The sequence below is a fragment of the Hemicordylus capensis genome, chromosome 5 (genome assembly GCF_027244095.1).
Source record: "Hemicordylus capensis ecotype Gifberg chromosome 5, rHemCap1.1.pri, whole genome shotgun sequence".
NCBI lineage: Eukaryota > Metazoa > Chordata > Lepidosauria > Squamata > Cordylidae > Hemicordylus > Hemicordylus capensis.
This window is the reverse complement of record NC_069661.1, coordinates 174,540,227-174,684,405: the sequence shown is the minus strand read 5'-3', so window position 1 is coordinate 174,684,405 and position 144,179 is coordinate 174,540,227. Positions and strand designations below refer to the sequence as shown.

At 43.3% G+C, this 144,179-nt stretch overlaps 1 protein-coding gene and 3 long non-coding RNA genes across 7 annotated transcripts; 3 read left to right on the top strand and 1 right to left on the bottom strand.

The window, feature by feature from the left end:
* The first annotated feature begins 17,339 nt into the window (after window positions 1–17,339).
* Window positions 17,340–33,401, top strand: LOC128326795 (uncharacterized). Of its 3 annotated transcripts, XR_008308279.1 has the most exons (4): window positions 17,340–18,154; window positions 20,985–21,155; window positions 24,426–30,556; window positions 30,695–33,401. It is a non-coding gene; the product is annotated as an uncharacterized LOC128326795 (long non-coding RNA). The 3 variants fall into 3 exon arrangements; XR_008308277.1 differs by having other exon boundaries at window positions 20,985–30,511; XR_008308278.1 differs by having other exon boundaries at window positions 20,985–30,556.
* A 1,711-nt stretch (window positions 33,402–35,112) lies between these two features.
* LOC128326794 (uncharacterized) lies at window positions 35,113–69,576 on the top strand. Of its 2 annotated transcripts, XR_008308275.1 has the most exons (4): window positions 35,113–35,311; window positions 36,271–36,808; window positions 40,923–40,976; window positions 56,040–56,167. It is a non-coding gene; the product is annotated as an uncharacterized LOC128326794 (long non-coding RNA). The 2 variants fall into 2 exon arrangements; XR_008308276.1 differs by lacking the exons at window positions 40,923–40,976; window positions 56,040–56,167 and adding an exon at window positions 68,790–69,576.
* A 1,271-nt stretch (window positions 69,577–70,847) lies between these two features.
* PPP1R3A (protein phosphatase 1 regulatory subunit 3A) lies at window positions 70,848–120,057 on the bottom strand. The gene is made up of 4 exons (XM_053254345.1): window positions 119,221–120,057; window positions 77,567–77,625; window positions 77,320–77,456; window positions 70,848–74,908 (listed from the first exon to the last, which is right to left on the bottom strand). The coding sequence occupies exons 1-4, from the start codon at window positions 120,015–120,017 to the stop codon at window positions 72,080–72,082; spliced, it is 3,822 nt and encodes a 1,273-aa protein (XP_053110320.1). The 5' UTR covers window positions 120,018–120,057; the 3' UTR covers window positions 70,848–72,079.
* Window positions 120,058–127,372: 7,315 nt separating this feature from the next.
* LOC128326796 (uncharacterized) lies at window positions 127,373–128,898 on the top strand. Its single transcript, XR_008308280.1, has 2 exons — window positions 127,373–127,615; window positions 127,741–128,898. It is a non-coding gene; the product is annotated as an uncharacterized LOC128326796 (long non-coding RNA).
* The last annotated feature ends 15,281 nt before the right edge of the window (window positions 128,899–144,179 follow it).

Sequence of the window (144,179 nt, the reverse complement as noted above, 5' to 3'; positions counted from 1 at the left end):
CCAGGGCGGCTTGGGAGTTCATAGTGGCCATGACAACTATGGGCCTATCCCAAGTGGTTTGGGGCCCGATGCATATTGCTGGTCACATGCTTGATCTGGTCTTTCACTCTTAACAGGGTGGTGTTCCGTGGGTGGAGACTCCTGTGATTTCCCCACTATCATGGACGGACTACCATTTGGTTAAGGTAGGACTCACAACCATGTCCAACTTCTGTAGGGGCAGAGGGCCCATTAGGATGGTCCACCCGAGAAGGTTACTGGCTCCTATAGGATTCTAGGAAGCCTTGGGGGATTTAATGTTGGCTCTTCTGGTGACCCTGTCGACACTCTGCTGGAGAATTGGAATAATCCACTCACCAGGGCAGTGAATACAATCGCTCCTAAGCATCCTCTCCAACCTGCTTCAAAATTGGCCCCTTGGTATACAGAAGAACTACAGGGGCTGAAACGGCAAGGTAGACGACTAGAGTGCAAGTGGAGGAAGACTCGACTCAAATCCGACAGATTATTACATAGAGAGCATTTGAAGATATATGCTCAGGAGATACGTGCAGCAAAGAAGCGATTCTTTTCCTCCCATATCACATCCACAAGTTCATGTCTGGCGGAGTTGTTCAGAGTTGTGAAGGGGCTAATGTGTGCCCCTTCCCCCTTGAATCAGTGATTGGAACCAACAATTATTCACTGTGACCTTTTAAATGAGTTCTTTGTGGACAAAATCTCTCGTATTCAGGCCGACTTAGATTCCGTCTCCACAATTATTACAGAGTCTGATGCCAAGCTGTCCAGCAGCTCCTCTTATGTGATGACCCTGGATCACTTTCAGTTCTTGACGCCTGAGGATGTGGACAAGTTGCTTGGAATGGTGCAGTCTACCACCTGCCCTCTTGATCCTTGCTCGACATGGCTTATAAAATCTGGCAAGAAAGCTGTTGTAGAGAGCCTGGTAGAGATCATAAATGCTTCTCTGAGGGAGAGCAGGATGCCTCCTTGTCTTAAGGAGGCAATCATTAGATCACTTCTGAAGAAGCCTGCCTTGGATCCCCCAGAGTTGAGCAACTACAGGCCTGTCTCCAATCTTCCATGGCTGGGCAAGGTGATTGAGAAGGTGGTGGCCTCCCAGCTCCAGGAGGTCTTGGAGGAAACTTATCATCTACATCCATTTCAAACTGGCTTATGGACAGGCTATGGGGTGGAGACTGTTTTGGCTGGCCTGATGGATGATCTCCAATTGGGAATTGACAGAGGGAGTTTTACTCTGTTGGTCCTTTTAGATCTCCCGGCGGCTTTCGATACTATTGACCATAGTATCCTTCTGGAACGTCTGAAGGGATTGCGGGTGGGAGGCACTGCTTTTCAGTGGTTCAGCTACTACCTCACGAGCAGATTCCAGTTGGTGTCTCTTGGAGACTAATGTTCATCAAAATCTGAACTTTTGTATGGTTTCCCTAAGGGCTCCATATTGCCTCCGATGTTGTTTAACACCTACATGAAACCGCTGGGAGAGATCATCAGGAGATTTGGTGCAGGGTGTTAACTGTATGCTGATGACACCCAAATCTATTTCTCCATGTCAACATCATCAGGAGAAGGCATAACCTCCCTAAATGCATGCCTAGAGGCAATAATGGGCTGGATGAGGGATAACAAATTGAGGCTGACTCCAGATAAGACGGAGGTACTTATTGTGCGGGATCAGAACTTGGGAGATGATTTTGATCTGCCTGTTCTGGATGGGGTCACGCTCTGCCAGAAGGAACAGGTACACAGTCTGGGGGTGCTTCTGGATCCGAACCTCTCCCTGGTATCCCAGGTTGAAGTGTTGGCCAGAGGTGTTTTTATTGGCTGATACGCCAGCTGCGTCCATTTCTTGAGATGAACAGCCTTAAAATGGTAGTACATATGCTGGTAACCTCTAGGCTGGAGTACTGTAATGCGCTCTGTGTGGGGCTGTCTTTGTATATAATCCGGAAAATGCAGTTGGTTCAGAATGCAGCAGCCAGGTTGGTCTCTGGGTCATCTAGGAGAGACCATATTACTCCTGTGTTGAAAGAACGACACTGGCTGCTGATACATTTATGGGCAAAATACAAGGTGTTGGTTATTACCTATAAAGCCCTAAACAGCTTAGGCCCTGGGTGTTTAAGACAATGAGGCTATTCACACTATGGTAGAAAATCAGGCTAGCCTCCACTAGCCCGATATTCTACCATTGTGAGAACCACCTGGCTTGGCTGTGAGCCCGGTGGTTCTTGAGTGAGTCACCCGCTTAAGTAGCCCTCCCCTAAGCCCAGGTTAGTGGAGTGAGCGTGCCGTGGCACACCAACTCACGAGTAGACCCCCGACCGGGAGGCTAAAAAGCAGCCTCCCGGCTCGGGGGTCTCTCCAGCATGCCCTGCGCACTTGCACAGGGCATGCTGGAGCTTCCGGGGGCCATGCAGCCCCCAAACTCCCAAGCCTCCTCCAGCTCTGTGACGGAACCGGCTGTCGTGTGGGCGGTCGCAGCGGTCACCCAGGCAGGGCTTGCTGCTCATCTGTGGAGAAAGCAGGCTTAGCCTGCTCCCCCCGCAAACCCTCTGGAGGCGGGTCTCGATTGTGAGACTCGCCTGAAGGTCTTATTCGCCATGAGCCCCACCGCCTGTTAAGATCATCTGGAGAGGTTCGTCTGTGGGTGCCGCCAACATGCCTGGCCACTACTCAGGAACAGGCCTTCTCCATTGCAACCCCTGGACTTTGGAATGCACTCCCTTTTGAGATAAAAGTCTTACTAACTCAAACAGGACAAGGCATTGGGATAAAGAAGCTAAGAAAGCTATGTTTGCATTCATAATGGTAAGTGATTCTAAGTGGATTTTGTTGCAGGAGGAACTACATCTGTAAGTTGTGGATGTTGATATGATATGAATTATTATTCCTCCATCCAGGTTGAAATCTGATGAAATAACAGTGTTTGTTATGAAACAGAATCCTTGTATAAAATTGGCAGCAAAAGGAAATTTCCAGAAAATCTGTCATTTTTAGAGATACATGTTTGGATGCAAAATACCTTTGAGTCTTGAGAATACTGGGGTTGTCTTTTTAACCGCCAAACCGCCTTGGGGTTGTCTTTTTAACGAAAGGCGGTATATAAATGCAAAAATAAAAATAAAAAATAAAAAAAAATAAAAATATTGAATACAAAAGAGTAATGAAGTTTGGAAGATCTATAAAATATCGGCTTTCACTTACTTAGCAATGGAAGTTGGATTTTGGATTGCAAATATCACTTTCATCCTATTGGAACTGTGAATTGGAATGCGTTGCTGCACAACCATGAGAAGAGTTCTTTTCACCTTACCCAATTGGTGTTGAACCTTGTTTGTGGTGTATCTGGATTATAAGGATAAGAACTGTTTTGATTACACTGAAGGGTTATAGAGGACTATATATGTTGTGCAAGATCCCTTGCAACATTTGTATGTATTTTGTCTCATGAAGCTGGTGTGTTATTTCTGTCCAGATACCTGTACCTTATAAAATTGGGGGTGACATTTTGAGCATTTCGATTCTAGTTCATTTAGTCACGTTGTGCTATTTATCTATTAGGAGATATAAGCCTTCCCATCTCTGGCAACCTTTAAAAAGGCACTGAAGATGCCTTTATTCACCCTGGCTTTTAATTAGCTCTATGGTTCTAAAAAGACAAAAAAATCTTTTTAAAAAATAATACTGGGTTTTAAATGTTTTTTAAAATTGAATGTTTTAAATTATTTTAATTGTTAAGTGATTTGATGTTTTAAATTATTTTAATTGTAAACCACCCAGAGATGCAAGTTTTGGGCAGTATAGAAATGTAAATAATAATAATAATAATAATAATAATAATTATTATTATTATTATTATTATTATTATTATTATTAAAGCTGTGATTCGCTGAAGTAGCCCCTGACATGAAATCCATGTTGCCTACTCTTGGATTAGATGTTGTTATAACTGTTCTGACTTGTCTTAACAACACCAGTGGCTTGCCATGATGACTTCTGACCTCAACTGGTATGCCATGATGACTGGTATGCCATGATGACTCCTGACCTCATACATCCTTGAGTGTTGCTGGGACTTGGACCACATTGCTAGGTTAAGGAAGGGGAGAGTCAGCAGTGCACACACAGCAGACCTCTTTTGTGGAGCATGTCATAAAGAAACAATCATGTGGCCATACTCTTATGACCACATTTTCTCCACTCCTTTAGTTTCATACTATTCACTTGGAATACTTCCCCTGAGGATATTTATCACATTCAGTAAAACTAATCACAAGAAGGTTGTATCAGTGTTTCTACTTTATAATTTCTATATTGTTTTTAGAGTGAAATAAACTGTACTGTACTATTTAGTCCTAGATTTTATATTGACAATGACAATTTTGATGGGTTTTGCACCAGTATTATGGCTTCTGGTCTTTATGTAGTCCAAAATTCACAATATAGTGTCTTTGGTCTAGGGTGGAGGTGGGGTTCCTTTTTTTTAATTTTAGTTCTCATTTAGGCTTAATGGGTAGTATCCAATGATACCCTTCCTCCTGATAAAGAAAGCCTTTGAAGGATTTCATTCACCTAATGAGGAGATTCTCACGAGCATCAGAAACCGGGCTAAGGGAGCCCAGCCTGTTTTCTTGTGCTCATGTGCTGTGTCGGGAGCCACACGGCTCCCGGCAGCCAGCCCTCTTAAATGCCCCCCCATTAAACGAGGTTAGTGGATCACATGCCCCGCTAACCCAGTGTGGCTCCGTGAAGCAGCAACTCATGAGTAGACCCCTGGCAGGGAGACTACAACATGCTCTCCGGTGTCAGGGGGGCCCCCAGAATGTCCTGCATCCCAGAACCCAGAACCCCTGATCCCCGCCGCCCCAACCGGCTCCGTGACAGAGCCAGTAATTGTGTGGGCAGCTTATGCAGCCACCCAGGGCAAGCTGCCTGCTCGTGTGTGGGGAGATCCGGTCAAGTCCATTCTCCCCACAAACCCCCTTATGGCGCTTCACACTGGTTGTGTGAAGCACCTCAGTGGGTTATTGAAGGCAGAGCCGGACCGGTGGCCCTGAGAGGGTGGTGGAATGTATGTGGGGAGGGTGCCAGGTTTTGAGCAGAATGGGTACTTAAGCGTGGGAGTACTCACTGACAAATGTGGCAGGGTGCCCCACTGGTGGGGCACACCAGGAATATACCCTGTTGCCCTGTGGGCCAGTCTGAGCCTGCTCGAAGGATTTCATTCAGTCTTGAAGGATTTCATTCAGGTCAATATGTGGAGGATGGATTTCAATGGTCAGCAAGTACACAAATCTTCCTTACAAAAGCTATCAGCCACTCCTTTCAGCTTCTGATCCACGTCTCCCTGCCTAAGGCCTGTACCCTTAGGAACATAGAAAGCTGCCTTATACCAAGTCAGACCATTAGTCCATCTAACTCAGTATTCTGCACACCGACTGACAAGATTTCAGGTAGGAGTCTCTCCCAGCCCTACCTGGAGATACCAGGGATTTAACTTAGGACCTTCTGCATACAAATCAGATGCTCTACACTGAGCTACAACCCCATCCTTCTTCAGCAAAACTCCCTCACATAATTCCAAATTTTCTACACCCCAATTCTTAGTCTGCCAAATTTAGCAATTTGATGCTCAGCCTGCCAAAGGAAGCACTTTCCATCCTGATATGTAGAATTTGGATTTCATGGTCACAGCATTCATATTTGTACCTGTAGAATTTTAAGATTCTTCACACACAATGCATAGCCCCTATCTGTAGTGTTGTTATTTTTAAGCTGCTTGTTTGTGGTAGAACCAGGAGAACTTTCTCTTCATAGTATAAAATATATTCTTGATTGCCAAACCACAGAAATGAGCAGAAATCTCCAGTTGGCTCAGGACTATCTAAATGAGCAGATACATCAAAGTTTCCATTGTAACTCCAAGGAGGAACCGGTACAGTCATCAACAGTCTAAACTGTCAGCTCCATCTTCCTCCTGCATAAAAACAAACATTTTCCCCACAATAAAGTATTTTAATAAAAGCAATAAAACAACTCAAGGGAGCATTGTTATCATGAGCTAATCAGCCCCTTAGGGAATTAGAGGCACTTAGCTGCATCTAGTGCTTCAACACCTGAGGGGCTGTGATAATTTCATGATAACCAACAAGGCATGACAGACTGGGAAGTTAATTAGATAATATTCAAACTTGGTAATGTTGAGTTTGAAGATTTCTTTTGAAGTTGTGTAGGCAAAGCTCAGCTTATAAAAAAGCTGCAGATATCACCACACAATGGATAATTAACATTGCCTACAAGCAATTCAGGGTTCAGAATAAACTAAAGGGGGAAAATAGTAAAGTTAAAGTAACAAACCCTGAGGTGCTTCTTTAACAATGCATAATTTTGATGAGTTCGCTCCATGAAATCCTTGGGGAGAATTGGCTTAGATAATATCATTTCATTTAGTAACAAACCTATAACTGACCAAAGCCCTTGAATCACACATGTTATGCTACATGTTTTTTAAACACACCTGTTAATTAGGCAAAGAGGCAGCTTTTAAAATGGTGGCTTTCTTAGCAAGGGAATAGCAACAATCCCCATTCATCCCACCATAGAATCATTTCCGTCACTTGTGTTTCTTTTAAGATTGTGAGCCCCTTTGGCACAGAGAGCCATCTTTTCATTCCTTTTGCAATGATACCTCTTTTAGAACTTCCTTATTGCTGAAAAGTGTTATATACGTATCCTTAATAATAATGACCACAATAAGCATCAATAATCTCTCAATGTCATTGCAGCCATTAACGTAGGAAGCAGTGCAACAATATTGATCAACGGCTATGGTGATTTCAAGTATTTTAAAATATCCTATAACAGGGTAATTGTAACATTCAATCCAATTGTGGCTGATTAGTAGCTTAACAGTAATTTAAGTGTAATATATTTTGCTAACCACACTGATACTTGAAAATAATCTATCTTCAATTAGCAGAGTGACTGTTACTGTGTCTTCCATACTATAAGTTGTATCATTTCTTTTTTCAATGAGTGTTTGCTTATTGCTTTATTAGCAAGTGATGAAGGATCAGGAGTTGTTTTTTAAGGCACTGTTAAGTAAACACTTATTCACAACAGACACTGGCTGATACGATATGAGACGTAAGGCTCTCTTGTATGGCTGCAATGGACCTGGAAGATAGTCCCAGCGCTTCTAAAAAAAAAAGGAGCTGCACAAGCCTCATTACTGTATATATTCCCTGTATACATGTGTGACAATGAGGATAGTGTAGTAATGCTGCTTTATCAACTGCCAGTTTTTTAAAACGTCAAGCCTATCTTCTGGCATTGCTGCAGCCCCGAAGTAGAGCCCTATGATTCTGTCTGTGTGCGCAAAGGAACATAGGAAGCTGCCATATACTGAGTCAGACCATTGATCTGTCTCGCTCAGTATTGTCTTCACGGACTGGCAGTGGCTTCTCCAAGGTTGCAGGCAGGAATCTCTCTCAGCTCTATCTTGGAGGAGTCAGGGAGCTTCAGCTCTTCCCAGAGTGGCTCTGACTGAACAGAAGCCACTGACTGCAGTGGCAGCCAAGAAATTCTAAGCATTACATTTGTCTCATCAGTGTGTTAAAGCAAATGAAACACTGGTCCCCTTTGGGTATCATGCCAAACCAGATGTGGACTCAACTCAGGTTCGCCCCCCACCCTTGATGTCTGAAATGATTGGAATCACAGTTCCTGGACCCATTCCCAGTTCTGATTTTGCCCCCAAACCTAGGAATGAACTCTCAGTCTGCAGAGAGTTCCACCCAACCAACCAAGGGTCCGTTCCCTCCACCATGATGTCTGGATTAAGATTTCACCCCAAAATGGAGTTAAGGGAGGAAGCTTCTCAGCCAGTCCCGCCCCCTTTGCCAACTCCCAGATTTGAGATGTGATCGTCTGGGAGTATGCAGGCGAGATGGAGGCAAACTGCATGTCTGTTGTGCCTCTATGTCTGAATCTGTTTCTGAATATTCAGAGATATCTGAGTATCAATTGTGCACAGTGATGGCTATTATGCTAACTGAATCCCAAATCCAATCTAACAGCAAACTATGTTCAGTGTTGGATGAATCATTTTGAGGGGGCCATATTTTCTTTACAGAAAACCATTGCTCACCTCCTTCTCATGCTGTTGCTTTGGTCTATTAACCTGATACCATACAGAGAATCTAAGTAGGACCAACTGAGAAAACATGAGACCTCTGCAATATCATTTCAGAAGAAAACATGTGGTACATTCTCTTGGCTTGAAAGAACAAGTGCTGAAGTCAATGAGAAGGCTTTAGAATTCCATAAATTCCTAATCAATTGCAGAAAAAGAATGACGTTTGGCACAAAATACAGCATAATGAGATTCCTAGCTTTCATTAAATAAATTAAAAACAAACAAACACCAGAAGGCAGATGTTTGGTTTCCATGGCTGCAAATATACAACTAGAAGGGTCTGGGCAACGTCTAATGAAAGCTCTAATGCCAGAAAGGGGCTGATCCCTCTCTGATCCCAGTGGATGGGGTGGGGACTTCAGTAGTCTGCCTAGCTCCTTGCCCCTAACAGAAGCCGAATAAATTCTGCAAAAAAAACCCAAATATATGCACACGCTTAATTAGCATAATCTATACATGCCATGGAATTAACTTCTCTTAGCACAGAATGTGGATAACTCCAGGGTTATATGATATCTTCCTCTGGAGCATCGGAGGCAGCCGCAACATGAATCAGGATGGTCCTGCCTAGTACCCTGATTACATTTCAAGAGCTACTTCACTAATTTATGTGGAGTGGGGAAGAGATTTTTTGCAGGGTCGCTACTTAAATAATCTGCAGTTCTACACTCAGCAGACAACTCAGTGTAGGCACCTCTTGTCTGATTCTGGGACTGGGTGGCATGAACTATGGGCGGCTCTATCATGAGGCAAGAGCTGCAGGTGATTAGTGCACGATGGGGTGGCAAGAGCAGGCACCCTGCTCTGGACACCACCCATCTGCCTGCTGCTTCCACCTCTGCCTCATCGGCACTGCCCCCACCAGACCTTTGCCTTTTTTCCTCCTCGCCAACCCCAGGTCCCTCGCTGGTCCCACCACCTTCCCGGCTCATCAGCTCACATGCCTCTTCTCCCTCCACCTTCCATGTCAGGCCACCACTGCTTACTGCATACCTGGCAACATGTCCTTATTTTCCCATTCAGGTAAATGGAAAAACAGGGACATGTTGGCAGGTATGTTACTGTTTGCATGCTGCACGAGACAGTATGGGATGTGCATGCAACTGTGGTAGCTTCACAAGCACCTCCGCTTTGCTGCTGTGGTCTTAAATCAGCCCTCTCTCCCTCTCTCCTTCCTGTCTCAATAATTTGGTGTTGGGAGGTGAGAGAGAGAGAGAGAGAGAGCTGACTTTGGTTTCTCCTCTTTGCTGCTACTCTGTGAAGCCAGTGCCAACATGTTCTTTCTTTCTTTCTTTCTTTCTTTCTTTCTTTCTTTCTTTCTTTCTTTCTTTCTTTCTTTCTTTCTCTCTCTCTTCCAAGCACGAATTTATCCAGAGACAAGTTTAGTGTTTGGAGGGGAGAAACTGCTGAGGAGAGAGACAATGTGTGGACCATGTTTATGTTGGAAGGGAGATAATGTGGAAGGGAAGGAGGGAGAGAGAATGTGGATAGGTCTGCTGCTTGGAGGGAAAAGACAGTGGGAGACAGACAGAGAGGACTAGTACCAGCTTAGCAACTCAGCAGTGGAGGGGAGAAGCCAGCACGTTAAACTGCTGCTGCTCAGGGGCAGAACAAGGCTGGAGTGGGCCCAGAGACAAAATTTTAAAATGGCCCCTCACTGATACACACACACACACACTTCACAATATATAGTCATGTGACTTTCCTCTGGGGGGGCCCTTGAGGTGTGGGGGCCCCCAGGCAGCCGCCTCCCCTTGCCTAATGGTAGTTACGGCCCTGCTGCTGCTAGATGCAGCCGCGGTGCTGCCTCACACAGAGTGCAAACAGCAAGCAGTGGTGGTGTGTCTCAGAAGCTGAGGCCAGGAGGGAGAAGAGGAGGAGCATCTGGGCAGCTGAGGCAGGGGCGGGGCCAGCGAGTGGGGTGGGGGTGGGACCAGCAATGAGGCTGGGCCATGTCAGCTCCTACTCTGGCCCAGGGGGTGGGGCAGGTGCCGGGAACAGAGCAGCTTGTGGCCATTTGCCTCAAGTGGCGAAAGGCAACAAGCTGGCACTGGCACAAACTGATCTATAGAAGTACCTTTGGATCCTTTTGAACTCTATGAGTGTACAATTGTACAACACAGACAGAAAGAATAAGTTTGATCCACATCTTCTTTCTTCCTCCAGGATCCACTGACAGCACACGTGCAGCAGAGGTGTCATTTCAGAATGTGGGATGGGGAGAGAATTCAAAGGGAATTGGGATGGATGGGGAATTCAGAGCAAAAAATTGAAAAACCTACTTTGGGATATGTTCAAGATCAAATTGCCAAAAGCAATGTGTTTTAAGGAGACTTGTTGTCTTTACTTTTCTATACGTCATAATAAGTTGTGGGAGAGTTACTACTTTGTTTCCTAATCAGAAACAAAGAGGGGATGATTGTCCCAGCCTCCCTAAATTTCCCTCCTGGACTGCAGGCTCAAGAGTCCAATCAGATTCTTCATTCTTCTATACATTATTGCCCAGGGACCTTTGTTGCTAGTTTTCATTTATGATCAATATGACATACCAAGTTGTGAAGGGATGAGGCCTGAACCTCCTCTTTTGTATATAAGATTTCTGTATTGGAACTGTTTTGCTTGCCATTGCTCCTACACAGTTGCCAAAAAAACCCTAAATTTCCCTTCCCTTCTCACACTCTGCTCTGAGCACCTGGGGATCCATGGGCCCACACTCATCCAGACTGAGAAAAAGTAAAAACCCCACGCACGATCCACCCTCTGCACAGTTTGTGCTATACAGGGCAACTCTTGCTATTGTTTGGTGGATCCAAACTGCTTCCCAACCCCATCCAACCCCCATAAACCACCCATCCCCCCCACAAACAGCAAGGAGGATTCCATTTCATTCCCTGCCCCATCCAGCCCTCAAACCACTCATCACCCTCCCCGACATCACCTCCTGCAGGTTGCCAACCCGGAACACATAGTCCATGAACATTCTAACCAGAAGGTTCACCACTTCATTGACTATCTCACAGACAATGGATGAGCCAACTGCAAGCAGGTTGTTCAGGGACAGGTAGTTCATTTTTGAGGCCAGCTTGTAAACTAGTATGGTTCTGCCCTGAGATTGCGTAGCACATCACAGTGTCCTGACGGCAGAGTACAGGCTCCTATCACTTGTCAGGGAGTCAAAGGTGGCCCGGGACATCATGAAGCTGCCTGGAGACAACTCACCATCCCACTCATCTGCATCGTCCATTGACCTCCAGGTGCTGTCGTACCTTGGAAGCACCCACATCCTTTCCTCTGACCACTTCTCTACTAGGGCCTCAGCAGAAGAGCAGAAGAACACCTAATGTCTTTGGGCTGCTTTGACGGCTGTCCTTGAGTATGCCATCAGCCCATTGAATCTCCAGTAGACTGCCAAGAACCTTCAAGTCTCCAAACAGGCAGCTGCTGCACCCTGGGGCCCCAAATCCCCCAGAACCCACAGAAAGTGAGCCCTCTGCTGGGTTCTCTTTATTGCTTCCTCATCCATGGTGCTGAGGACCATCTGCATGGTGGGAAGGACCACAGTGCTGGGTGCTGTGCCCACCATGGCAAACCTTTTCCTCTCTTGCTATGAGAGAGGTTGTGTGGTAGCTCAAACCCTCATGGGAGTTTCAATTGTGCATGTTGCTCACCCAGGGCATCTGTGTGGAAGGCTGGATGGAGAGCTGCCCACCTAACTCGCACAGCTGCAGGAACAAAGGGGGGTAGTGTCCAAGGGAGAGAGAGAAGGAGGGACATCCATTCTTTGATACCTTCCTGGGACATTGTACCAGAAAGCAGGTTCTAGGCCCTGCACACACACACCTCCAGCTTTCTACCCAGAAGGCACATGTGCATGGCCCATTTCTTGCCCCCTAGCAGAATGTCCTCCTTGGTTTTTTTTAGTACTCCAACCTTCTTGTTCCTGGCTTTGTGTGGGCCCCCTCTCCCCCCCCCCCCCACAAAGCAAGCCTTCCTACCTTTTCTGTTTTCCCATTCAAACACTTCAGGAAATTGCATGATGACAGGAGCATGCAGCCCCCCCTGCCACACCAATCATGCACAACACCGCTTCCCTGAGTCAGGTGGGAATGGCTTGGAGGGGTTATTTGAATGCTGCCACCCACAGCATGGACAACACCACCCCTTCCCCTGGTCAGGTGGGAATGGCTTGGAGGGGCTGAATGAAAAGAATTAACACCAGTCTTAAGAACAAAGGAACAAGATTTATTCAAAGAAGCAGAAAAATAACATCCTCTTTGCAATCTTTTTAGAGCAGGACTGAAAAATTGGGGGGTTTCAAACTTGTGGGTGTGGGCATCACTATGTGCGTGCAGTGCCAGCTTGTGAGCTTGTCGTTTTGTGGTTTGCAAACTTGTGTGTGTTTGGCGGGGTCTATAACTACAGCTCTACAAACAAGGCAATGACATGCAGGGTTCCGCCATGTCCGCTGCATGGCAACCTTTGATTCATGGGCATGTTCGTTGAGAAGCATTGGCAAGCCTATTTAGTGGGGGGAGATTAGGTGGGGGTTTGCTCTGAATCCTTCCCCACCCCATTCTTAGTAACAGTGGCCTGTGCATGCCCCCCCCCGGTCTCCTCTGTATTCCCATTCTCCCCTGGGCAGCCCAGGCATGATTGTGGCTGTGCTGCCCCCCCCTCTTGCCCTGCAGGCTTCTTCTTGCAAGGGGAGGAGTGGGTGTGGCCTATGCTCTCACATTTCTGGACGTGTCCCTGGAGAGCTTTGGTTGCAAGGCTCCTGGCTTGGGGTGGTGTGTTGTGCTTGAACCTTGTCTTGGTCATGGCCTTACATAGTGATGGCTATGGGGCTGCACCAGAGGGCCCTTCTCCCACTTGCCCAGCACCCTGGGTGTCATCTGCAGAGGGGCTTGTGGTGGAGCCATGACCTCGGCATGTACAGGGTTGCTAGTCTGCAGCCCTGGCATGACCACTGGGCTGGCAGACAAACCTGCATGTGGACCCACGGGGTGTGTGTGTGTGTGTGTGTGTGTGTGTGTAGGACATTTCAGGCATGCACCCTGCCTGTGGAACCCTGAAGGTCCCTTGCGGTGGGCCAGGGGGCATCTGGACCTCTGCATGCTCCTACAGGGGAGCAAAGAACCACCCCTGCCCTACTTGGGAGGCTGGAGTGGTTTGGGAGTGGCCCACTGGTGCGGGCAGGTGGAGCCCTAGCATCAGCACCTGGGGCTGTTAGAGCAGCTGCAGGGGGGCAAAGGGGGTGGCTGGTTGGTGAGCCATTCCATGGAGCTGGCCATCCATTCACCATAGCCAGTGTAGCACTTGAACTTCCTCTCCACAGCCTCATCAGACTGCTCCAGGGCACTCACCACCACTTGTAGGCACACACCATTCAGGCTTTGGCCCTATATGTGGCTTCCACACACCTCTCCCCCTCATGTCTATCTCATGCAGCACATCACAGGTGTCCTGGAAGCTCTCTGCGTGCTGCATAACCAGGTCCTCGACAAACTGCAGGCACCACACCACACTGCACTGCTTACCCCAGAATACCTAGCAACACTTTCAACCCACCAATACCCATGGGCCAAGCACTGTGGCACTCCCCTTCCCCTCCCACTTCCACCCCGCTACCATCCACAGCCATCATACAACCCCACCCACCACCCCCAAGCACAGCGTGACCCATTGCAGGACACCTTTTCACTCACCTGGCCGATTTGCCACTGCGGTGACCCGCACATTCAATTACCACCCTATGCTCCTGCAGTGTCCAAGTTGTTGTGGCGACCCCTGTGCCGGTCATGACATCAGATGGAATGATGGAACAGCTCCTCTGAGATGTCTTCTCATAGGCCTTGATCCCATGGGCTTCCAAACCCAGTCCTGACCCCTCAAGTATCCCACACTTGAGCAAGGAAGCCTGGCTGTCCTCTTCAAACAGGTTGGTCAGTGTCTGTGGTTACAGGTCCGCTATCTGGTTCTTGTCATCCTCTCCCAACTCAATGGCATAGATGCCAGTTTGGAGGTGATATTAAGCGGGGTCCACAAACTTGACCATCACATGTTCTATGTGCCCCTGGCACCCCTGGAGGTTTCTCCTGCCCACTGCACTCCTGCCAGCTGTTGGGCAGCTGCAGGTGCATGTGAGGGGCCAGGGAAGGTGGAGCTTGTGGACTCCTCCATGGCCCTGGAGAATGTGGCAGACACGTGGGGCAGGCAGGTCACTGTGGTTGTTGCCACTGGACGATCAAGCCAGGCAGTAGATAATGCAAACCCTACAGAAAGCGTGGCGTGCTTTTGCCCCATTGCCCAGGTGCAGCTAGGGACTTCCCTCACTAGAGCTGGAAAAGTGGGGATGTCTGGGCAACAGGGATGTCCCCTCTATTAGTGCAGGGGAGGTGGAGGCAGCAGCCAGTGGTGCTGAGGCACTGGCTGTGGTGGCAGATTGTGGAGCGGGCCTGCTTACCCCACTGTGCGGCTGTCAGGGCAGACATCTAGCTTGCCCTCAGCCTCCTGTCTGGCTTAGGGTGCCCAGTTCCCACTGTGGGCATAGGGTGTCCAGTCCCCGCCATGAGGTTACTCCCCCCCACTTTCCAGCAGCACAGAGGCTAGCATCTTGTAGTGGGGTCATTGTCCTGGGCTACATTCCAGACATCTTATTGTGCATTGTGACCTCTTTGAATTTTTTTCTTGAGGGGCTGCAGCCTTGCTTTGCACTGGTTTCAAGTGCGCAAAGACTTATCTGGTTGGAGATCCAACTATAGGCAGCCTCATTTCAGAAGCTGCTCTGCAGCTGGGCCTGCACCCCTTTACTGGGCCAGAGTTCCACAAAGACCCCAGTCTCTGTGGTGGTCATGTTTTGCTCGGACCTTTCTTGAGGTGTCCCCAGCTTGTCTGCTCCCTGTGGGAGCAATGAAACTGGCAATGCCAATTGTAGCTGTTTTGGGAAGAGAAGACTTTAGAGACTCCATGCCTGTTTAGAACAGCTGGGCGTCCATACTAAACTGATGGTCATTGGCCACCAAATGCCAGTGGTCATACAACAGGCAATCAGTGTGGGTGTATGCAATGGGACACCTGCCACATGCATGCTCATGCAGGACTGGACGTGTGTGGGTGTGGCATGGCAAACAATCCCCCCATTGCAGCTTGTGGCCAGGTGCAGGGACATTTCCCTCATGCTCTTAAGGCCCCATCAAGAGTACCTAATACAAAAATTTATTGATAGCACAGTGGAGTGCTAAGGCAGCTGCAGGGCAGTGGATACCACCAAGGACAAATAGGTTGGATGTCGATGACAGATTCATCAAATGCTTATAGGGAGGAAGCAGGTGGGGACATGAGAATGGCCAAGGGAGGCCTAGGAGGGCCCCTGACTCAACATCTGTGAGCCCAGTTAGCCCCTGCTAACTGGGCAAAGAGGCACCTTTTACCGTGATGATTCTCTTTAGTTAGCAGGGGGAGAGTAACTGGCCCTCTCCACCCCCAGCACAGTATCTCCAGTGACTGTTGCTGGTGTCTATCTTATGTTCTGTTTTAGAATGCGAGCCCTTTGTGGACAGAGAGCCATCTTATTTATTTGTTATTTCTCTGTGTAAACTGCCCTGAGCCATTTTTGGAAGGGCGGTATAGAAATCAAAATCATCATCATCATCATCAACAACAACAACAACAACAACAACAACAGTGCCCTATTCTTGGAGACAAGGTTCTTCTCACCTAAAAAGCATCCTCACTGGTTCAGAAGTTAATGATCAACCTTCTTGACAATTGCCAGACTCATATATGGGGAGGACAATGGATCCTCCCCATCCCCATCATGGTACTTACACCAACACCGAGATACCCTCCATTGTAGAGTTACCCCATGAGAGGAGGGGCAGGTGCGTTGAAATTAAACCGTGCACCCTCACGGTGGCAGCCTGCTGGCATTTGCCCACCTCACTTTGGCCAGGTAGCACTTTTACAGCAGAGAACTAGTTTGGAGATGCTGCGGGGGGGGGGGTCACAGCAAGGACAACCTGTGCCCCAGGCTTTTCACAGCAGCACAGACTTTTACTCTGCTTCTGGAGAAGAGAGCCCTTGCTGTGGGTGCATTGGCACCCCCTGCCCACCACCTTCCATCTGCCTGGGACTCCAGCAACAGTGGCGGCTGTTTGTGCATACCTTTGCAGCAGGTAACACCTTTCCTTTGCCAGGCTGCCTTTTTTGGTTTTTGGCAGGACAACAGCAGGGGTTGTTCTGTGGGGCACATTGCTGTGTTGGGTACAAAATCACCAGGCAATTTTTGTGGAGCACTGCTATCCATTTGAGGCGGCCCTGCTGTGGTGCGGTGCTACAGTGCCATGCAGTGCAGTGTGGTGCACACCCATGTTTCTGCACAGACAGCTGCCATCTTGGCCAGAGCGGTGGGACCTGCACTTCAGTGCGTGGGAATATCTCCTCACTCTACACAATCCTTTCTCCCTCCCCTCCATTATGGGGTGGGCACCCTGTGCTCCTTGACAGTGGCAGAAAGCCAGGAATGGCCAAAAGAGTTGTATCTCTTTAAAATATCCAAAAGGGTCACTGTTGCCAGGCAAAATGGAGGAAAGAGAGGAGGGTGGCAAGGGCATGGCAGTGTGGCCAAGAGGTGGCCAGCAAGAGCCGCGATGTTCATAGAGCAACTATTTCCCCAGGCAGGTCTGCGCTGCCACCTCTATGGTTGCGGTTTCAATAACTGCACAAAAATGTGCTTATAGCAGTGTCTGGGTTCAGACAAACCCTTCAACGGCCAAATCGGAGGACTTGGAGGCAAACCTTACTGCAAAATAAAGGATCAAATTGTGCTTTGGCAGGGCAAACCACCACAGTTTTTGGCTCAAAACTGCAGTTGCACAAATTTGGAAGTAATGGAGTTCCAACCTCTGCCCTGTTTGACTGGTTTCATGCTACATTTGAATTTGACCTATGTTAAAATGTTGTGCAGGGATTGAAGGTCCACAGCAGTTTGGTTTTGGAGGGAGAAGAATTGTACTGGTTTAATTTTGGAGGGGAAAGAGGGTTTGATTTGATTGAGTATGTTTTTAAAATGGAGAGAACTTGAGTTGTTTTGATTGGTTTGGAAAAAATTGGAGGGAAAAAGCAGAATATAATACAGCTACCTTCAGCAGAGTGTTAGTGTGCATGTTGGAGAGTTGGAGAGTCTTCAAGTGAAGGAGTTCAAGGAGTTAATTCTCTCACAGTCAGAGAGAATCAGAGCTGGTGCTGGAAAGAGCACTGAGAAATCACTGGGAGAATTTTGACTCCTAAAGCAGCTGAAGAAACAGTCTGGGATTGAACCCCCAGAACTGGGAAGGAAGAGCAGGTCCTGAGGCTGAGCATGGGAGAAGCCAGGCTTGCTGCAGAAGCTAAAAGGAAGCCATTCTCACAACATGCAGAAACATGTTGAGGGAGCCCAGACTAAGGGACTCCCAAACTAAGGGAGCCCAGCCCGGTTTCTGCAGGTCATGTGCTGCAATGGGAGCTGCACGGTTTCCAGCAGCAAGCCCGCGTAATTCCCCCCCCCCCCGCCAAATTAGGTTAGCAGAGCGCACGCTCCACTAACCCCATTTACCTGATCGTGTGTTGCCGTGGCGCAGCTCTGCACCATGGTGGCACATGAGGAGACCCCCCGACAGGAAGGCAACAACAAGCCTCCCGGCATGGGGGAGGCTCCCTAGTCGCGTGGGGCATTCTGGGATTTACGGAAGCTGGGAGGCCTCTGATCCCTGCCGCCCCTACCGGCTCTGTGACTGAGCCAGTAATCATGTGGGCAGCCAATCCGGCCACCTAGGGCTAGCCGCCTGATCGTCTGTGGGGAGAGTGGGTCAGGCCCGCTCACCTGCAAAACCCCTTACAGCTCTCCATAGAGGCTCATGTGGAAAGCCTCTATGGGTAATTGCAGGAGGACTCTTGGTAAGGACTCTGAGTTAGGGCCTAGTATTAGTGCAGGATAGATTGGATGTGTTTTGCTCATATTTTATTTCTTCCTTGTGCTCATATGGTTGCTGTTTTGTACTAAATTTTCCAATTTTGTACTAAATTTAATATTTCCAAAAGAAGTATTATTTTGAATTGAACTACTTTCAAGTAAAATTTTATTGTTTTGAAGTTAAACATTTGTAGCTTCTGTCTGTTTCCCCAACCCATGCTTAGAAGCCTTTCCACCCTATCTAACCTTGAATGAAACAGAGGTTTGGAAGGCTGTTTTAGTAGACACAGCCAGAAAAAAAATACAAAAGTCTACTTGGTGGCAGAGTGAAGCCTAAGATCACAGGGCTGGCTGAGATCGGGCTGTGACACGTGGTGGCAGCACAGTGGATCCATGATACCAGTTATGTAACAGCTGGGGCTTTTTGCTGCTTTTAATATGACTAGAGAACCATAATTCCCCAAAACCTTGCTTTACATCTACAGGTGAAACTTGGAAAATTAGAATATCGTGCAAAAGTCCATTAATTTCAGTAATGCAAATTAAAAGGTGAAACTGATATATGAGACAGACGCATTACATGCAAAGCGAGATAAGTCAAGCCTTAATTTGTTATAATTGTGATGATCATGGCGTACAGCTCATGAAAACCCCAAATCCACAATCCCAGAAAATTAGAATATTACATGGAACCAAGAAGACAAGGATTGTAGAATAGAACAATATCGGACCTCTGAAAAGTATAAGCATGCATATGTATTCAGTACTTGGTTTGGGCCCCTTTTGCAGCAATTACTGCCTCAATGCGGCGTGGCATGGATGCTATCAGCCTGTGGCACTGTTGAGGTGTTATGGAAGACCAGGATGCTTCATTAGCGGCCTTCAGCTCTTCTGCATTGTTTGGTCTCATATTTCTCATCCTTCTCTTGGCAATGCCCCATAGATTCTCTATGGGGTCAGGTCAGGCGAGTTTGCTGGCCAATCAAGCACAGTACACTGTATACTTTTCAGAGGTCCGATATTGTTCTATTCTACAATCCTTGTCTTCTTGGTTCCATGTAATATTCTAATTTTCTGGGATTGTGGATTTGGGGTTTTCATGAGCTGTACACCATGATCATCACAATTATAACAAATTAAGGCTTGACTTATCTCGCTTTGCATGTAATGCGTCTGTCTCATATATCAGTTTCACCTTTTAATTTGCATTACTGAAATTAATGGACTTTTGCACGATATTCTAATTTTCCAAGTTTCACCTGTATAAAGGATTACTTTTTCAGACCAAAGATTCAGAGTGAATTTCTTAATCCTTCCTGAGAAATATTTTAAATTAGCCTAAGATAAGAACAGCCCTACTAGATCAGGCCTAAGGACTATCTAGTCCAGCATCCTGTTTCACATAGTGGCCCACCAGATGCCTCTGGAAAGTCCACAGGCAAGAGCTGAGGGCATCCCCTCTCTCCTGCTGTTGTTCTCTTCCAACTGGTATTAAGAGGCATCTTGCCTCTGAGGCTGGAGGTGGCCTATAGTCCTCAGACTAGTAGCCACTGATAGACTTGTCTTCCATGAATTTATCTAAGGCTTTCTTAAAGCCAACCAGGCTGATGGCTGTCACCACATCTTGTGGAAGAAAATTCCACAAGTTAATTATGTATTGCGTGAAAAAAGGATTTCCTTCTGAGAGGAGAGGGCTGAGAGGAGAGCTGGTCTTGTGGTAGCAAGCATGATTTGTCCCCATAGCTAAGCAGGGTCTGCCCTGGTTGCATATGACTGGGAGACTTGATGTGTGAGCACTGCAAGATATTCCCCTCAGGGGATGAAGCCGCTCTGGGAAGAGCAGAAGGTTTCAAGTTCCCTCCCTGGCTTCACCAAGATAGGGTTGAGAGAGATTTCTGACTGCAGCCTTGGAGAAGCCGCTGCCAGTCTGTGAAGACAATACTGAGCTAGATAGACCAATGGTCTGACTCAGTATATGGCAGTTTCCTATGTTCCTATGTTCTGTTGGTCCTAAATTTCTTAGCAATCCATTTCATGGGATGACCCCTGGTTCTAGTGTTATGTGAGCTGGGGGGAATTTTCTCTCTCTCCACTCTCTCTCCACATCATGCTGAACTTTATAGACCTCTATAATGTTACCTCATAGCCATCTTTTTTTCTAAACTGAAAAGCTAATGTAGCTTTAGCTCATAAGGAAGGTGCTTTAGGCCTCTGATCATCTTGGTTACCTTCTTTTGCTGCACCTTCTCCAGTTCTATAATGTCCTTTTTGAGGTATGGTGACCAGAACTGTACATAATATTCCAAATGTGGCTGCACCATAGATTTGTATAAGGGCATTATGATATTAGCAGATTTATTTTTAGTCCCCTTCCTAATCATTCCAAGCATGGAATTGACCTTTTTCACAGCTGCCGCACATTGTTTCGACATTTTCAATGAGCTGTCCCCCACAACTGCAAGATCTCTCTCCTGGTGAGTCACTAACAGCTCAGACCGCATCAGTTGGGGTTTCTTGCCCCAATATGCATCACTAGACTAGCTAAGATTAAACTGCAGCTGCCATTTTGTTGCCCACTCCCCCTGTTGGGAGAGTTCCTTTGGAGCTCCTCACAATCTGTTTTGGATTTCACTACCCTAAATAGTTTGTCATCTGCAAATCTGGTCACCTGACTGCTTACCCCAACTTTGAGATCAGTTATGAATAAATTGAAAGCACTGGTCCCTGTAGAGATCTCTGGGGAGCCCCACTTCTTACTTGTCTCCATTTAGAGAACTGTTCATATATACCTACCCTCTGTTTCCTGTCTTTCAGCCAGTTAGCAATCCACACATGTATCTTTCCCCTTATCCCACGACTGCTACGTTTTTTCAAGAGTCTTTGTTGAGAAACTTTGTCGAAAGCTTTTTGGAAGACCTAGTATATTATGTCAACTGGATCACCTTTATCCCCACATCTACTGACACTCTCAAAGAACTCCAAAAGGTGAGGCAGATTTACCTTTGCAGAAGCCATGCTGCAAAGATGGCAATTTTTTTTAAAAGGTGCAGAAGAAGATTTGAGTGATTTAAAAAAAAAAAAAAATAGTGGGGGGGGGGGGTTTGCTGTGCTTGACTGCCAGCTAAAGCCAGCTTATCAGTTTTCTGTTTCATAATAGTAAATTCATACATATTTTTAATTTTTAAAATACCTCAAACTGTAGGGCCATCTAAGCTCTCAGTGCAACTTGGAAAATGTTCGTGTATATGACGTGCAGTTGATATACTGCACGTCAATCAACACAATCTACATGAAATGCTAAACAAAAACGTGTGTCATTTAATTTTGCTGGGAAGGAAACCAAGCTGTTTAATACTGTTACTGCCCTTACTGGATGGATAATCCTGTTTATGCTAAAAACACTCCATCCTAAATACCTGCCACACACACAGCTGACATAAAACTGATAAGACCTTTCAAGATGTCACTACAAAGAGCAGCTGGAATTTCTGGGAAAAAATAAAAGGGCTCCAGATACTTCTAAGTGAACTACTGAATAAATAATAAAGCACACTTTATAAGAAGTTTGTGAGGATGGATTTAAGGATCCGCCTCAATCAGGTCTTAATCTTACAATGTGCCACTAGATGGCACCTTATATTTGGCAACTGTATTCCTTTGGAGGGTTGTAATGTGTTCTCGAGCTTATTATAGCAGCTAGTTACCTCTGACTGATTAAAATTGATGTAGCTTCATACTTTCTTCCGTCATGTATTTCTGCTTTCCATTACAGTACTTAATTGTATTTATAGGCCATTATCATTATGTTCTATTGTCTTGGATCGTTGGGGTGTATGGGGTGTGTGTGTGTGTGTGTGTGTGTGTTTTCACTCCCATAAATAGCAGAAAACACAAGAGTCTGGCCTTTTCTGTTTCTTAGGTCCCTCTCTTTTCTTCTTTCCAAGCATAACTTGTTTGTAAGTGCTAGTAGCTACCAACACATCTTAACGTTCTGAATCATGTCCACTGGTTGCGACTCCAAGAATCACACAACTTACTCTAAACACCCAATGAGGCTTTCAACATCTTTAGAGAGAAAAAACAGCAGCAGCATGAACAATATGGCAACGCACCTTTAAGACATGCTGTGCAAGTTTACTTACTTGGAAGTTAGTCCTGTGAGTTCAACAGGACTTTCTCTGCAACATATGTGTTTAGGATTAGGCCCAAGGGCCCAAATGATATGTTACAGGCAAATGTGTGTAACAAAGTCCCAACAATTTAAAAAAATGAAAAGCTGTTTTTGGAGTGGCTATTTTGTGCAGAGATGTGTTAAAGGGAATTTGTCTCAGCTCTTTCCCTGACACCCATTTGTGTGCTCAGGATCACCTATTTCAGCTACTTTTTCATCTCACAAGTCTCCAGACAAATGTTTATCCTCACCAACCATATCTAGAACCTTGCAGGGTAAAAAGGAATTTTAAGATTATTTGAAGTGGGAAAATGGCTAATGAAGAAAGGGTTAATCACCCTCTTTCCCCCTACACCACTTCTCTGTTCACAACAGCCCCTCTTCTCCCAAAGCTGCTCTTCTTTATACATTTCTACTTGAAAATGTAGAAATTCATAAATGGCATCTCTAGCAACTGCAACATAGCCATGCAAACCTGCAGACGAATATGCCCCATTGAACTCAATGAAACGTACTTCCAAATAAACATGTATGGGATCGGACTTTAGAAATGTTTTCAGAGCTGTTTGTGGTGTGTTTAGGAAGGCAAAGGTAAAGTGTGCCATCAAGTTGGTGTCAACTCCTGGTGATCACAAAGCCCTATGGTTGTCTCTGGTAGAATACAGGAGGGGTTTAGCACTGCCATCTCCTGCGCAGTACGAGGTAATGTCTTTCAGCATCTTCCTATATCGCTGCTGCCTGATATAGGTGTTTCCCATAGTCTGAGAAACGTGCCAGTGGGGATTGGAACCAGCAACCTCTGGCTTGCTCATCAAGTCATTTCCCCGCTGCACCATTATGTGGCTGTGCTTAGGAAGGCCCTACTAAAAAGAAAGAAATGGAAACTTAGCTCCTGCATAATGTCTAAAGATACTCAATGGAATTTGGCAATGTAATGTAAAAGAGGATGACTGACCAGCAGCAAGGTGGACCAGCACCACTAAGAGACCTTAAAGACTAAGTTGAAGACAGATTATCCTGTTGAAAATCTATCTATGTGGTCGCTAAGAGTCGACACCGACTTGACAGCACTTAATCAATCAGACTATCTATCTATCTATCTATCTATCAAATGTAAACATCTTAAAAACAGTGGCTCACACACTGCATAGTGAGCTGCAGATCTATGCAACAGGTGCACTCACTGGTTCTAAGCCCAATTAAATTCCACCAGTGTTACTTGCAGAGATAGGGAGGCTCCATGGCTACTAAGCAGTGTGTGAACTTGCTACTACTCCCATAATTTCCAATAGGAGTAGTAGTACAATCAATACCCAAGGGGACTCCGCATCTTCACAAGCAGCATAAGTGGGGCTCAAAGGGGCACAGAAGAAGTGAGTGCACCTATTACTTAGATCGGTGGCTCATTGCACAGTATGTGAGCCCTCCAGTTTAAGATGAGAGTAGGGGCTCGCTCAATATTTCTCCTACTCAAACTGTACACAAATTGAAAGTTTAAGTTGTATCCAGGAACAAATTCAACCAGTGAAGCTTCCCTAATCAATTGCTAGAGATGCCACTTATGAATTTCTACCAGGAAACATATCTAGTGGAAATGCATAAAGGTGTTCTCTAACACTTGCCAGTTTGGCTTCTTTTGTGTTTTGGCTTTTGGCAAGCAACAAGCAAGTCAAGTTTCCTGTCTCAGACTTTGTAGTTTTGCACTTTAGGTAGATAGACAACTTCTGCACTGGGCTCTCAACCCACCCATAACTGCTAACTTTGTTCCCTGGGCTATTTCCCTTATGCACAGCACTTCTCCCCCAAGCCTAAATGTCTTCTTTCAAGAGTTAGCAATGCTAAACGTGACCCTGACTATACATACCTGGGGCAAGCTGACTGCTGCCACCTCCATAGCTGCTCCTTCATTGTTCTCAGCAGCATATCTAAATTTCTGCCAAGTAGTTGGACTTCTGTGCATATTTGCAAGTCATGCAAACAGCAGGCAAGGGAAGGTGATCGAAAATGCTTTTTATGCTGCTGCTTTCATTGTATTTTTACAGTTGTTGCCTGATTATTTTAATTGGTTGTTTTTCCATCTGCAGGAAAGGCAGCATATACCTCGCTAATAAATACAGAAATAACAATTTCTCCAAATCAGTGAAGTCCTTTCAGCTATTCATTTATTTTAAAACACTTGGGTTGTTTGGTTTTCATGGCGTCACTAAGTGACAACAAGCAAAGGGCAGAGAGTGCAGACAACCTCACAGTGAAGTCAACAGTATCACAGCTGCAGCCACTGATTTTTAATGAAGTTGGATGGCATCCAGAATATACTGATGACTTTGGCTGGTGGGGAGGGGCAGTAAACAATCAACAAGCGACATGGGCATTTAATCAGGCCCAGCCACACATGGCTGATGACACTGATAATAAATATATAATATAATTTGTGTATTGTTTCATCTGGTTATCTTTTAGCTACTTTCAGGCATCTGTGTTTAGGGAAATCACTGATCATGAAAGAAATGACTGATTGCATGCAGTCAACAGCAGAGGATGAAGTCATTACATTTTATTTTTTATTTTTTATTTAACACACGTCTATACCACCCAAAAGGTTTATAACAAGAAAACAAAAAATTAAAACATTAGTTAAAATAAATGACCAAAAAAAGCCCTTAAAACAGTAGTTAAAACCAAATAAATGACACAGTAAAAGTTAAAACATTACAACAATTTAAAATTTTAGAACAACATTTTAAAATGACAATAAAACTGTTAAAACAATATTTAATTAAAAGCCTGGGTGAATAGGTGCATCTTTAAAGACTTTTTTAAAGTTTTCCGAGATGGGGAGGCTCCTATTTCAGCAAGAAGTGTGTTCCAAGCTCTGGGGCAGCAGCAGAGAAGGCCTGTCCCCGAGTAGCCACCAAACGAGCCGGTGGCAACTGCAGACGGACCTCTCCTGATGATCTCCGTGGGCAGTGGGGTTCATAACAAAGAAGACATTCTCTTAAATACTCAGTCATTTAAGGCTTTATAGATTATAAACAGCACCTCGAATTTGTCCGGAAACTTATTGGCAGCCAGTGTAGATCTTTCAATACAGGAGTAATATGGTCTCTCTGAGATGACCCAGAGACCAACCTGGTTGCCACATTCTAAACCAGCTGTAGTTTCCAGACTACACACAAGGGCAACCCCACATAGAGTATGTTACAGTAATCCAGTCTGGAGATTGCCAGCATTGATACCACTGTTCTGAAGTCTTTTATCTCAAGAAACAGACACAGCTGGCATATCAGCCAAAGCTAATAGAAGGCACTTCTGGCCACTGCCTCAACCTGGGAGACCAGGGAGAGGTTCAGATCCAGAAGCACCCCCAGACTGCATGCCTGTTCCTTCCGGGAAAGTGTGACCACATCCAGAACAGGCAGATCAAACTCATCTCCTGAGTTTCAACTCCGCACAATGAGTACCTCCATCTTATCTGGATTCAGTCTCAGTTTGTTATTTCTCATCCATTCCATTGCATCCTCCAGACAGGCATTTAGGGAGGTTATGCCCTGTCCCGATGATTTTGACATGGAGAAGTAGATTTGGGTGTCATCAGCATACTAATAACACCCTGCACCAAAACTCCTGATGATCTTTCCTAGCGCTTTCATGTAGATGTTTTGATTTTATGGTTGATTTTAAACTGTTAATTTGTTTTAACTTTTATATGTGTTTTAGAGTCAAAAGTTTGAGCAGTATATAAGTTTGATAAATAAACAAACAAACAAACATCAGAGACAATACAGAGCCCTGAGGGACACCATACAAAAGTTCAGATTTTGAAGAACAACAGTCTCCAAGGGACACCATCTGGAACCTACCCGAGAGGTAGGCGCAGAACCACAGCAAAGCAGTGCCTCCCACTCCCACCCACCTCAGACACTCCAGAAGGATACCATGGTCGATAGTATCGAAAGCTGCTGAGGGGTCTAAAAGAACCAACAGAGTCACACTTCCTCTGTCCATTCCCAATTGGAGATCATCCATCAGGCCGACCAAAGCAGTCTCCACCCCATGGCCCACCTGAAAGCCAGTTTGAAACGGGTCTAGATAATCAGTTATAGGTACTGCAGGGCTGCTTTCACAACAGACACCCAGGGCACTGGGTGTTTTTTGTTTGTTTGTTTTTTGCCAGCACTTTTTATTAAACTTGTGAATAAGATTATGTGAGAAAGAACTCTTAACTGAAATGGTAATTCTTAGAAAAGGGTTTTGGTGAATAAATTTCATCCCATTTCTGTGAACAAATGTAATCTTAAAGATGCCCTTGATCAAGTTGCCAAGTGCTATATTGACTGTGGGAAAAACTTAGCATATAAGGCATACTTTCCTCCAAGTGGTATGGCCTGCAAGAAGACGTGGTTGTTGCATGCAGGACATACCACTTGGTTGCTATTATTAAGACTGGGAGAACATTTATATTTGAAGCAGATTAATGAAGATTGGTTTGTTGTCAACATGCAAATATGGGAAATCAGAAAAGCTATTTAAGCATCTTTTTTTAATGCCCTATGTATAGCTAGAAGAAGCTGACTATATTATCTTATATGCCTTAAATTAAACACTGTTTTGTTAATTATCAAATCATTCTTTCACACATGTACATGTGTCAGCAAATTTTGTGATTCCACCTCTGAGATTATTAAGAGAGAAAGCAATGTTTCAAGAAAACCATTTTATTAGGCTTAATTAAGCCTCTTATTTCAAATAAGTAAACAACACTGAATTCCTATGGAGATGCTGTTAGCAAGTGAATGAGAAATCTAGTTATAGGATAATTAGCTCAGCTACAGTGGCAATGAATAAAAACATTGCTTGTGGCGATGGCACTGCAATGTTACAATCAAATAAATGGGAAAAATGTAATCTTCATTGGAATGCTTTTGATGCTTAAAATAGAAAAAAAGAGATTGCTTATTTTAAGTAAAGATCAAAGACAGACCTCTAGAATACCTCTTGATATCAGTTGACATTCACAGAGATGGGCAAAATTTTATGAATCTTTTCTAACTTGAAATCTGATTTACACTTAATGTCTCCTCAGATATAGAGTCATGTTCCACAGAACAGAATCCACACAGCCATCACTCCCTCCCCAAACAGCACCCTTTGCTTCCTGAGAAGGGGCCCTTGGCAATGCAGTGGGCTATGGCAGTGGGAAAGAATGGAAACACCTGCTCTACTAGTGGTGCTCCACACAGTTTCTGAGCTCTCTTCCCTCCTCCTGCAGCTGGATACAGCCTGCATCCCAGGGCATAATATTGCCAGAGGTCCCTTAACCCTTTGGCAAGGGCTATTTTGGATGGCTGCAAATGTTTTGCATTCCACTGGCATTGTTCTGAATGTGAGCCAATATATTTAACATAAAATTATGTGATTATCCATTGAAGATAATCAGTGGAGATTCTCACCATTATGGAATCCTTGCTGGTACTAGTCAAGTACTAGTCCCACTAGCAAGTGTATGTGTGGGAACTGAGAATTCTAACTCATTGCTCTAGCACTGCAGTAACCTCTTCAGCCCATTAGAGGCATGAGGGGTTATGTTAATAGGTCTCTTTTGGTCAGTTAGGAGTCAGTTAGAATTCAGTTGTTGAAGGCTAGTGTCTGTTTAAGTATGTCATTTAATAGCTCTCTCGCAGTATGTGATGTTTTAGTTTCTTAATACATCTTTCTTTATTTTTTTAACTCAACCTATTGTCTCCAGATTATCTCTTGGGCTAAACTTCTTTCCCACCAGAGCATACTCTGCTGTGTGAGGACTAAATGTTTCTCTTCACACCGCTCAACAGGGTTATGGGCCCAGATCTCTGAGACAAGTAAAAAAGTAATTAGCCTGAATAAGAAAATAAGTTTTTCTCAAAAAGGGAGACAAGGGCTGAATTCAGATGTAGCCCAAAACAGGGCAGAGGTTGGAACACCATTACATCTGAATTCATGAAACCACAGTTTCAAGCCGGAAGTAACCTGCCATTTGCCTCATCAAATTCCAATTGGAACCTCCCGTTTAAACAAAGGTTCACTGCTGAGACTTCTGGTTTGGCCACCAAAGCATTATGTCTGATCCTGGATTCTGCCATAACCGTGATTTTGTGTCGATTTTCAAACTTCAATCATAGAGATGGTGGCACAGACCTGCCCAGGAACACAGCTGTTCCATGGCTGCAGCGCTGCTCACTGGCCACCTCTCTGAGCAGCAGCCCCGCCCCTCCTGTCACCTATCCAGCTGTGGAATTGTCTGGCAACAGGGATGCTGCCATGTCCCATCCCAAGTGGCACAGTCAAGTGGCACAGTCACACAGGGGCATGCCCTCTTTCCACTCTGTCTCTTGCTCTGTACCCACCTGGAAAGCAGGAAGGAAAGGGGACAGGATGGGCAGTAAATGTGTTGCTCCCCAAGAATGAAGCAGCAATTATGTATGTTCACAAACAAAAACACTCCAAATGGCAACGTAAACAGGGCACCCCATCCAACATAAGAAGGGGGGGTAGTACCCAGTGTCGGGTTTAAAAGGCAGCCCCAACCAGGGACTTGAGCAGCCAAGTTCTATTTTTTTTCCCACAGAAAGGTTGGGAAAGGCTGACTCTTTGCCCCCAGTCTGGCCATGGAGTTTGCTGGGATTGGCCTTGGGAGCTGAGTTGCAGGGTGGGGCTCCCCCCCCCTCGGAACTGGAAGTTGGAGGACCATGCTTGGAAGAACATCTGTGGTGCGATTTAAAGTTTCAAATTGAAACCATGGGTTCGCCAACCTTCAGTTTCGTGTTACATCTGAATTTGGCCAAGGCAAGTGCTACAGAAGATTGAAAAGTTACAAGGTCCAGATTTTGTACTGTGGTATTTCAAAATGGAGATGCTCCTAAAAAGCCACAGGGTCTTACACAGCACCAAATCAAAAAGCCAAATCAGCAGGGTCCTATACACAGAGCACCCTGTTACAGATGGAGAAGAAATACAGGCCTGGGACAGTGCAGATGATAAAGACACCAGAATAATTTGTTTATCTGTGAGTAATTCTATATTGGTGCATTTAAGAAACAAACAGCGTGCAAAGGACATGTGAGAGACTCTGAAGAAATTGTATGAAAGAACAATAGGTGGATAGATAGATAGATAGATAGATAGATAGATAGATAGATAGATGATTTGATTTGTTGTTGAAATGGAGAATATAGTGATGAAATTGTAAAGCGTTCGAACGAAGAAATAGAAGTAAAGCAACTGGGGAACATTTTCTATTATCTAGGAATACAAATAGAAAGAGAATAAGAGGGAGGTTATCTTTTTAATCAGAAACAAAAGATAAAAGATATTTTAGAATGTCTAGGTCTTGTAGATGCCAAGGAAGTGAGCAGTTCAATGGAAGTTAACATCTTGAAGCAAGATACAAACAGCCAGCTTTTTTCAGACAATGAGCAATATAGGAAAGCAATTGGGAAACTTCTATATATTGCTACAGTAACAAGACCAGAGCTGTGCAAGCAGCTGCAGCTAGCAGACTCGGGGAGGGGAGGGGGGATCCCCATAATGCACTGCACATTCATGCAGCGCATTATTGGAGCTCCAGGGGCAGGACAACACGGGGCTACACATCCCTGAAGCCCAACCTTCCGAGCTGCCAACAGCCACCGGTGCTCGTCCGGGTGGGCAGTCCGCCCACCCACCCAGGGACAGAGCAATGATCATCTGCAAGGTAAGTTCTTTAGGGTTTCCTCCTCACAAATCCTGTAGCTGCCTTTGATGGGCACTTTCACCGTCATGGGCACTTCTGCTATCAGGAGTTTTTGACAGTGAATGCATTAGTGTGATGAAACTCCACCTGACCCCAATTATATTGGACAGATCCATACATCACCAGCCTGGCATGGAGTCCAACCTAATCATGCTGATCTAAGAAATAGGAAGTATCAAGAAATCAGCAATTACACAGTTCAAGGTAATGTGTAAACTGGGTCTATAATCATCAGGGACCATCTTGCTCGGAGAGGAAAGGAGACGAGAGGAGACGAGATGAGACAATCTGGGGAGATGCCATCATCCAGTTCTGATGTTCCAGCTGAGGTGACCTCTCCCTCCCCACCAACACAGAGCAACCTGGTACAATCTTGCTCTGAGGAGAGGAAAGGAGAAAGAAGTGAGTCTAAACAGTTCACCATGTAAAGATTCATGTAAAGACCAGGTAAACATCAAACAGGTTGCTTAATATATTGTTCTTTATTTAAGCTTTTATAAGCCTCCACTTTGGGAGGTTCATCTGAAAAGTGGTATATAAATGCCATAAATAAAAAATAACCTTGATTTATTTTTCTTCTCACAGAACCATCCTCACAAAAAGAAGGGGGGAAATATGTGTTTTATAAAGCCTTTCTGCAGACCCATGCCTTGTAGGAAGAAAAACTTCAGGAGACTCGAGGAGATTTCAGGGAATATTATTTTATATCTGTGTGCACATGTGAATTATGCTATTTAAAAAAGGGAACACATTTCAATTTTCTTTAATTATTTGTTTTCCTAAAAGTTCTTTCTTTTTGCTTGCTTGCTTGCTTACTTACTTGCTCACTTGCTTTCCTTCCTTCCATCCTTCCCTCTCTCTCTCTCTCTCTCTCTCTCTCTCTTTCTTTCTTACATTTATACCTGCTTTTCCATAAATTAATGATCAAAGTGATGAACAAAAACATAAATATACTGTATTTACCTGAATCCAAGACTAGATTTCCCCTCAGGTTTTTTAATATTAGAAATCAGATGGTTATCTTAAATTTCAGAGTCCTGTTCCTTGGTATAACCTGTATTTAACTTCTACTTGTTAAGGGGGTCATCTTAAATTCAGAGCTGTCTTCAATTTGGATAAAGATGGTATACAAAATTTTAAAACAATTTAAATAACCATTTTTTAAAATATATATAAACACAACCAGCATTAAACCCTGTAGTGGGACCCAGTTCAAGCACCAAAATCTTGCCTGAACAGAACTTCTATTTCCCCAGGCAATTTCTAGATGTTCAGTAACTGTCCACCTCCCACCTGATCCCCTGACCATGATTAATAGTGTGCACAGATGCTTTGATAATCAAATCATACTTTATTCTTGAAAAATACTCTCATGCTCCATATGCCTTGCCTTTGGGTTTTGTTTCTGGCCAACACCTATCCCAGGATTCTTATTCTGTGCTGCCCATTCATGGGAGGAGATATCATCCACCCCCAGTGGGTTTTCCCCCTCCTGTTTACAACTTTTGCTTTTGGAACTGCTCTGAATGTTTGCAAGTTTATTTTTTGTTAGGTTGCCATTTTCTCATTTCCCCCCATACTTGTTTACAGCCATCATTTCTCATTTGCTGCTGATTCAGCACTACTTCTTTCTTTCTTTCTTTCATTTAAGGCCTTCTTCTTACTGTGTGATCCCAGCCAATGAGGGAAATTACATGATGAGCAAATAAAATGATATTGCACCACCCTATAGCCAATCGGATTTGGCTATGTGAAGACATTAATAAAGACATTCCATTACTTTCTTTCTGAAAGGTGGTGGGAGAGAGAGCACATTCTGTGGCCCATGCACCTGGGCAGATATTCCTTCTCTTGACATGTTGTGCCTTTGTAGAGACCCATGAATAGTTAGGGCAGAATGGGGCAGAATGCCTATTGGGAAAGTATGAGCGTGTGGATTGATGGTATCTGTGTTCATATATAGATGTGATCCATCTGTGTTACCTTAGATTCAGTAGGATGTCCATTTGGATTTGCACCTGAATTCACATCCCCATCCTTATTCTGCCCCCAAATGATTCAAATAAGCACAACTGGATTGGGATGAGGGGGATGGTTGGCCTGGCTGGTGATGGGGACATATTCCCTCTTTCCCTGATATCCACCTTCTTGTGGAAAGGAAGCTGTGCACTCTTTTTCAAAGGGTGATTTGGGGAAAAATGAGGGAGTATCTTTTGTGGAGTGTGCAAAAATATTAGGAACATAGGAACATAGGAAGCTGCTGTATAATGAGTCAGACCATTGGTCTATCTAGCTCAGTATTGTCTACACAAACTGGCAGCAGCTTCTCCAAGGTTGCAGGCAAGAATCTCTCTCAGCCCTATCTTGGAGATGCCAGGGCGGGAACTTGGAACATTCTGATGCTCTTCCCAGAGCAGCTCCATCCCTTGAGGGGAATATCTTGCAGTGCTCACACTTCTAGTCTCCCATTCATATGCAACCAGGGTGGAGCCTGCTTAGCTAAGGGGACAAGTCATGCTTGCTACCACAACACCAGCTCTCCTCTCATAAATGCCCCTTCATTTTGAGTTAGCACTTTCTTATGAATGGTGCTTTGTCCATTGGCTCCTTCAAGTCTTCCCCATGCCTTCCAAACAGACTGACAGTGCTAACCAGCTGTTGAGCAACTATGTACATACAGCTGCACACAGAGAGCCTACAGCCATACACATTGATACACTACAGCCATACACATTGATCTCGTGCTTGAAACCTTGTCTTGAGTCCATATATGTAACAGTTGTCATCTTGTGTATAGTGTATCAGCTATTTTGTTTGTTTATGCAGGTTAAATGTGGAAGAAGTAAATAGTAGCTCAAGGACGAAAAGAAGGCTGACTTCTTTCTACCCTGTCTCATTATACATGAAAACGTCTGATGAAATTAAGGCATTTGGAGTTGCAATAATAAAGCAATTAATTTCTGCAACTCTTTGAGGTTGGGTATTACTGAAGCAAATGGTTCTTGGCATGATTCAGACCAGGAGTGCTGACTTAAGGAATAATGGAGGGTTAGGGAGGATACCAATTATGAGAACTATCAATATTCATGCTTGAGGGTGAAAGCAAGTAATGGGTAAAGGGCAGGAAAAAAGGGCTTTCCATGGGTCTAATATTACACAACTGTCTAGCCATTGAGTGGAACTGCTACTTCTTCTGAAGCATTTAATTTAGCCTATTGTCAGAATACCCAACTAGCTAGATAATTGGCTGTTTTCAGTGTGACAGTAACTATATTCCTGTAGCAAAACTTCATTATAAAGAGAGACCTGAAATTGAGATATGATTAGCTTGTTTGTAAAGATTTTTGGAAATCCGTTTTTGTGGGTGATTTAGTTCACTACCTGCTTTCTAAACTTGTCTCACACTGAACAATATTAAGGATGGATTTAACCCCCCTCCCCCTCCCACTTGTAGAAACAACACACGTTCCTGATGTTTGTCTTGGTTTCTGCACCTGAATTTCTCCTAATGGATACACATTTTATGTTTCTGAATCTGCAGTTGTAAACACGCTGCTAGGGAGAAATTACTATAGAAGTCAACAGGATTTCCTTCTGAGTAAACATACTTAGGATTGCATTGCACATCTTTGAATATATTCAAAGATGTGCAATGCAATCCTAAGCATGTTAAATAAATAAACTGTCTGCAGACTCAGAAACATTTTAGATAGATAGATAGATAGATAGATAGACACACACAATATATATATATACACACAAATATATACACACTATATATACACACACAAATATATACACTATATATATATACACACAAAAAATCAATTTAATAATTTTGAATTTTCATTTATTAATTTATTAATTTCATTTATGAATTTTCATTTATTAATGAAGTCTGGTCATTTAAATTTTGCCATATTGAAACTCATGTAAAGAATGATACTCTACATTTTAAGCAAAAGAGCCACAGTCCAGCCAAATATAAGCTTTTGTGAGACCAGTTTCAATGCCCAGGATTGGGAGGGGCAGGCGCGTAACAACGATCGGGCAAGGGGAGACAGTTGTCTGGGGGCCCCACTGCCTGGAGGGGCACCCCAGGGACACCTCATGTGACTCCCCATTGCCCCCTGCCCAGCCCCAAGGCCCCTCAGCCACTTGCCCTCTTCGCCGTCTCTCCTGCTTGTTCTGCTGTAGGGGTGTGCACCGGACTGCGGACCTGCGGCTCGGCACTGGGGTGGGGGGTTCCATTAAGGGCGGGGGGGGGCTTTACTCACCCCTCCCGCGCTTTGCTGCTCTGGCGCCATAATTATTTTTAAAAATGCGCCGCAGAATTGCTCGCCGCTCCGGGGCTCCTTCTTGACTTCAAAATCGGGCGGCAGGATACTTCCCTGCCGCCCCCGAAGCCCCCTCAAGCCATTTGAGCTCTTGAAATCTCGCCCGGACCGAGTGCTAAAGCGCTCGGGCGGGCGGCGGGGAGATGTCCGTCCGCCCGCCCGCCCCCTTCCCTGCCTTCTGCGAAGTGCAGGGAGCCTTCTGCACGCGCGTGCGCAGAAGCAGGGAGCCTTCTGCGCACGCGCGCGCAGAAGGCTCCCTGCACTTCGCAGAAGGCAGGGAAGGGGGCGGGCGGACGGACGGACATCTCCCCGCCGCCCGCCCGAGCGCTTAGCACTCGGTCCGGGCGAGATTTCAAGAGCTCAAATGGCTTGAGGGGGCTTCGGGGGCGGCAGGGAAGTATCCTGCCGCCCGATTTTGAAGTCAAGAAGGAGCCCCGGAGCGGCGAGCAATTCTGCGGCGCATTTTTAAAAATAATTATGGCGCCAGAGCAGCAAAGCGCGGGAGGGGTGAGTAAAGCCCCCCCCCGCCCTTAATGGAACCCCCCCCCAACCCTCCCGAACCAAAACCACCCCTTGTCCGGATCGGTTCGGAGGCCAGTGGAATGGCCTCCGAACCGATCCGTGCACACTACTATTCTGCTGGCCCGCAATGGAAGCAGCAGGCAAGCGGCAAAGAGCTCCTTTTCTCCCGCCTCTCAGCTGATCGGCGGGTGGGCGGGGCTTCCACGGAGGCCTCCGTGTAGGCCGCAGTGAAGCCTGAGCTCGAGTAGGGCCCAAGCAAGCCAGGAAGGAGGAGGCAGCCAGAGTGTTCTCTGCAGCAGAAGATCCCTTGCTGCACTGCTTAACCCAGACCAGCATTTGCCAGGTAGAGTGTGAACTCCTTTTTGTGGTTACCTTTCCCGCCCCCCCCCCATATATAGGGATCTGCTTGCCATAGGGCTTGGATATGGGGGGGGGGGAGGGACTGAGAAGTCTCTGAATATTTATTTTGAAACAGCTTGGAAAATTTGCTGACTTAAAAAAAACTATCTAAAAAGTCCTATAAGTGGCTTGTTTCATGGCAGAAAATTGCAAAAACTTCTGGAACAGTATTTTATTAATTTTATTTATTCATTCATTCATTTATAAATGCACTTATGTTCAAGTTGTTTTGCAACCCAGAAGGTCTGAGTGAGAACTGTGAAGCATGTCTTGTGCTTTTATTTTATTTTATTTTTCTTGTGTGTGAACTGCTCCCCAATAACTTGCAGGGACTTCAGGGTCAATCTGGCCAACATGTGAATGCAGCACCTCCATTCCAGAGGAGATGTGTCTTAAAGGGCTTTAAAAGCCTCCTGTGAAAAACCTCCTGCAATCAAACTTGACTGAATTTGTTCAGAATTCTGGGAAAACAAACATAGGTTCACCCTGCATGGTTGAAAGTCTCCTTTGCTAATCTGCAGCGAGGGGCCCATTTTAATAATTCATCTTTCTAGTGTGTTCTAGGCATTAAAAGTAATACAAATGTATAGTACTCAATGTATATCACTATATATTGTGATGTGTGTGTGTGTGTATTCAGTGAAATGTATTTGCAGGCAGCATACTTATTTTGGAATATCAGACTTAAATCCTTGGGGGCCTGGGGTGTGCGGAGGCCCTGGACTTTGGGGGGGGGCCCATTTTAAAATCTTGTATCTGGGCCCACTCCAACCTTGCTACGCCCCTGGGGAGGGGGCTTGTTTAGACAACACAAATTGGATTAAAACACACACTTTGTTTAATTTCACAGCTCTTCTCCTATTCTTCTTTTGTTTCCTGTTTCTCCTTCTTTCCCATAATCAGGAGAAGAGTCAAACTTGGAAAATTAATTTCAAGGTACAAACTTTCAAACAGGAAGGCAAGAAGAAAGAGTAACTATTACAATAGAACTAAATTCTTAACAGGGGTATAGCTATAATTGAACGAAAGGGTTCAAAGAACATGAGACCCCAGCTCATGAGGGCCCTCCAGATCCATCCCTCCCTATTTTCTTCATTGTCTCCCTCACTCTGGGGGGCCACCCAAAAGAGGGATGAACACGGGCCCCCTCTCCCCTAGCTACGCCCCTGATTCTTAATTAAGGGTTCTTTCAGTACAACATTTTACCTTTGGCATGACCCTATTTTGCTCAGAAGCATAAATATGGAGAACTTTATATCAGCTAGTCATTCACAGGGATATTTGAGAAAACAAACATGGACAGCAGCCAACAGCAATCTAGTGTCCTGTTAATGGATCTTCCCTGAAAAATCTACGCGGATGGCTGATTTGACAAGTTCAAGAAGCATTACTTTGGATGAAAGTGTTACAGCAGAACTGGCCTCCCTGTGAACTTTAGCAGGTGACTTGCATATACAAAAGCTAGTTGGCCACATTGTACCCCCTGTTTTACAATCTGCCCCCTCCCAGAATCAATGTACCAGACACAGGATGGCCCTGCAAGAAATTTGGAGACATAACACTCTGAACCTTGAGGGTCCCCAATATTTCTTGGCAGTGCTGCTCTGGGACCTTTTGTGACAGAGGTGTTGCTACTAGGTACTCAAAAGATCTGGGGACAAGGCCCATAACCACCTCCCTTGATAATTAAACTCCAATCATGCCCCCCAAGAATAATTATGTCCGACTCCTCCCCAAAAGCAAAACAGAGGAGAAAATCACTGTATTGGGGCTAAAGCATCTGTTTTGTCCTCAGCAAAGTGCCTTGTAGGGAGGAGATGGAGGCAGGCCTGTAACCAGCCTCAAAATTTGAGGTGGGGGTGGATTACAGAAGTCGGGAGAGGCAGGTTATAAAATGTTCAGTGAAAATAGTCAGTGAGCCTGGGGAGGAAAGATAATTTTTTGGTGTGGCAGGTACACACCATGCCACCAACTGGCTACGGGCCTGGATGGAGGTGAGAAGCAACTGCTGCGGCTGGATCAGCAGCAGAGGCGACCACCCACCTCCAATTTGAGAAGCATATGGCTGATGAGATTCAGAGCTCTGAGCCATTCACTGGGAGCCCAAACTCCAAGGGCTCCCAGTGAAGCTCCTGCATCTTGATAAGTGGAAATGGAGAAACTCTTCTCAGTGTACAGAGGCAGTGAAAGGAAGCTTGTGCATCCCTGCTTCTTGACAAGAGCCCCATCCCAGATCTGCAACCAGTCACTCCCATACTTTATTCCTTTGATACATCAGGTGTGGCAATAACTTCTTCTCCGCCCGCCCTGCCCCCCCCCCCGAATATCATGGTGGCCCAAGCTAGCAATGAGGAATAGAATAAACCAACCACATGGCTCTGTGGTCGCCCGGAGTTGACACCGACCCGATGGCACAACATTACTTTATAGACTGAGACTGGGGAGTCTTTCCCATCTCTCAGGCCCTCTCTCTGGAAATGTCATCAATACACAGCTGATTAATGAGAAACAGGCACTGAGGAAGCAGAGCTAGGTTCACTCTGCATTTAGCAAGGCTATAGTTTGGATTATCGTGGCTTTCATTCAGAAGAGCAGATGAAGAGGGTTTGTTCACTAGTCGGTGCCCTTGCTTCAGAGTTTACCTAACATTGTTGACAGATTGACACATTCTTATTTATGTCTTCACCGCCCTTACCCACCCCCGCCCCACTCCATTCTGGGGATAATTGGTTCTTCATTGATACTGCCTTTATTTTTATTTATTTTTTATTTTAAAAAAAAAACCCTTTATGACAGCTAAGACATTGCTAAATAGGAGGATCATTAGTATGGGTATATGTTGTGGAGCTCCTTCAGGGACAGGGCTGGAAATAAGCAAAGTCATTAGTAGTTTATTTGCAACTGTGTATTTATGAAAAGCTCTGTGGAGAATGTGTCAACAGTCAGTGTGTAGCGGAGCAATTAACACAGTACTTTTGTAGGTTTGATTGTTAGCATGGGAGTAAACAGAAGCAGATGTGAAGTGCTTGAGCTGTTAGTATTCACAGGCTGTTCTGACATATGCAAATACAACTAATGCTTACAGAGCTTGCAACCCCTATTGTACCGTGACCTTACTTACCAAGCCCAGGGACAGAAGTGTTACATTTGCACCAGTTGCTTTTTAATTATTAACTACCAGATACAACCCTGGTGTTTTTAAACAATTACAGAGGGCAGGGTGGAAAGATCCCAAAGAGGAGTGGGCTGATTGTGGCATGCTTAGCACAGCTTGTTTTAGAAGCTGTCTTTTCACGGACATCACCTCCAAAGCAAAAACCAGACAACAGATGGGACAAAACAGGGATCCAAAGAGAAACTTAGGGGTACTGAAGGGCTTGCGCATGCCCAGCACAACTTCTGTGAGTTTCCAAAGCAGTTTAATGCTCAGGAGTTGCTCTTTGAGAAGCATAAATCTACAGTTATATTGTGTACACAGAAGCGGCTGCTACACTATTTTTTTGATCTGGCTCCATTGAATTCTGGCCAGTATTTTTAGTATAAGCTAGATCATAAACATAACATTGCCATTATGTTGTATCCACAACTGTTATAACTGTCTTCAGAGTCTTCAGAGATTCGCAACTGTCTTCAAAGTATGTCTCAGTGATGAATGCAGTTAAAAAGAAGCCCAATTCAGACTATAAGGTTTTTCACACAACTATTTTCAGCGGGGCTGTCGAGGGCTGGAGGGGAAGGCAGGACACAACTACCTTCCCCCACATGATCCTTGCCGCTATATAGGGAAACCTATATCAGATTGGAATTATCCAATCAGATACTGGGGAAAATATTGGGGCCACTATTAGAGTATTGAAGCACAAAATGGAAGCAGTTGGCAGAAATACAAAATGGAGTCCTCATTTGAAGCCCCGTGGCTAGAAAAAAAATTGCCATCTTCTGCCTTCTATTTGCCTGATAGACTCACTGTGCATTTATTTATTTAGCCCATTATTTGCTTGCAAATGTAAAAATCAAGTGGTAGATTTTTGGATGTTACATCATTTCTTCTGCGAATTTCTGAAGTGACATCACTTTTATTCCGTAATTCTCAGATGTGCATACAATTTTTAGATTACTTTAAAAAATGAATTAAAAATCACAGGATAGCCAGATTCACTTGAAATTAAATACACAGAGTCCTGCCATCCTCCATTCAAGTCTGCCAGATTTTATAGCTCTCTGCCTGGCCATGTTTTCTCACCGATCTTTTAAAATTTTCCCATAGACTTTTATGGGGATTTTAACTGATATTTTAATCAGATTTTCTATCAGAAATCCAATAATGATACCAACAATGAGACTTATAAGGGCCAAAAGACCTGATATTGATAACTCTCTGATCAAATCCAATACGATACAATACTTTCAGTCATGCAGAGGCCTGGTATTCATGAAGAAATAGAGCAGTAATATTATGAGTTTGGGGCTCTAATTAATATCATATGTTTTGCTAATTAAGCAACATAATAGAAAGGGATGTTATTCTAACCACTTTTTCTCGGTGTCAGATATTGTTCTCCTAATTGACACAAGTTTTGGGTGGTATAGAATTTTTTTTTTAAAATTGCTTTTCAACATGATGAGTCAGACCACACATGATAGTAGAAGCATCATTATAGCTTCCATCTTCTTTGGTTTAAACACTAGCAGACATTGGGAGTGGGGTATCAGAGTCCTGGTGTATGGAGAGCAGGTATTTAAGCCTTCCATCTTGGAACTAATAGCAGTTCTGGTGAGGGAAATTTTAACTAAGACTGTGGTGTGATGAGAACATCCCTGCTTTCAATACCTGCTCTGTGTGCCAGGTACCTGATCCTGATTAGACATCGCTCCCACATGACTCCTATTTCAGTGTAAACAAATAGGTTGGAATCTGAAATGATGCTTATAGCACTGTGCCTGGCTTGACCTGACATTTACAAACACAAAACAAAACCCCTAGCAACAGCCTCTCCTTCTGCACATGAATAGGCCTAAGAGCCATTGCTTAAACCCAGAATAGACATATGACATGTCCCATCTTTTCTTCTTTTAAGAAATATTTCTTGAACCAATAATTACAATGTCAATATGTTCCTGCCCACTACACAACAGTCATTCTGCAGACCTTTATAACTGATCCCCCAAGTGTAGACCACTTGCAATGCATTGTCTTATGGCTTGTGAGGTGCTTGACATCCCCCCCAAGCTTCTGTATTCCCAGAGAGGCAGTAAAAAGGGGTGATTGATCAACACCACCCTCCCCCAGTGAAGTACCCTTCTCCAGTGAGTTGTGTGGGCCTGTGTTTTGGTTTGGTTTGGTTTGGTTTGGTTTGACAAATAGGCGTATTGAAAAGAACATGTGATAGAACATGTCAATGCTCGCACTTCATGGGATTTACAAATAACTTTTCAGGACAATGTGAAAATACTTAAGGCATCACCAGTCTTTCACCTCAAACATTTTAGAGTGAAAGCAACAATTTGCAGGATGAAAAGTTTTACAAACCTGCCCCATTCTGCCCCTTTTGCAGAAATTTACCTCCAGTTGACAGCTCCTTCTTTCCCCAATCTGCATTCAGTACCAGGTTTGTTTATTTTATTTTTTGTTTGTTTTTTAAAGATCAGATAATCCCAAACAATCATTGTTCACATAGGCAGTATGATGACACCTCATTGTCACAAAACCAATCAGATTTGGCTCTATAAAAATGTCATGATCCAAATCATCGTGGGCACAGGAAGTTTTGCCCTCACTCTCAATAGGTTTCTTGATAATGCCTTATGACCAATCAGATTTGGCTATGTGATGGCACCATGATAAAAATAAGAATGCTCCCAGCCCTCATTCTGAGTAGGTATACAGTCCCCCCGGAATTTTGCAATTGAAAGGGGTATGTGTTTTATACAGGTGTGGAAAGTTTCTGGTAACACACATCATTTAAGGACTCAGGCCTACAATACTTCAATTTATCTAAAGGGAATAAGGCACAACTCTTATACCATTATAATTACCTTAGAACGTGGGTGGGGTGTTTGCTTTTCGATGGGGAGAGATGGTACTAGTGTCTTATTTCATTGCCCCTGCAGATCACACTATCTACCATCATAATAACCAAAACTGAAAGAAAGCCAGTTTGGATGGACATCCAGCAACTCATGTGTTGAAGGCAGGGACACAGTGAGAATGCTCCTGCCCTGACATCATGAAAGGACATCCTGCTGTGCTGTCAGGATGACTTCTAATCACATGAGAGAGGTGTTCATTCAAATCACACCACTACATGTCCTCCCATACCCGGTTTAAATGTTCTCTATGGAGGAAGTCTTCCGCACATTCAGTGCTGCCCCTTTTCAGAGAAATCCTGAATGCATAGCTGCTGGGGGTGGCCAGTTGGTACATAAGTGTTTGCAGCTTGGCTAGCTGGCATACTCCTGCTTCACATATTTGCTAAACATGGGAAGGGTGCATTTTGTCTGTACAGGGCTTAGGTCAATGGGATTTCACTCTGGGACTCAACTTCAGTAGGTGCTACATCTTACACTTTTTCATCAAAGTTGACAGGAGTTCCTGGATGTTCATACCTATAGGTGGTTTTCTGCCACCATCTGCTAGATTATTGCATAGCATTAAGATAAAGCTTTCTGGGTGGCAAATGCTTTGAACAACCCGGTGGAAAACAAAGAACTGTCAAACAGAAGGAACATTCATCTAGGAAATGCATTAGGAAAAGCATAATGTAATTTCAGCTATATCCAAAAACATATAAAATAGCATTCTAACTACTATGCTAAATGCCTCAATTTAACTAGAAAGCGGAGTACTAATTTTAAAACAATAGGGAATCCCAGTGACCTCTTTTATAGAATATTCTATTTTATATTATATAGAGAAAAAGCAGCCTATATGCCAGTCTGACATAAATTGACAGTCTGACATACAAGCAGGATGTGTCCAGTGGAGCTGGTCAGTAAATAACTTGACCTCTAATCAGATAAAATTGCTCCTTTATCAAGGGAAGAAATCCTTCAGAGGGTTGAATACATCTCAACCCCTCATGGGGCAAAATTATTTCCAGACTCTTTTGAAGTCCCCTCTAACAATGAACATTTACATACAGTTTAAAAACTAATGTTGTCCCAGGAAAGGGAAATTGCATTTTAAGAATCTTTCCATCATAATTATTGACTGAGATATTTTTGACAAGCAAGCAGAGATGGAGTTCAAAGGGGAGGCAGAAAATAGGTGGGAATCATTTCAATATGCATTCAGAAACAAAGGATACATAGTTTGGAAGACTCCCACTTCGACTCTAGATAAGTTTTACTAGCAAGATAGTTGCAAAGTTTAACACATAGTATGTGCATCTTTGCCATTAGATATGAAATAAGGTTGTTTGGTTTTTGTTTTTCGTTTATGACTGCATTCTCCATGGATATAGTCAAGCTCTGTGTAGGTTTCTAGGATGATAGATATGTAAAACAGATGAATTTACAATATTAAGTGTAATCTTAAAATGCTCCATTAATGAAATCATACCATAGAGAAATCTGGTCTCCAGACTCCTTTTCCTCTGCAACAATAATTTTAATGAAGGGAATAACATGAAAGTATATGTGCAACCCTACACGGAAATTAATTTGGTGTAAAAAGGCATTCTGAGTATCCTGGTGAAAAAGTCTCATCATAAACATTCGGTTCAGAGATTCCAGGAAAAACAAATATTCAATAACAAATTGAGCCTGTGAGCTCGATAATCTCCCAGAAGTAAAGGCAAACACCTGCTCAGAAAGATAAAACAGAATGTCAACTAACAACTGAGGAGATATCAAATCGGCTCCAAATGCAGCTATCAAGAGTTTTTTTTCCTAGAGCTGACAGTGTGGTGATTTGGTACCCCAGTGAGATCTCTCCCCCATATTGCTTAAGATAATTAATTATAATTATAAATACTTTATTGATATGGCTGCCCCATAACAAATTGTTCTCTGGGCAGCTCACAAACGAGTAAAACAAAATATACAATTAAAAACATTAAAAGAAGCAAAATTAAAAAGTACCAACAAATATGACTAAAAAGACAAAAGCATTTAAAATGTTTTAAGAGCATTTAAAAAGTCCAAAGGAGCATAATAATTATGCCAGGCAAGCCTCACCAGAGAAGCTATTCCATAAACTAGGTGACACCACTGAAAAGGTCCTCTCCCAAGTTGCCACCTGCCTCACCTCATCTACAGAGTCCTTGGAACAGGGCCTCTATAGATTATCTTAAGGTCCAGGTAGTGTTGAGAAAAAGAAAACCACACATAGTTGATAAGAAGTCTTCTTTCTTCTCTTTGTGTCTGGAATAAGTTGTCCTCAGATTGGCTGGACTGACAGCCTACTAGGGTGGGGGGTGACCAAGAGTCACTCACCCTCCACGTCCAACTTGGGGTAGCCCAGCAGGGGGAAGCTAGCCTTGAGGAAGACCAGCTGTTCCACCAAGCCAGTATCCAAACATTAGTGATGGGGTGTCACCACATCTCTCGCTCTGGAAGCTGGTGTTCATGGGAGGAGCTGTCCAACAACCATCACCAAGTCTGGCCAGACTTGGTGATGTCTTGCCCAAAACTAGCACAGCTCCATCTCAAGGTCTGCCACTGGCTCCTGAAGGTACTGCAGAACACACTGCCCAGCACTGTTGTAGGGTACGGTGGGCTATTCCCATACCCATGGCAAGGTGCCATTTTAATCACATGGTGGAACATGTGGAAAAGCACCCCCATTTGAACCACATGGTAGAACATAGGAATATAGGAAGCTGCCATACACTGAGTCAGACCATAGATCCATCTAGCTCAGTATTCTCTACACAGACTGGCAGTGGCTTCTCCAAGGTTGCAGGCAGGAATGTCTCTCAACCCTATCTTGGAGATGCCAGGGAGAGAACTTTGTCTCTTCTGCTCTTCCCAGAGTGGCTCCATCCCCTAAGGGGAATATCTTATAGTGCTCACACAGTGCTCCCATTCATATGCAACCAGGGCAGACCCTGCTTAGCTAAGGGGTGAAGTCATGCCTGCTACCACAAAACCAGGTCTCCTCCCCTATGCAACACATGGGTGAAAGTGCCAGCTGCGTTGGCGCTGCCAGGGACATCACACTGCTGGACTGTGAAGTGGTGGTGAGGCAGATTCTGGATGTTGACTGTGCACTCGAAGTTGGTGCTCCAGACCCTCCTCCTAGTTCAGAGCCATGCTCCTCTGCTCTGCCTGCCTAACCTCTTGAACCATGAGGGCCCTCCACCTGAGCAGCTCTCAAGGGGTGATGACATTGCCCTTCATATTTGGGTCACATAGGCATGCCAAAACATGTTCTGATGATTTACACAACTTGCTGCTGAGCCAATCCACCACTCCAGACCTCAACTGACCTGCCAGGACATGTGCTTTCCCAGCAGTCAGGGAGGTCTGTAGCTCACCCATCATCTTCTCCAGGAGAAGACCGGTGGGCAAAGTCTGGCTCAATGTTGCTGCCTTGGCACACAAGCTGTTCATGGCAAGAAGGAACAACTGGAGTGTAGAGACAAGCTCAGAAATGAGCTTCCAGTCCATGTTGGACAGGTCACACACTCCCAAGCTACACGTCCTCACCAGGGCATGGACTGCCAGGGCTGTCTCTTGCTCCTGCAGGTGCTGCAGCAAGAGAAAGGTGGAGTTCCACCGTGTCTCAACATCCCTAGGGATTATGTGTCCAGGTAGGCCAAGGTCACACTGCCTCTCCCAGAGCATCCACCTTCCCTTCTTGCTCTGGTGGACATAGGCTGCTATCTTCTGGCACTTCTCCACCAGACCAGCCCTGGTGGCAGCAGGGCCTCCATTGGGGAGGCCTCAGTGTTCCCTGGCCCTAGTCCCCTTGAGGCCAAGTGCATCAGTCATGACGACCTGGCGAGCTTCTCACAATGTTGGCCCCGTTGTTAGTGACCAGGAAGCCTCAGCAGAAGTTAAGCTGCCTAGACAGCCATTCCTCCACCTCGTGTCTCAACAGCTCATCCGCCGTGTGGTCTGTGTCATGCAGCTCCACATGCAACACAGCCCACCTGGGCTGAGCTGCATAGGAGGGACTGGCCATTGCACCAGCAGCAGATGATGTCTCCTCTCTCTCCTGGATCTACCAGTAAACCCTGAGGGACAGGAAAGCAGCCTGCATCCCACTACAACTCTGTAGTGAAGTGCAGGATGGTGTCAGGCCTTGCTGACTCCAGTAGCCCTGACAAAACCTCATTACACATCTGGTACAGAGAGGGTACCACCTGCCTACTGAAGGTGGTACATGAGGTGATCTGGTAATAAGAGGCAAGTAGCTGGAGGAGCCAGTATTCTCCACCATCTGGAATGGCTTGTTATCCAGAGCCATCATTTCTATAATTGCCCAGTTAACAAGATATGATTCTTTGTGACCAGACTGCTTGCCCAACAACTGTACCCACTGTGAAACTGGCAACATTGCCTGCTTGAGAGCAGAAGCAGGAGCCTTGCTACTACTAGTTGAGGGTATACCAGGTGGCCTAGCACTGCCAAAAGGAGCAAGGACCCCAGCTGATGCTGTTAGAGATGCCTCCACACTGACGACTTCCCAAGTTGCTTGGCATCCTTGCCCCCACAGGCAGCATGTGTAGGGTCACCTTGGCACTCCCTAAAGTGCTCCCACACCCTGCTGCTGCCAGTCCTGGACCATTTTGAGGGCGGTGGTGCTACCGGGACTGTTGGTTCCAGCTGGGGGCCACCACCACCAATCATCCAGGACTGAGAAAGTCAAGGAACAACAGAAATGACTTCCTCCTTCTCCCCCTCAGTCTCAGACTGGGCAGGGGTCACACTGAGAAGGAGGATTAGTGGGGAGGAGGATAAAGCAATTTGGTTGCTGGGCTAGCCAACTCCTCTGCTCCCACCAAGGGAAGAACTTCTTCCCTAACAGGGGAGGAGAAGCAGGTGGCACTGGATAGATGAGCCTGTACTCAACAACCTCCAGGGGGACAGTGGCAAGTAGTAGGCCCTCTTGTCACCCTCACCCCCAACCAGCATCACCTCTGCCTCTGCCTGCAACCCTGTTCCTAGCAATGTGCTGCATCCTCCTGGAGAACATCCTCCCCCCCCCCCCAGACTAGAGTCAGATCTGACATCTTCTTCTTTTTGCGTCTTTAGCTGGTGTCTGACCAGCAGGGAGCTCGGCCAATCAGGTATGCACTGGCATTCAATAGCCAGGGGTCCAACAAGAAGGCCCACCAGCAAGGGAGTCCAGTCATCCAGCACAAGAGAATCCATCAGCAAGGGGGTGCAGCAGAGAGGGATGTGCATGGAACCAGTTCATTGCTCCCTTTCTAGAGCACCAAACTGGTTCAGTCTGCCAGCATTTTAGCTGGTTCAGGAACAGGGAAGGCACTGTCTACCTGTCAGCCCCCACCCCTCCACTTTTACCAAACTCTCCAAAAAAGTGGGCATACTGGGCTGCAGCATTTCTGCTTGCAGCCCTGATCAGCATTGTCACACTCATGGCGAGGCGTGTGCTCATGTGTGACATGTGCGTTGCCCTTGAGCATGGTGATGCCGATCAATACTGCAAGCAGCAATGCTGCAGCCCAGTGCACCCAGCCAATGGGAGATTGTTGCCCTGACAACACTCAGATTTCAATGATAATAAACCTATCTATCTATCTATCTATCTATCTATCTATCTATCTAAACCACTTTGGGAACTTTTGTCAAAAAGCAGTATATAAATAGCCGTCATTCATTCATTCATTCATTCATTCAACTGGGAAAAAGGATATTGCTAGCCAATCTGAAAGCAGTGGCAGAAAACAAATCATCAAGGGATAACACTTGTAATCACCCAGAGAAAATGGTGGCTGCCATGTTGCTCGAACCTTCGAACCAGTTCAAACCAGTTCAGTTTGAACGGGGCTTGGTTCAGCTCGAACATGATCCAGCCACCTCTTTTTGAGGCTGTTCAGGTTCATGTTTGAACCAGTAAAAACCGGCCCAGTTCAAATTGCACCCGGTTTGAATTGAGCCAGCTCCACACACACCTATTGCAGTAATCTAAACGTGAGGTTAACAGAACATGAGTAACTGTGTATCTGTATCTCCACCCAGATACGGTTTCAGCTGGCATATCTGCCAAAGCTGATAAAACAATCCTGCTGTTCGGGTAACTTAATAGGTTATGGCAGTTATCAATTACTTTTCTCTTCCAGCATGGTTCTAGTCTCAGTAGTAAGACTAGGGTTCCTAGATGCCCATTTTATTCAATTTATTTAGTGATCTTTGGGGAGCAGGGTAAGGAGAGGCATAAGGACTATCTAAAGGGCCCCAGGAATATAACAGATGTCAATGGCTTTTTAACAAGTGCACACATGGAGGAGATTGAGTGAACAGGACTACAGTTTCCCTGTCTTCCAGAAACAGGGGCAAACATCATGAGGTACTAAGGTTCCAATGTAAGCTGGGCCATACCCATTTTTCCATTCCAACTGACAGTTTTGCTGGTGACCCAGTACCAGGAAAATGACCAAGTCAATCCAGCATGATCATGAGCCCCTTCTCAGTACAACCTGTCACTCTTCCTCCACATCCTTGGTTCTGACCACTGCAGCAGCATTGCACTGATGAAGGGGGATTGGGAATCAATTCACATCTTATGAAGTACACTCCTTTCCCAGTCATGAAATAACATATGACTGTGATCTTCTTTGCTTCCTTGCTTTAACTCACTAGCTTAGTCCAAATCCCTCTGGTTTGGACATTTCAAAGAATGAGCTGAATAGCGGTGTTCCCTCTAAGGCAGGCATCCCCAAACTGCGGCCCTCCAGATGTTGATGAACTACAATTCCCATCATCCCAGCCACAATACATTGTAGCTGGGGGTGATGGGAATTGTAGTTCAGCAACATCTGGAGGGCCGCAGTTTGAGAATGCCTGCTCTAAGGTGTGCACATGTGTGCACCCTCACATGTTTTTGATGTCCACTGAGTTAATTTTAGATCCCACTCAGGTTGAATAAGTAAGGCCACACTCTGAATGTATGTGACACACACTGCCTTGATACGGCTGCCCAGAATAAAATTCATTCTATGTACAGATGCAAAAATAATTAGAGGGAACACAGCTGAGTCAACAACCCCGGTCATTTCTCTCAACATCCACCACTCTATAAAATGATGGGAGGGAACTCTACTTACCATGCCCATCTTCTATGCCTCTCTCTAGGATTCTTCTCTGCATTTCCTAGGGGGTGCTTTAACTCTGGATTTCCTGCAACAAGCAGGGAATTGGTCTAGGTGGCCTACATGTTCTTCCCAAAATATTTTCCTTTTTTGATCCTCCCCACCAATCTTCTTGCCATGGACCCACTTCCCTGCTTCGGGCTCCATAGTGGTATTTGCCTATTTGGGAATTTTTTCTGCTGTGTGTCCCTGTCATCAGACTTCTGTTCAGCTAGTCTGTCCAACTTGTTCCTTGCCAGCTTGATTTCCTCAGTACAACCTGGGTTCCCAGATAGTCTTCCCTTCTCATGCCATGGCACATAACATATGAAACTGCCTTTAGGTGCTCCTCTTCTGCTGGTCTTAATTTCACATCTTTGCTTCAGATTTCAGGCTGTATCTAACTGACACATATCAATCCTAGTTTATAAGAGATAATTAGCTCTCTCAATTTTTTGCTGCACTCTTTCCTATTTTTGAAAAGTTCATTTTTAACAAGTCTAATGTGGGCTGCCGAATGCCCTAGCTACACACACTTCATCTGTGCGCTTGTCCCTTTAGATATCTAAAGGGTATCTTTAGATATCAGCTGAAAATATAAATAAAAAGGTCACAGCTAGTCAAAAGTAGTATGTCAAGGGCATTTGCTATAGATTGCCTGCTTCAAACGCAAAGTTCCCAAAGCAATCTGACACTAAGCATAAATAGCAACAACAGGGAGTCTCAGATTTCAAACTCATGATAGGGTTTACAGCAAAGAGTGGTTGGGATGCGACTACACTAGGCCAGCTGCATGGTGGCAATATAGAGAGCAATTGCCCTAGCTTCAGCTGGAACTTGAGGAGGGAGGACAAACCCATCATGGTAGAGTTATGATAGTATAAAATGCTCCAGCCATTCATACAACACTGAGTGTTGTCACTCTTTAGGCCAAACTAGACTTGATGCAGGAACCCTTTTTCTTTTTTCAAAAAAGTGTCAATAGAAAGGCACAATTTGGATCAGGGCCATGGTTCCATGGAAGGAGATTGGACCCTTTGTTGGGGTGCTTTGGGATTGTGCCATGGCACTAATTCCAAACTAACCCACCCCACTGCAAATGCAGCTGTTGGAAGCCGCAGGGGAAACTTATAGGCATATTTTGTTTCTGTATGTTTTCCACTACATGGTTACTAGAGCTTGAAGGGAGTGCAATTTAAGTTGGATAGTCAGTGCAAGGATATAGGGTGAAGCCCCCGCTCTCCCCATACCATGCCTCCAATCCAAATCAGGATTGCTTGCAGCTGCTCTTTGAAAAATGAAAATATGTGGGGAGTTCCAGTCACCGAACAAGCACATCACATCTAGTTTGGCATTTACAGCTAATGCAGATGTTACACTTAGGGCAGATATATGAGCAGATGTGATAACTGAGATAGATTGTTGTCACATATGTTCGTTATTCATGATACATCTTTGTTATGTGATGTTTGGTTGAGGAAGAACTTGTGGAAGACATCCTAAGGCCCACCCCCCTTTCTATGGCAGATACCGTATGGTGTATTGCATGTTGTATAGGAGGAAGTACTCTATCCTCTTCCAAAATAGTGCTGTTAAAAAATGCTCAGGATGACTCCTGTTCCAGAAGGACTTGCTGGCCAAGCCAGCATTAAAGCTGGCATCCATGCAGGGAATCTGGAGCTTGGGCAGCTCAGATGGGAGGCTGGAGTCCAGGCAGGAGCTGGAGTTCAAGCAGGGGATCAGAACATTGGACAGCTCCAAAGTGAGGCAGGAGAGAGATCTGGCTGGATGTTAGCACCAGAGCAGGCTCAGATGTTTGCTCCAGCAGATCAGGCGTTTACTGAGGGTTGATATAAGCTTATTGATATAGCCTATAGACCATATCAACCCTCTATCAACCCTATTACTGAGGGTTGATATAGGCTGATATTTGCCCAGGTGGGTGGCTTAGCCCTTTCATCAGTGCAATTGTCAAGGTCTTTAAGAAGAATGTTCCGCTTTTGCAAGCATTAGTGCTGGCAGCACCAAGGGTACTGTGACTCTTTGTAGAGTCCTCATGAGAGTGAGCTGGATGAGGGGGTTAGAGTGGCATCCTCTTAGTCATGGAGAGGGTTTTAGATCTGGCTGCTGAGGTTCCCCTTGTGGAATTGTCCAGTGTTTATGCTGAGAGAAATCTGCTACTTTACTTTGTCTCCTCCTCCAATTACAGCCAAATATAAATCAAATGAATGAATGAATGAATGAATGAATAAAATGCAACTACTGAGCCCCAAGCATACAATCTTATGCATTTAGAAAGCTGTAGTTATTGATGCAACCTACCTCCCACTAAAGTCTGAGGCAAAACTATTGTTGACTAACTCTTGGGCAACATTTCTCAGGATAAAGCGCTTCTTTTATCATGCCCTTTAAAAGCACTGAAGCTTTAAGTCAATTTTCTTCATAGTGCGTCTTTTCTGCCCTAATACAATGACTGACACCCTGACCATATTACTTGATAGAAGTCCAGTTGAAATTAACTAGTCTTTTCATGCATGTGGAACAAAACTAGGGGTACTATTATCAAAAATCCATGGATACTTTTGTCCAATTCCGGCAGGACTGCACAGCATATATGTGCTGAAAGTCTGCAAAGGACAGCAGGTTGTCCCAAGCGGATAAACAGTAATTTTATCTGGAAGCATTTTAACATTGGTGATCAGTCTTCACATTTCATGAGCAATGCTGGTCAACGAACCACATCTGCAGTTGTGGTTTAGGATTCTCAGGTGACATGACTGAAAGGTCAGTAAATACTAGCACATGAGATTGTTTGTCTTCTTGAAAATTGGAGAAACATCTTACAGACAGAGCAGCTGCTCTTCTCCACATTTTCTAGCATGTTGGTATTTCTCATCAGCTAAAGCTCCCATTTAGCTCATGCACCCAGTTGTTCTGTTATTTATTATTATTTATTTATGCATTGCATTTTTATACTGCCCCTCCCAATTTGGCCCAGGGCAGTTTACAAACAAAACAAAAACAGTCAAAATCAATAAACAACAAAAACAAAACTCCTAAAATTCCATAAAACAATCAGTTAAAAGACAATTTAAAAACCCTTAAAAACCCAGTACATTAAAAACCCCTTACAACAATTTAAAAATCCTGGAAGGCCAGGTGAAACAGATAAGTCTTAAGGGCTCTCCTGAAGGTCAATCAAGAGTTCAAATTATGGATTTCTGCAGGGAGCGCATTCCACAGCCCAAGAGCGGCTATAGAAAAGGTCCGCCTCTTAGTCACCACCAGACGGACTGGTGGTAACTGGAGACGGACCTCCTCAGATGACCTTAACGTGTGGTGGGGATCATGCAGAAGAAGGCGCTCTCTGAGGTAACCTGGATCTAAGCAGTTTAGGGCTTTAAAGGTAATAACCTGCACTTTGTATTTTGCCCGGAAACATATTGGCAGCCAGTGCAACTGTTTCAAAACAGGCGTAATATGGTCTCTTCAAGTTGCCCCGGAGACCAGTCTGGCTGCCGCATTTTGAACTAACTGAAGTTTCCAAACTACGTACAAAGGCAGCCCCACATAGAACTCATTGCCGTAGTCGAGCCTGGAGGTTACCAGCTGGTACACCACTGTTTTGAGGTCATCCTCTTCAAGGAATGGACACAGCTGTTGAATCAGCCAAAGCTGATAGAAAGCGCTCCTGGCCATGGCCTCCACCTGAGATACCACGGTGCGGCCTAGGTCCAATAGTACTCCCAAGCTGCATACCTGATCCTTCCGGGGGAGTGTAACCCCATCCAGCACAGGGAGATATTTCTCATCCCTCAGATTCTGAGCCCCTACAAGAGCACCTCCGTCTTGCTTGGATTCAGCTTCAATTTGTTATCCCTCATCCAGCCCATTACTACCTATAGGCAGGCATTTAGGGAATGAACAGTATTTCCTGATGATGCAGATGAAAAAGAGAAGTAGATTTAGGTGTCATCAGCATACTGATAACACCCAGTACCAAGACTCCTGATGACTTCACCCAGAGCTTTCATGTAGATATTAAAAAGCATTGGTGACTGTGCTGTTAGTGCTAGCTGCCTGTGCTCTTAGGTCCCTTCCAATAATGAGACCATATTTTAAAGCAGTTTTTTTTAAAAATTCTGCAGTTTGACTTCTTAACCTTTTATAATACAATGAATTGGATTGAATTGCATCCATAATTTTTCACTACATGAATGGAAGGAGCATCCTTTCACGGAAAGAGACCTGCATGTGTGGAAGGACCTCTTCCTCTATGGAAGGACCCATGCAGGGATAGCTCTAGGGTTTGGGATGCTCTAGGAAAAGTATGATTCTGGCACCCTCACTTCATTCAGTTAAAATTACAGCTGGCACTGGCTGAGTGGGGTGGATGGACATAAAGGAAATCAGATTATTTATTTACAAATCCATACAACCGCTGGTACCTAATGCCCAGTGTTGCTGCCCAGCAACATGGGAAGTCCATGCCTTCCACAAGCTTCAACCCTGCCACTCATGCATGTGGAACAGACATCTGAGGCACAGTCTTTTACTGGGTTAACCCCTCAAATGGCTGCTGCGCATGCACACCAGGCAGGTGAGCTGTGGCGGCAGGGTGCATACCAGGGATGGACTCTGCGAAAGAAGCTAGGGAGTGGAACAGGGTGGCAGTCAGTGGTGGTTTTATGGATTTTTAAAAGTATAACTTGCTTTCCTCTCTGCTTCCCCTGCACCAGCTACAATGAACAGGGTGGCTATTCTGTAGGGATGGGGCAGAGGTGGAGGCACCTGCCCCCACCCCACATATCTCCAAGAATTGCTGCCCTAGATCTGCCTAGTGGATGGGTCAGCCCTGGACCCCTTCCTTTCATGGAGTAGACACTCTGGATGCAATCCATTGCCATCACATAATGACCTACATTCTGCACAGTGAGCCACCAATCCAAGGGAGAGGTGTGCCTGCTGCTTCTTTGTCACTGCACACCCTGCCTGCACCGTTACCAAAGGCAGAGAAGCTCTGTGCCTGAAAAGGAGTGTGCCAATATGCTTGTGGCTATACTCCCATCATTCCCAAAGAGAAGGGAATACCATCACCACTGCAATGACACACTCCCTAGTGTGTCATTGCTCAGAGCCTTCCTGCGTTTGGTAGCAATTTGGGCGGAACACTGTTTTCGTACAGTGATGCAGAAGCAATGAGCACACCTCTCCCTTGGATCAGCAGCTCACTGCTCACAATTTAGGTCATTCTATGTTGATGTCCCAGCTTCAAAAATGGAACATTTACATGTTTAAAATGAAGATCATTCTAACAAGAGCTCTGTTAAACCTGGCACACTAATGGCCAAGTTGGAGGCCTCTGGTGTCCCATTTTTATATGTTTGCTTGCTGTTTGATGTATTTTTATCCTGCCTTTTAAGACAATGTCCTTACACGGCAGTTAACTTAAAACCAACACACACCTTAGAAATATCATAGCAATTTAATGACAATAAAAACATGCCCACTACTTCTCTGTCTATTCTGCTCTGTTGCATTTGCCTAAATAGTCCCCTTTCATTGAAATGAACATAGCGCCCTGCCCATGCAGAGCCTCACACAAACTTTAGAGTGCACCTTTGAACTGAAGGGCAGGGTTGCCACTGAATTTCCATGCATCCACAGGTCTGTTGTATGAAGCCTACCCTGAGAATGCTTACAAAACACAAACTGAAGATGCACTGCTGAAGGTCTTTAACCCTGCCAAGAAGTCACTCTGAGAAAGAAGGAGTTATATGTCTGTAAAGCCACCTAATGGCGCAGTGGGGAAATGCTTGACTAACAAGCAGAAGGTTGCTGGTTCAGATCCCCACTGGTACTATATCGGGCAGCAGCAATATAGGAAGATGCTGAAAGGCATCATCTCATACTGCATGGAAGGAGGCAAGGGTAAACCACTCCTGTATTCTACCAAAGACAACCACATGGCTCTATGGGTGCCAAGAGTCAAAATCGACTTGACAGCACACTTTACCTTTACTTTATACATCTGTAAGAACTTAATAAAAATTTAATAAAACAAAAAAGATTGAGGAGGGAGGCAAGTGCAAGAATAGATATGTTGGCTTATATTTAAAGTGCCCCTAGCATGAGCAATAGGCACTTTCACTTTGCCAAGATGGGTTCTCTGATTTCTGCTAATTTGTCCACACACTTACATCTGCAGCGCCCCCATGGGAGGAGAGCTGGTCTATAGGAGGAGAGCTGGTCTTGTGGTAGCAAGCCTGACTTATCCCCTTTGCTAAACAGGGTCCACTCTGGCTGCATATGAATGGGAGACTACATGCATGAGCACTGTAAGATATTCCCCTCAGAGGATGGAGCTGCTCTGGGAAGAGCATCTGCATGTTTGCATGCAGAAGGTTCCAAGTTCCCTCCCTGACAGCTCCAAGATAGGGTGGAGAGAGATTCCCACCTGCAACTTCGGAGAAGCCACTGCCAGTCTGTGTAGACAACACTGAGCTAGATGGGCCAATAGTCTGACTCAGTATAAGGCAACTTCCAATACAATACAATACAATACAATACAATACAATGAATATTTATATAGCGCTTCTCAACAGAAGTTCCCAAAGATATTTACACAGATATAAACAAATAAACCATCCTATGTTCCTGTGTACATTGCAGACCTTTTTACAGGGTCCTTAGACCCCAAGGAACAGGTTTTTAGCAAGTGCAAGGATCACTGGAAAAAAGGGGTTAGAAAAATCCCATTGGAAAAGCAGAACTCTGCTCACACTTTTTAGGATACAAGCCATTATATATTATTTTTCTTTTGTTGCATATGCATTTCAGTGTCCCTGTCTCATTTGACAGTCTCCAAACTAGACCCTATATTTAAGCTAACATTTTGGTGCTATGCACTATTTCAAAAGCGTACATAATTGACTGGGATATATATATATATATATATATATATATATATATATATATATATATATATATATGAAATCTACAGCAATCACATTTCATCCCCCCTGCCCCAAACAACATGGTTACTATTTAATATTTATAGACTCCATTCGACTGACAACAAGACTCTGAGCCATCTTTGCATTTTATATCGGGGTCGAAGATACACAAAGTGAGGATTGCAAGGATAAAGATTCAACATCCCACATCAAAGTTCTGTTAGCCATAAATCTTCTTGAGATTGATGCTATAGAAAAGAACACAGTAAATATAAGCCATTTTTTGCTTGCTTGGTTATGCAACTGCAGCAAATAATCTGACAACACAAACACGAAGCCTTTTAAACGTTTCAAGTGCCCTGATTACAACCGTATTAAATCTGTTTTCTTTTGCATAGAAACTCTGGCTTGACAGGGTCTAAAATGACTCTAAACCTCATCTGCTTTTTTCCAGTCAGTATTTCATAGTCCCTGCTGTGTGGCATCCGCTACTAAGCTGACATGCCCGAACAGTGGCTGAACAAAGAAGAACCCATTGAAACTGTATTTATTTTCTAAATCTGCATAAAATGACTATTGGAGGGAGTCACTATTAAAGTGCATACTTCAAAGTTGTTGTTGTTTTCTTCTCTAAAACCGATAATCAGCTTGGAATGTAGGATACTGTATTATCTCTAAATTCTGGAAATTTAGTTTAATTGTGTAACATAAAGATGGCTAAAGTCTCAGTACAAGAAAGCCAGGGGTTTTTTTTAGGGGGGGGGGAATCCCTACAGAGACAAGATAACAAATATAAGTACTTTTTCCAGGGGAAATTAGGGTTCCTCAGGGAACAAATCACCCCCATCTGCTGTTTTTGAAAACAGTGTTTTGTGGCAGTCTCTCCTACTTAGTCATGCTAAAACAGTGCAAGAACAAAGACCAACTCCAATACATGCATATATTTTCCCCTAATTTACATAAAATTAGAATTTTGAGAACACATAATGCACCAGGCACCGCATTGTATTCTTCCTTGAACTTACTGGGTCTCTGACTTACCACAGTAAATACAAAATCTTCCTCTACAGTAAATGCTATTATTCTAAAAATACCTTTGCTATTTTTTTATTTTTTTAAAATATGCTTCTCTCTTCTCAGACTGTGGCATTCAATAACATTAGGCAGGTATTGCTCCCAATCAAGAATTAATTTCTTGGCAAAGATGGTCTTTAGAGCCGTCCTCTCCTGAAAAAAGAAAGCAAGGACTTAAAAGAAGAGGTCCAATTTTCTGACACAGGTAACTGAGCAATTCATTTTACTGACCAAGAGGGTTTTTACTGCGGTCCTTCCATCTAGCTAGGTGGCAGCTGCTTAATCACATTACCCCACTCTCTCTTCATTTCCTCTGGTTTAGGGGCATTTCAGACATGAATAGCATAATACTGTTGTGAATGTTAGTTAGTGTCAGAATTGGAGAGAGTTTCAAAATGAAACCTACAGTGTGTGTTACTTGGGGTCTGGCCTAATGAATGCTCTTGGCAAGTCACGTCTTCATCGCTTGTGGTATTTTAAAGAAAGACAGGCAGGAAGTCAAATCAGCCACAGAAAACAGCATTGTGCCCATTCTAAAAATAAGCTAAATCCTCCACTCAGTTGCATAAACAAACTAACATGTCTGCATCATTGTTTAAGTGAAAATAAGTTTGGGTGGCATAGAGCTAATGACAGCACTACTGTCTCTTGTGCCATGTTCTTAGAATTGCTTTGTACATGACCTTCAGGCCTTTTGCACACTCAGGATTCAAGCATCAGTTCGATGCGGAGATACTTCTTGTGCTCCCAGTGTGAGTGCAGGATATGCATGAAATGCTAGACATTTGCCAAGGCACTCTCAATGGGCACTGCCAAGGCACATCAGTTTGACAAACCATAAGGTCCCTTCCTTTTTACCCCATCAACAGCTGCCTATATTTGCTGCTGCTACTGCATGATGTAATTGAATTGAGAGACCTTTGGCTCCCCTTTCAAGAACATAAGAACAGCTCTGTGGGATCAGGCCCAAGGCCTATCTAGTCCAGCATCCTGTTTCACACAGTGGCCCACCAGATGCCTCTGAGGAGCCCACGGGCAAAAGGTGAGGGATGCCCTCTCTCCTGCTGTTGCTCCCCTGCAACTGGTACTGAGAGGCAGCGTGCCTCTGAGGCTGGAGGTGGCCCACAGCCACCAGACTGCCATGAGTGAGACATGGGTGACATTCTGACATGCTGCATTGGTTGAGTCATTCAGGTGACTACTGCCTGCAGGCACTGACGATAAACTGTGTTTGGAAATAAAAAACATTATTTACATTTACATTTACATTACTCAGTTTCTATGTAAGGAAAAGTTCACTTAAAACATTTTTTAAAAAATTAGCACATGAACATAGGAAGCTGCCTTATACCGAGTCAGATCATTGTTCCATAAAGCTCAGTATTGTCTATACAGACTGGCAGTGGCTCTCCAAGGTTTCAGGCAGGAGTCTTTTCCAGTTCTACATGGAGGTGCCAGGTAGGGGTGTGTATGGAACCACAGAAAAAATCGGTTTGGCCAGTTCGGTTTGAATTCAGATCGAATTCAAACCGCCCTGGCCCAGTCCAGTTCTGGGTGAACCTGATCTGGTTTGGATCAGCCATTGACCCAGATTTAACTAATTCACGGGCCAGTTAGGAGGGTATACTTGTAAAGATGCATCCGGTGAGGATTCCCTATAGTAAATGGCGGGGGGGGGCAAGAGAAAGAGCACTTCATAGTCTTTATTTTTTATTTTTCAGGCGGCGGGTATGACAGGGACAGCGAAAGCGGTGGCGGATACATTGGTGGCAAGGGTTCTCTAACATCCCTCCCATTGTTGGCCTCCCAAAGAGCAGCCCAGGCCGTAGCCCAAGCTTTATACCTTTTTGAGCCAAACCAGGCCTAATCCAATTCAATCTTGGACCAGCCCACCTCTCTTGAAGGCGAGTCAAACTGTTGAAATGGCCTGGTTCATGGTGGACTAGTTCCCAATCAAACAGTTCATGTAAACCTCTAAATGTGAGGAATTTTATACTGAGGAAACAGGGAGACACCTGTTAAAAAGGTATAAAGAGCATTTCACTGATATGCAATATAATAAAGGTCTATTGAAAACCTGAGCAAAACATATGAAAGAAAAATATGAAGGAAGTGTTTCACAAACCAAGGTGCTTATTCTAGCTATTGAAGGAAATATAGTGAAAAGTAACTTTTAAAAAGCTGTGTATATAGAACAGCTACAACCCTCTATTAATTCCACAAATCACTTTTTAAAAAATCACAACTATGAAATCTTCCTGCACTAGATCAACGTTTTTCATTATGAGAGCATTTCATTAGGATGTCAGCCACTGAGTTTAACTTAGAGGAAGATGTACTGAGGTTAAACATTAGGGCAATCTTCCCAAGAGCCGTTCAGCTATGGAATAAACTGCCTAGAGTTGTTGAACCTTCTTTTCAAGAATACTTGGACTGTCTATCTCCTGGAAAACCTTTCGCAATTGTATTTCTTTCTAGGGAGACAGGGGTTTAGATCAGAAAGCTCACTACATCATTCCATCTCCATGCTCTATTTATTTAAAGTGTTGTTGTTGTTTACACAGTCAGACAGGTATTATTGACTGGTTTGTTTTATCCAGACATTGAGTCCTTCCCAAGGACCTGGGATGGCTGGGTTTTATTATCAATGCTGTTGCTGTTATTATTATAGATATCATCGCAGAATATAGGCTATTCCCAGTAAAGTTGCTTTTTGTAATTCGCTGATGGTGATTTCTGTGGCCCTTATGGTGTTGAGGTGCTCTTCAAGTTGTTTTGGAATTGCACCCAGGGCGCCAATTACCACTGGGATTATTCTGGTCTTTTTCTGCCACAGCCTTTCAATTTCAATTTGTAGATCTTTGTATTTTGTGATTTTTTCTATTTCTTTTTCTTCTATTCTGCTATCCCCTGGTATTGCTATGTCGATTATTTTGACTTGTTTTTCTTTCTTCTCGACTACAGTTATATCTGGTGTATTGTGTGGCAGATGTTTGTCTGTTTGTATTTGGAAGTCCCATAATATTTTTACATCTTCATTTTCTTCAACTTTTTCAATTTGATGGTCCCACCAATTTTTGGCTACAGGTAGCTTGTAATTTTTACAGATGTTGCAGTGTATCATCCCTGTTACTTTGTCATGCCTTTGTTTGCAGTCAGTCTGTGCGATCTTTTTACAACAGCTGATTAGGTGGTCCACGGTTTCATCTGCTTCTTTACAAAGGCGGCACTTGCTGTTTGTGGTGGATTTTTTGACTTTTGCTCTTATTGCATTTGTTCTTAGTGCCTGTTCTTGTGCAGCCAGTATTAAACCCTTTGTTTCTTTCTTCAAGTTGCCATTCTTAAGCCATTGCCAGGTCTTGGTGATGTCTGATTTTCCACTTATATTGTGCAAATATTGACCATGCAGTGGCTTATTTTTCCATTTTTCTGCTCGGTTCTTGACTTGTTCTTTCTATCTATTATTCTATTATTATTATTATTATTATTATTATTATTATTTTACACAGTCAGACAGGTGTTACTGGCAATGGCTTAAGAGTGGCAACTTGAAGAAAGAAACAGAGGGTTTAATACTGGCTGCACAAGAACAGGCACTATTATTATTGTTGTTGTTGTTGTTGTTGTTGTTGTTATTATTATACTATTATTATACTATTATTATACTATTATTATCTATTATTATTATCTATTATTCTATTATAACAATCTATTATTATTATTATTATTATTATTATTATTATTATTATTTCTTGTGATATGATACAGACATCAGTGTCGTAAAGATCCTAGAATGACTTCCTCTGTAAAAATCCCTGAGTTTTTCGCTTTCCAATATCTTGTAGGAAAGCATCCATATTTTGAAAACAGAGCAATACAACAGACAGTCTTCATGTCAATCCTCCTAAATTATTATATATTGACCTTGACAATAACATAAATAAGTGAATTAGGGATGATTCTGTTATTCTCTTAATATCTGTCCCACTTCTTTTGGTATGGCTGGTTAAAATGGATTGAAACTAATGTGACTGAGAGTGTGAAGGAAATGTTCAGAAAGTACATTTTCATTGAGCATTGTGAATTTATTTTTGTATATACACATTTTTAAGAATCTAATGCATATGAAAAATAAAATCACTGTATATATTAATTACATGCTAGCTCACATTCTGCACAGCATTAGGCAGAGAGCAGTGTGACTACAAAAACATTGTCCTGGAGCTCAGCCCAGAGTGTTTCCAAGAGGCAAACATGTGGAGGGAAAGGGGGGAACAATTTCTTTTGTTCTCTTCTTCCTCCAAATTAACTTTTTGTCTTCAGAAATATGTTCCAGAGGGCTGCATGACCCTTGAGGACATATTACTGAAGCCAAGTTCTTTAAAGAGCAGTGAGAATTGCTCCCTATCCCTCTATACACAGTTCCCTGTTCAGCAACGCTCTGGATGGAGCATTTTTTGCTGGAAGGACAGCATTTTTTTAATCTCTCCATGCTGGGGAACAGGGCAACAAAAGGGCAGATGCAGTTCAACGTTGGCATGTGTAAAGTAATGCATATTGGGGCAAATATCCCCAACTTCACATATAAGCTGATGGAGTCTGAGCTTTCAGTGACTAACTAGGAGAGGGATCTTGGGGTTGTGGTGGACAGGTCATTGAAAGTATCAACTCAATGTGCGGCCGCTGTGAAAAAGGCCAATTCCATGCTAGGGATCATTAGGAAGAGGATTGAAAATAAAACTGCTAATATTAAAATGCCCTTATACAAAACTATGGTGTGGCCACACTTGGAGTACTGCATACAGTTCTTGTCACCATACCTTAAGAAGGACATTTTAGAACTGGGAAAGATGCAGAAGAAGGCAATCAAGATTATCAGGGGCCTTGAGCACCTTCCTCATGAGGCAAGGCTACAACACCTGGGACTTTTTAGTGTAGAAAAAAGACGATTAAGGGCAAACATGACAGAGGTCTATAAAATCATGCATGGTGTGGAGAAAGTTGATAGAATTTTTTTTCTCCCTTTCACATAACACTAGAACCAGGGGTCATCCTATGAAACAGATTGCCAAGAGATTCAGGACCAACAAACAGAAGTGCTTTTTCACACAATGCATAATCCACTTGTGGAATTCTCTTTCACAAGATGTGGTGACAGCCAACAACTTAGATGGCTTTAAGAAGGGCTTGGATGAATTCATGGAGAAGAGATCTATCAGTGGCTCCTAGTCTGAGGGTTATAGGCCACCTCAAGCCTCAGAGGCAGGATGCTTCTGAATACCACTTGCAGGGAAGTAACAGCAGAAGAGAGGGCATGCCCTCAGCTCTTGTCTGTGGGCTTCCCAGAGGCACCTGGTGGGCCATTGTGTGAAACAGGATCTGGATTAGATGGGCATTGGGCCTGATCCAGCAGGGCTGTTCTTATGTTCTGGTGTCTATCTTATGTTTCTTTTTTAGATTGTAATCCCTTTGGGGACAGAGAGCTATTTTTAAAAAAATTCATATCTAAGTAAACCACTTTGGGAATTTTTGTTGAAAAGCAGTATATAAATATTCGTATTCATATATAGGGAGGCAATAAAAGCATGCAATGGCTTTGTTAATAACTTGTGAGGAAAATGGGAAGCAGCTTTATTTGTTCTTCTCAGCTAACCTGTCCTCCAGAAAACAGGTTTCTAGCTTCAGAATAAGTTTACCAACCTGGAAATCTTACCTGTCTCTTTAAACAATCCAATGGCAGCTTCCTATCCCATTCCTCCACCGGTCCCATTTCATGCCTTTCTCCACAGTCTGCCACAAACCAGACTCCAATTTCACTTAAATACAGTTTAATAGTTTTATTAGCCCTGTTCTCACAATATATCCAAGACAAGTGAACACATGTGGAGAAATGAACAGAATAATGGTGGCAAGCCATGCCTTACATATAAGCTGAATGCCTACATGAAGTCTATGGCCATGCAGCAAGAAAAGTGGGGTTCCCTGTCACAGGGATAAAGCACAGCTGTACATATGTAGACTGCATGCAGTCATTCAGATGTAGATGTTTCTTTTATGAAAGTTCACTCAGCCTGGATATGTCATGAGAAAAGGCTCCCCACCACATACTAAATTTCTGAATTCAGCAGTATCAATAATTTGTTATAATGGGGGAAGGGGTTGGATTTAATTCAGAGAATGTAAATCTGAACTTTTGCATATAAATTTGAGCTATGAGATTTGCTTGAGAACTTTCCCTCCACATTTATTTTAGCTTTAGCTCTTTGTAACTCAAGAGCTTACATTTACTACTTTGAAATTAATATTCATGAAAGATATAGCTCATGTGTTTTGTGTGGGGTTTTTTTTTAATTTGAAGCATGCTAGAGACATTTTTAATGTTTGAAATCACATAAATTGCCCTGTACATGTTTAATTATACTGCATTTCATTTAAAATTCAACTAAAAGGTAAAAATATAGCAAAGCTCTCAAGCCTATACAGCAGTGGTAAGCAACAGTAGCAGCGGTACTGATGAACTAGGGGGGCGGAAAACAAGCGACAGTCGTATCCCTTGATCTCCCTTCTCTCTCGACCCTGGCTGCCTCTTTCTCTCCTATGTTGCTTGCCCTGTCGCCAGCCACCTGGACTAGTCATTGTTTTGACTGCCTTCAAAGCAAACTGCTGATGTTCCCTCGAGAGTAGAGAACTTTACCAGTTTGCTTTGGAGGCAACAAGGAAGTTTTTTGCACCTGGCTTTTAGTTCACATCTCCTCTGTAATGGAGGTGTGTGTTCACATATTGGCCAAATGCCAATATGTCCCCGCGAGCTATCGGGGAGTACTTCATGAACAATTTGGTTTTTTAATTGAACGTTAAGAGTGTAGCCCGATTTATATGGAGGATTTAAAAAATCCACTTTTTGCATCGGTTTTGGGAGGCAACTTCAAACTTGCAATAAAGCCTCTCAGTAAACCTGTAGTAAAGGTGCAGTGGGGGAGTAACTTGCCTAGGGAGCGAGGTTGCTGGTTCAAATCCCCACTGGTATGGGAAACACCTATATCAGGCAGCAATGATATAGGAAGATGTTGAAAGGCATCATCTCATATTGTGTGGGAGATGGTAATGGCAAACCCCTTCTGTAGTCTACCAAAGAAAAATCGCTCTGTGGTTGCCAGGAGTCGACATCAACTCAACGGCACAACTCTACTTTACTTTAAAGCCTGCTGCCTGGGAAGGCTCCTGGTGAATAACCAATATAGGAGGCTGGGAATGGGGTGAACAGTGTTTGAGAGAGAGGCAGCCGCCACCCCCAGCTCGTCTGCACCAGCCACTATTGGTAGGCAACCTGGGCACACCAGCTGTTATTGAACTACAACTCCCATCATCCCCAACCACAGCAAATTATGGCTGGGGATTATGGAAGTTGTAGTTCAATAACAACTGGAGTGGCTCAGGTTGCCTACCTCTGCTATACAGGCTTACCTGTCCCCTCAAAGGCAGTCCAGATAGTATGCATTAAGGACATTTCTTAAAACCGCTCTGGTTCAGGCTTTAGTGTGTCTCCAAATGAGAGGAACCTGCCTAATTCAATGTTCTCACAGTCTGAACATTGCATTTAGATTGTTAGAGTCCTGTTGCGCAGTCTTAGAGATCAGAAATTAGTTTTGTCGTTTCTTAGCATGTTTGGACTACTGTGTTTAGATATTTCACCAAAAAGAATATCTACTGTGTTTAGATATTCCACTACACATCATAATGTGTAATGCAAAGTGGTTGTACTGTGGCTGACAAAATTCAAACATAGGGAAGAGATAAGTAATATAGTTCAACACACAGGGCAGTGAAAGCATCCAACTGCACATGAAGTTACCTTACAAGCATGTGCTGTATCAGTCATACACCAGCCTCTTACAGAAGTCGATTGTGTATGTGTTTGTGTGTGACTCTGCAACCCAGATGCCTGCACTAAGACTTGACATACAGCTGCAGGTGGACATTTGACCACATCAGCTAGACTCAAAGGTCATGACAGCCTTTGCTAGTGTTGAATTTCTTGCACTTTAAGCCTTATGATGTTTGACAATTCTGAACTAATGAACCATTTTGTCTAAGCACTTCTTTCTCACGACAACTTACACATTACCAAATTAGAAGAACAGCGCACCGCTGCTCTTGGGGTGTACAGTGCATTTTGACATGTGATTTGAGCAAAGGTCAGAGCTGCAGGACCAAAATGGCAAAGGAGTTATGAGCTATCACATGAAGGGGAGAAAGCAGCGGCCTTCCCTACATTTGGCTTTTAGCACAGACTCACATGCTAGTCGCTCAGGGCAGCTACTAACTGCTCCCTGTAGGAAAAGGGAGCTACTCCTTTTTCTGTCAGCAGTCCTTCTATGTCCGGTGAGGCCCTCTGTGTTTAATATTGTTTCTTTCTTCCTTTTTTACACTGTATATACCACTTTTTAAGGGAGTCCAGTGATTTCAACATTCAGAAAAAACACACATTTGAAAAGGCAATGGACTGTGAGCAGCTCATATTTGTATGCGCACAAAAATCACTCTGTACAGGGTGACAGGAGATGTAGATTTCCAAGGCTCACTCACATACCATCGTGTGTGTGTGTGTGTGTGTATGAAAGTCCCAGGGCATGGTCTGAAAGCCAAGTATATAGCCACTTTGCTGAAGCTAAGCAGGTCTAGCTCTGGTTAGTGCCTGGATGGGATACTGCCCAGGAACCCATATATTCTGCCTTGAGCTCCATAAGGGGGGGGGGGGGGCGGAAAAGGCAGAAAATGAATATGTATCCAGCTACATTTGCAGAGAGATAGATAGCTGTGTTTGACAGTTAGAGCAAAAACAATGAGCTGTCTTGAGGCACATTAAAGACTAAGAGGCCATTCACATGATCAGCCCTATGCAGGTTTGTGCAGCACTACTCGGGTAGGGCTGTTCACATTAAGTGCCAGGATCATGGCCAAGCCTGGAGCTGCCCCACCGGGTAGCCCGAGATTTCCCCCCAGGCAGAAAGTGTGCCATTTCAGAGTGTGCCCTTTCCCCCTGGGTCCCCGGTCATGTGTGTGCATGGGCTGCAGGCAGCCCATGCACACTCAGAGCAAGAGCACCAAGCTGAGGGGGACTCAAACCACACTCCTCGCATGGTGCATTAAGAGATATCTGGAGGGCAGGCTGCATTTTCCTGGTGTCCAGATCTCTGAACATCTTCTGGCATCACTGCCCATTTGTGTCAGTAATGCTGCCAGTAAAGTAATGAAGATAACCTGGGAGGAAAGTAGGTTCGAGCCCACTTCCCCTCCACCCACCCTCCCTCCCTGCCCCACGTAAAGGGTGTGTGAATGACCTTTAAGAGTTTCACTGTGATAGAAGTTTTCATGGACTAGATCTCACTTCATAGAGATGAATCAAGTGCCATCCTTAGTTTGGAATGCGCTTATACATATTCATTTGAAAAGTGCTTCTACATATAAAAATAATTCCACATTTGCCACAAAATGGGTGCTGAAATAAAGGAAGGCAATGAAAGGTTGTATTTATTCTGGAAGGAATAAATACAGGTATCTAAAATATCTTGAGTTTGTATTTCTTTTACTGTCAGAAGACTATGAAGCAGAATTCTATGTTTTGTACAGAAATGTAATATACGCAATATAAGGAACCTAATATTTTCTTCTGTGGCAGATTGTTCAGCCTTTCTAAATAGGAGCCTTTCTAAATGGTTTTGTGCCAGGATCAGTAGGTTGGTGCACTAATCCAGCGGGAGTGTGGGCTGCATCACATGTGCGCACCCTGTGCAATCCCAGCAGGCAATAGCCCCCTGGCTTACTGAGGAGACAGAGAGCAAGAGCAGCAGAGGCAGGAGATGGGGTGGGGACGAGGGGAGGGGAGAAGGAGAGAGAGAGCATGCTTCAGGTGGCCATGGCAGCAGCTGAGAGACCAAGTAGAGTTGCATATTCAACACAGCAAAACCAGGTGTTTGTTTACCCCACATAGTGCGGATTTGGGGGCCCTCCCTGCTAACTTGGCAAAGAGGCACCTTTTACCGTGGTGATTCTCTTTATTGAGCAGGGGGAGAGTAACTGGCCCTATCCACCCCCAGCACAGAACTTCCGGTGACTGTTGCTGGTGTCTATCTTGTGTTTCTTTTTAGATTGTGAGCCCTTTGGGGACAGGGAGCCATCTTGTTTATTTGTTATTTCTCTGTGTAAACTGCCCTGAGCCATTTTTGGAAGGGCGGTATAGAAAGCAAGCAAGCAAGCAAGCAAGCAAGCAAGCAAGCAAATAAATAAATAAATAAATAAATAAATAAATAAATATTCATGCCAGAAAAACAGGCACATTGTGTATTTGGGCTGCAGCATCCTCCATTGAAATAAGCACTGAACATGCTTCAAATTGGCGTTTAGAAGTGTTCATATAGGTGTTCATTTGGCTCATTTCATTTTCTATTTATAGGGTTTTTTCCTCTCCTAGCTTTCATTCAATTTTCTCCCCTATTATTCAAAAACAGATATTTTAAAAATCATTTCAGCTTCCTGCTTGCCTTATCCTTGAGTCCCTGTACATTTTACAATCTAAAAGTCAAATAACTAGGTAAACAGTAAGGTATCCAAGCACATCATCCATTTTATGACTTCCATTCTGGATCCATACTTTTCTTTCCCATTTTAGCATTTTAGTCTGTGTAACATAGTGGTTGTGTGTAGTGGTTAAGCACATGAGCTATGAGCCAGAGGTCCTTCATTCAAAGCTCTCCTTAGCCATGAATTCACTTCATAGCCTTATGCAAGATTTGATCAGCCTCACCCCCCACATGACCCCCATCTTTGATATGGGATAATAATGCTGACTTCCTTATTGGATTGCTCTAAAGATTACTGATCATTTATATGAAGTGATCTCAGCTCTTAGGAAAGTGCTGTACAAATACTAAAGTATTTATGCAAATACCATTCACATCCAGTACCTGCACTGCACATGCAAATGGATGTGCACAGCTCCACACACATGAGGATACAGACAGAGGCCACTTTGGTCCACAGGTTATTATTAAAAATATGTTTATAACCAAGACTGAATTAACATTCATACAATTGCTGCAGCATCTTGCAAACCATTATGGTAATAGTATTTAATCTACATGTCTTCCCAGAAGGAAATCGATTCTTCTAAGTTAGGGGTCAGGCTGCTCAAGTCAGCCAGAGGTTCTCATGTACATTTTCCAGAGTACGAGATTTGCAGTGGGTAAAGCATTGCAAAGTGTGATGGAATAGTGCAACAGTTTAAAACCGAGAGTAAAGCATTATTCAATGCTTCGTTGTAGGCTGGGGGCCATTCATATTTTCCATTCATTGCAACATGTTTTCAAGGCAGGACTGTCCATATTCTCCATGAAATGCATTTATCTGCCCCGCCTCCTGCTCAATTTGGGCCAATGGAGTTGCGGGGCGGGGGGCGCGGGGCAGTTGACATAAAAAATTTATGTAACTTCTCAGCTGCCTTGCACTAATCCACCAGTAGGGGAAAGCACCGTTCCAAAACAAAAATCTAACTTTGTCTTGCATCATTCCAGTTTTGCACAAATATTAACCCCAGAAAAATAAAAGTGGGGGGGATGATGAATGCTCAGAGGGACTGAGGCTGGACCCTCCAGGGCAGGGTTTAATCCCCCTGGTTAACATGTACAGAAGTGGGGGAGACATTCACACACACACACCCAAATCCTCAAAGGTCTGTCTCCGTACTCCTCTGCAGGTAAGGAGGCAGGTTAGCAACCAAGCAGACTTCCCACTGGACAGAGAAGCGCCAGCAGAGGGTGCCTTGGCACTGATGCCCTTCCTGGCGGAGTCCCTTGAATTGAGTGTTGTTAAAGAGTAAAGAACCAAACAAATGTAAAGGGGAGATCTCTGTGGAGTGCATGCGGCATGTAAGCTACAAACCACAAAGACAATGCTGTGCCTTTAAATAATCCCTTGTTTGTTTTCCCTAAAATGTGCTCTTTCAGATTGTGTGGGAGGGACATGTGGGAGGGACAAAGGTGGAGGGGGGAGAACTTTGTGGCTGAGGGTATGAAAGGATCTACTTCTCCGATCTCCCCACACCTCTTCCTTCTTTCCATTCCCCCCCCCCCAGTAACTGCCCACAGCTATACTGGGGGTGCAGGTGGTGATTTCAAAGCAGAGGTCCCAGCTCTCCAACATCCCAGAAGACACTCAGCCTGGCTTTATTGGAAGCAAGTAGAGGAGGAGGGATGTGTGGGGTTTGGGATCTGTGGGGAGGAAGGGAGGGGAAAGCCAAGATTTCTCCCTGCCTGTTTCTCTCCCCACAGCGAGGCAGCAGAGGAAGCAAGCATGCGTGTGGGGCAAAGAACTGTCCATACTGCAACACACTACAATGCATAAAATGTGGACAAGGCTACCTACAATGGAAAAATACAGCTACTTTCCTGCAGAGCATTTACAATGTTTTAGGGCAAAAATGCATAATTAAAATTCGAATCAAGGCATGGGAAATATGAATGGCATCCTGCTGACAACGTAGCATCCCCAATGTGGAAACACAGGCAATACAGAGGGGCATTTAGAGGATACATTGTGAGTACGTTGCAGCATGTAATCTGGAAAACGCCCTGGAGTCTCTCTTTAACAATCATTCAAGACTTGCCTATCACTTTCTCCAAGCCAGAAAGGGCTCTCCTCAGCAGTAAGTGCTTTCTTTTGCTCATGGATCCACATCTTTATAGAACATCAAATTTGTTAATGTAAAGTAGCAGCTGAAGGTACTGGAGATGAATACGCCTTCCAGGATTCTCATGATCCCAGAGAACAAGGTGTTGTGAAAAATCATTGCATTTCACTTTGAGCCAACATCTGAAAATATTTTCTTTCCAAACAAATAAATGGATGAAGTGGATAATTTTGCCAGATTTTGACTTCGTGATTTATTTGCTTGCATGCATCTCTTAGAACTGTTTCTTAGGATTACTGTAGCTCTTAACTGTTTACAAGACACATAGAAAAAAAGAATACATTCGGCTAAAGGCCAGCTTGACCTTCTATATGGAGGTGCAGGGTCAAAAGGATGCTCTTTCCCCCTTTTCTTCCTTTGAAAGCCCTGTAAGGCTTAATGTGGTTCATTCTCTCTCTCTCTCTCTCTCTCTCTCTCACACACACACACACACACACACACACACACACACACCACACACACCATCTCTCTTTTTGATCACTTCTGTCTTCTGTGTTTAGTCAGCAAAACTTTAGACTGTTATGGCCCCATACCCACACCTTAGTGTGGCATGTGGTTGTGGGAAACCCAGATTAAAATCCCTGCTCAACTATGGAAAAACTCTGGCTGGCCTTGAGCATTTTGTATCTTTCAGCCAAATCTTGCTCTGATGGTTACCATTCCTAGGAGGCAAGGGAGAAGAGAAATGGAACTATTTTAAAAAAATACAATTTCCCTTGATTAATCTTGTTTTCTTTGTGGTATTATTGCTGGCATTTCATGTGAATTAATGTCTCTGAAAAACCTGTATCAGATTTTCATTCTAGAGCACTAGGGAATAAGACAAACTTCACAAAATAGAGAAGTACAATGGCAAGAGAGGAAATAATGGGTTTATAGTTGCAAAGTGCCTAGGCATTAAAGAGAAGCAATCTAGCATGCAGGCACTGGAATTCCACAACCCAGCCATTAGAATACAGAAAAGCACCATAAACCAATGATGTGTTCTGGGTGTATGGCCCCCTGAGGCATATCCAGACCTCCTGCTTCCCAGAATGACATAATTTGTAATGCAATAGGAGAACCAAACCTGTGAATGCATTTCTTTGTATGTGCAGAGTGAGACCTTCCAGTTAAATGAATCAAGAGATACCTGCATGCACAAGAAAGCCATGTGCACATATATGGGGACCTCCAAACTGGTATGGCTGCCAACATGTTTTCAAATAATCATATGAGCTAGAAACTTAATTTATATTAAAATGAGAGCGAGGATTCTCAGGATTCTTGCCAAATATTGCCAAACTCAGTGTAGACTCCACACATTCAATCATGTAACAAGGTACCCATGCAGAACAGGGAGATCTGCACTGCCATTATGGTATTCTGCAGCATCCAAGCAGAACAGAGCAGGATTATTAGGACCCATTCTTTCTGGGCTAGATCCAAATATTCCACACATGATCAAACAATTCAAACTTTATTACTATTATTTGCTTGTTGGGATTGCCTTTCTTAAGCAACATGGTCAAAACATCATACAGAAAGTCCAACTAGAACAACACTAAATTATGTGAAATTCTTTGCTTGTGTTGTACAGTCTTCATTTACAAAAATATAAACATTATCTGAAGACAACCAGACTCTAATGTGTATCCTTCAGTCTATATCACTCTTGTATCTCCTCTGTGATGTACAAGTGCCCAATTTTTCTGTTCAGCCTTTTTTACACATACCAAGTTACAATATAATCACTCTAGAGTTGACACTGTGCAGACATCAACATTACTCATGTTACTTCATTATAATGAAAAAAGCCTCTATTTAACCTATGAACTGAGTTCTTCTACCAAAATGTGCAAGTTAATGATGCTAATCCACTATTAAATACATGGGGCACAATCCTTGTGGTCTTGTACAGTTCCCATTCATTTCAATAGCACATGCCCAGGACAGCTTCCCAATGGATTGTGCCCATGGTCATTATTAATACATTAAGGGCATGTCCACAAGGCATAGTTAGAAGAGGGACGAGGCATCCAATTCAATGCATCAGATAATTGAAAACACAATACTAACTTTGGTTCCAATTCCCATTTGTTCACCTGGCAGAAGAGGAAAATCGTGGGATGAGCGCAGGTGGCAGAATCCACCAAGAGGAATGGTGTGCAAAACTCCCAGGCAACACAGTACCTTCTTTTGCTATTTCTCGTCCTTTCATTTTCGTTTAATGCGCCAAATGGACAACACAGTAAACTCCCATGTGGACATGCCCTATTACTGAGTTAGTCATAATGCCATTCCTTCTTTATTTACTTGCTATATAGAGCTTTTTAAGAAAATCTCTCCAAAAGAAACTGAAGCTCTACTACAAAGCAAATGAATGCAATAAAATCTGAAGAGACTGAAGCCTCACATCTTCATAACCTGATAAGGAGCAGCAGCTGTATTTAATTTGAACTTGATGTGCTTCAGAACTCATATTCATATAGGCATTTAATGATCCAAACATAATGGTCCTATGCAGAATAATTACTGATATGAAGGAGCAAACTTCATGTACATTCCTTTTAAGCAATGTTTCAAGGTGTGGGGAAAGATTTTGCATTGGTTCTAAGAGTGGACATTACTGTCCATTGGGATATATTGATATGTTCAGTTTTAAGTACTTTATGCAGACAATGAGAATCTCTACACTATTCCTTTTTGATAGATTCCTTGCTTCTCCCGCCTTCACAATATAGCCAATACAATGAAAATAAGTAGAGTGCAAAGCAAACAATTAAGTCATAGTGGTACATTGTTACACAAAACACAACAAACAAGAGAAAATAAAGGATTTTATAACCAATATGCTTCAAAACTAGACACTCGGGTAAACTGTGAGCTTCACTTTGCTGGCCAGAAATTTGTGCATGGTTGTCATGTCCTTCAGTATCTAAGTCTGGTATTGTTTCTCCAGTTATCAAACTTTCAGATTCAGAGCTTGTCTCTTCTTTTTCTTCAGTGGGTTCACTAATTAAAATTGTTGGCCCTAATAGCTTTACCTGCTTGAGCTCTAGTTGATGGGGAAACTGGCCTACACTCCTTTCTGCTTTCTCACTAGAAAGCAGCACCGCTGAACTCTGAGGAAGTTCTCGGAGTTCAGTCTCTGAAGAAATATTTGGAATAACATGAGCAATTTCACTGGTTGAGCTGGAGTCACATCCAGATTCAGATGCAATTTCGACTGATGAGTCCATGTGTGAATGGGACACTTTGTGTACCTCAGCTGTATGAGCTCCCATGGATTCTTCAGAAGATGTCACTGATGAACTTTCATAATAGCTGGTCACAGTATCTGTATCAGAAGTGGACATTTTGTTTTCAGGTTTAGCACCTGCATGGGAAAATGTTCCCAAAATGCTTCCAACTTCATTATCTTCATTGCAAAGACCTTGCTGAGGATATGGTGAAGCTTTCAGAGACGTTTCAGAAAATAAATCCTGCTTAGAAACTGTTTTTCCTTCTGCAGCAGAAGTCCATAATTTTTCACCTAACGGTGAATCATTTCCAGTATTATGTTCTGCTCCAGCAAGCTTTTCGCTTGTATTGCATACTGACATCATTTCTCCTTGCACTGTTTCATGTATGCGTGCATTATAAATATCTGAAACTGATTCCTTTTCAAATTTGATGTCATATAATACACCCACTGTATTGCATTGACAAAGAGGATAATGTGAACCATCATTTCTCCCTTCATGTATATCAAACACTGTTTCCTTTTCCTCTGTGGGCCTGTCACTTAGTGCAGTCTCTTGAGGTAGCTGAACAATTACTGCTTTTTCACCAGCAGACATTTTTTCTGGAGTACTTTCTGATGTCGTTTTAATTATATAAGCTGCTGTAACTGCCTCGGCTTCCCCTGTCCTATCATGCTCGGCTACAGAAGGCTCTTCATATCTCACTGGGTCTTGGCAGATAAACAATTCATCTGTGGGAGTTACATTCAAACATCTTGTATTATCTCTAATTCCCCACATGGCTTCACCACCTGTTCGCTCCTTCATCTGCACTCCTTTATTGGCTCCACTACCTCTTTCTGCCAATTGACTTTCTAAGCTGCTCCAACTTTGATTCCCCCACCCAACCCTATTGCTCAGATCATCAGTAATAACTCTATTGGGTTCACTTTGGCAGGGCTTTATCTCCAAAATATTTCTGTTTGCTGGGTCATCATAGCTCATACTGTGCTCTCCTTTTTCTAAATTCCCTCTAGTATCAAACACATTCTCTAGATTTATTGCCGGAGAATGTGTAGAGATTCCTTCATCAACTGCCATTACGAAATCTGGGTAATTCATGCAAAACTTACTTGTTTTCTGAATGTCTTCCGAGTACCTACTCTCTGGTCTGTTTGAATCTTGACTCAATTCTCCTACAGCTGAATTTGTGCTTTCTTTATCTTTATTTTGTTTGCTAGAGCTTCTTCTATCATTTAGCCATGGAGGCTCTGTTGATTCATACATCTCCTCACTTTTTTCTTCGTCTAGCGCACTGGAAATCACCACTTCTTCCCCTCTGGTTAACTCATCTATTGCGCTGACCTTTTCTGACATGGAAAACAATGGTTCACTTTGGATTTCTTTAGCATATTTTATATGCCTGTTCGTAGGCTTGGCTGCTAAAGAGCATGCTTGTTCATCTTCTGGAAATTGTTCTAAAATGCTCAATTTAATTTTTTCCCCATTATCAGCATTATCCTCTGACTTATATTTTTCTTCTGTAATGTTATCATTGGTATGTGAACTTCTTAAAGAGCCTTCTGTGAGACCCACTAAAGTATTGACATTTAACTCTCCTCTTAAATATACTTGATGTTGGCTTTCAAGCATCTCCCCTTTGGGTTCATTTTTGATGATATTTTCCAAGACTGACTTAGGAGTTTGGGGAGAGGTTTCCTGCATGGATTGCTCATCCAGTGTTCCCAACACATTTTCTTTTAACTGGACTACTTTTTCATGCTCTGTGGGAACTGTTTCTGGTCTTGTTTCCCAAATTTCTTTGTGGCGATCATAATCACCCTCACTGATGAATAACCTTTCCATTGCTTTACTTCCTATGGCACTATCAGGTTCATCTTTTGGAACATCTGCATGACTCATTCCTTGTTTGCTTGAAATAGCATCTGTAGTGTGAGCAGTCTCATTTTCTTTTGTTCCAGACCAATACTCCTTTGATAAAAGGGTTTCACTGGTACTAAAACATTCTGAAGACTGTGTACTATAGTCTACGGCAGTAAATTTGTCATGGGGTAACTGGCTATAATTATTTCCTATGGAATATATTTGGGTATTGCGCAATTCTTGCCCTTGTAAAATGTGTTCTGATGAAGAGCTTATAGGCAGGGGTTGCCTAACCAAGCCAGAGTCTAGCTTGTCCCCCAGATCTTGTGGCTCATTTGGGAATTTAACTGGTTCAGTTGTGTATAAACTCCTTTCATCCCTGGAAGAATCTTTGATTCTAGTGAAGTGCTGACTTAGCTGAAACAACAATAAAAAAGAATGGTCAGAATATATGTGTGTACGTACACATACATACATATATATGAGGGAGAGTTTGATTAAGGTAAGTTTTGTTTTCAGGAAGAAAGCTTTTAGAAAAACATGTTCTGATCCATTTACAAAATGTATGTTGCATGCATTTATTTATTTTTAAAGGGCTTTAGAGGGCTGTGTAAAAAGCCACAAATAAAGTAGCATTCAGTACTCCTCTCTTTTTCACATTTCTTCATCCCTCTTTATTCATGAGCTCAGTAAGCTGCAAGTCCATTTTATACAAATGAATCCTAAAGAGAATATTCTCTACAAGGGAAGCTAATTCATTCACAGTGCACATTCCATTCAAAATATGTTTTATTTTAAAATGAGTGCATTGATACGGTACATCAAAGTGTACTGTGTATTGTCAATGTACAGTATTGTCCGGTAAAATAAAGACACATTTGCACATTGACAAATACTATAAGGATTATCTTTGCTTAATTCCTCTCAGGACCCTTCTTCAGGCTTCAGACCAGAATGCTTCAGAGTCTTAATGTGCAAAATGAGTTAGCAAAGCAAAGACCGGAAACGAAGAAGTTTCTCCCCTGTCTCCCAAATATTACATTATATTATTCAACTGCATTTGCTTGTCATGGCATTCTTTCCTTGCTTTCGAATACTCCGACTGATGGTTCCATACCAATCAATTAGAGGATAGCTTCTTGGGCACCCCTTATTACATTTACACTCCCTGCAGATACCCCCATTACAGTGTCTCTTATTAATATGTTTTCTGCAAAGCCTCTGCAAACTATTAATAGTAAAACGTCACTCAAAGAAAAGTGAAGGAACTAATGTTTCTGCAAATTCTGTTTTAATGACCCTCTGCCAACTGGCGCTCAAATGTATCTGAGCTCTTCAGTGATGCCAACTGTCAGGATTTAATAGTGAGATGCCTGGGTTTTTTCCCTCTCTCTCCCTCCTCATAACTGACATTTGCATGATCTCAATAATTATATGCAAATCTTACGATTTCCCCTTCTTCTCACATAAGGCTCATGTTACTTGTCAACTGTCGAGCTGTCTTGTGAGCCATTGCCTATGGGTTTCAGAGATTTGGTTGCATTTCCATTTATTATAGACCTCCATTGTTTAATTCATTACACAGCACATACGGTAAATTAAAATCTGAATGACACGCACATACACTCCTCATTTATTGTACAGATGATCACTTTGATTTTTTAAAAGCAAACTGTTAAATTTGAGTCTACTCATTGTATCAAGGAATACTAATAGTATATTGTGGTTTTTCAAATGTTTTTATTGCTCTCTTTTTCTTAAAAAATAATAATAATATGGAGATGCTGATTGCGAAGCAGTGAAAGCTTCCATGCAAGGTGACAACTTTGAACTTTCCTAAAGTTAGAGCTAGAAAGGCTTTGTGCTTTTTTTAATAAAGAATTCGTTCTTCTCCCTATCCAAAACAGGTGTGGGGTGCTCATGTTCCCTTATGTGTTTTAGCTTTCATGCATTCACAAGCAGTTCCCACTGTACACAGTTGAGATGAGCTCCAAACCAATGGTTGTGTGTCTGCTGTGTTGATGGCTGTCTTTTCTTTCCTTGTGGGAGCCTGCTTTGTATAAAAAGCACACAGACTGATTGTTCACCATAGGCAGAATCTAGGATAAAATTAATATATTGATTTATAATGCCCATGTGTACTAGTACATTCTAGAAATCTGCATTTTACAGGGAGCAGGTACTAGTCATGACCAAGATCCTTGAGAAAGCTTTGGTTTTAAGCAGGAACATTAGAGCCTACCTACCATTATTGACATCCAGGCCCCAAACTGCTGGACTGGGGGAAAGGAGATGAACTCATAACCAATCAAAAACATGGAATAATGGAACACAGCAAGATCCACCTTACCCAGTGGCCAGATGCTAAAGATAACTCGCTCCCCACATGATTGCTGCTGCTCTGTGGTGAGCCTACAAGTTGCCACTGCAGAGCAGACAGACATCTATATCCAGTCATACTCTTTGTAAGGTACCCTAAATGTAGAACAGAAAATGTATTGAACCAAAAATGTGCATGCTAAGAATACACTGATCACAGAGACCAGAAAGATATATTCTTCTTCTAGTCCTTTCAAACTGTCACTTACAGCCTGTGATAAAGAGAGAGAGAGAAGGTATTAATTAAAGGCCACTAGAACATAAATGAAATAGATAGAATCAAAGCACCTTATACCTTTGATCAAGCTAAAGATGCCATTGAAGTTCTGACTGCTGTAGCATTGGTAGTAGTATACTCAACTCTGCTGAGGTTCGGAAGGATTTTGTTCTTTTAGGAATAAACTGATTCATATCCTCTAACAGTACATATAGACATGCATAACACTTACCAGGAACTCTAATTCTTTTTCATTATCTTCATTGTCATCTTCATTATATTCCACATTTTTTCCTTTTACATTTTCTTTACTTTGTTTAATTTCATTGTCATCCACATGTGAATAAAGAATTTCTGGGATGTCTGACACTGAAGAGTTAACAAAAATATTTGAATAATATCCATCAGGGTGTTTTGTTACACAATTGTTTTTAATTAACATGTGCAGTAAGGAAGAACTAACTAAAGGGGTTTTATACCTGAAGTCCTGGAATTATTCCATATGTCTTCATCAGCCATTGCCAATATTTCTTCTTTACTGTTAAGTGAAAAAAGAAATGCAGTGACACTCTCCAAAATCATACTTTGAAATACTTAGCTGTAAGCCTAATGAGATCAAAGTTAATGATGCAAAATAAGCTATTAGAAATTTTGCATAAACATAAATTTAAATATCGGTTTTGTCATATGCTTTAAAATTTCAAATATGAGGCCAACCTAGGAAGATGCTGACTGTTGCTAGAAGTAACCCAACCTGCTCCCAGTTCTCTCCTTGTATCTTAGCTGGGTGGGAAGCAGAGTGCCAAAATATTGGTGAAATAAACTGGTTGTCTTATGGCATGCATGGATTAATGTGCTTTATTCATTATTTTTTATTCACTAAGGTTTCTTGTATGAGCACCTTCAAGCACACTGCAATCTCAGGCAGCTGCAATCATCGTTTCCATGTTACTTTCCAAGTTCCAATATTTAGGACAGGAAAAGGGGTGCCATTTGCTTTGTTATATCATATTAGAGGTCTTTAGCAATTTTTTTCCCTTGCCTTGGGGAGGCCCACTGTAATATAGCTTGAGAACCCTGATTTGAAATGACATTGCATCTGCCCTTGAGTAATGAAAGAATTACAAGTATTAGAATGTACAGTGACTATTTGTGCTGATGGTTTCCTGAAAAGATAGAATCCATTTCTAAGCTGAGCTGGATAGCGACCCAGAAGTTCCACCAAACAACCTTAGACAGTTTGAAGGATCGGGAGTCAGAGTTAGTTAGTGAATGGGATCACAGGAGCTGAATATGGCAACATTAAAGAATTGTTGTTCCAGTGGCCTCTCAGAGCAGACTGTTGGCTTAAGGTTGCTGTCCAGGCAGAGTAACTTAGCTCCATCACTTCCCTAGAGAAGGATCTGCTTCCTAAAGGGCCTTGCCCAGTTTTGTAAGTGCTAGCTTCAGCAATACTGGTGCGGGGGGGGGGGGCTATTAAAACTGGTTAGTATTCATCCTCCAATATCTCTGAGGCAGGGTAGTGTCCTCAGATCACAATGGAGGTACTGGCTCAGGTTCTCCTGGTATGGGGAAGTCCCAGCTACGTGGGGTTACTTAGGGTCTGGGTCACAGGTCTCTCCGTACTGTCTCATTTCCTGGACTATGTGCCTCGTCTCCCAGGTAGGGGGCAGGCCCTGGATCTAAGATACTTTTTGTTGGACCAGCTTTGGTGAGACCTGCAGCTTGGAAGCTACATATAACTCCCAGGTAAAAACAAAAGCTTTGTGAAGTTCAAAAGTTGTGCAGCTCACCATCAACACAAGCTTTAGCTGACCCAAAGATAAAATATGAACTATTTTGTATCTGGTTTGTTTCAATTAATGTTCTGATTTTATCCAATGCAGTATTATGCTGACTGAAGGGCCAACAAACAGTTTTATTTTGGGGCCTGGTGGGTAGGAGAACCTAGTGTGACCCTGAAGTCAGTTGCCCATTAATTATATTAATGGTAATTGTTCACAAGTCTGATAGATTAGATCCTTGCTTTTCCAAAATTCCATGCAGATGATCATGTTAATGGATTTTATTTTTAATCAAAGATTATAACCATATTTTTGTGGCTGTAGCAAATGGCTATAACATTATGGCTATAACATTATAAATACATATACGTAAAACAATAATACTGGCTATGGTCTTAATTAATCATTGGCACATGTCTTCAGAACTCAATTTATGAATTTATTAAATTCACTAAATTTCGTGTTACTCCACTGAATTTTATTTTATTTTTTGCATTTTAAATTTTTATTGGCTTTTACAATAGCTTACAATTAAGTAAATACTGACTTCCCGCTTACCTATCTGCACGGTTCACATTAACTATACATATAAACAATTGCTATAATAATTCAAAACATAGATACTCCACATTACTACTCGATTTTACCCAACCCAACCTGCTGTTATTACTATATTTCAAACCCTGCTGAAAAGTCCATATTAGAAAAATAGTTCTTTCAGTAAAGTAAAAATGGTTCCCAATCTTCTTTGAAAGATTCCAATTTTTCATCCCTTATAAGTGCTGTAAGCTTTGCCATCTCAGCATATTCCAAAATTTTTATCAACCAGTCTTTTTTTGAGGGCATTTTACTGTCTTTCCATTTCTGTTCATAGACTATCCTAGCCGCCGTGGTTGCATACATTAAAAATGTTAAATTTCTTCTGGAAAACTCTCCTTGGGTTATTCCCAACAGGAAGGATTCTGGCCTCTTAGGAAATGTCATTTTAAAAATTTTCTTCAGCTCATTATATATCACATCCCAAACAGCCTTTGCCTTCCCACATGACTACCACATATAAAAAAATTCCTTACTCCGCTGAATATTTTTTAAGGAGGTCAGAATCTATGAAATTATCTGAACTATCAAAAGAAAGATAGTATTGGTGGATGGTGAGGAACAAAAAGTTTCAAGCTACTTGGATCTGAAATCTGTCTTTTTGGATTATGATTTTGTTACTCTGCAGAAGTACTACATACACTAATTGCATAATAACAGCAGCAGCAACAACAACAACAACTAACAAAATTTATTACAGAACTGCAGCTTTGATAAACAGCAATTGGACAATTGTTTTAAAATAAAGTATAGCCTTACATCCCACTTCCTGTAGTCTAGACCCTTTATTATTCAGAACACCCCAGGAATGTGATAGTCTAGAAAGCAAAATCAATAAATAACTGGCAGTTTTTGAGAATTCTCTATGCCAACCAAGTGCTTATTTTGTTTGCAAAGATCAATTTAGTTTAATATGGGAGCTTCTTGAATCTCCATTTGTAACTATTTATTTATTTATTTATTTATTTATTTATTTATTTGATTTCTATGCCACCCTTCCAAAAATGACTCAGGGAGGTTTAGATTAAAATAAAAACAATTAAAATCAGTTAAGAGTTAAAATCAAAAACTATAAAAACAATATAAAACCAATTAACAATTAAAACATTTAAAACATTTTCTCATGATGTCACCACACAGCATACATCACTACCACTGCTACCGCTGGAGACACTGCGTCTAATCATCCTGCATGACTCTTGTCAGATGAATTGTGATCTTGGAATCTAGACCTCCGGAACTCTGTAAGAAGGTCTGATTTACTGGAGTCAATGGGAATTTTTGTGCATGGACTAATTGTTTCTATGTTCTGGGGCTGATTGTTTGTCTAGACTGATTGTTTTCTAGTAAAGCTGAAATCTGAAACACATTTACAACCGGCTACTGTGTCATTGATTTACAAGCGGTTAATCCAGGTCAGCAGGCTCATGATAATGTACCTTAGAAGAGGCTGTGGGATGGGCAGACTAGGTGGGCAGTGAGGCGATGACAGCAAAACATCGGAGGTGGTGGTGATGCATCGGAGGTGGTGACGCAAATGGCCTCTCTGTGCAGAGATCATGAGAATTGCCTCTGTATGTGCAGAGGCCAGAACTGGGCCACAGCCGGTGTGGGCTGTCATTTGGTAAGTAGACAGGGGCCTTGGAGGAGCCCCACCATGACCTCCAATACTTCACCACCACCTCGCTGCCTGCCTATCCCGCAGCCTCCACTAAAGGTACAGAGGCTGCTTTCTCTCACTACCCTCCCCCCACCTTTAGGGGAATTTAGGTTAGGAATGCCCTTTTTACTTGTAAAGGAGAATCCTCAAGGATTCTCCTTTACAAGGATACCTGAGCTGGTCCGCAAGCCGGTTCTTTGGACTGGGGTCTGGTCTGGTTTGAACCCAGACTGACACTCTTTGTAGGGCTGGTCCAATTCGAACTCAGACCAGTCAAACCGGGCCAGCTCGGTAGCTACCACTGCATTAGGGATATGCCAACCTGCTCACTTTGAGCCAGGTTTGACATCAAGCTGGTTTGGTTTGACCGGTCTGAGTTCGAACAATTGGTCTAGACAAACAGTCAGCCCCAGAACACAGAAACAATTTGTCCATGCACAAACATTCCCATTGACTCCAATACACCAGACCTTCTTACAAAGTTTCAAAGGTCTAGATTCCAAGATCACAATTCATCCAACAAGAGTCATGTAGGCTGATTAGACACGGTGTCTTCAGCGGTCCACTCAGGGCACAAGCTGCAGAATTTATAGCCAACAGCCAGGTGCACCCAATCACAACTCCACACCTGGCAGCTGCCAGAAATTCAGTCAGTCTCTTGCTACCTTCTTGCTGCTAACCAGCTACTTCTCAATTCCATCACCTGCCATTGATGCTTTTCTCACCTACATTGTCTGGGAGACAATGATTGCTCAACCTCCTGCTCAGACTCCGGCCCTTCCCTCCAGAGACCATTCTGACCCATTGGCTCCTCCCTCAGCAACCGCTCACCTGGCCCGTCCCAGATGCCTCCCCACTCAGATCACAGACCTGACCCTTCTCAGACGTCTCCTTGCTTCCCAGTAAATCCATTGCTCCCCTCCTCTTCAGAGTCCTCAAGTGGGAGCATAACATACAGAGACCTCTTTCTCTCACTCCCCCCCATACCTTTAGGGAACTTTAGGTAAGGGATACCCCCTTTACTTGTAAGGGGGTACTCCTCAAGGATTCCCCTTTACAAGTAAACCCAAGCTGGTCCGTGAGACAGTTCGGGACAGTTCAAGGGTCGAGCCAAGCCGGACCCGGTTCAACTGAACCTGGAACTGGACTGGGCCGGGTCGGTTTGAATCTGGTCCAGATTCGAAACAAACTGGCTCAACCAGTTCCGTGCACATCCCTACACTGCACGAACTTTGCTTGTTCTTTCTGTCTGTTTATTTTACAATGTATCTTGGACTCACAGGCTGACCCTTTGGGCAGGGTTGAAAATCAAATATCCTAACTCAGAGAAGACCTCCAGTTCTATTCCATTCCTGCAATTTGCCAGTTGTATCAATTCCCTGTTCCTGACTGTAGAATCAGTTCAGTGAGAATATCTGCCACACAAAGCCTATTGAAATTAACTGGAGCCTCATTCATTTCAAGTGATCGTGTGCAGGAGACATATCTGGTAGGTTATGCCCCATATAATTAAATACATTCCATTCTTTCCTATACATTTTTCCTCTTCAGAGGAGTTATTTATATTCTACCATTATGGAAGGTTCTGATGTTATAATTTATTAAAAAATATATCCTATTCCATTCTATTCAAACATCTTGCAGCCAATCTGATGTAATTCTCAAAAAATATTCAGCAACAGGTTTCTAAATTTATACTTGGCTACAACAATCTACCTTTGACCTTTCCAAATTTTAAAAAATAATTTTGTAATTTAGATTTCACTTCTTTCCTCAATACACTAATATCTTATTCATAGTTGTACAATCCTTCTGAACAAAGATAGTTGTTATTCAAAAAGTGCTTATGTTACCCAAAAGCATATCTGCTATGGAAAAGCATGTCCAGCTGAGTCTATACTATATATGAAACCTACAAATGGAACTATATATTGAATGTCCAGATCCCATACAGATGCTCCCAACAGAAAATCCATTGAAGTTTGGCTGGTTCCATTTATACATCCGTCCTTTCAATATTATATCAATTCTTCACTTAGATTCAAGTCACCTGATGTTTGCATACATTCATTTTGCTCAAGGATCAATGCATTATGGAGACTGTTGCCATAAGACAATATTGCATTTCATTCTTGTACAGATATTTTGCTCTTGGCCATATTGCAACATGGGGTTCATAGTGTTTTTGCTGGTCTGTGACTGTACCAATAAAGGTTGAACGATAGTCTCAATGTTGTATAAACTGTCATATCCCAGACTTCAGATGTCTTAGACTTTGGGCGGCTTCACATGTAATATGGCAAGTAGGTTGTGGCAAACTGCCAGTTCCCAGAGTGCATGGAGGAGCTCAAAGTTCAGTGTTGGGAAAGCTAAGTAGACATTGGACATGTCATTTGAAACTGCCAGTGTAGGCATATTCCACCCTGCTTACAGTTCCACATCTGACATCTATAACCTAGATTTCAAGTTAGTTACAGATGGTGGGTTTGGAACTATAAGTACAGCAGAATATGTCAACATTGGAGGGTTTGGGCGAGATGCCTAATGTTGGCATCGTATTCCCAATGCTGGAAGTCAGAGTCCTGCATATGCTTCTGGAACCAGGGGATTGCCATATTATGTGTGAAGCCATCCAGTCATTCCAATGTGGAGGTCTGATGTGGATCAGTGATTTTGATCTATAGAGGTGGCCAATAGGGATGTGTGAATCAATTCATGCCTGAATCGATTCAACTCAAATCTGGGCAATTTGAGTGATTCAACCTTGAATTGAATCATCCTTGAGGATGCTTACTGGATTCGAGGTCAAATCAGATTAAGAACAGCATGGCTGGATCAGGCTCAAGGCTCATCTAGTCCAGCATCCTGTTGCACACAGTGGCCCACCAGATGCCGCTGGAGGCCTAGAGACAGGAGTTGAGGGCATGCCCTCTCTCCTGCTGTTACTCCCCGGTAACTGGTACTCAGAGGCATCTTGCCTTTGAGGCTGGAGGTGGCCTATAGCCATCCAACTAGTAGCCGTTGATAGACCTCTCCTCCATGAAGTTATCCAAACCCCTCTTAAAGCCATCCAGCTTGTTGGCTGTCACCACATCTTGTGGCAGAAAATTCCACAAGTTGATTATGCATTGTGTGAAAAAGTACCTCTGTTTGTTGGTCCTAAATTTCTTGGCAATCATTTTCATGGGATGACCCCTGGTTCTAGCGTTATGTGAGAGGGAGAAGAATTTCTCTCAATCCGCTTTCTCCACACCATGCATGATTTTATAGAACTCTATCATGTCTCCCCGCAGTTGTCTTTTTTTCTAAACGAAATCGCCCCTGATGTTGTAGCCTTAACTCATGAGGAAGGTGCTCTAGGCCCCTGATCATCTTGGTTGTCCTCTTCTGCACCTTTTCCAGTTCTACAATGTCTTTTTTAGAAGTAGTGACCAGAATTGTATGTAGTACTCCAGGTGTGCACCATAGTTTTGTATAAGGGCATTATAATATTAGCAGTTTTATTTTCAATTCCCTTCCTAATGATCTCTGGCAAGGAACTGGCCTTTTTCACAGCTGCCGCACATTGAGTTGACACTTTCAACTGTCCAACACGAGCTGTCCAACACGACCCCAAGATCCCTCTCCTGGTCAGTCACTGACAGCTCAGATCCCATCAATGTATACTTGAAGTTGAGGTTTTTCATCCCAATGTGCATCACTTTACACTTGCCAACACTGAATCGCATTTTGTCACCCACTCACCCAGTTTGGAGAGATCCTTTTGGAACTCCTCACAATCCATTTTGGCTTTCACTACCCGAAAGAGTTTGGTATCATCTGCAAATTTGGCCACCTTGCTGCTTATCCCTACAACTAGTTCATTTATGAATAAATTATAAAGCACCGGTCCCAGTACAGATCCCTGGGGAACCCCACTTCTTACTTCCCTCCATTGTGAAAACTCTCCATTTATCCCTACCCTCTGTTTCCTGTCCTTCAACCATTTAGCAATCCACACATGAATTTCTCCCCTTATCCCATGAATGCTAAGTTTTCTCAGGAGTCTTTGATGAGGAACTTTGTCGAAAGCTTTTTGGAAGTCCATGTATACTATGTCAACTGGATCACCTTTATCGACACACTTGTTGACACTCTCAAAGAACTCCAAAAGGTTTGTGAGGCAAGATTTACCTTTGCAGAAGTCATGCTGGTTCTTTCTATCAGCAGGGTGTGTACTTCTATGTGCTTTATAGTTTTATCCTTGAGGATGCTTTCCATCAATTTACCTGCAATGGACGTTAAGCTAACCGCCCTGTAATTTCCCAGATCGTCCCTGGATCTCTTTTTGAAGATCGGTGTTACATTTGCTACTTTCCAGTCTTCTGGTACAGAGCCCAATTGCAGGGATAAGTTATATATTTTAGCACAGGGATTGGCAATTTCATATTTGAGTTCTTTGAGGACTCTTGGATGGATGCCATCTGGTCCTGGTGATTTGCTAGTTTTCAGTTTTTTTCCAGACAGTTTAGAACATCAACTCTTGTCACTTCTATCTGACTCAGTTCTTTAGCCTCCATCCCCCAAAAGCCTGGTTCAGGAACAGGTATGTGCTCAGTATCCTCTGCCGTGAAGACAGATGCAAAGAACTCATTTAGCTTCTCTGCAACCTCCATATCCTCCTTAATAATCCCTTTCACTCCCTCATTGTCTAATGGTCCAACCGCCTGCCTGGCAGGTTTCCTGCTTCCGATGGAAACCTGAAGCAGTTTCATGTCAACCTGAAGCAGTTTCTTATTTAAAGAAGATTTTGTTATTCCCCTTGATGCTTTTAGCTAAATGTTCCTCAAACTCTCTTTTTGCCTCCCTTATTGTCACCTTGCATTTCCTTTGCCAGAGTTTGTGTTCCTTTCTGTTCTTTTCATTGTGGAAGGAAGTCTCCTTCCCTTTTATGGCTTCCTTGACGTTACCTGTTAGCCATGCTAGCATCCTCCTGGACTTCGTGGTACCTTTCCTCCTTTTGGGTATACAGTCTAACTGGGCTTCTAGTACAGTGGTTTTGAATAAATTCCATGCATTCTGGAGTGAAGTGACTCTCCTGATTTTCCCTTTCAGCTTTCTTTTCACCATACTCCTCATTTTGGAGAAGTTTCCTCTACTGAAATTCAAACTGTCTGTGTTAGACTTCCTTGGTAATTCTCTCCAAACATGTATGCTGAATTTAATCACAGTATGGCCACTGCTCCCTAAGAGGGTCCATGACACTGACATCACACACCAGGTCCTGGGTGCCACTCAGGATTAAGCCCAAGGTCGCATTCTCTCTGGTTGGTTCCAAGACCAACTGTTCTAGGGCACAGTCATTCAGTGTATCTAGAAATTTGACTTCTCTGTCATTACCCAACTGTGAATTTGTCCACAATCTATATGTGGGTAATTGAAGTCACCCATTATTACTGCCCTGCCTCTCCTTGACGCCTCCCTGATTTCCTCCTGCAACTCCCAGTCACTGTCAACATATTGATCCAGAGGACGATAGCATGTCCCCAGTAGCACATTTCCTTTCAGGCCTTGTATTGTCACGCACAGGATTTCTGTGGAGGACCAGTCCACCTAGGTTTTATACCTTGTTAGATTCTATCCCTTCTTTAATATACAGTGTTACTCCACCTCCAGGGCACCCTTCCCTGTCCTTTCTCTAGAGTTTATATCCAGGGATAACCGTGTCCCACTGGTTCTCACTGTTCCACCATGTTTCTGTTATGCCCACTATATCTATTTCTGTGTTAGCAACCAAGCACTCCAGCTCACCCATTTTGGCTCAGAGGCTTCTGGCACTGGCATATACCCTTGATTCAAGCTCAAATTGATTTGGTGATCTGAGCCTCCATTTTGTCCCCAGTGATCTCCATTTTGTCTCCTCCGAGCTTCTCTCATCACTTCCAGGGGTGAATTTTTAGGAATGTTTATATATGGATTCTCAGTTGTAAAATGACTTCTTCATAACCATGACTTTTATGCATGGTTAGAATCCTAAGGGCTAAGGGCACCAAAATGGGTTGGGTGGCAGGACCCCATGGGTGCCCATTGCCACCCAACCCCCAAAGGAATCAGGCAGATTTTTATTCAATGAAGAATTTATTTCACAACCAAGAATCCACAACACATGACAATTCCTAAAAATTCATGCCTTTCCCTGATTTCTTTGGGGGTTGGGTGGCAGTTGGCACCCATGCAGCCCTGCCACCCAACCTGCTTTGGTGCTGCTAGTCCTTAAAAACTTGGCCAAATCTGTTTGAATCAAATAGAAGTGAATCAAATTCAAATCAAATTGACACAGATTCGAGCCCATATGCTGATGGGATCCGAGCTGTCGGTGACTGACCAGGAGAGGGATCTTGGGGTCGTGGTGGACAGCTCGTTGAAAGTGTCGACTCAATGTGCGGCAGCTGTGAAAAAGACCAATTCCATGCTAGGGATCATTAGGAAGGGGATTGAAAATAAAACGGCTAATATTATAATGCCCTTATACAAAACTATGGTGCGACCACACTAGGAGTACTGCGTACAATTCTGGTCACCACATCTCAAAAAGGACATTGTTGAACTGGAGAAGGTACAGAAGAGGGCAACCAAGATGATCAGGGGCCTAGAGCACCTTTCTTATGAGGCAAGACTACAACACCTGGGGCTTTTTAGTTTAGAAAAAAGACGACTGCGGGGAGACATGATAGAGGTCTATAAAATCATGCATGGTGTGGAGAAAGTGGAGAGAGAGAGATTCTTTTCCCTCTCACACAACACTAGAACCAGGGGTCACTCCATGAAATTGATTGCCAGGAGGTCTAGGACCAACTAACGGAAGTACTTTTTCACACAACGCGTGATCCACTTGTGGAACTCTCTGCCACAGGATGTGGTGACAGCCAACAACCTGGATGGCTTTAAGAGGGGTTTGGATGACTTCATGGAGGAGTGGTCTATCAATGGCTACTAGTCAGAGGGCTGTGGGCCACCTCCAGGCTCAAAGGCAGGATGCCTCTGAGTACCAGTTGCAGGGGAGTAATGGCAGGAGAGAGGGCACGCCCTCAACTCCTGTCTGTGGCTTCCAGCAGCATCTGGTGGGCCAATGTGCAAAACAGGATGCTGGACTAGTTGGGCCTTGGGCCTGATCCAGCAGGGCTGTTCTTATGTTCTTATGAGGGCAGCAGATTCAAAGCTTGAATCAGGCTGATTCGATTCGAATTTGAATCAAATCACAAAAATTGATTTGTGCACATCCCTAGTGGCCAAGAAGCCTGATGTCTTTTCTGAAGATAAACTTATGTAGTCAACCCAGCAGAAAAGTATACAACACCTGGCTCTTCCTCTAAGGCAGTGGGTTCAGAGTCCTCACTGAGCAACCAGAATCCTCCTTCATGTCTCCAGTTGCCCAAAGATTCTCACTGCCTTACAAAGAACATATTGGTGCATCTGGAGACTCCCTAACAATGTCAGAGTTCCAGGCTCTGAGACAGAGTACTGCCCCTTTAAATTGTTTGAAACACTGAAGCTAGATTTGGCACATATTAGAGTTGATTCTCTGTTTTGGTCCCCAGCTGAGCATTGTCTTTTGTCAAAGCAACTTCCATTGCTCCTGAATGCTGTCCCTAACCTGCTGCACCTTTATCCAGCCTGACCAATATGAAACCTGGATATCTGGGACTGTCTGCTAAACTCAAGCCCTAGTCTTCGCTATACCTTGCTTAGCACCTTACAAGTTCACAATTTTATTGGAACAGGACATAAAGCAACATTAGTTCTCAAATTGCATATTTTCTCTAGGCTGAATGTAACACTGTGGAATTTATTACAAAAGATGGCTCAGTATATGATATGCAAATATTGTGAGAAGTTATAACACTACATAATGCTTTTTGATGAAAGCATGACAATAAGTATTCCTAATCCAGAGTAAACATGCGCTTGGAGTTTTTGTAAGGTTACCTAATCTAGAACTATTGGAACTATTATATTTTATCTGAATACAGGTTTTTTTTGTGAATTTCAATGATATTTATAATTCCATATACATACACAGGTAAGGAGGCATAGAAGTGTGAAAATTAACCTCAATGCACTGGTGTACAAGGCCTTGAGGTTACTGGATCCACTGTTTAAGTACTCATTGTACACATATACAAGGCACTTAAATCTCCATGTTTATGTATGCACGTATATATTTATTCCAGTTATTTCTATCCCAACTCTCCCTGTTAAAAACAGGCAAAAGGCAACTTGCAACACAGTAAACAACAACAGTAACTCAATAGTAAATCTAAAATACAAATTTAAAACACACCTAAAATCAATATATAGCAGCCATCTAAAACACTCAATACAAATAAAAACAATCTAAGAGCAGCAGTCCAAAACCAGGTTAAATCTGCACTGATCTAATAAAATTACACTCCAAATGCCAGGCAAAAGTAAAAAAGTCTTTAACCACTGACATTTATAAACATTGGTTGACATGCTCACTAAAAGAAGTGCATGTGTAAGGAGGCTCTGCAGGTGTGTTCGGGGAGCATGCATGTAACTTCCTCAGTCTTCCTGTGGATGTGCTGTTGCACAAGGAGGCTAAGACTTCCAAGATCTGCTTGTACCCTGCTAGTACTCTGTAAGATCGTAAACACATCGCCGAGGGTCATGTTTCTTAACTTACAGAGCTCTTCCAAAGCATGGGCAGCACTTGGAAGTCTTATTCCCCTTGTGCTGCAGTGCATGTGCAGGAGAACTGGGGGAGTTGTGCTCAGGCAGGCTCCCAATGACACCCCAAAGAGCTTCCTTACATGTGTACTTCATTAGTCAGGATGACAACCACTGAAAGAGAGAGTCTGACATATCTCCATGTGGAGATAGTGCCACAGCTCTGATTCCACCATTCAGAAGGTCCTGTCTCTGGTGCTCACCAAGCATATTCCAATTAAAGACTGGGCAGAGAGCAGGCTGATCTGAGGCTGATCTAAGGGCCCAGGCAGGTTCATATAGTAGGTGATCCTTAAGGTAACCTGGTCACAGACTGTGTAGCACTTTAGAGGCCATAGCCAGCACTTTGAATGAACCTGGAAATGAATGGTCAGCCAGTGTCAGTGGTAATATATAGGTATGATATATGGGCCTCTTGTTTGTCACCAACCAATATCCTGACTGCTGCATTCTGGCCTAATTGCAGCTTCCGAACTGTCTTCAGAGGCAATTCCATATACATTACAGTAGCCATGCCTGGATATAACAAGATCATTAATCACTGGCTGACATGATGAGGAAAATTACTCATAGTAGTCCCATTGAAAAGTTAAGCATTGCCTAACTTGCCCTTTTAGTTTCAGTGGGTCTACTCTGAATAATTTTTGTATTCATATCAGCCACTGAAGTCAAGTCTGCCATGTCCAGGTAGGGCTGTGGCTGGTGCACCAGCTGAGACTGAGTAAAGGCATTGCTGGCCATGGCTGCCAGGCAGACATTCAGGGACACCTGCAGGTCCAGAAGTACCCCTAGACTGGGCACGTGTATCTTTTAATGGGAGTGTAATCCCATTCAAAGTAGTCAGATACCTCCAGCTGGATTAGGAGAATTATCAACCAACAGGATCTCTGTTTTCACTATATTAAATTTCAGCTTGCTGACCCTCATACAAGTAACATCGAAAGTTACTTAGGCTTAGACTTGGAGAATTATCGCTTTGGAAAGACCACAGGAAAAACAAACAGGCAAAAGAATTTGTAGTCACTCTTCTGATGATGATGATTTATTTGATTTCTATACTGTCCTTCCAAAAATAGCTCAGGGAAGTTTACACAGAGAAACAACAAATAAATAAGATAGATCCCTGTCCCCAAAGGGCTCACAATCGAAACAGAAACAAGAAAGAAACCAGCAACAGTCACTGGAGGTACTCTGCTGGAGGTGGCTAGGGTGGATGATCCAGTAAAAGCAGCAGTAAACATAGCCATTTTTAGAGCTGAGCAAGGTTTGATAACTGTACTATAGGATGCAAGTATGCCACTAGTTCCCTTTTTAGATTGCAAGCCCTTAGGGGACGCTATTTCTATCTATGTAAACTGCTTTGGGAACTTCTGTTGAAGAGCGGTATATTAACATTTGTCGTATCCATATTCATATTTTCCACTGAAAACCAGGGATCCATTCCTGCCAGAAAAGAACCTTCTGTTCCAAGAACCACTTGCTAGGGATAGCAGAAGCAAAGAGAATTACTCTCTCTGTTAATTATGGTTCTAAAGTTGTATGTTAGCCACCCAGTTTTGGGAATGCCAGGATATACACTGAATGAACACACAGATAAATAATAAGGCATGCATATATTTTAAATTACACATATTCTTTCCACAGAATTTCATTTTGACTCTAAATATTTTGTTCTATGGAAATTGGTCCACAAAAAGACATCACCTTACCTATCTTCTATCTCAGATCTTCATGGCAGTATACTAGTTAGACCAGAGCTCTAGTTAATAAACTGTAGGATATATTTGGATTTCCTTGGGAGACTACTAGTTTTCTACTGTTCACATTAAGACTTATTAGGGATTAGTTGTAATTACCAATAGCACAGCAAGTTAATTATAAACATACACTTTATGCTTGTCAGCATAAATTATATGTTTCTGATTTAACAGACTGTTTGTTTCACTGTTTTCCAGCCTTTATCTGTAGAGAATGGGACATCCTCTCAAATGGGAACATACAAGTGGCAAGACATTGCTGCTGTGTTTGTTCTGGTTATTCCTGTTTCCTTAAGCATCACCCGAGTGCTTACACCACCCTATAAGGCAAAGTTCTGATTCATTGTAATGAGTAGGCTTTCCAGTTCAACTCAGCAACACTTCTTGAGATGCTTTCATGAGCACTGCTCTTTTAACTTCTTAGAATGAAGAGCATCTTAAGACCTGGTCTTAGGAGCCATTGATCCTGCCAATAAAAAGCAGCAAAATAATCATTGTGTCATCACAATAATCCACTTGCTTGGCTCTGCAATCCTATCCAGGATATTACATTTCAGCAATGTGGATAGGTATTGCACAATGGAACAGTAACCATTGTTACTGTTGCCGCATTTTGGCATCATATACAGCAGTTGTGGATGGCGCTAAATTTGGGTAGAGATGGAAAAGAGCTAGAATCAATTTAGAACAATACACAGTTTCCAGCTACCATGGAGCTATCAACATTTAGTGTAAAATGGTGTATATGATAAGTGGTGGCAGAAGAGACATATCCTGCTCACGTTTTATAGGATGCTATTAAGGTAGCATGCTGCATACCAGCCTGTACCAGTTCATGCCTATGTATATGCTTAGGGTTCCAAACATTTAGGGTAGGAACCTGAGACGGACGCTTTCATGGTTCAAAACATGACTATCTCTTTCCTGGGTAGGCATTTCACTGTATCAAATGACAGTCAGTTCTCACAATTACTTTAATATGTAGGTTGAAATGATTTAGGGTTTTGCACATGGTGACAAGGTCATCTAAAGGTTTTCCCCCAAGTTCAATTCATTTGCCAGGCTCTGTTACTTCTATTACTCAGCACAACACAATTTTGCCAGCAATCTGAGTTAGAAGTCTGTTTTTAAAAGTGTCAGTGCGAGATGTGTAATACAGGCAGTTCTGAACCACCTGCGCTGCTGTACCCAGCTAAAATAACATTTGCAGTGTTGCAGAGCAGAACATGGTTGGTACACTTCTACTTAAAATTGTGCAATTGCACTTCCGCAACACCATGCCCATTAGAAGTGTGATTGCATTGTTTGTTTTAAGTAGTAGCACACCAGCCCTATTCCACAACACTGTGGGCATTGTATTAGTTATTAGAAAACCACCAGTGCAGGTGGTTTATAACAGCTGACATTACACTGAGCAGAACATAAGCCACTGTCAATATCGCTAGTAGGGGTGTGCACAGACCACAGTTTGTTCACTGGTCCAAATTGGGACTGGTCCACGGTCCGGCGGAACAGTATGGCCTGGTTCGGCTGAACCTTGAACCGGTCCAGCAGTTCGAGGCAGCACCAGGGAGCAGCAAGTGGCACCTTTAAAAGTGAATACAGAGGGCATTACCAGCTGGACCACTGATCCAAGCAGCTTCATATTATGGCGGCTCTCCCCACAACAGCCCGCACGTGGCGGTGCACCTCCATACCTCACCTGGCCTCCGTGCATGCACAGAGGCCATTTGCATGGTCAGCAACACCATGCAGCAACAGAGAGGCCAGGTGAGTTATGGAGCTGCACCACCGCAGTGTACAGGCTGCTGGGGGGAGTGCCGCTGCAGCAGGAAGCTGCTTGAGTGGCAGTCTGTCTGGTAAGGCCCTCTGTCTTAGCAATAGCAATAGCACTTACAGTTATATACCGCTTTATAGCCGGAGCTCTCTAAGCAGTTTACAATGATTTAGCATATTGCCCCCAACATTCTGGGTACATGCATTCTTTACCTTTAAAGGCGCCACTCACCACCCCCTGGCACTGCCTCAACCTGCCAGACCAGTTCGAGGTTTGGCCAAACCAGGCCAGACAGGTCCGCTGAATCATGGACCAGTCCGAATTTGGACCAGTGCACAAATCGTGGTCCATGCATGCACACCCCTAATTACTAGCGGCAGCCAAGGACCTAAAATCATTCCCTCTCCTATTCAGTATGCTAAGCTGTGTGACAAGTGTTAGCAATCCCAGCTTGAGTGTCAGCGGTGTCCTAAGACCCTGTGGTTGGAAAAAAACACCAAGCCTCATTTCTTACATAACACAAAACATGCAGTGGGAATTGCCTAAAAAATTTACAGTAAACTAGCTTAACCCATGCAGAGCATCCGTACACTAGTACTTGATTGCTCCCCTCATCTCCTGCCACAGCCCCCTCACATCAGATATCTCTCCATCCTCACCTGAGCAGCACTCCTGCTCCTCCTCCTGCATCCCTTTGCTTCCATCCCCCTCACCCCTCTTGGTCACTCCTCCATCCCGTCACTCCATCCACCTCATCCCTTTTGGGCGCAGCTGCAGTGTTGTGGCATCTATTGGCCAGGCTGCAGTCCCCTTTCCCCAGAGACCTCCCTACCCTCACCTGAGCCCCGCTCCTGCTCCTCCCCACAGGAGCAGCAGCAGCAGCAGCAGCGGTTGACTGGGACCTTCCTTGCTACCACCACTACCATGGCCGCTCATTCCCCTATGGCCATTGACAGGCCCAGGCCCGTCCCTTGCCTGCCTGCCTCCCTCCCTCCGCCAATGGCCTTGGTAGCCCCAAACAGCAGCAGTGGTTGACTGGGCCCTTCCTTGCTGCCACCGCTACCATGACTGCTCATTCCCTTCAGGCTGCTGACAGGCTTGGGCCTGCACCTCACCCTTCCTTCTTTCTCTCTTCCCTTCCCCTCCCTTCTTTTTATCTCTTTCTCTCTCCTCCACTCATTCTTCCCCGTCTTTATCCCCTCCCCTTCCTGAATTAACAGATCTTGTTCATGTTGTTTCCTCATATAATCCACACAATGGCAGCCTCCTTCTCCTGAAGGGTCTCTTTCTTCCATCACGACCCCTCTCTTTGCAGACTCCTACACACACACACACACACACACACACACACACACACACACACACTCCTCTCCTCTACAATCAAGAACATCTTCCGACCAGTAACAGCTGCATTTCAACTGACCTTAACCATCACAGGCTCCTCCTCCCTATCTGCATATGGAATCCCTACTGCCCAATCACCATGGTGCTTCTCCTTTCACAGGCTTCTCCTCCCTATCTGCCTATTAAATCCCCACTGCCCAATCACTACTGTGCTTCTGCTCGCGAACTCTCGTGAGAACTGACACACATGGGATTAGCCACGGGTACACTTTAGAGAATTATATATAGAGATTAGAAAGAAACCAAAAGCAACAACAACAAAGTTTGCTTAAATGTATTATTGAACTAAAACTGCAAAGATAAACCCAGCTCACAACTGAATAGGCCATAGTAAACTGAATCCTGAACAACTCACATTACAAAAATGGAATATTTGGAGCAAGGCTGCTCAACTTCGGCCCTCCTGCAGATGTTGGCTTACAACTCCCATAATCCCTGGCTACTGGCCACAAGTGCCCGCACTCGTTCCATCCACATCCAGGTTGCTGGAAAGTCTCTATGTCTCCTCTTAGCATTATGAGAGTGGCGTTGTCAAGCAATTGGCACTGCTAAGCAATGATACAATTGAAAGACTCTCTCCAGCAGTGTGGACACAGCTTTCAAATAGATGGAACCAGCGCAGGTCCCCACCCCCCTTGGGTCAGTAGGGCACTGTGTTGTATGTAAGCCAACATTTCTAGATGGCAGCTACTTCAGTGGTTGTAGCACCAACGCGGGAAGCCAACCCTGACATGAAATTGACTGGGCCAGACAGGACACTAGAGCCCGTCCTAACATTCACTATCATAGCATACATTCCAGGTCTTTAAACCTTCAGCTTCTGTCAGCTGCATGAATTGCACTCCTATGATCCATGTCATCTTTGAGTCAGAACTGGCAGAATAGAATATAGCCATTTCTGGGGAGCTCCAAAACATGCCTAATAGATCAGACATCACACTGCTCTCACAGTAGTAAAGTCCTTGCACAAGAAACAACTGTGTCAGGTTGTAGCATATAACATATAAAGGTCTTTCTCACAACAATTTTTGGCAGGGAGGGTGTGGGGGAAAGGCGAGGGGAAGGCGTGTCGGGAAGGCAACCTTTCTCCAAGGCAATTCCAATCCACGTGTAGGATGCACAGCTCACGTGCCCACACAATCTACATTGCTCTAGGCAGTGCAGAGTTCTGGAGTTCTGTGAAAGCACAGTACAGCCTCCAGATATACCTAAAGCCACAGCCATGCACCACAGTCTCCAGATATCCCTAAATGTACTGCACGAGGTAGAGTTTTGTAATGGAACTGATTCCAATGGTTCAGTTCAAGTTTGAGGCAAATTTGAACCAAACCAATGGACCATGTGCCAGTTCAATTAGAGGGTCAAACTGGGCTGAACTGGTCTGGAGCTGGTTCAATTCAACTTGAGGGTGCATGGTTTTAAAGGGGGATCCAGTGAGGATTCCCCTTTACAAGTAAAGTGGGGGAAAAACCCTGACTACCTTAAAAAGAATCCTAATAGAGTAGCAAGAGGGCATATCATAGTTGGAGGCAGCAGCGGTGGAGGTTCAACTCTGCCAGATTCTCTGGACAGGGCCCAGTGTTCCAACACAGCCTGGTCCAGAGAGTTCAAAGAATCCAGGCCACTGCAATGTCATCACCTCTGACTACAAGGTGCTGTCTCGCCACCTCTATAAGGATTTGTTTAAAGGCAGGCAGGATTTCCCCTTTTGCTTGAAAAAAGGGAATCCTCACTGGATTCCCCTTTACAAGCAGGTCCCCTCGAACCGCCAAACCAGTTCCAAACTGGTTCCGTTGGAACCAGAGCCAGTTTGGCTCGAACTTAGACCAGCACCCCTTTTGGGGGGTCTGGTTCTGTTCTAGTCTGAACTGGTTGAACCAAGTCAGTTTTATTCAAACCAGATTCAAATAGAATCAGTTCTGCACACCCCCAGTACGAGGAGTGCAGTGCATTCAAGCTGGGCGCTCTAGGCACCTGGCTCTGTGTCTGCTTGGGCTGCTGACAGCCTGAGCACACAGATGACCCTGGACCTGGGTAAAAATCCCGGGCTACCCAGAGATGCAGCACCGGAATCAGCCTCGATTCTGGCACTTCACATAAGCAGTCCTACCCAGGTAGGGCTGCCCAAGCCTGGGTTTGACTGCTTGTGTGAACAGCTTCCTTATGTGAGAATCAGCCCTAAGAAAGGTCTTATTAAAGAGATGGTGGAATAGAAGTTAATCAGCAGTACAAAGAAATGCATAGAACATGAGCAGATGGTATCGAGAATTACACTGTAAACATAGCTACATTACACATTGATTAGGGCTTTGTGTCATGTCAGACCCAACAGACATGTTGTAGCCAACATGCCTTCTATTGGGCATTATTGAAGGGAGGTCTGCAGTTACAGCAGGGAACATTCTTACAATGGAACAGTTAGAAGACCCCCTGCTGTCATGCAAAACTCTATCCAATATGTATGTCAAACCCTGCCCCCCTCACTGCTGCCCCTCCTCTGTGTCCTCCTCCTCCTCTTCTTTCTCCTCCACCTGTGACTGGGTGGGGGGCAGAGAACAGGCTGCATTACTTCACTTTGGAGTGAACACTCAAGTAGCTGCTTTGTCTTCTGTAGCTTGAGTTTAAAATGGATTTCCCCCCTCCCACCCCCACCCATTGACTTGCCTTTTAGGTCCCTGAATGGTCCAGATACTTTTGGGGTTGGTAGATTTCTTTGAGGCCGCAGCCTCAGAAAAAACTACCAGTCTCAGAAACAGTCCATCTCCAAGGGAGAAGCAGTTGAATCCTAAGCAATCCAAGAAAGAAGAAGCCAATCCCAAGGTAACCCACATCTGTCAGATTCCACCCTCTTAGCTACTTCGAACTGCTTCTGCCTAGAATTCCTGCTGCCTTGGGAATAGACTGAGGGTCTGAGGAAGCTTTGGACAGCTTTATGGCGAGGACCCCAAGGCATGTGTTTGGCATAAGGAGAAGTTTTAGTCAATACCTGGAGGCTTTACTGCTCAGGGAATCCTGGCTGAAGATTCTCTATGTCATGGGGCATCACTAACCTTAAAGGCTGCTCAGCTTGGGAGAGCAATTCTTCCTACACATACTTGATCTCTTTGGGTTAGCTAAGAAGAGCAGCAATCAAGGAACTACGGGAGACACAATGACTGCTGTCAGAGACAGTCACTGAAAGGAGCTTCTGCTGCTCCTTTTCAGCTATAAACAGCTGAAAAAAGACTGCCACTCTGCTGCACTACGAAGATATGGGTAACTGATTTCATAGGCCAACTATGGTTGAACGTCAAATAAAATATCATTGTGCAAAGTTGCAATGATAAATCTAATTCTTATGATACCAGAAAAGAACAAGCCCCATTGCTAATACATGAGGCCAGAGTTCTTGCTTTCACCAATGTTATATCATATTGCCTAACCAGAGGCACAGATGAAGTATCAAAGATATATGACAGTCAGGTTAAGAAGAGCTACAGCCTGTCCTTGGTCTCTCCTTGAATGACCATATAAGACAGCTCTACTTAGTTTTAGGGGAATATTACTCCAGACTATTCCCAGGGAGCTTGATGGAATAGAACTGGAAGAAATTGAAGATTTTCTTAGCTGGCTAAAACTACACACACACACAGAGAGAGAGAGAGAGAGAGAGAGAGAGAGAGAGAGAGAGAGAGAGATGTGTGTATGCATCTTTTGCTCTCTCCACATAGATAGATGATATAGATATAGATATAGATATACACATACATTATACACATACACCCTGGAATTTGGCATGTTTCTCTACAATAAGCCTCCAATCTGGCTAAATGTAAGCACCACCATGTCTCGTTGAAAGCAGTGGGACATAAGTTCATTACAGCTAAGTTGTTCCATTGGTATCAGTGGCTCTCTGACACAGCAAACTGTAGCTGAATTGAGGCCCATAAACAAAAGACAGCAGCTCACAGTCTGCACAGGGAATGGAATGGAACTGAATCTTTATTTCGGTCATTGACATTACTCATCTGCACAGGGGAATGCCAATGCTAACAGCAGTGCTGGCACCCCTGCACACATGTTGCACTTCAGGGCAGTACCACTCCTGTGCCAAGTTGCACACATGCAGTTAAGCAGCAGGATTCACCATGTACATCACATTTACATAACTTCCTGCTACCTTTGTTGGGCAAGCTACTCTCAGAGCAATGAAGTCTAAGGGGCAATATTCTTTGTCTTTCATGAAATCAGCCACCCTCTGGGTAAGCAGAATGGCTTGGAAATTGCCTCAGGGCATGTTTCAAGGTATATCTACCTCTAGCCAAAAGCATATGGCCTCGGAATCAGTTTGTATCACTTTCCTATGGACTCTCATACATGCAAGTTGTAGCCCTTCACTCCCTGCTCCTTTCCGTCACTTTCCTGCCTGCTTCCCAAGAGGAGGCCTCCCTGCCAACATGCAACAAACGTACCACCTTACCTGGGAAGGACAGGTACACTAACCTTGTGCCCTTGTAAGCCTCCTCACTGCTTCTCTCTCTCCCTCCCTGCTTCCCAAGCACTTTTCACAGCAAGCCTTAAGCCAGGCTCTGGTCTAAGAGCCTTTGCCAGGCTGATTCACCATTAATTAAGACTTCATCTAAATCATCTACAATAAGTCTCATAGTTATAATATCAGCCAAAATTAATTGCATTGCCTAACTAAATCTTTGCCTTCTGTACCCCCATTTTATGCTTAATAAAGCCTTTGAACTATATCCCTCCGTTACCTCATTTTTACAATACGCCAAAACTTGCTCAAATTGATACTGGAACTGAATTGGTAACACAATCATGGAAACCATCAGTCTCACTTTTGGAACTAATGGTCAGTTATGTTGCTGTATACAATGAACTGATAGATCTATGTGCCATTCTAATACAAATAAATAAAACAAATACTGTATAATACTGTCAGAAAGTTGGGTACCACAACACAGTTACTACTTTTAAAGGCCAAATTCAGCCAATGTGTTTGATATTTCAAAGGGGAATGCGGCTGTTAACTATTTTTATGCAGATGTCATACATCCTGGGCAACCCATCAGGGCAAGACATTTTTATGCAGACATCCAGGGCAACCTGTCACACAACACTATGTATCATTAGTTTATTGATTTTCTTTGCAAATACTAGAATAGGAACATAAGAACATAGGAAGTTGCCTTATACTGAGTCAGACCATTGGTCCATCTAGCTCAGTATTGTCTACACTGACTGGCAGTGGCTCTCCAAGGTTTTAGGTAAGGATCTTTGCCAGCCCTAACTGGGAATAGTCGAGACTTTAAAAAAATAAACAGTCATCTTGTAAACAGGGGAATCTGACTTTCACTGGTGATCTGATCATGATCCTCACAAGCACAGACTGAATTAAAAGAGCCATTCACTAGTTCTCATGTTTTTACAGAAAAATTTATATTAATTAGCAGCTTGCTAAATTCTAAAGAGTATCCCTATAGTATCTGAAAAGGCTTCCAATGATCAGTGGGACTATATTCTGGATATATTTGTGGAGCAAGAATACAAATCTAATTAGTAAAATGAGGGTCTAACATTACTCACTGGCTGAATTCAGACATAAGAAACCGGAGGTCCCTTCACCTCCGATTTCCTTAGCCTCATGTCCTAATTTGGGAAACCAGAATTAAAGGCAAAAAGCAGTCCATGGTTTCCCTCCCTGAAATCCAATCTGAACCTTTAGTTCAGAGTGTAGTTCGGGTGCCTTCAGCTCCAGTTTTGCGGCACCAGCATTACATCCAAATGCTGGTGCTACAGTTTCTGCCCCATGGAACTGGATTTGAGGGAGGAAGCTCCTCCCTCACTCCAGCCCAATTGGTTGTGTGGGCTGTCCTTCTTTTGAGAAGGAAGCCCACACAGCCAGCTTCCACGCTTCTCTGCAGTCTCACTGACTACAGAGAGGCAGCTCTCCTGAACATCCACATTTGGAGTCCATGTTAAGTCTGAAGGTGGCCACTATGTATTCCTAAATTGGCAAGCTAAAAGTAAATTGTGTATTTGCCTATTTTATACAGCAGGCTGTTCCAAACTTACCCTAGAAAAATCCAGTGCTTTGAACACTGATGCTGCATTCTTACTGAAATCAGAAGGAGTCTTATTGTTATCAGGGCAGAAGTAATAGAAATATTTCTCTAGAACTGGGGGGAATAATGGGAAACCATTTTTAAAATGGGGGGATTAATGGAACAATCCATGTAAAAATGGGGAGAAATAATGGAAAGATCCTATTTAAAAGATATGGGGAAATAATAGAAAGGTCTTTTTTTTAAATGTGGGGCAGGGAAATAATGGAAAGATCTCTGTTCAAAATGATGGGGGAGGGATAATTGAAAAAAAAATTTAATGTTGGGGGCAACGGGAACATCCCTTTAAAAAGATAATCTTGGATGATACGGATTATCTGGACCCTTTTCAATCTGGCTTCCGCCCCGGGTATGGGACTGAGACTGCCTTGGTCATTCTAGTGGATGACCTATGCCGGGAACTAGACAGGGGGAGTGCGTCCCTGTTGATTCTGCTGGACCTCTCAGTGGCATTTGATACCATCAGCCATGGTATCCTTCTGGGCCGCCTCTCGAGTATGGGAATCGGAGGCACTGCATTGCAGTGGTTCCGGTCCTTTCTTGGGGGGAGGGTCCAGAAGGTGGTGCTGGGGGACTACTGCTCGGCCCTGTGGCTGTTGGCCTGTGGGGTCCCGCAGGGATCGGTCTTGTCCCCCATGCTGTTTAACATCTACATGAAGCCGCTGGGAGAGGTCATCCAGGGACTTGGACTGAGTTGTCAGCAATATGCGGATGACACTCAGCTCTATCTCTCCTTGTCATCTGATCCTAGGGAGGCAGTGGATGTCCTGAATTGGGGGCTGGAGGCTATGATGATGGGCTGGATGTGGGCTAATAAACTGAAATTGAATCTGGATAAGACGGAGGTAATGTTGGTCAGTAGGAGAGCCAATCGGGATGAGGAGTTTTTACCGGTTCTGGATGGGGTTGCACTCCCCTTGAAGGAGCAAGTACGCAGCTTGGGGGTACTACTGGACCCGGCTCTGCTTTTGGAAGCTCAGGTGGAGGCGGTGGCCAGGGGTGCCTTTACATGGCTTCGGCTAGTGCGCCAGCTGCGTCCCTTTCTCGAGAAGGCAGATCTGGCCACGGTTACCCATGCCTTAGTCATGTCGTGGCTGGATTACTGTAACGCGCTCTACGTGGGGCTGCCCTTGAAGAATATCCGGAAACTGCAGCTAGTGCAAAACACGGCAGCTAGGGTTTTATCCGGAGCTGCCCATTGGGAGCACATCACCCCCATTCTGAAAGAGTTGCACTGGCTGCTGGTTCGTTTCCGGGTCCAATTCAAGGTGCTGGTTTTGACCTTTAAAGCCCTTAATGGTTTGGGCCTGGGGTATTTGAGGGACCGCCTGCTCCCAAGGATTGCTGCCCGCTTGACAAGGACATCTGAGGGCGTCCTGGTCCTGGTGCCAACAATGAGAGAGGCCCGGCTGTCGTGCACTCGGGACAGGGCCTTCTCTGTTGCTGCCCACAGACTTTGGAATGCTCTCCCAGTGGCCATTCGCTCCTCAGACTCCATCACGGCTTTTAGAAAGCTTGTTAAAACTTGGCTTTTTATCCAGGCTTTTACATAATCATTTTTACCGCTGCTTCTGTGTGTTTTTACCTGTTGTATTGTTTTATGCTTGTATTTTATAGATTTTAAATTTGGTTTGTTTTTATATTTTTTAGCTTAATATTTTTATTGTCTTTTTAGTGTATGTTTTAACTTTTGTAAACCGCCTTGGGGTTGTCTTTTAACGAAAGGGGGTATATAAATGCAAAAATAAATAAATAGATAGATAGATAGATAGATAGATAGATAGATAGATAGATAGATAGATAGATGAGAAGAGGGAATAGTGGAACAATCCCTGTTGAAACAAACCTACCTACCTCCCTTCCATTCAGCATACAGTAGTCCCAGTCACACATTATCTTCAACACCTGTACAATCTGTGTAGTGTACATACATGCAAATCTGTACACATGTACAGATTCATGCTTTATGTTCAACACATCATTCATTTCCTATCTGTACTCTGCATTTGACGATGCCTGTACCTAGGTTAACTTTTAAACTGAACGCATCTATGGTAAAACACACATGAACATACACATGTGTACCAACACATGCAACATAATGTCTGCCTGGGCTCTTGTTACTCAGTGTTTCTTTCTGTCTCTCCACTTTCACTCAAAGATGCCACCTCAATTTGCTTTGTTTTTGAATGTAATCAAACGATATGCCATTATTCTATTCAATGTCACTGAATTCCACAAATTAGTTGGCAAACTAAATACAGTGTTTATGGGATCTCTTCCTTTGGCGGAAATGCTATTAGTATATTTTTCATATTCTACACCCGTAACCTATTTTTATGGTTTTAAAAAGTCCTTCTTATATACTTGATCCACCTCTCTGTGTGCTTCTTTCAACTGTTGATACCTCATTTGACTGAGGTGTGAGCAATTGGTGTCAAAGTGGACAACTGTTTAGGGCTGAAAGTGCCTCTGGGCGCAGGTTATTCTGAGGACCACAACTGGATGTTGTGAGAATACAAGCCTACTGCATGGTATTGATGGCACTAAGGTAAGTAGAACTTTGAGTGAGCCTTGTAGAGCTGCACCAGTCAGAAATCCATCATCAGGTGTATCTCTAGCAAGTAATTGAGGAAGCTGCATATGCTGAATTTCTGCCTAGATTCATCCCTTCCCAGCCAATGTCAAGAAACTGTGGATGCAGGGAGTCTAATTTGTAATGACAGCAAAATATAGAAAAGTGCAAAGAGTCTTTACTTTTTACATAGTGCAGAAGTTAAGAATGGCCATGACCACTTTAACTTGCAATCTCCACATGAATGAAAATTGCAGGCTGTATACATATACATATACATATAGCTGCCTTATACTGAGACAGACCATTGGTTCATCTAGCTCAGCACTGTATGCAGCGAATGACAGTGGTCTTACCCAGGCCTATCTCAAACTGCAAAAGCTGAACCTGGAACCTCCTTCATGCAAAGCATCTGATCTACCACTGATCTATAGCCCCTTCTCCTTGTTAGAGGGAAAACCATTCTCATTCTAAAATGTCAGTGCTTCCTCAAAACTGTAGCCAATCAAATATCACTGAATGACAGTGAATGACAGCCTTTCAAATTACCCCACAACACGCTTGAGTGTCTCCATACACAAGGTCGAAATTTCATTCGTGGCTCTCTTGGATTATTTATTTTAATGTATGGTCATTGTTTGTGTGAAGCCTGATCTTGTGCATTCTTTCTTATTATTACTTATTATTATTAATTCGATTTCTATACTGCCCTTCCAAAAATGGCTCAGGGGAGTTTACACGGAGAAATAATAAATAAATAAGATGGATCTCTGTCTCCAAAGGGCTCACATTCTAAAAAAAAACACAAGATAGACACCAGCAACAGTCACTGGAGGTACTATGCTCGGGGTGGACAGGGCCAGTTACTCTCCCCCCGCTAAATAAAGAGAATCATCATGGTAAAAGGTGCCTCTTTGCCCAGTTAGCAGGGATTCTTCGATGTAAGTCACACTAAGTTCAATAGAGTTAAATGCATAAATGACAATCCAATGCATGCTTATCTGGGAGAAACCCCCCATGAATTCAATGGAACTTATTTCCAAGTGAACACACATAGAACAGGCTGAAAGGATGCAATCCTAAGCATTCTTACTAGGAAATAAGTCCTATTGAACTCAATAGACCTTTTTTTCTACGTTTGTTTGAGATCACACTATTAGCCTTGCAGAGTAATACTAAAAGAGCCCAGAAAAAAGAACCCTTGAAAAGGAAGATGCACAGAATCCGATGATGAAAAAAGATGCCGCATAGGGCATTATCATTTCTCTTTTGTTATTACATTTTATTTATCCAAATAATACGGAAGTACTGGTTGTGGAGGATCACATTCCGAGAGATGGTTTAGATCTGCCTGATCTGGATGGAGTTACACTCCCCCAAAAGAACCAGTACATAGCTTGGGAGTGCTCCTGGATCCAAAATTATCTCTGGTTTCTCAGGTTGAGGTAGTGACCAGGACTAGCCATTGCCAGTCTGTGTAGACAATACTGAGCTAAATAGGCTAATGGTCTAACGCAGTAGAAGGCGGTTTCCTGTGTTCCTGAGAGCTTTTTATCAGCTTCAGCTTATGTGTCAGCTATGCCCATTTCTAGAGGTAAATGACCTTAAAACAGTGGTACATATGCTGGTAACCTCCAGACTTGACTACCGTGATGCACTCTACACGGGGCTGCCTTTGTGCGTAGTATGGAAACTACAACTGGTACAGAATGCAGTAGCCAGACTAGTCTCTGGTACAACCCGAAGGGACCATATCACGTCGATTTTAAAGGAACTGCACTGACTGCCAATATGCTTCTTAACAAAATACAAACTGCTGATTAACTGCCCAGAGATGAAAGTTTGGGGCGGTATACAAATTCGATAAGTTAATTAATTAATTAATTAATTAAGATCCTCTGAGCCAGTCTGCTTACAGCTACAATTGTCTCGTCTGGTTGCAACTTGGGACTGGGCCTTCTCTGTGGCTGCCCCAGGACTTTGGAATTCGTTCCTTGTGGAAATAAGAGCTTCTCCATCTCTGATTTCTTTTTAAAAGGCCCTTAAGACACACCTGTTTTCTTAGACTTTTAATTAAAATTAATTTTAAACTGCTTAATTATTTATTCTGTGAAATTGTTTTTATTCTGTTTTACTTTGTATTTGCGATTATGTACACCACCTATACATATATCAGGTGGTATATACAGTAAATATGATAAACAAATAAATATTATTACTAATAGACCACATTTCAACAAAAAGGTATCTACACTTTGTTTTCTAAAATCTTATCCATAGACAAGATTTATACACGCAGCATGTCTTATGTGTGTTTACTCAGAAGCAAGCCCCATTATGTTCAAGAGGGCTTATACCTGAGCAAGTGTGCATAGGGTTATATATTTAGTTGACTATTGCCTGCCAAACATTCCATCCTCCCACATGCCAATCATTTGCTGGAATGGTGCAATATCAAGGTAATGTTTGTGAATATTCTAACTACACACAGACAAGTGGTTATCAACAGTGCAGATCCTTTCTGAAAACAGTGAAAGCTTTGTTTGAATGGCATAAAAACTAGGAAGCAAGTAAGCAAGTATCACATCTTTGGTGGATGAGTAGCCGTGGGTTATGGAGCCAATAGGGCAGGAAATCTATCAGATGAGTAGATCATTTTGATACTGAACTACTGTAACTCAGTAAATCTTTCTTTGTGTGTGTCTATATGACTATTCTTGAGCTAACCACAGAAAATGAAGAAGGATTTTCTTTTTTAATAGGAGTTTCAATTTTTGCACAGTTTTCTGTTGGTACAAGTATGGAGACATTGTGGTGTTCTCAGGGTGTTCCAAGAGCACCATGAATCTATTAGCAGCAGTGCTAAGAATATTAGAGATGATCAGACAAGAGCAGAAGTGTTGTTTTCTCAGTTGTCACCCTGTAAATGCAGAGCCCATCCTCACAGTAGCAAGCAACAGCTGCTCTGTTGGTGAAGACCATGCATGTCATCACTTCCTAATAATAGCAAAAGCGTTTTGTCAGATACAAAAGTTGACTGCAGTGCACTCTTACAATTTAGGGCTTACAGAACCAAACTAGAACTATACAGAGAAATATACCTTTTTGACCCATGTTTTTCTTTTAGCTAGAAAAATTAACTGTTAGAAAACAATAGTTTAGAGAGAGATACAATGTACATCTTATTTTGTACAACAGAGAGCAGATCAGCCGCTCTCAGCACTGACAACTTTAAAGCTCCACCAAGTAGAGATATGCATGAATTGTATTTTGCAATTCAATCTGAGTTCAAATCGAAGAGCAAAATACTCAAATCAGTTCATCAAAGCCATGGCCATTGCTGGCTGTTTCAATGAATCAACTCAAACTGATTCAAGCAATTTGGAATAGGGAACAAGGGGAACTCAAATCACCCCATTGTTCCCCATGGGTAGGTCCTAGGGACAACAAAGTGGGTTGGGTGATAAGGTGTGATGGGTGCTATCTACCATGCAACCTCAAAAATAAATTGACAAGTGGGTGATTAAAAAAATAATCTTTCCCCCAAACCCCCATAGGAACCTATGGGTGTTTGGAGAGAGATTAAAATTTTTCTAAAAGTTCTAAAAAACCCATTTGCCCATTTTTTGGTGGGTTGGGTGATAGGTAGCACCCATCACGCCATACCACCCAACCCACTTTGGTGTCCCTAGGACATATCCATGGGGCAACAATGGGGTGATTCAATTTACCCATTGTTCCCTATTAGGGATGTGCCCAAACCGCAGTTCAAAGCATGGTTTTAAGAACTTTTAAGAAAAACAAAAAGGGAACTTTAAGGAAAAGGATAGCAGGTGCTTACCAACTCTCCACCACCCCTTCCAGCTTCCTCCTGGGGCGATATGCATCCCCAAAAGCACTGTGCACCATCAGCATGCACATGCGCACCACCCCAGCAGGAAGTTGGAAGGGGCAGCGGAGTTCAGGTAAGCAACTGCTTTCCTTAAAGTTCCCTTTTTGTTTTTCTTAAAAGTGCTCGAACGGTGCTTTGAACCACAGTTTGCATACATTATTATTCCCTATGGCCAAACCAAGCAGAGTGCACATATTTTGCAAACCTGTCTTGAAAAATACTGAACTGCAGAACAGAAGCACACAGTGAGGCTATTCTCATGATCAACTAAAATCGGGCTAGGAGAGCCTAGCCTGATTTTAGCAGACCATGAGAAGCACTGGGCTCGCAGGCAAGCCCAGTTGCCGCAAAGCGGGTAACCTGTTTGCGAAGTCCTCCCCTAAGCCCAGGTTAGCAGAGTGAACACTCCACTAACCTGGGCTCTATAATAGTGTGTTGCCGTGGCGTGGCTCCATGCCGTGGCAACTCACGAGGAGACTCCCGACTGGGAGGCTAAAAAGCAGCCTCCCGATCAGGGGTCTCTGCAGCATACTCTGCGCACTCACGCAGAACATGCTGGAATTTCTGGGGGTCGCGTGGCCCCCGATCCCTGCAGTCTCCGCTGGCTCTGTGACGGAGCCGGCAGTCATGTGGGTGGCCAATCCAGCCGCCCAAGGCTGCAGCCTGTTTGTGTGCTGGGAGAGCGGGCTAAGTCCGCTCTCCCTGCTAACCCTCTCAAGGCAGGTCTCGCTGATCGCGAGACCTGCCTCAGTCTCTCCCTACACAGACACATAGAGCTGAGCTTCCACCGTTCATTTCTCTCCACAACACCATGTCACAAACAGACCAAACCATAACTCAAGGACAGCCAGCAGGCACCCAAGCCCTGCATTTGTCAATCTGATATCCAGCAAAACCAGATAGTTAATAGCAAGCATTAGCACAGCAAGCATACTGAAAACCTTATACTCCTACCATGAGAAGAAATCTTCTTTCTTCTCTTCTTCACTAGCATAAGCGTACATCCCTCCCTTCCTGCCTGCCTGGGTCTGGATAAAACCATGGCCTCAAATTGGTGCTGAGCCCCAGCTGGTAGCCTAACACATGGGTAAGGGCACCAGTCATAATCTCATTATTGCCCATGGAGGTCTGCATGAGTCTGCAGCACTAACAGGCAGACTGTTACACATCTGAGTTTGGGGTCAGCCAGGTGTCGTAAATCTGTTAGCTCGGCTAACCCAACAGGATTTACAATCCCCTTCAGCATTCCCCCTGTGAATTAACAGAAAGTAGCAGTGAAGCTGCATGAAGGAAAACAAGAAGCTCACAAAGAAAATAGTAAATGAATCAAGTCCCTTGAACTGAACTAAGTACCCGCCTCTAACAATAACTGAGTAATAACTGGAAAGAAAACAACAGAGCAAGGAATGAAAAAGAACAAGGACACCAGAGCAAGGAATTAACGGAACAGGAACACAGATCAGGAAAGAACAAAACAAGGGCAAACTGGAACTCGGAAAAGTTGTGAATTCAAAATAGAACACGGTCCGTTGTCAGTGAAAGTTGCTAACAGCATTGGCAGAAATCACAGACTGCTTGATATATAACCAGCAGCCAATTAGGCTTCCCTGAGTCAGCACTTCTGTTTCCTCTCTTGTGATCTCCTGTGCCTGCATGTCTTCCACTGAGCTTTCCTTTTGAGCCATCTTCTCAAGACAGGTGAAATCCCAGCCTCCTCCTGATCAGCCTGCTCCTGATTAGGATTCCTGTCTGGCAAGCTGTTCTGATTCCTCAGCTCCAGAGTCTGGTCTCCCTGCTAAATCCTGTTACTGTGCCTCCCGTTCCTCCTCTGACTCTTCTGAGTCAGAAGTCTGCGCCATGATACCAGGGTGGGGTGAGCTGCCAGTTGTGTTGCAGTGGGTGTAGGTGATCATGAGTCCCTCACCCTCCATGGTCAGCTCAGGATAGCCCAGCAGGTGGAGGTTGGCCTTCAGGAAGACCAGCCGTTCCACCACAATGGGGTGTCACCACACCCCCAGGCATGAAGAACACCTTCTCACTCTGGACAGTTGGTAGGCATGAGAGGAATCATTCAGCAACTGCCGCCAAGTCTAGCCGGTCATGGCGATGTGTTTCCCAAAACTGGATTGGCTCTCTCAGCCTACCATCCGCTCCTGTAGGTAATGCAGCACACACTGCTCAGCCAGGCGCAGGCCGTGAAAGTGCTTCCGAGGGGCGGGGCAGCGGGGGGCTTCTTTAAGTGTAAACAGAGCCGGTGCTCTGTGCTGCCCAGCAGCCCCAGTGGCGGAGAATCGCCTCCGCCACTCACCTGGCCGCTGGCAGGGGCTCACCTCTGTGGTAGCCAGGTGAGTGGCGGAGGCAATTCCCCACCGCAGGGGCTGCTGGACAGCATGGAGCACCGGCTCCGTTTACACTTAAATAAGCCACCCCCTGCCCCGGAGGGGCATTCACGGCCCGCACCTGTGCTCAGCACTGCTTCAGGTCTCGGTTGGTTCATTCGTTCCCCCCAGCAAAGTGCCAAGGAACACCTTCATGAGCCACCAGGTGGAATTCAGAGGCGGAACTGCCAGCTCACATGGCTCTGCCAGGGACACCACGTTGCTGGACCGGAAAGTGGCAGTGATAGTACTGTTGGGGTGGACTGCACACTAGTAGTCACTCCAGCATCCTCCTCTAGGTTGCACCCCAGCCTCCTATCCACAGCTTGCCTAACCTCTGCTACCAGAGGTCCCTCAATTTGGGCAGCTAGTCAGGGGTTACTGCTTTGCCCTTCATTCCTGGGTCAAATAGGCAGGACAAAACATGTGCTGCCAATGCACCCAAGGAGTTCCTGAGCCAATCCAACACTCCAGTCCTTTGCCGACTTGCCAAGGCAATTGCTTGCCCAGTGGTCTGGACATTGCTTATTATCTTCTCAATTAGAAGAGTGGCAATCAAAGCAGGGCTCAGCATTGCTGTCTCAGCACACAAGCTGTTCATGGCAACAAAGAACAGCTCAAGTGCCAAGACAACCTCAGAAAGGAGCACCCATTCCTAGTTGGATAGGTCATACACTCCAAGCTACACCTCCTTGCCAGGGCATGGATGACTACCTCTAGCTCCTGAAGGTGCTGGAGCAAGAGTAAGGTAGAGTTCCACTGCATCAGAATATCGTGAGGGATCAAGTGTTCAGGTAGGTGGAGCTCAAACTGCCTATCCTTGAGCATCCACCTAGCCTTTTTGCTTCAGTGGAAGAAAGCTGCTGTATTGCAGCAGCTCTCCAAAAAAGCAGCCATGGCAGCAGCAGGATGGTGCCCACTGCCTGAAGTGGGGATGTTTTGCCTGGCCACAGGCCCAGTAGGGCCAAGTGCATCCCATACAACCAGGTTCAGAGTGTGCGCCACACAACAGATGGACACAAACTGACCCTGCTTGACAGTGACCATGAATTTCGGTGAAGGTATGGCTGCCCAGAAAGCCATCCCCCCACCTGGTGATCCATCACCACCAATAGCTCATCTGTTGTGTACTCTGTCCAGCACCTCCAGTGTAGCACAGCCAACCCGTACTTTGCTGCATGGGAGGAGCAGGTCATATCACCACCAGCAGATATCCCCTCACTCTTCTGCATCCACCAGTGCACTGTGAGGAACAGGAAAGCATCATGCCTCCCACTAGGACTAGTCAACATATCCACAGTAAAGTGCACGCTGGTGTCAGGGGCTTCTGGGCACAGCAGTCCCAACATGGCCTCCCTGCACACCCAGTACAGGGAGGGCACCACTCACCTGCAGAAGGATGTTGTAGTGGGGGGGGGGAGAGTCAGAGCAGCCAGTGGAAGTTGGCGTTCTCCACCATGGAGATGGATGGAGAGAGAAATCTGGCTGAGCTAGCAGTTGATGACATCTTCTCCTCTGCTGCCACAGGAAGAAGAGCTTCTTCCCTGACAGGGGAGAACCTCCCCACCAGGGGTGTAGCTATAATTGAGCAGATGGGACCAAAGAACCCAGGTCCTCCAGCTCCTGAGGGCCTCGCAGGTCCACCCCTCCCTATTTTCTTCATTATTTCTCCCCCTCCAAGGGGTCACCAGGGAGCAGGGTGAACATGGGCCCACTCTCCCCTAACTACACCCCTGCTCCCCGCTACATCCACCTCAGCTGCCACAGGCAGCTGTGCTGCAGTGCCAGGCCCCTCCAGATAGGATAGCCTGCATGCAACCACATCAGTGCTGTGGGCGACTTGTGGGGGTAGGCCCCTCTCACCATCACCCACAACACAAACAGCAGCACCATCACTCCCTCTACCTGCCACTCTGTACCTGGCTCTGCTTCACACCTTCCCAGACATCTTTGGGTTTTATTTTTAAAAAATTAAGCCCTAATTCTGATGTGGGGGGAGAAGAAGCACCTTTAAGGGGGTGTCGGCCCAGGAGTGGTTTATTTTGCTCTGTGTGCCACACACAGCACTATCTATAGCACCGTGGTGCACACACAGAAGATTAAAAAATTACATCCTCACAAATAAAGAAGCAGACTTTATTTGGGAGTGGAAGCTTTTTTTTAATGGGACTGAGCAACAACCGGGCAAGTCTAAGGGAAGAGAAGGCAAAGGGCAGGGGATTGGCCTTTCTAACCCAAGCCCACCCCTCCTTTCCTACAGTCCTGCCACTACATACCTCAGCTCCCTCTCCCAAACTAGGCCTTATTTAAAGAACTCTAAGTTCTAGTAATCTGACCATGTGGGGGAGCTCTCACCTTCCAGCATCTTCAGCTGGGGGTTTCTGTTCCAGTGTCTTCAGCTGGAGTCTGCCAGGTGTTGTTCTTGGAGGCAATCTGGGCCAAGCAGACATCAGGCCTCAACAGCTGGGAGGACAGGCGGGAGGGTGCCAGCAGGTGGGCACCCACCCAAACAATTAAAAAAAAAACACACAGAAAAAGGAAAGCAGAGAGAGCCTAGCAGGCCGGGCACCCAGTTTGATTCAACTTGAATTGATTTGCACATTTCTACCACCAACATGTACAGAGGATAGTAAACATAACAGGTCAACTAAAAACAAAATCATCCTGTGTTTTGCATCTCACTCCCAGCGCAATCCTACTCATTTCTACTCAAAATAGGGTTCAATGGGATATATTCCCAGATACATGTGTTTAGGACAGAATTACATCCTCAGTTTATATATTTTGTTCTATATCCAGTACATGAGTTTTTATAGAATTTTGTATTCTATAAAAATACAAGGGCCAGGGCCAGATTATGACATACTGAGGCCCTAAACTATGTCAAACTTAAAAGGCCCCACAGGATTACCTTAACAAATATTATTTTGTAATGCTATGGACAAAAGGGACAACACAAATAGAGATAATAATTTGTTTTATCTGGCAAAAATACTCTGGCAATCTAATAATCTAACAAAAACAGTTAGCTTTCAATAAACCTATTTGCTTTAGAAATGCCTTGAAATGAAAATTCATTGAAAACTTGAAATTTAATCAATCTTTTTGTATTCAGAAGCCCCTCATAATGTGAGGCCCTAAGATGTTGCTTACTAAGCTTGTGCCTAAATTTTATCCTGGGAGCAAGGAACAGACTGGTGGCAGGAAAAGTAAGGGAAGGGCATTATGTGTGTACGGACATGACTGGGGGCCCTGCACAAGCCAAGTAGTCATGCAAGACATAAAGACTCCACCCCTCAAACAACTGGTTCAAAGATTTAATAAAAGTTCCTGGGATAGTCATCATAGAAATTTACAACCTCAGAATGCCCACAGGGGGTTTGCATGTTAAAGGAACCCCTAACTCTAAATCTCCCAGCATGTATAAAGCAAGCATGTCAAGAGAAGCCCAAGTTAAAAGCATTCTCCCTGCCAGTTTTCAATAATGCGAGTCCACCACATACATCCCAGCGTTATACTGTTATGTAAAAAATGTTCCCCTTGGTAGAAATGGCAATGGCCGTTGGATTATTTCCAGCCAGAAAGTCAAGGTTAATCCTCCTTTAGACCTGAAGAAGGTGGGGGGCTGTTGTTAACTGCCCAGAGACAGAAGCTTGGGGCAGTCTACAAATCTGAAAAATAAATTTTAAAAAAATTAAAATTCATATGTAAATGGATTATCTGTAGACCTGCTTTATGTCAGGTAGGCACGCAGACTTTTCTCTCCATCCAAAACTGACATGTAATCTAGCTACATTTTTCCTTTTGTCAAGTAAAGTTTCTTATAGTTATGAATTATGACTCCAAGTGGTTTCTTCAGAACCTAACTCTGCTGACACTCCTGTCTTATAACTGCTTCCCCCATAAACACAAAGTAATATAACTTAGACTTTATTCAGAACAACTGTCTTTCCTCCTCCTTCTTTCTTTTTGACTCCCCCCCCCCGCACTCTCGACAGGATCTCCACTGGGACAAACTTCTAAATAACAAAACATAAAATATTACTAGATAGAATACAACAACCCTTTACTTTTGCTACAAGTTTGGATCTCTCTAAGGCTTTTGCAGATGCAGCGATCATATTTCTAAATGTCTGCACAACCACATGAACCATCTGGGACAGTTTGCTAGTCTCTAGATAATAAGGTCTCCTGTGAACTGAGGAAGTCATGATAGTCTGTACTCACTTCTGTCCACTTCTCCTCCCCCACTACATCTCAGCCACTTTTGAGAGCAGTGAGGATTGGCAGCCCTTCCCCAGCTGAGCATTTACTCTCTGTTCCTGTTGGGGGCCAGCCAGACCACTTCCCAACTTCTGGCTCAGTCTACTGTTTGCCAGCATCTATGGCTGACATCATTGCAGGATCAAACATGACTGAACCAGATTAACGCTTTGATGGGGAGCAGCTGGGTGTTGGATGGTGCAACATGATCTCTCAGCCACAGTGGCTGATATTCAGAGCAAGGAAGCACTGGTATAGCAAGAGAACAGCTTAACAGAACTTACAAACTGCACCGATGCAGTGGGGAAGTGGCAATTTTTGACACAATCTCCTTCCCCAAGAAGCCCTTGCTGTCACCTGAAAATATGTCCTTAAGGGTTACACAGCCCTCGAGGACATGTTTTGGGTGGCACAGAGGGCTTCCTGCAGAACGAGAGAGCATGGATCGCCAGTACACTGATACAGTTCACTCAGAAGTTCTGTTAGGTTGCTCTCACACTGCACTGGTGCTTCCTTGCTTTGAATATCAGCCACTGACATTATTTAATGTATTCATCTCTTTAATTTTTTTCAGTAAACAAAACACATTGCAATATTGTCTAGTTTGTGTTCACAACAACCCTGTAAGAAACCTTAGACTGAGAGAGAGTAACTTGCAGAATACCATCTATATAGCTTAAGGGCTAAAAAAGGAAATGAACCTGGATCTGTCACATCCAAAACCAACACTCCATCTCATGGCTCAAGTTTTTTAAAAGTACTGGTAGACTGGCACCTCAATCCTAAACACACTTCTTGAAGATACATCCTCTTGTTCTTATGTGTGCTGGTTAGTAACATTATTATTTTCATTTACATTTTATATCCCGCTCTTCCTCCAAGGAGCCCAGAGTGGTGTACTACATACTTGAGTTTCTCCTCACAACAACCCTGTGAAGTTGGTTAGGCTGAGAGAGAAGTGACTGGCCCAGAGTCACCCAGCTAGTATCATGGCTGAATTGAGAGTTGAACTTGGGTCTCTCCGGTCCTAGTCCAGCACTCTAACCACTACACCACGCTGGCTCTTTCATGTTTATTGCCCACAAGCAGTGAGTGTATTCTGACAGCAAGTAGCTACATAATCTATGAACTGGGGAGAGTAGGGTCTTTTTAAGATACTGAGAGGCCCTGATATTTTTCTCTGGCTGACATACTGTGCAATGTTATATGATGGAATGTAACATTTGTGCAGTTGTGCAAGAGCGCTGTTGTGCAAGTACAAATTGCACAAATTGTGTTGTGCTATTGTGCAGTTGTGCAAGAGCAGTGTTGCACAAACACAAATGTGCAGAGTTGTGTGACAGTGTGGCCATTATATGCGTTCTTACTGTGCAAATGTTACATTCCACCACGTGTGTAGAGTTGCATAGTATGCCATCCACTGCATCCCTGTGTCAATGTAATAACCCAAAATACTGAAATAACTCTTGAACCTGGGGTTATAGTTTAATAATTAGTTTTACTGCCTTGAATAAAAAGGATCAATCTGATCATTTCAAACACTGACCCATACTTTGGATATCCCTCCCTCCCCCACCCCATACATTGGGCCCAGGGCAATTGTCTCCACTGCCCACCACCCAAAAAGGCCCTGGGGGAGAAGGAGCCACAGCCTCTCTAGCTGCCATAGACTGAGCTACTGTGATGTCACAGAGGGGCTGGACTGCCTAGGATCAGATAGCTGACTACTAAGGCTAGCTAAAGAGACTTCAGATTGTTAATGTTAAGGTCTACAAATAATGTGTCAAATTAAATGTTGCCTGTGCACTGTGGGCTTTTGAATGACTCCTTGAAGGTACACGTAATCTGAGAGGGTTTTGTAGCCCATTATTAAAAATAGAGAGACTAACATCTACTGCTCTTAACAGTAGATTCTTAACAGTAGTGTTTTTAACAATATATGGGTTTTCCCCCCACAAAGTATTGGTGCTCTCTCCTCTCTGTTTGCAAGATTTGTAATATGATGTCATTGGTATTAGTAGGCAGTTGTCACTCTGTTAGTTCCAGAGAATCATAAATTAGGTAAGGTGGTAGCTATCCAGCTTCAGTTTGGCATAGCAGTTTAGAAGATTCCATGTTACAGAGGATCTTTCTGAGGAAGAATCTGAGGGGTCATGAAATCTTAGATGCTTCCACATTAAAGACATAAACATATATGTTAACAGGGCAGATGTGAAAGGACACGTATGCCAGTGTCTCCTTTACTTTGGACCTCAGAGAGTCCTTAAATTAGGATATAAATTTCCAATCCTCTTATCCTTAGAATCCTTAGACTCATATCCAAGTCTATATAAATGTCTGCTACTGAAATGCCCACTAGGGTCATAACTGGTGGATCAGCAGGTGTGGATTCCTGACCTTAATTCACACTATACAGACCTTTCATGGTCATAGTGTGGCAGGTTGTGCTGGTTGGCTGGATAGAATACAGAGGTATTCTTACCTTAGAGATTTGGACTGGGATCCAAAGAACTGCAAAGGTACTTCTGCATGAGGCAGGAAGTTTTGGAGGTGTGTTTCTTGAATACCAGCCCCTCTCTTCCTGTGGTGTGATACTTTATCCATATTACTTACTATACTATTGCTACGTTCCACACAGTAGGTGTGCTGAAACTTTACAATTGGAGAGGTAGAGAATAAGGTGATGCTGCTTTTCCATGGCAGAAGTAATGTGTGCTCCAGCTTTCAATAGTCATGGCTGGCCTTAGTGAGATAAAGTAAAGTGTGCCGTCATGTCAATTTCGACTCCTGGCACCGAAAGAGCCCTGTGGTTTTCTTTTGGTAGGAGGGATTTACCATTGCCTTCTCCCGCACATTGTGAGATGATGCCTTTCAGAATATATCACTGCTGCCCAATATAGTATCAGCAGGGATTCGAACAGGCAACCTTCTGCTTATTAGTCAAGCATTTCCCCACTGCACCATTAGGTGGCTCACATTAGTGAGATGCTCAGTGAATAAAGATATCCTTCTGATGAGCTGTGTAATACTTTAAACTTACACAGCACAATTAGGGACTATTGCTGTTTGGCAAAATTTATTATTTTTTATTATTTATATTTTATATCCCGCTCTTCCTCCAAGGAGCCCAGAGCGGTGTACTACATACTTAAGTTTCTCCTCACAGCAACCCTGTGAAGTAGGTAAGGCTAAGAGAGAGGTGACTGGCCCAGAGTCACCCAGCTAGCATCATGGCTGAATGGGGATTTGAACTCGGGTCTCTGCAGCCCTAGTCCAGCACTCTAGCCACTATACCACACCGGCTCTTATATAGCAGCATATTTGCAGAACATCATTATTTCAGGGAGGAGAGAAGCAGAAGCTGTGATGACAGGGCCTCATTCACATTTCATGTTTATATCTGTGCTTCTGAAAATGTTTACTCTGGTATGAACATCAGAATCTATTATCAATGACTATTCCTGACTAGTTATGCCTACCACTTACTACACATCCTTTCTTTGAGATAGATCATAACGCTGTACTATAGCTTGACTGTCAGCTGTATATCTTTCACAATACAGGTTTTATTCTTTTAAATCCCTCTTTCATGACAAATGGACCATTTTGCAATTGAGAAGGCAACTATGTGATGTGTGTGTGCGTGATAAAATAACAGGTCAGCCACCTAATGGCGCAGTGGGGAAATGACTTGATTTTCAAGCCAGAGGTTACCAGTTCAAATTCCCGCTGGTATGTTTCCCAGACTATGGGAAACACCTATGTCGGGCAGCAGCGATACAGGAAGATGCTGAAAGGCATCATTTCCTACTGTGTGGGAGATGGCAATGGCAAACCCCTCCTGTATTCTACCAAAGATAACCACAGGGCTCTGTGGTCACCAGGAGTCGAAACCGATTCGACGGCACACTTTACCTCTTACCTTTACAAAGTAGGTTCCAATGGATGGAGAAGATGATCCCTAAATTTACAATTGTGCAAATATACAAGTGAGCCCTCTGAGATATGCCAATATGTATACAATTATAGACCCAATGTTTCGTCTACATTAATGACTTTTTCCAACCTGTGGAGACAGATTTCCTATCAAAATATCCACAGTAACAAGCAGGAAAAAGTATCATCCAGCTGACAGCAACCAAACAAACCCTACCCTCAATTCTTGTCTTTTTCAATGGCAAGCAAAATCTATATCAAATTATTTATTTCATGACGTTTCTATATTTCTGTATAATAAATCCCTCAATATATTTACGTTGGGTTGTTTCTTAAGTGTTTGTGTGGAGGCGCTCCAGGGCTGAAAACTCTTTCCATGGACAGAAGGAGAGCTGCATTCATGCAAGGACCTTTTCTGCTTGCAGAAGGACTGCTTGCATGAGCACAACAATCCTTCCGTTCATGGAAAGTTCTTGAAGCCATGGAGTACTTTCACAAACACTTAGGATAGTCCTGGACTAAATTTGGATAACTGAGGGTGCTGCCTGCCCCTCAAGCTGCCAACCTACAAATGAAACAGAAATGGAGAAACTGGTCTCCATGACAACAGAAATTGCTGGCCCACTAGTCTAGGCAGCAGATCAGCTGGATAATGGCGACATGTCTCTCACTTCCAACTCAGAGTGCTCTCTACGCAAACTAGTTGATGACCAGGGTTCTATTGTGACAAATATACGGAAACAGAAATCATATTAAAGGCTTGTGGCCCTTTACAAAAAATTACACATTTTTTATTTGTCAATAAGCTCCTTTAGACTCTTGAGACTATACAACAACCAGTCAGGTTTATAGTCAACTTCTACAATTAAATAAAATGATATGTTGCTGAAATCAAAATACAACTATACTCTACATTAATAGCTATTTAATAAGCTGATTCACCTCTATGACTATCATACCATTTTGTTAATAGTCAAATTGGCAATATTCTATCCCAGACTAATTAAATTTCCTCAGAGATAATTTCTCTGCAGAATACACTGTAATTATGTACATTTTATTTAAATCAGCACGAAAGCAAGGAAGTCCTTTCAATGGCAACACCACTAGGTGAAAATGTGATTTGAAGGTGGGGGGAACCTACAGACACTGAAAAGTGATTTAAAATATCTGCTTCTATGAGGAGATGGGAAATGTCTCATTTGGAATAATGAAAGCACGTTTTATATCATGAAGAGTAAATAAAGGTAATATGAAGCCTCACCTGCTCTGTGTCTTTAAGCAGCCTTTGACTTGTTTATTGGTAACTTCTTCTTCCTGGAGTTTATTATCCTCAACTGGTGGTGCAGTTTCCTTTTTATGGCATATCAAAATATAATTATGGTTGTTGTTGTTTGCCCAAAATATTCCCACAGATGTCTCATAACGTATACAAAATTCAACCTTAGCACCATCTCTCTGATAAGGAGGAACCAATGAAATCTTGAACAAGAACTGGTCAGTTTCACCATCACAAGAATTAGGCACATACTCTGCTAAGATGTCATAATAAGTTAGCCAGCTGTCCAAAGACATTCGAACGTATACCAGCTTTTGAAAGGATACATTCAGAACACGAATTATGCCCGTCATACATGTTATCCCTGGTAGAAACTCTATGGACTCTAGCCATACTTTCTGTGCACGCACTTTTTGCAAAAGCTCTTCTTGTGTGGTGGCTGGTATAAACAGTGGAGATAAATAGAATTCCTCCACAGGCACAACTTCATCTTCTAAGTCTTCATTTGGTAATGTAGTTGAAACCTCCCAGGTATCAAACTCTTTGACAGATACAAGTTCAAACCCAAATGCATCAGCAAATGAAACTTTTCTTGCGATGGTAGATGGAGCTTCTGGCTCCATTTCTTCAGAAGAATCTGAATTCCGTCTTCGGGGGCTGGGGGAGAAACGAGACTGAAGTGTAACTTTGACATCTTCATCTTCTGAAAGAGAATCACTTAAAGTAGGAACTTCTAATAAGTTCTCCCTACTAATATGACCAGGTTCTTCAAAAGACTCCATTGGGTTCTCTGATATAAACCGATAGAGACCTGCCTGACTAGTGGCAGCTGATATTTGAGACCCTGTGATTTGAAACAAGGATTAATATTACAGTTGACATTGCAAAAGGGACTCCGGTCTATTAATAGGAGCTATGGCTTGTTAACTATGTTACTCTGTTCTCCAAAGGCCTTCAGTCTGATAGCATTACTGTGAAAACTTCCAGTATGAAGGCAAAAGCTCCATCCAGCATCCAGCAGATAACAATGAAATCTGAATCGCTGTCACCATTAAAGCAACCATGATATTGTAATTATTCATACAGCAAACTTACATTCAGCAAATAGAAACCATGTGCCACAAATGGAGAGCCACAGAGTCTTATACTAGGATATATATTCTGTGTTGATAATTATCTCTATATTGCATAACATTTCTGTGTAACTGGACCAAAATGTGACACAAAATAAGCAATTTGGCCTCCATGTGTGTATACATCAAGCAACTGATGTATCCATGTGTGACCCACCCTCCCTGAATCATGTCAATGAACATACATTTGCACCTTATGTAGGATACAGATTCAGTGGTGATGGTGGTGGTGGTGGTGGTAAATACCTAGTATTTATAGCACTTTAGGATACTACACAACATCAGTTCATATCTGAAATTCAACCATTTATAGACAAGTATTTTAATGTTAATTACACGTTATTGTAAATTGTATGATTCATTTGGTGCAAAGGACTCCATCTAATAATAGCACTGTCCTTCTCCTTTGAATTGCTAGCCCTTATCCCCATCATTCCTATCTCAGCACTGCCAGTTGCCTGACTTACTTTACGTATCTTTTCTATAGAGGGAGTTGTCTCTGAATTCATTGCAACATACATACATTTGTTTGTTTGTTTGTTTGTTTGTTTATTACTGCATCCATTCAGCTTGAATGCTTTTTAAAAGATAAGCATCTAGCCCTTATGGTTGAAACCAAGTATGAAAATGCCTTGGCTGAAGAGTAATGAAAGGGTGTGGGGGAAGAGGGAGAGAAAGAAGTTACATAATTTTGAAATAAAATTATGATCATTGTATACTGTCAACTGGTAATGCAATATGCCCTGTGTGATGCAAGTGTGCCAAATCTGTCAGTTATAATCCCGTTGTAATTGGGCCTCATTCTTATAACCACAGTTATAAAGAGTTAACCATTATCACTGTGCCCTGCATGCTCCCGCCAAGTGTAAGATGAGAATTTGGCATTTATGGGCATTGTGGTCAAACAACTATGGTTAAACAGCCTTTAAACAAGATTGATAACCAGGATCAGAGTCTTATCTATTCTAGTTAAATGCTGTTTAACCACAGCAGTTTGACCAGGTTGTCCAGGAATTCTAGGTTCCCACATCATACTCCGTGGGAGCACACGGAACTTGGTGGCCGTGGTTAACACTTTCACTGAGCCTCTCTGTGGCTGTGAGAACACAGCCTGTGTATTACAATGTATCAGATAGCACTGGGACATTTTATGCGTCATCTACTGACCAGCTCCTACAATAGCATTATTCCAACCATGTCTATCTATAGAAGGATTTTGTATGCCAGGATGACAAGGTGCCTACCAATAGTGCAGAAGAGTTAAGTCCTGCACAGATGCATCAGCCTGGGATTGCTTTGTCAGTAATGTTGCACTGCCACTAGTTGTGCCAATACACCAGCACAATAATCCTTGTACCCAATCCTGCACATTTCTTTGCCAGGGCAATGGTTCATATCATGCCAATAAGTTCCTTTCATGTCTACACTTACATTTGAATGACACCTTCCATACTGTGAGATTCCATGTTTATTCTATTAAATAGATGTGCATTTTTTAAGGCAAAAAAAAAAAAAAATCTTGGATCCTCATCACTTCCTCAGCAATAAAAGGCGAAAAAGAGGAATGTGCCAAACTAGACATGACAAATACATCGCCATCTCTCTTGGGGGTTTCAGGGCTTTCCTGCAGCTGCTGGGCTGCTGTATTAAAGAAACACCTCCCCCTCCCCCAAGAAAGAGGATGACGTGTTGCATGTCACATCTAGTTTGGCCCTGAGTGGGAGAATTTGATTTAGAGACCCCACATGTGGTTGTAATGGGATCCTTAGAATTGCTTCCTGTTTATTGTCAGAGTATACTTGCTGTCTTATATATATGTATTTGTATTTATACATTTTGAGGATGTTTGATGTACTTTGATACATTTCTCTTGGCAAGTGGCAAAAATGTATTTGTTTTAACAAGAATTTGGCCTTCTATAAGATGGAAGTTGACATTTTTCTAATAAGTAGTTTTTTAAAAAATTCTGGTTCAATTTAATTCCTGGTTAAATTAATTTTAATTTTTTTAATGTAGGCAGTCTTGAGGAGCAGGCGGAAGTCCCAGGACTGAAAGATGGGGTAGAAATGTTCTAAACAGCTATATTAGATAGATGTGACCTTTCTGCTTATATAAATAACTGGGCCAAGAGGAGGCCCTGTTATTTTAAAGTAGTGGCTCTCCTATATAGCAGGGGGAAAGCAATTTCTTTATTCATCTCAGCATAGCATCCCCCCAATACTTGTTGCTGATGTCTCTCTCATATTTCTTTTTAGATTCTGAACCCTTGGAACAAGGAAACACCTTCTTATTTCATTTGTTCTGTAAACCAGTCTGGGAAATTTCTCGTTGAAAAGCAGGAGGAGGAGGAGGAGGAGGAGGAGGAGATATTCTCAGACCTGTATCATTTGGATCCTGAACATCAATCATTAGTCTTCCTGTGTATCAGAAAGTTAATTATAACTATTATATTGAGATATTAACTCAGTTTGCTGTATCCCATGAGCATGCTGAGATCAGATCATGTATGTATCTATCTGAGTCTTGTGGTACCAAGACAGTCTTATTTACAGCAAATAAATTCCTTGTCTTTTCCAGTTAGAGTGCAAGAGGAAAATAACCAGTCTGCCATGAATCAAAAGTCAACTGCAGATTGAACGTCATCCTGTGAAGGCTCTGAAAAACAAACCAAATGCATATCAGCTAGCCAGCCAGCTCTCTTCTCTATTCTCCCTTGAGCTCCAAAGGTCAGCTGGCATTCCTGGATATCTTCACAGTTGTTGGGAAGCATGTGAAAGGAATAAAGATCTGGTACCAGCAACCACAACCATAGTTTATAAAGCCACAGTCACTTGAGGTGACTGTGGTAGTCAGGTGAATGGCTTATCACTTCCATCTCATGGGCCGATAGTGTATTCACATATAAGCATATGCATGACAGTTTATCAGTGACTAATATTTTACACAGACAAACTGTTTCACATGGTGACTGAAGTTAGCCCACAACAGGACCATTCACATGACACAGTGGGTGGGGCAGGGGAGGCTGGTCCAACTCACCTCCCCCACCCCAGACAAGCACTGCAATGTTGCTGGAAGTGCAAATTGCACCCTCCCAGCTGATCTGTGCTGCATGGCGCAAGGCGTAGCTCCGGAAGCTGGGATGACGCGTTCTGGCCTCTGGATATCCCCCAATACACTACGTGACATGTGCAGTGCATGGGGTGATTCCCCCCCAGGCAAATGGCACTCTAGGAATCTGTCTCTGTGTCCACTGCGGCTGAACGCAGCCCCACAATCCCGGAGCCAAGATTAAGGGCTCACTTGAGGTTTTAACCCCAGCTAAAAACTGGGTTACAAAGTTGGGCTAGGCAGCGCTGCCCTGCTGGGATCAGGCCCAATCCCAGCAGTTCTCACACACAGCCTAACCCAGGCTGGGCTGCCCTAGCCTGGGCTAGGGTGCATTTGAGAATGGCCTCAATAAGTACTGTCATATGAACCAGGTCATAGAAAAGTGTTAATGCATGTAAGGTTTTAAGGCACACCTGCATAGCACTCAGCCCTGCTTTTTGATCTGTGGTTAACGTTATCCCTACTTTTAAAAAAGCTATTTCCTAACAATGAAAATAATGTACAACTATGTACATTATCTTGATGTTTATTGTTCTAATACATGGCAAATAAAATCCATCAAGTGCATTAATACTTTTCCAATTAGAGGCAATACAGATTTTTGCAGTAGTTAACAAGCATGTCACCAACTCAAGATGCTCTTCAGCAAGAGAGCCTAAAAGTACAATTTTTGGATTATGCCTAATAGCATATTCTGTCCTCTCATATATTTCTCCCAGTGGCCGTTTCCAAAAACTCTCTATCACAGTACATGACCAAACTATGTGGAAAAAATCAGCATGATGAGATAGCACCTCCAACTGTTAACTGAGTCAAGCTATGAGTATGTTTGGGTCTGCATTGGGTCAAATGCCACTGAAAATGGGCTTTATACATTTTCCCTCAACTACCATTGGCCAAGTGCTTAACTACACTGGGCCAGTTCACTGTGACCACTACACGTAAGGAGGACAAGGTTGCACCAAGAGACGAAAAGTCTCCACCGCCCAGAGATGAAAGTTTGGGTAGTATATAAGTTTGATGAATGAATGAATGAATGAATGAATGAATGAATAAGAGTGCACCCTGTTGTCACTGAAGGAAGACTGTCCAAACATCCTTTAATCATGTGAGAGGGGTATTAATCCTACACACGCTCCAAAACCTTGTTTAAACAGGATTTTGCCACACATGTAGAGGGTGAATTCGGATGAATGCCCCTCTCACACATCACATCATCCTTCACATCTCACATCATCCTTCAGTGATGTCAGGGTGGATGCACTTTCAGTATGATCCCATTCTCCTCACATGTAGTGTCCATTGTTCATCTGAACCGGCAGGCCCTTTCTTCCTTTATAATAATAATAATAATCCCAGTGTCCCTTTTCCATTGTACATATCCTTAGATTCCAAAATATCCAATGTTACTCTCAGGAAGTATATCTTCCCAACTAAACCTTTTGAGTTAAATGCTCCTTAATGCTTCAAATCCTGCTGCTTCCTAACTTGATATATACTTATGAAGAAGAATGTTCATGAATTTTCTTATTTGCTAACATTGAAATAATCAGGGGGGACCTATTCTCACCCATTTTCGAACATCCTAAGGAGCCACATGCTACCTATCATGTTAGAGCACATACTTAAATATATATGATTATCATACCAAAAAGAGATATCCCCTAACAAATTGGACAAAGTCAATTGTTCACTATAAAAATGGAGGTAAAAGGCAAGAGACTGAGCCTTGAAATAACTTCAAACTACACTGAACAGACCGGCCACTATTCAAAGTATACTATAAGCTTCAGTTCTGAATTCATAAAAGACTATTTAACACTATTTAACACATTGTTTTTTAAACCACAGAATGTTGCTTCAGACATAAGGAAAAATTGTAATTCCCTTTTCCCCTCCACTACCATGAAACGCAATAACATATCATTACACACGCTTCATTTCTCCTCACCGGCAGCCCAAATGAACACCACTGGTTTTAGTTTCTTTTGAATGAGTCAGCCCCAGAAACATTTATTACATATTTATTTATTTAGAAATATACAAGTAGAGCACAAACACATGAGGAATTCATGGTCACATTCTCTCCCCCCCACCCCATTAGCACAAGAGCAACAACATATTTTGTTAAAATAAAACCAAAGCTACATTTGAAGGATACTTAGCATTTGTATAGTGTGTTTTTTCTCAGTGTGCAAAGTGTTCCATGTGTATTGTCTTGAGGTAATCCTTACAAAAACCCTGTAAGGTAATTAATATTATCACCCCAATATTGCAGCTGAGGAGCAGAGGCTAAAAGGGAGCAGCTTGCCTAAGGCCACTTAGTTAATTTGTGGCAGTGATGAGATATGAACCAGGCAGGTCTGGATTTACAGCTTAGTCTCTTGGCCACTACACTATAACACCTCTCATTATATTATATCTTTGCTACCAAGACAAGCCTTCAAATCCCTCAGGGTAACCAGGTGACTAGGCAATCACATGGCTGTCTTAGTGCCTTTGATTTTAATCTGCTAAAACTTTTTAAAAACATGGTGGGATGTCATTGGTACTAACTCCTGCCCAGAATGCCTATATATCAAAGAAGTAATGAGTAAGCACTATTATGATTGTATAAAACTGATGATAGCAGACATAACAGTAGACCACCAAATACAACAGGAGCTGTACCACTTCTGGCATTAAACCATGTGATAGGCTCAGGCCTGCTCAATTTAGGCCCCCTTGACTGTTTTTGGACTACAATTCCCATAATCCCTAGCCACAGTGGCCAATAGCCAGGGATTATGGGAGTTCTAGGCCAACATCTGCATGATGGCCAAAGTTGTGTAGCCCTGTGATAGAGCCACATGAAGTGAGATTCCTCCACATGTGGAGGAATTTATTTATTTTATTTTATTTATTCATCACATTTATATACTGCCCAAACTTTCGTCTCTGGGCGGTTAATTGGAATTGGAAAAGATCTGGTTCAGATCAGGTGATATTGCTCATATCCATGTTGTAGAAGAGTTAAAGAGAATCCCTGCAGTCTCAAGCTGTTCTCTCTACAACTCCCATCATCTCCAGCTGAAGAGCCTCAGGTCAATCACTCCTGCTCTACAAAGTCAACACCTAGGCATCTAATGAGACCTATCAAACTAAGCCTGCATAACTCCTCCTGCACTCTGTCTTAAACTCCAGACTTTTATTATTTGTTTGTTTAACAAATTTCTATACCACCCAAAACTTATGTCTCTGGGTGGCATTTGAGCTCTACTGTCATGTCAAACTTCAAAATTCTCTCCTCATCTCTCCATTTTGCTTTGCTAAGCATCCAGCTTGATGAAGAGTTCTGGAGAACTCAAAATATTACTGTTCATGACTCTGTGTCATTTTGGTTGGTCCTCATAAAAGTATTACCAGACAGTGACTTTTGGAGTCCAATTTGGCAAACCACATTCCCCCCTGTTTTAAATCAATATAATATATGGAAGATAATTATACTTGAATCTGCTGTTGGTTTCCTCCTGTTTTGTTTTTTCCTATAAAAATAAAATATATTCTAACAAACACAATATGTTTGACTAGGCATAGTACACAGGAACCAGTGATTATTTCATTATTATTTCAGTTTGTTCTGCATATCAGTGAAGGGTCCAGTCCTTTCACAATATTATCTAACCTCAATCTTTTCTTCATTAATCATCAGCTATGAATGGGGAACACTGAAGGGTGTTTTCCCAGATCACACTGAAGTGAAAGGCTAATGCCATAGTCTGCTTATCTTCATACTTAACTTGATAATCTTTCTTTCTTTCTTTTTCGTTCAGCAAGGATTTGTACTTTGATTTCTTTTAAGTAGGTAGCTGACCATAGTATAAAATACAGATCAGAATCAATTACAACAGCACATTCATTCTGGTTCCATTGACCACATTTACTTTGGCTGCCTGTGCTTCTGTATTTAAGGGTTTCACCAAGAAATTTCAGTGAAACTCAAATAGAAAATGGAAACTTGGCTACTGCTGCAACGACTGGCATCCCTGAGAGCAGCAACAAAATTCCAAAAGCCTGTGAAACAAATGAAGAAAAGTTAAAACCACCCACACCAGCAAAATATATTGGCAGCTGTCAGTCTAAAAGCATGTCTGAAGGTACTTGGAAAAACCACCATTCTCTTATGTAGCCTTGATTGCAAAGGCAATTCTCTCTTCACCTATTAAAAAGTTGAATTTAGCTGCAATTTACAGATACACCAAAAACATTTTCCTTTTTACAGGAACAAACATCAAGGTTGGAAGAACAGCATCAGACACAATCTTTCACTCAATGATTGCTTTATCAAAGTGGGAAGGTGTGAAGATGGCAAAGGAAATTACTGGAGCATCCATCCAACAAGCATAAATGATTTTAAGCACGGTGACTTTAGGCAACACTGCTGACTGCACACATGGGGCCCCCAAAAGGAATATGAGCCATGCCTCAGAACGACTTACCTTACACCCTGAGGAAACTGCTCTGGTTTGACACAGTTCACTTTATCAAATGAATTTCTACTATCCAGATTCCTTGAGGGAAATTCTTTTTTCTCATGGTCAATATTTTGCAAATGATTGCCAAAAGTGGGAGGCTACATCTGGGGTTTCCCTCAGGAAGTTTTCATCTCTGAGAAAATCTGTCAAAGCAAAGTGGAACCCCATGGATTGATTTTATGGACTGCACTCTTCTTCCACTGCACAGCAGAGAATGCTTTTTAATGTTCAACAGACTTTTTCTGCTTCCCTTCATTTCCCTGCTTTCAACCAGCAGAAAAGAGCAGCATTTAGCTATATCTGTGAGAACCTGAAAGGACGTCACTTGCACCTGGACTGGACCAGCTCAGCTGGACATGCTATTCCTGAGGATCAATGCATGCAGTAATGGACAATATGAAAGATATCTATCGCGAAAGACAATTACATAATACTGGAGCGGAGTAGGAAGTGAGTCTTATTGATTTTAACAGAAATCATCACAAATTAAGAGTGCTTAGGGTCAAGTTTGAGATTGTGCTGTAAATCTGTAAGATGATACCACTTATTGTCACCACTGTTGCTTGTAGAAGTTTCTAGCTTATGGTTTTTACAGAGTAGATATTATTCTCATATTCCAAAAATACAGTTGCAAATGAGTCAGGCAACAAATTCTATAATGCTGCATGTAATCACATACCATACATCTAAGACATAGTTCAGAAATTGTAAAGCAAACCTAAGATCATTCTTTTTAACAATAATAACAAACAGCTACTCTTCCAAAAGCTTAAGACTGTTAGTGCTGAATAGCTGCATTGTCTAAGAAGTATTCTGGTCTTATTGAGGGTTTTAGTTTTGTTTTTAAAGGAATAATTACTGCTGATGTAATTTGAACTGAAAATATGACAGGCAACATTTCTATATCCCAGTTTCAATGTAAAGTTTCTTGTATTGTTCGCATTTATTACTATTATTTATCTCTGCTGCTTTGACAGGAAGAAACCACATGTCTTGGTTGTTGAACAATATAGAGAATATCTTCTCTAAGGTTTCATTTCTTAGTATATTTCTGTGGAAGTGTGGAGTAGGGTGCACAGTAGTCAAATTATTGCGGGAGGGGGGAAGATAGGGGACCTGTAATGAAATACGCAAGCCCCACTCCCTGACTCGGCCCAGTTTTAGCCAAACCAGTTCCATGCACACACACACTCTGGTAGCCTTCAAAAAAGCAGTAGATAAGAGAACCATCACACAGACTAAGGGGCACGACCCTCTCTCCCCCCTTTGCCATTGAAGCACTGCAATTACAGGAAAACTCATCAAGAATCTGGACTTGCCATATGTCATGGGGGGGGGGAACACCACCCTTTCTAGACATTACTGCTTTAGAAATATCTGTAGCTAAAGCCACAGAAAGCGAGTCATGTGGAGAACATGGCTAAGCTCTTAATTCCTACAGTGGTGCTTGGGCTTCCCTTATTTCCTCTGAATTCTGCTGTACATATATTTAGTCATGCATGTTTCCCAATAAAAAATGTAACTGCAGTGTTACTGCATTTGAAAATATGGCTGACATGCTGAGCAAGGTAATGTGGGTGGTTCTGAACCATCCGGATTGCTGTGTGTGTCTAAAACAATGCATGTGGTGTTGAGGAACAGGGCTGGTGTGCTAAAACTATGCAATTGCACATCCGCAACTCTACATACATTAGAAGTGGAAGCAGGTTTTGTTTTGTTTTTTAGAAGCTATTTTATTGTAGTGCATCAGCACTGTTCTGCAACAGCACAGCTGTTGTTTTAGATACCTGCAGCAGTGCATGTAGTTTAGAACTTTCCACATTCTCCTGTGCAGTATGTCATCTACTGTCTTAGGGTGCAATCCTGTAGAAATTACCTGGGACTAAACTTGCCATGGGCCACGATCAGGCAAAATCATTCATCAAATAGTGCATAATGGACAGAGAGAGCCAAACAGATCTAGGAATGGCCCCCAGACTTCCCCATCAGTGAAAGACTAAGATACACTGCATCCCCCACCACATATCTAACACAGCTGGAAGTCCCAAATCACAGAAGGGCCTTTACCCTGGGCCACTGCGGTGCCCTTCCCTCAACTGTGCTAGATGGCAGATACAGGGAGACTGCCCCGCACCCAGAACACCTGTGCCCCTGTGACTCTGGGTAAGTTGAAACAACAGTGCATGTTCTCCTCCACTGCCCATTCTACAGAGGCATTCACACCACCCTCATCCATATGCTATTACTCAAGTCCCCAGGTCGCTCAAGCCAATTCTAGACCTCTCTTCTACTCTCTGACTCCAAGCCCGCTACCATGCATAAGGTTGTCAAGTTCTGCACAGCAGTGTCTAAAATCCATCAAGTCCTGACAGGCAGCAAGACCTAAGCAGGCCAGAAAGAGCGCTTAGCCTTACAGCTCCATTTCAGCTTTCTCAATAGCATTTTATAATCAATATTTTATAGTGTTATAGATTTGCAAATAGTTTTATAGATATGTAGACACTGGGATTTTAAAATTCTTTTAAGATTGGGATTTTAAGATTGGGGTTTTAAGATTTTAAGACTCTTGAGATTCTGAAATCCAGAGGCCCTTGGGATTCAGGTTCTTGGGATCTAGAGATCCAGGGATTTTAAGACCTTGGTTGCCACTTTTATAGCACTTACATTTATATACCGCTCTATAGCCGGAGCTCTCTAAGCGGTTTACAATGATTTAGCATATTGCCCCCAACATTCTGGGTACTCATTTTACCGACCTCGGAAGGATGGAAGGCTGAGTCAACCTTGAGCCCCTGGTCAGGATCGAACTTGTAACCTTCTGGTTACAGGGCAGCAGTTTTACCACTGTGCCACCAGGGGCTCTGGTCCTTTTAATGTCATGATTATGTCCTTTTATGTCCTTTTAATGTCATGATTATGCCTTTCATGTCATTTTAATGCCATTTTTATGCTTTTTATCCATCTGCTATGCCATTGTAACCATAATAATACTATAATAATACTAATATAAATATAAATAAATATACCATAATAATAAAGACCATAATAAAGATGATTTAATTTGACAGCTGAAAGTAAGCTCCATTGAACATACTGGAGCTTATTTCTGAATAAACATGTAAAGGATTCCTCTGTAAAGCACATGATGGTATATTTTAAATCTGTTACAGCATCATAAATATTAGTTGCATGTAATTTGCCTAAATAAATAAACAAATCAATATCACTAAGTGTTAATTGCATTAAAAACTGAAAAATTTGGCATAGGATTGAGGCAACCTTTTTTTAAAAAAGTTTATATATATGAAGTTTAAGATTCATATACTTTTATATGAAAAGCTATTATTTACAGTGTGTTAGTCTTGTAAACAACTAGGGGCTGTCACATATATCAGTTGGATCTATTTCTCCTACCAGCTTGGATCTATTTCTCCTACCAGCTTTGCTGTGTAAATAGCTGCTGCATTTAAATTGTCAGCTACGTGGTCTATTGGGACACCAGACAGTAGTGTAGAGAGGCCAGCAGTGGCTCCGATTCAGCCCGCTGCCAGCAGCCCCCTAGCAATGCCCCCTACATCTGTCATCAGAAGCAGCGTCTGATGTCAGATGCAGGGGATGTGGTTTTGCTTGCAAACACCATGCCCTATTTGCACACGCCCCATATGTGAGCAAATTCTGGCCAGCACCGCATTTGCGTCATGGCCGGAAGCATTCTTCTCTATGCTTTAAATTCTCTGTGCTATGCTTTAAATGCTTTATGCTTCTCTATGCTTTAAATTCTCTGTGTAAATTCAAAGGCAGGTTTGGCTTGAGGGTGAATCATCAAAATGGTCCAGTCCAATGGTGAATCAGTTTGCACATCCCTAGCTGAGGGCTCTGCAATTTACAGAGATCCAGATAGTGGGGACTAGAGACAGGCTCTTTTCACTTGTGGCTAATCAGCTCTGGAACACCCTCCCAGAAGAGCTCAGCCATTCTCCCTCAGGTTTTTAAGAAACTGCTGAAGACCTATCTCTTTAGAGAGGCATTTTAATGTTTTATCTTCAGCAAATACAGTATCTGGTGGGTTTAAACTTTTAAACTTCTAATTTTGAATTTGATATGTTTGTTGTTAATTTCTATTAATTTTGTATTTTTAATAGTGTGTCTGTTTTTATTGATATCGTGAGCCATCCCAAGCAACAGTGTACTGGAGGGCTGGGCATGAATATTTTAAATGAATGAATAAATAATGCTTACAGAGTTATGCAATGGTATCTTAGATACAGACGCTTATTTAAATAGACAATTACCACAATGTGTCCTAATTGTGAACCTTTTTGATGGTTCATAACGGCTAGAAAAGCGGGCTATAAATACCATACATACATACAAAGTAAATTACAGCATGGGAGAGACCTTGTTTCAGATGTCACCTTACAGTTGATTTTGCATCACAACTCCCAACAACAACTTGAAACGTAGAATAGTTTTCTGAATGTGCAACAAACTTGTGTTCCAGTGTTTAAGATGTCATGTTATGCTGTATTTTTGATTTCCCCCTCTCACTTGAAAGTGGGAGTGGGAGTCAAGCTCACATTTGAACTTGAAATGTTGAAGTATGCCTTGAATGTATGTGACAGATTTCATTCTGTTATCTCAGTGTACAACCAAACATCAATGTCATTCACATGGCCGTTAATCCCGAGGTTGGGGAGGACAGGGGGAAGTCAGAAGCATTCTTACCTTCCCCCACATGACTGTCTGTGGGTTTTCCTCTCACTGCACTGCATGGCTACAGCGAGCAGTGCAACAAGAGCGAGGCTGGGGGATGGATGCCTGACTTCCAGAAAGTCCACAATGCACTGCACTACACACACAGTATATTGAATGCAGTCTAGAGGACGGGATGCTTGTTCCCCCAGCCTCTATGGTAGGAAGCGCTGCTGGCAGCCCAAAGGGGGTCAGTAAAAGCCCAGGTTTTTAAAAACCTGGGCTAGGCCTGATCCCAGCACTCCAATTAAGAAGCCCTATCCAGGTAGGACTGTTCAAGCCTGGGTAGTGCTGTTCATTTGAACACCCCCACTGTGTTGCATGCCATTCAAATGGAATGCCATTCAGGCAAGTTAATTGTATGCCATTCAGGTAAGTTAAATGTAACATTTAACTTGCCCTGGCCAATAAAATACGCTTGCTGTAAAGATTTAGAAATATTATCTGGCTAATAAACAGACAGTCCTATGATTTTGTCAGCTTGAACACATGAAGAAATTCAAAAGTGCTAAACAACATTTTTATCCAAGTGTATTTCTTCTTGTTCATAAACAAGACAGGAGGTCATCCTTTATTCTGCAGAGCTACTTTTGAAGAGCACAGATGAAATGCCAAGTATCTAACATAAATAGCTAGGGCTGAGGTCATGCTGATTCCTATAAATAAGCCCTGTCACTGGCTCAGTTCTTTTTACAGTTGCAGCCTGATCCTAAACATATTACACAGAAGTGCAGGCTGATCTATACATTCAGAAAAAGGGCATGGTTCAGTCTTCCTTTAATACTTTATCATGCAGGTTGAGGGATTACACTATTTGGCACTCTCCCATGTCAAAAACCTGTCACCTGTGGAAAGGGTGTGTCTTAGGGACAAGAGTTTTAGCCTAGCCTTGCTACTGACATTAACATTATCAGTGTCAAAGAATGTATTACAAAGGGGGTCATTCTAACATGCATACATACATCTATTTATATTAAGTCACAGGGTATGACAACATGGTTTTCTGAATATGAGATCAGATCTAAGCGCCATTGATAAAAATGGCTCAGATCCAATGGTGAAATGATACACCTAATAATCACATAACATGAAGGACTATTTCCAACTTAATGAAAGTGTGTTGCATTTAAAAAGTGACTCTCATCCGAAGTGTCTCCTCTGTTTCCACAAGCTCTTGACTTTGTCAGTTGCTTTTCAAAAACTTTTAACGGTCCATTAGCATTCATATGCTATAATGGCTATGCTGTGAGACGTCTTCTAGCACTTGCACAAAACCACATGAAATCATGGTCTCTTTCCACTCACTGTTCTCTGAATCCAAGCTATTCTTCATATAATGTGTTTCAGGGTTGTTTTTAAGTATGAATAAAACATTTTGAAATGATACACCTAATAATCACATAACATGAACCATTTTTTGTGATTTGATTCAACTTCGAATCAAATTGCAAAAACCCAAACTGAATCCGAAATTCGAGAAAATTTACAATTCACCCTTTGGAAATAATGGGGAAATTGAATCACCCCATTACTGTTCCCTCTAAGGCATGCACACCTGCGCGCGCTCACAAGTTTTCTGATGTCCACTCAGTTAATTTTTGATCCCGCTCAGGCTGAATTAGGAAGGCCCCACTCTGTATGCATGTGCACACACAGTGCTTTGATCCTGCCACCCAGAACAAAACTCATTCTGAACAGAGATGAAAATAATTAGAGGGACCACTGCACCCCATTGTTCCCCATGGGTAGGGCCTAGGGACACCACTCAAAAAAAGGAGAGTGGGTCCTTGGTTGCTCTCCGCCACCCATGAAGCTTCCTGCTGATGCACATCCCTAGAAGCCATGCACGGCATCAGCATGTTGTTGCTGACCACACAAATGGCACCCACACATGCACGGATGCCATGTGCATGTTGATGCTGTGCATGGTTTCTAGGGACGCATAACATCCCAGCAGGAAGCTGCATGGGGCAGTGGAGACCAGGAAAGACCTGCTTTCCTTTCTCTTAAAGTTCCCAGTCATTCTGGGAGCCCATTTTGGCTTGGAGGCTTCTGGTATTAGCATATAAGCACCTATACACTCTTACCTGGTGTTTGCTAGCTTTCTCTTTGACCAGCTAGCACATCCTTCTGTCTGCTCTTTACCATGTTCTACCCTGTCCCTTTCTGGTTTATCTGAAGCATTTCCACCCTCACATGGATGGCATTTGCTGAACTAGATACTGCTCAGCTCCTGTCGGCTATCCCTGAGGCATCATTTTAAAAGTTGCTCTGCAATTTTTGATTGTAAGCGCCAACAGTCTGGTTCCATCTTGGTTCAAGTGGAGCCCGTCCCTTTGTACAGACTCATCTCATCCCAAAATGTATCCCAGTGCCAAATCTAAACCGCTCCTCCTGGCACCAACATCTCATCCATGCATTGAGACCCCTCTGCTCTGCCTGTCTTGCTGGCCCTGCACGTAGAACAGGTAGCATTTCTGAGTGCTACCTTGGGGGTCCTGTTACCGAACAGCCTAAATTTGGCTTCCAGGACCTCCCAACTACATATCCCAACATCGTTGGTGCCAAAGTGCACCATGACAACTGACTCCTCCCCAGCACTGCCTAATAGCCTATCTAGACATCATGTGACATCCACAACCTTCGCACCAGGCAGGCAAGTCACTGTGCTGTCTACACATGGGTCACAGACCCATTTCTCTATACACCTAATGATAATGATACACCTTATATCACCCACTACTAGGAGGCCTCCTACCCCCTGGAAGAGTATCCCCTGTGCAGGGGTATATGGGCTCGTCATCCACAGAAGGGGTCTCTTCTAAGGGAGTGTTTCCCTCTTCCTTAGAATGATGTCCTCCTTCCCTGAGATCTTCATTCTCCATGACAGCAGAGGAGCTGTCAGCCTGGGAGTGGGATGCTTCTCTCACATCCCTGAAATCTACGTACCTCTCGGACTCTCCAGATCAGCCACATTGGCTTCGAGGGAACAAACTTGTTCCCTGTCAGCCAGGAGCTCCTTGCACTAACTACACACCCATGATTTCTGCCCATCGAGCAGATAGTCATATAAACAACACACTATAATACACTGGGAAACGTCTCCTCCCCTGCTGGCTTTCTACCTTCATGACTAGTTTTGCTTAGAGTATTTGGAGATGATTTTTACAGCAGTTACACAGAGGAAATCAGTGCCCCTGGCATTAATAGCTGAAGTGTTATTCCTTCATTTCTTACTTCATCATGGAAGTGTGACATAATTATCCTCTATGTACCTAGTAAGTGAGTAGCATCTTCTCTTGGAAATTAGATTAAAAGTCTATAATACAGGTAATCCCTACAGTTTTTGACACAAATAATGAATAAAAATTAACTGCAACTAATTCTTCAGAAAGAGCCAAACAATAATGCTGGGAAGGATATGCAAACACTGCATGCATGTATCACTGTTGTATACTGGGGAAAGCATTGTACAAGACATCAGAATCTCAAGCACTGATTCAGAGAGCAATTCTGAAATGCAACACAATAAATTATATGGCACATATCACAAATCACAATCAATCAAGACCAAAATGCTGCTATGCCTGAAGGCCTTACTAGGATCCATTCAGCTGTGCTTTAGTTAAGTTTCTTTCTTTCTCTTTCTTCTTTCTTTCAATTGAGATACAACTGTACACTCCAAACTGTAGTAAGAAATGGCAGATGTTCTTCTGTCTTATAATTACTCCATAAATTAGAATCAAATAATAGCTTTTTAACAATTAGAGTAATCATCGTAATTTTAAGGGTGGATGGAACAAGAATATTAGCATCAAGTTTGTGAAATTATACAAAACTGAAATTAATATGTGAATAATCTCCACCATTAATCAAGAAATAAATCCATCTTACTACTGGATTTTCTTTGAGCAGCTAAGCTAATAACTGCCATCACACTTCCCTAAGCCTGCAAGCCAAATATAGATAGAAGAGTGATGGATTTTACTTGTCTGAAAGTGACAATTTCCTTCTGAATATCACCAGAACACATGGCTGATACAATCATTTAACTTCTAAAAAAACCTGATAGTGTATCAGGAAAATAATTCAGCAGCTGCATGATGAATATTAAGAGTACAAAAAAGGGGTGGGGGTGTGGGATTTGAGTCCAGACATTTTAAAATCATTAAAAGCCAAAGTAATTTCTCAACAAAATATTTATTTGGACTGTAACACAAATTCTGGCTCCTTTCACAGCCGCCCATTTTTTCTCTTCACACTTGAGAAATCATTGGCAATGTTTCATTCATATTCCTAAACAGTCATTAAAAGCCATTTTAGAATCATAGCTTTTATAGAAAAGGTCGAAATTATGTGTTGTGTGAAGTATTTTTAAAAGATTTTCTTCGTACACTATAACTAACCTGCATGAAATTCAATTATTTCAGTGGGAGAAAATGAAGCAAGTGCTTAACTTTCCCATTGAAAGCAATCAGATTTAAATGTACTCAGCTTTGCTGGATCATGGCCTAAAGCAGGGCTGCTCAACTTTGGCCCATCTGCAGATGTTGGCCTACAACTCCCATAATCCCTGACTATTGGCCACTGTGGCTAGGGATTATGGGAGTTGTAGTTCAAAAACAGCTGGAGGGCCAAAACTGAACAGCCCTGGCCTGAAGGTTCAGCGTTCTTGGCCGATATCCCCAATAACTTTCTACTGAGCATTTAGAAATGTGAAGTCCCACTGCAAATGTGTGTGTGGTGATTTCCAACAATCTTACCTCCCCTGGAAATGTTCCCTGGAACCATGAAGTTAATCCTTGACCCCACAGTATACAAGAACCTATTTTGGATTGCAGGAAGCACTTCCTGGTGGAGAGCTTACTGGTGAAAATCACCTGCTGCCCTCATGCAAATATCAGGGTGCTTTCCAGACTGTGCAGGAGGAAGTGGGATAAAAATCCAACAGCTAGCCCTAATGTTCTGAAGCCAGTTAGGTGCTTTGGATTTTACAACACTTGCTCCCTCGCTGCAGCTTTGAGGGGAGAGAAAGAAAAGAGGAGAGGAAGCAAACCCCACTTCTGGATCTGCACGCATTGCACTTGCCTGAGGGAGAAGAGGAGGAGGGGGTGGGTGACTGACCACAGTTTTCCCTTCCCTCCTTTCCCCCCACCTCGGTGAATTTGCGCAAGGGCAGCAGACTTGTGCAAAAACAACAACAACACGTGATTGACACAAACACACATCTAAAAGCAAGCCACACTTGTACAGCGTCAGTCCTGTTCACTCTTACCTAGGAGGAAGCCCATTGAAAAATCATTTACTAAATCTTTTACTTCTGAATAATCTCAGCAAGCCTGCAAACTGTTCTCAAAACTCAGAAAACCAGCTACTATTTCACAATGCACAAATAACATATTAAGCCTGAAACATCAAGATAAGATCCTAAACAGGCTGTGGCTATGCGAATGGCTTGCTGTTGTTCCCGTATGCAAGATAGTGTCAAAACCCAAATCATACAAATGGACAGCAAGCCGATACACAGTGAAGCAATTTAAAGGTGCCACCTGGAAAGTCCCCAGGACTCTGCATTACTAAATGCTGTAGAGGTGCTTTCCATGCTGTTCCTCTACACTGTTAGTGGGACTGTCAGCCATTTATATGTGTTTGCAGGTGGCTTTGGGTTTTTTAAAGGGATCAATAAATATTGTCAAGCATTATCAGGATATTAATCATTCAGAGAATATCTTCTTTCATAATGAGCCTAATGCTTTTTAGTAAAAGAGACTTGACAGCTTACACTCAGGAAAAGCATATATCTGGCATTTGTAAAATGCTTCAAAGGAAAAACTGGACTCCTTGAATACAGTGGAAGTTTGCTTCCCAAGCATATCCATTTTTTCCATTAGATGTATAGATAGCTATGTAGGCAGATTGATGTGCTCAATCTTCAGAGCAAAGGTTTAACAGAAACCATGATTCCATATACAGTGTACAGTGCTAAAGTCTATACAGTTAGTGATCAATGAAACAATACCCTATGTATTTATTTATTTAGCATATTTGTATATCACCCACTACCGAAGTCTCTAGGCGGTTTACAACATTAACACAAAACAAAACAAAATTAGAACAATATAAAACATATAAGCGTTCAAATTAAAATCGCTAAAAATCACTAAAAAGCTTGGCTGAAGAGATGTGTCTTCAGTTGTTTCCTAAAGGTCAAGAGGGATGGAGCAGTTCTAATCTCAGCAGGAAGTGTGTCCCACAGCTCTGGGGCAACTAAAGAGAAAGATCACCTCTTAGTTGTCACCAGACAATCCAGTGGCTCCCTCGATGAACCTCCCCTGAAGATCTTAATCGGCGGAGGGGTTCATAACAAAGAAGACATCAAAGCTATTCTCATGATCACTGAAAAGTGGGCTAAAGGAGCTTAGCCCGCTTCCCAGGGATCATGAGATCCACCAGGCTTGCAGGCGAGCACAGTGCTCCCAAGGTGGCTAGCCTACCTAATTACCCCTCCCCTTAGATGAGGCTGACGGAGTGAGCACTCTGTTAACCTCATCTTTTTGCTCGTGTGTTGCCGAGGCACGTGGCGACACACGAGTAGACCCCCGACCAGCTTTAAGCAGCCTCTTGGGCTCGGGGGTCTCTCCAGGATCCTGGAACATCCTGAAACTTCTGGGGGCTGTGGAGCCCCTGATCCCCGCAGTCCCCACTGGCTCTGTGGCGAAGCTGACAGTTGTATGAGCGGCTGATCCAGCCACCCAGGGCTGCCTCTTGATTGTCTGTGGGGAGAGCCAGTTAAGCCCGCTCTCCCCACAGAATCCCCTCAAGCACTTCACACCAATCATGTGAAGCGCCTCATCCTCTTAAATACCCTGGGCCCAAGCTGTGTGAAATATATATACGTTTCCCCCCCACTATGTGTGAAAAAAATTAAGTTTGGCATCCAAGCTCCAATGAAGAAGCATATAAATCTACCTATTTGATTATGTATTCCATTAAAGGCAAAACAAAAAACAAAAATACACCTTTGCTTTACAGGAGAGTTATGGGTATGGCAGCTCCAACTGAACTCCAAAAAATGAGGAAATTTGATGGCCCATGATGTTTACGCGACGATGAGGACATGAGATCTGGTATCCATAACCATGTAAAGACAATTTGCCCATGTTCTTCATACTCCACTGCATAGGCCAGTGAGAACAGCAAAAGCTGGGGATTAGTGTTATAGCCGTTTTTTAGAAGAATTTGGTAACACGTGCCTCTGAGCATTTAGTGAGTGATGTTACACAGAGCTCTGGGCACGGAAGAAGCAAGTATGCTTCAGCTATAAAATGATCATGCTTCTATAAGCATGATATGTGTGTGCACGTGTGTACACCTCTGTTGGATGAGAAGTGAGTTGAAGTATTTGGGGCCCTTAAGGGTTGTTGTGTAGCCACCTAATAGCGCAGCGAGGAAGCAACCTGCCTAGAGAGCGAAGCTGCTGGTTTGAATCCCTGCTGGCGTGTTTCCCAGAATATGAGAAACTCTTATATTGGGTAGCAGCGATATAGGAAGGTGCTGAAAGGCATCATCTCTTACTGCGCGGGAAATGGCAATGGTAAACCCTTCCTGTATTCTACCAAAGACAACCACAGGGCTCTGTGGTCGGCAGGAGTCGACACTGACTCAACGGCACAACCATTCCTTTCCTTTCAAGGGCTGTTGTAGGAAAGAGAATGAGACTTTGAGGGAGTAAAGACAAGATTCTGAGTAGAAACTAGATTTCTAGAGAAGGGGAGTTTACAGTAGTGCTCTTTGGACCGGACTTCCAGGAGGAAGTCAAGTCCCCCAAAGACCTGGGGGGCATCCAAAGGTTGAGCACCGCCGGCCCCACACCAGGTTGGGCATGGCATGCGCAGTGGTGGTGGGGCCCAGCCAGGTGGGTGGAAAGTCTGCCAAGCCAGCAGACAGCCCGGCCCCTTCCACCCAGCCATTCAGCTATGCCTATGCACCACTGCATTAGTCCAAAAGGCCTTTAGGTCCAGGCTCCAAAATTACCTAGGTGCACCTCTGGGAGTTTATCAAGTGTTTGAGCCCGGAAGATCTGAATGGAGGAAGAAGAGGGGGGGCAGCTTTTTGCAATCATCAGGAAAGCACTTAGACTAAGGCCTGAAACTGCAGACAATCCTAGGATCTGCTTCATAATCCATCTTGTGGAATACAAACCTTTATTTCTTTACATTACCTCTGAATTCATTTCTGCATTGGTATCTGGAGTGTGGATTCTGGGACTAATTGTGTAACAGCACGCACCATATGAGGTTCCCATGCCTGTGTAATTAGTTGTTGTTGGCTGACAGGGATTCAATTTTTGTTGATCTAATTTTTCAATTTTTGTTGATCAAAAACCAATAATAAACTGATCCAGACATCTGCAGCTTATCTCTTCGAGAATAGCAGAACTCAGACACTTGAGTAAATGGTGATTTATTTATAACATTTATTAGTCACCCTCACATTATCCCAAGGCAAAGTACATAGAAAAAAACTGTAGTTTATTCAAAGTACAGAAACAGGACCACTTAAAAGAGCAAATGATCCCAAATATGAATCCATTTAAACATTGAAAGCCTGGGTAAATAACATCAAGTATTCAACATTATTACTCATACAGAAGAATAAACCTTGCTGAAAGTGAATCAGCATGGTTTCTGCAACATTAAGTCCTACCTCACTAATTATTATTTGAGAGTGTTAACAAGCATGTGAATAGAGGTGATCCAGTTGACATTTTGTATTTATTGAACTTTCAAAAAGCTTTTGAGAAAGTTCCTCATCAAAGGTACTTGAATAAACTTAGCAGTCGTGAGATAAGAGGTCAGATCCTCTAATGGATTGGCATAAGAACAAAAATTAGAGTAGAAGAACAGGAACATAGAAATTAGAAATCTAGGAAGCTGCCATCTACTGAGTCAGACCATGGGTCTATCTAGCTCCGTAACATATCTGCTGAGCATGTTGAAGGTCCCAGGCACTGACAGGCATCAGCTACTCCAAGGTTTAAGGCAGAAATCTTTCCCAGCCCTACCTGGTGATGCCAGGGGGTGAACATCGGACGTTCTGCATGCAGGCATGCAGGTGCTTTTCTACTGAGCTATGTCCTCATTCCCCAAGAGGAATATCTTCCAGTGTTCACATGTAGTCACCCATTCAAATGCAAACCAAGCTGGACTCTGCCTAGCAAAGAGGACAATTCACGCTCACCATCACAAGACCAGCTCTCCTCCCCAAAGAAACAATTAAGGGTTGATGTTACAGGAACATAAGGAAGCTGCCAACTACGGAGTCAGACCATTGGTCCATCGAGTTCAGTATTGTCTACTCTGTTTGGTAGCAACTCTCCAGGATTTCAGGCAGGAGTCTTTCCCAGCCCTGCTTAGAGACATTGGGATTGAACCTGGGGTCTTCTGCATGTTAAGCAAATGCTCTACCACTGAGATATGGCTCCATCCCAAATAAAGTTGTTGTTGTTGTTGTTGTTGTTGCTGCTGCTGCTGCTGCTGCTGCTGCTGCTGCTGCTGCTGTTACTACATGGGAAGCTGCCTTATTCCAAGCCAAACCCTTGGTCCAACTAGCTCAGTATTCTCTACTTTAATTGACAGCAGCTCTCCAGAGTCTCAGGAGGTCTCTTTCCCAGCCCTAATTGGAGGAGCTGCTAGAGATTGAACCTGGGACCTTCTACATGTAAAGCAGATGTTCTCCACTCAGCTACAGCCCCAGTGGTAGAAAAGTGGTAGAAAGTGACAATTTTCACGGGTGGGGGAGAAATGGGGTCCTCCGTGGACCTGTATTGGAAGCATTGCTTTTAAACTTGTTTATAAATGACCTGAAACTAGGGGTAAGCAGTGAGGTGGACACATACATGTGCAGATGATACTTAACTACTGAGGGTTGTGAAAACCAAAACAAATAACAAAGAGCTCCAAAAGGATTTCTCCAAATCAGGCAAATGGACATCAAAATGACAGATGTGGTTCAAGTTAAGTAAGTGTGAAGTGATGCAGATTGTGGCAGAAAATCCCAACTTTATGTATACACAGATGGGACATGAGCTGTTGGTGACTAACTAGGAAAAAGATCTTGGGGACAGCTCAGTAAAACTCTCAAGTCAGTGTGTGACAGCTGTGAATAAGGCAATTTCCATGCTAGGGCTCATTAGAAAAGGAATCAAAAATAAAATTACAAATGTTATAAGAGATTGCGCAAATCTATTTTGCAACCCAACTGTATAGTTCTGGTCATCACATCTAAAAAAGGAAACCGTAGAGCTGGAGAAGATGCAAAAGAGAGCAACCAATATGATCAGGGGGCTGGAGCCTTCTTAACAAAGAAAGGCTATAACATTTTGGGTGTTTTGTTTTTGTTTCATTCGCTGTTAAAAAGTGTAACAAGGGGAGACATGATTGAGGCTTATAAAATTATGCATGACGTGGACAAAGTAGATAGAAAAATGTTTTTCTCTAGTCCGATTCAGATATTATACTTTATGAATGTAGAGATGTTTGTACACTCATACATGTGTTTGTGTGAATGACTCTACCTGTGTCCATTTTAAAAGTGAACCTGGATACAGGCTCTTCAATGCATAGTACAGATAGGAAGTGTACTTCTATACCTGCATTGAGCATAACATGTGGATGACTGTACCCATGTACAGATCTGTACCTGTGTACACTGTACACTCATTGTATGAGTGTTGAACATAACGTGTGAATGGGCCTTCTGTCACACACAGCATTAAAACCAGGGGTCATCCAATGAGCCTAATTGGCATGAGGTTAGGGTGGACAAAAGGAAATCATTCTTCGTACAGTACATCATTAATCTATGGCATTTACTGCCACAAGATATGGTGATGCCACCAGTTTTTAAAGGGAATTAGGCAAATTAAGAGAGTACAGGTCTATCAATACCTACTAGATGCCTCTGCATGCCAGCTGCAGGGGAGCGACAGTAGAGGAAGTGGTTGGCCTTCATCTCCTGATTGTGGACTTTCCAGAGGCATCTGGTTGGCCGCTCTACTTATGCTAAAGCACTGGCAAGAAGCTGGTTTTGTGGTAGCAAGCATGAATTGTCCCTTTTGCTAAGCAGGGTCCATCCTGGTTTGCATTTAAATGGGAGACAACATGTGAACACTGTAAGATATTCCCCTCAGGGGATGGGGCCTCTCTGGGAAGAGCACCTGCATGCTTGCATCAGAAGGTCCCAAGTTTACTCCCTGGCACCTCCAGAGAGGGCTGGGAGCGACTTCTGCCTGTAACATTCAAAAAGCTGCTGCCAATCTGTGTTTACAATACTGAGCTCGATGGACCAATGGTCTGACCTGGTATAAGGCAGCTTCCTATGTTCCTAAGCAGAAGCTGAAGACACAATGCTGATGAAATCGTACATTGGGTTA

Bases quoted from the DNA above. Each gene is read 5' to 3' on its own strand.
- PPP1R3A (XM_053254345.1), bottom strand. From the start codon at position 120,017: ATGGAGTCTTTTGAAGAACCTGGTCATATTAGTAGGGAGAACTTATTA. The intron at 77,626-119,220 runs GTGAGGCTTCAT...TTCACTTAACAG, and splicing joins TGCTTAAAGACACAGAGCAG to TAAAGAAGAAATATTGGCAA. The intron at 74,909-77,319 runs GTAAGTGTTATG...TTGTTGTTTCAG, and splicing joins AAAAAGAATTAGAGTTCCTG to CTAAGTCAGCACTTCACTAG.